This window comes from Lissotriton vulgaris, chromosome 12, assembly GCF_964263255.1.
Source record: "Lissotriton vulgaris chromosome 12, aLisVul1.2, whole genome shotgun sequence".
NCBI classification, from domain to species: Eukaryota; Metazoa; Chordata; class Amphibia; order Caudata; family Salamandridae; genus Lissotriton; species Lissotriton vulgaris.
Window position 1 is genome coordinate 803569152 of NC_141700.1, and position 121896 is coordinate 803691047.

The 121896-nt window shown below is 49.5% G+C and overlaps 1 protein-coding gene across 4 annotated transcripts; it reads right to left on the minus strand.

Annotated features, from left to right (window-relative positions):
- Window positions 1-62064: 62064 nt before the first annotated feature.
- Window positions 62065-121656, minus strand: LOC147678793 (uncharacterized). Of its 4 annotated transcripts, XM_086946251.1 has the most exons (6): window positions 120218-121656; window positions 115094-120187; window positions 92110-92185; window positions 83648-83733; window positions 63750-63828; window positions 62065-63606 (listed from the first exon to the last, which is right to left on the minus strand). In XM_086946251.1, the coding sequence occupies exons 1-2, from the start codon at window positions 121652-121654 to the stop codon at window positions 116891-116893; spliced, it is 4734 nt and encodes a 1577-aa protein (XP_086802377.1). In that variant the 5' UTR covers window positions 121655-121656; the 3' UTR covers window positions 62065-63606; window positions 63750-63828; window positions 83648-83733; window positions 92110-92185; window positions 115094-116890. The 4 variants fall into 4 exon arrangements, with proteins under 4 accessions (XP_086802377.1, XP_086802374.1, XP_086802375.1 ...); XM_086946248.1 differs by having other exon boundaries at window positions 115094-121656; XM_086946249.1 differs by having other exon boundaries at window positions 83648-83798; window positions 115094-121656.
- Between the last annotated feature and the right edge of the window lie 240 nt (window positions 121657-121896).

The window sequence follows — 121896 nt, forward strand, 5'->3', positions numbered from 1 at the left end:
ATGAACGGCAATTTACCAGGTAGAATGTAAAAGTACTAGAACAGTCTTCCTGCCGTGGGATTTTATGGGAGGGGCCGTGAGAAGTATCCGGGTAAGGCTGGTGATTTGACAGAGTGATAGAAGACTCAGGGCAAGTTTGTGTTCTAGCACACAATGGGACCTTGTTATATACAAGGATACAGAAACACCTCAGAAAGAAAACAAAATGCCGGTCGAGTGGCACACTCTATGAAACATGACTGCAGCCAGCAGGTTTGCGTGCTTCCCGAAACATGGTTAGAGCATCATTTTCTTCCAAGTTGATGCTGCATGCAGTGCAAGTCGCTTAGCCTGAAGTTGTAGCGCTGTACAATTTTCACATTACAGGCACTGTTGAGCATGTTAATGCAGTGAGATACGGGGACATTTTCAATTTGTTTAATAATTTAAGACTATACGTTTCCACTGCTTTATAAACCTTGCATCCTCACTAAATTTGTTTGCACCCTTTGCCAATTGTTTTTGTTTTTCATTCTTGGGAGGAGGATCACCCAAACTTCATGTTTGTCCAGTAAGATTACTCTCTTCGCTCCCTACATAAAAACCATTACCAACGTTTACAAAAAGCTACTTTTAAATGTCACCAACCGCCACTGGCCGAGTACACACAACTCATACTCTCCCTCTCAGACAAGAGACCCAATAGAAGAGTCAAGTTCACCGCCTGCATGACCAAAGTTGCTAAATGGATAAGAGTCAACTGTCTTAACATTGATAAGATAGAACTAATAATTTTTGTCAGGAACACCTCGCCATAGGACTCCAGCTGGTGACCAGCCAAGCTCAGACCCACAACCACACTCAGCACCTATACCAGGAACCTCAAAATCATCAACAGCATACTGGACATAAATGCACAAGTCAGCAACATCACCACAATCTGGAAATGCTGAGGAGGGTCTTCAAAATGGCTTCTAAGCAACACTAGAAAAACGGTCACTAGCAAGTTAGACTACCGGAACAGCCTCTACTCTTAGATCACCAAGCAATCCACTAAAGGCTACAATCCTGATGAAGATGGCCGCCGGGTAGGAGCTCTTGGTCGGAGCTCCGAGTGCTTGGGATTCCAATTCTGGATTTAATCCCTGTTAGCACTCAGCATCCCGGGCATCCTTAGCTCCGCAACTGAACGCAACTACAACAAATACCTCAAGTAACTGGAACATTATCTTATCGGCGCGGGAGAGGACCTAATCGCCCCCGCCTTTGCCAGACACCGGGCTGCTACTGGCCATCGCAGGAGCCTAGGACGGACGTCTGACTGCCTGGAGCCTGCTGGGGCGCTGACCGGAGCCAGCAGGGGATACCTGATCGCAGACTGGGACCAGAGACACCCCCCCCCTCGTCCGGACTCCGGGTTGGCCGGACGCTGGGCTGCCCCTGGACATCGGCGGAGCCCGGGGCGGATCCCCTGTCTGCCTGGAGCCCGCTGGGAGCTGGAGGCACGTATGGACGACGGGTGCCCGCTGTGAGGGACTGCGAGGGAGCTGCTCTGACATCGGAGGCGCTCGGTACGCCCGTGAGCATAGCTGTGGTGGGCGGATTCTGCCCGGGCTCATGCGGCGCCCATAGGAGAGTGGGCGTTCAGGCTCTGGGGGGTCGACTGAGCTGGCCCCCAACTACAACGGACTGCGGGAGCCGGCTGCGAGCGGGAGTGTTACGCCGCTGCACAGGGAACTGCATGAGTGGAGTCCCGAGGCTAACGGCGAGGAAAGCGGGAGACACACGACATCGCCTAGCGAGGCGGGAGGGGTTGCAGCTTAGGAGCTCTGGCCGACTTGCTGGCAACAGCGAGGTTCCCTCGGCAGACGTGACTCCCGGTGGCCCCCCCCCCTCATGCTGCTGCCGGGGCCCTGGGAGCGGACCTGCGGAGCAGACCTACAGCCTTCTTGCGGTGCTGGCGGGGATTGAGGCTCCCCGGTCGTGCATGGGGTCTAGCATGCAGCCTGCCAGTAGTTCACCGCATCTTGAATATTTCACTTTTTGCCTAGACCCTCGATGCTTGCAAAACGAGATGTCGGCAAAACTGCACTCTCAACATTAAGGTACCGACTGAGCTGAAAATAACTATAAGGTATTTAATTTACTTCACTCGCCTCACATTTTTAAACCTCCATTATACTAAAGGACAGGGGTCACTAACTGAAACTATAAATCTCCGCCTGTACCTCCAGATGCCCACGAGGCTCCTCGGCATAACTCCTCCACATAGGTCCACCAAAATAGAGATAAGACTCCCTCCCAGAAGGCTAAGATCTGGGCTTACTCAAATAGAATGTGAAACTGCCCATCCCTGCTCTCAAAGCAAGAACAACAAACAGAGGACTACTGTCTCTAACTCTCCTACTTGGCGGCCATTTTAGACTGGTCTCTCAGTGGCGGCCGTCATGGACTAGTCAATCTCACTATTGGAGCATGACCTAAGAACCGGCCACATAGACTAATTTCAACTACCGCGCACTTTACTTAGCCTGTATCGACACTCTCTTGTGATAGTCTCTGCCTTTTATTGCAGTATTTTTACATCTATTTGTTTTTTTATGTAATTGTTTTTTTACATGTAATGCACCAACTGCTACCTCATATATTTTTGGGTGCTCACAGTTAATAACTATTTGTTTTTTATGTATTGGTTTTATAACCTGTTTTTTATGTAATTGTTTTTTACCTGTAATGCACCGACTGCTACCTCATATATTTTTGGGTGCTCACTAGTGTCACTTGATACATGTAACTCCTGTACGGCAACGTTTGCTACCACATATATTTTTTGGTTGCTCACTAATGTCACTTTTGATTCATGTAACTTACTGTTGCTTTTGTATTTTGCTCCAGTATACCGTCAGCATTATACTTCTACTTGTATTCTGTACATTTCGGCAAACTGCACCCATTTAACTTTTAACTTTTTACTCCTGTAATGCACCGATGACTACCCCATGTATTTTGGCTCCTCACTAAAGTCACATGGGTTCTTTGTAACTTATTGTCTGCGCCTGTACCCACCTACCTATACCGCCATTCCAACATCGATCTCATCGGCAAGCACACATATAAAATCAACTACCCACCCGCAATCACCAAAAAAGCCGCTAAACGCTTTAAACACAACTTCATGCGGTCCCACTCTGAAACCCCCTTTGCAGACAACTTCTTCTCACCGGTCAATGGAGCCCTGAACACTGATATCCTCTTCCACACCGCACGCAGAGCTCGCTGGAGAAAAGCGTTCTTCACCCTACTCACCGTCTCCACCACCAGGAAATCCGTTCATGGTCTAACACTCTCCATCACACCATCCCAACTCTTCCCAGGCAGATCCACCATCACTATCTACAATAACGGGATTGTCCTAATCCAATCCACAGACAGGAAACTGGAACTATTAGACAACCTGTCCCCCACCTTCAAAGAGCACCTCTCCAATCCTAGGACTCCCACGCATATCACCCCCAATCCTAACACCCTTGACTCCACAGCCCCCACTCACAACCCTTCTAACGTAGCCCAGCCCCAGAGCAACAGGCACTTCACCCCTACCCCCAGCACCTTAGTCATTCACCCACCTGCTGTAGCTACTCCACACTCCTCAGTTACAGTGAAAGATCTTTCCCCCACTTGCTTCAGCCTCAACCCCACCCCCCCTATCAACACTCGGACCTCCACTCATTTCACCCCCATTCCTTTCACCCCTGACTCCACTGCTCTCACCCACAACCCCACCCCCTCCCCACCTACCAACCCTCGGACCTCCACACATACCATTAACACTCCTCTCTCCCCTGACATCACAGCTCCCACCCACAACCTAGTTCAGCTCCGGAACGACACGCACAACAACAATTCCCACCCTTTATCCCCTCCCATCCTCAGTCCCCACTACCCTCTGACTAAATAAGCAGAACACACCTCCTCTCTTAACTTAACTCCCCCTCCTCACAACAGGACCACCATCAATCCCATTTCCTCCCCCATTCTCAGCCCCCACTACCCTTACTGCACCCCCACCACCACTAACATATACCCATCCTCCACCCTGCTCTCTCCGCCTTCCACCAATGCCCTCTCCCATACCACCAACCCCCTCTCTACCTCATCCACGCCCCTCCCGCCCAAACACTCTCTCCTCCCTAACTCCATCCCGTACACTGACACAACGGAGCCCTGCACGAACACCAGCCTACTCCCCCACCTGCTCGCTAATTCACTGGTCAGTCATGCACCTCTGATCTCCGCTCCCACCTGGATCGCATACCCCACGATGGACAAGATTATGGCCACCCTCATCCAGGTCAAAGAAGACTTGCACATCATCAAAGAACTACTCTCCACACACCCCATACAACTCTCACCCACCTCCACCTCTCCTCCAAACATGCCCCCCCCCCCTTCCGGTTGACTCTCTCACTCAACACTCCCCACACCGGACTTCAACCACTGTTCGCAATTGCAACAACCGCACTCGTCGCCCCTGCAACCCCTCACCCACCTCCACCTCCCCTCCCAACAGGTCCCCCTCCCTTCCGGGGGGCTCTCCCACCCAACACTCCCCACACTGGACTGCAATCCCTGTTCGCAATCGCAACAACCGTCCTCATCGCCCCTGCAATCCGCTGTCAGACCTCGACACACTCACTCTCCTCCGCTCCTACGACACAGCCCCCCACACATCCACCGCACACCGTACCATACCCACCATACACTCAAATCCCCTTAGACCCCCTACTCTAAACAGCAGAATCTCCATCCCTAATAACCTTAGAATAGTCCATCTATCTCTAGAACCCTCTACCACCCTCAACACACCCCGCCTCAAATGCACTCTCCTCAACTGCAGATCGGCCTCGAAACATTCTGCCGCCATCGCTGATCTCATCTTATCTCTGGACCTTGACCTAATCATTTTGACTGAAACCTGGCTAAACTGAATCTTCGTCACCTATAATGGATATTCTGGTTCCTCCCAACTACCACATCATTAGACTTGACAGGTCCGGCAAATTAGGCGGTGGAATTGCATGCATTTACAGGAACAACCTCTCTGTTCGGAAAGTCAACTCCACCTCCCTACCATCCCCTACATCCTGTGAATACATCTGCCTCGACATTATCAATGAGGGCAAACCGATATGCCCTCTGCACGGCATTTACCACCCACGGACAACCTTACCTTTTCCCAACAAATCATGGATATGATCTCAACCAATTCTGGACGGCAGCTCACCCAAATATACTTTGGTGACTTCAACCTCCATTGGAACGACCGCAATGACGCGGTGGTAAATAGCCTTAAAAACTTCCTCAATGCCCATGACCTCACCCAAATATGCAACAGCCCGCCCCACGAGAAAGGTTCTATCCTCGACCTTATCATTTCCAAAGAGGACTATATCCAACTCGAGTCCATCCTACCCTGTGACTGGTCAGATCATCATATTGTCACATTCTTCATCAATAAAAAAGTTAAATTTAACCCGGTTCAATCCTCCAAGCCCAAAGTCTGGAAAAGAGACCTGAAAAAACTCAACCCAAGCTCTCTGCCTCCTAACAGCTGCAAACTCCTACTCCCACCTAACGGCGCGACGGACGTTCAATCCTTAACTGACCACTATCTCAACGCTATGACCTCAATAATTAATGATCATTGAAAACAATGGGGTGAACCCAAGAAATCAATAGGACCTGGGTAACTGTATATATATAAAGAAAGTGGTCCTAGACACAAATTTTAAACACGGCTAGTGATGTGAGCATTACTTCTTCACAGTCAACAAATAGTCAGACTAAATCTGAACATACAAACACATGGAGATGTATTATTAGCTTAATTCAGCGCAAATTGCAACAAAAAAGCAAAAAATGCAAGAAACCCAACACAACAGTATTACAACAAATTCTACTGCAGTTTATTTACAAATTCATAAAATTTCGGCAAAAAGAGAGAGGAAAGGAAAAGGTTGGTGCTCGAGTAAAGGAAGGTGTAAGTATAGATTTTAAAGTGATTCAGTGCAACAAAGAAATTATTTGTACATTGCACATATAAAGCCTACCCATTCACAATTTATATACAATATTATACAGGGGGACAGGGAGGGGCAGGTGTAGGCTTAAAAAAACAACGGGGGGATCGTCGACGTTTCGACCCTGGCGCAATAAAGGAAAGTCACGACCTCTGCTGCGGGTCTTCTTCAGGACGGTTGTGGGGACAAGGGGCGGGAAAGCACCAAATGAAAATGAAAAGGTGTCGCAATTCCAGATCAGTTGGGCGATGCACCTCTGGATGAAAAATTCTGCACAGACTAAGGGTTCAGTCGAGAACCAGTATGTACACAATGGGCAGTCAATTCAATCGTGCCTAGTCCGGTAGCACGATGGACATTGTACCGGCGGTTGAGGGCGAGAGGGAACTAAGTTAAGTTCAAGTGAATCCTTAATGTCAAAGCGTTATCCCCAATAATACAAGGACGGGGGGCGGCCAGACCGCAGTTCATAAAACAGCTCGAAGTGTATTCAGGCAGCTTCCGTCTCACGCGACCGGCTGGAACCACGGTGGTTCCAGCCGGTCGCGTGAGACGGAAGCTGCCTGAATACACTTCGAGCTGTTTTAGGAACTGCGGTCTGACCGCCCCCGTCCTTGTATTATTGGGGATAACGCTTTGACATTAAGGATTCACTTGAACTTAACTTAGTTCCCTCTCGCCCTCAACCGCCGGTACAATGTCCATCGTGCTACCGGACTAGGCACGATTGAATTGACTGCCCATTGTGTACATACTGGTTCTCGACTGAACCCTTAGTCTGTGCAGAATTTTTCATCCAGAGGTGCATCGCCCAACTGATCTGGAATTGCGACACCTTTTCATTTTCATTTGGTGCTTCCCCGCCCCTTGTCCCCACAACCGTCCTGAAGAAGACCCGCAGCAGAGGTCGTGACTTTCCCTTATTGCGCCAGGGTCGAAACGTCGACGATCCCCCCGTTGTTTTTTTAAGCCTACACCTGCCCCTCCCTGTCCCCCTGTATAATATTGTATATAAATTGTGAATGGGTAGGCTTTATATGTGCAATGTACAAATAATTTCTTTGTTGCACTGAATCACTTTAAAATCTATACTTACACCTTCCTTTACTCGAGCACCAACCTTTTCCTTTCCTCTCTCTTTTTGCCGAAATTTTATGAATTTGTAAATAAACTGCAGTAGAATTTGTTGTAATACTGTTGTGTTGAGTTTTTTGCATTTTTTACTTTTTTGTTGCAATTTGAGCTGAATTAAGCTAATAATACATCTCCATGTGTTTGTATGTTCAGATTTAGTCTGACTATTTGTTGACTGTGAAGAAGTAATACTCACATCACTAGCCGTGTTTAAAATTTGTGTCTAGGACCACTTTCTTTATCAATAATTAATGAGGCTGCACCGATGCAGCTAAAAAGAGTCTCCACCAAAATCTCCAATCCATGGTACGACGGGAGTCTCAATGAGGATAGACGAGACATGCGAATGGCAGAGCGCACTTGGAGATCAGCTCCCTCTGCACTGCACCTAAAAACTCTGAAGTAAAAGAGAAATGCTCAAAATCAGATTTCTTCAGCCTCCAGCTCGACCAAGCAAAAAACCGGCCGAGGAAATTGTTTGAGCTAATCAGAACACAAGCCAAGGAGCAACCCCAACCACTTAGCACGTTGCGCAAAGCACCCTCCTGTGAAGACTTCTCCGCCTTCTTTATCCAAAAAACTGATAGCATAAAAAGCGATCTCCTCATTGACGCAAGCCTCTACTCCAGACCCCATTGCATAGCACCCACTGAACCAAAAAACAATGCTACATGGTCATCCTTTGACACCATCTCCGAAGAAGAAATTGGCAAACTACTCAGCACCTTGAGACCATCCAATCACCTCACAGACCCCCTTCCAGCTGGTGCTGTAAAAGACTTTACCCCTTTGCTTCTCCCACTCTGGACTAAAATTATCAACAGCTCACTTCAACAAGGAATCATACCTGACTCCCTCAAAGTTGGACAAGTCACACCCCTACTTAAAAAACCTACAGCCGACCCCTCTGATTTGAACAATTACCGTCTCATTACCAATATTCCCACTCTCGCTAAACTGCTGGAAAAATGCGCACAACTACAATTGACTAAACACATTGATCAGTTTGAGCTACTCAACCCTCATCAATCAGGCTTCCGAGCTGGGCACAGTACAGAAACTGCTATGACTCACATAATTGATGACGCACTTCAAATCCTAGACCAAAACGACACCTGCCTCCTCATCCTGCTTGATCTCTCTTCAGCATTCTACACCGTTAAACATGAGAAGCTACTCGACCTACTAAACACAAGAATGGGTATATCTGGAACTGTTCTCAAATGGTTCACTTCCTTTCTACACAACAGATCGCAGAAATTCAAGAGCAACAACATGATGTCCTCGCCAATACCTGTATCGCTAGGCGTCCCCCAAGGATCCTCTGTATCCCCGACTCTGTTCAACCTAGTTATGGAACCTCTCACCACGTTGCTACAAGCATCCAATGTTCTCTTTCACATGTACGCCGACGACACCCAACTTTATTGTTATTGTTATTTTTGATTTGTAACGCGCCCAATCACCTGCAGGTCTCTAGGCGCTCGGAAATCGATGGTACGAACAATAACTTAGCAATACAGAAAATGCATCCACTAGCCTATATAGCACTCATGGACCTTCTAAACAGCAATGTTTTTAGCACCTTTCTAAAGCGTAGGAGGTTCTCTTCCCTGCGCAGCGACTCCGGTAGTGTGTTCCATAACTGAGGAACTAACACAGAGAAGGCTCTCCCTCCCTTGGTGACAAGTTTGTACTGGGGACAGACCAATAACTGAGAATCTGAAGATCTAAGAGTTCTCATTGGACTGTACACCACCAAGCGATCTTTAATGTAGGCGGGTGCCAGACCGTAGATTGCCTTATGAGCTATACACAGATTCTTAAATTCCACTCGCTCTTTGATAGGGAGCCAGTGCAGGCTCTGTAACAGGGGAGATGCTTTGGATCGTCTTGGTAGCCTAAAGATGAGACGTGCAGCATCGTTCATGACAACTTGTAACCTATTTGTCAGGGTTTTCGGCAGGCCAAGGTAGAGGGCATTTCCATAATCTATCCTCGAGATCACGGTGGCTGCGACGATAGAGCGCAACATGGATTGGGAAAGAACGGGGACTAGCTTCCGTAGCTGTCGGACGATGTTGGTGCAGCTTCCCACCACGGAAGAGATCTGATTGACCATTGATAGATCGCAATCTAGTTTGATCCCCAGGCTCTTTACATTCAGGCTAGGTTTTGGAGCCAGGCCTAACTCCGCGGGCCAATAGAGGTCGCACCAAGGTGAGGTGGCAGATGGAATCACCAATACCTCGGTCTTGTCTGGATTGATTTTCAAGAGATTTTCCGTCATCCATTGGACCGTGTACCTCAAGATGTTCTGGGTTTGGAGTTGTGTGGCACTTGTGTTATCGACACTCAGCAACAGCTGCGTGTCGTCCGCATAGTTAAATACTGTACAGCCCATGCGCGCCAAAGAAGCAATCAGCGGTTGCAGGTAGAGATTAAATAGAAGTGGGGACAGGGCCGAGCCCTGAGGCACCCCACATTCTAGAGTCCCCACCTCGGAGATTTCGTCCCCAAGTTGTATCCTTTGGGTCCTTCCCAAGAGGAAGGATTGCAACCATCTGAGGGCCAGGCCTTTGATACCAAAATCACTCACTCTTTCCAGGAGCAGAGCATGGCTGACGGTATCGAACGCCGCTGAAAGGTCTAACAGAATCAGGGCGCTCGGTTTCTTACCGTCAGCCAGGCCTCTCAATTCATCCAGCACCGAGAGCATCACCAACTCGGTGCTGTGATGAGCTCGGAACCCTGCCTGTCGTTCATGAAGTAGGTGGTGAGACTCCAGGTACATGGACAAGGATTTTAATACATGTTGTTCCATTATTTTTGAGAGGAATGGTAGCTGAGAGATAGGCCTGTAGTTCTTTAGTACAGCAGGGTCTGCGCCTGGTTTCTTCAGCAGGGGTCTTACCCGTGCTTCCTTAAGTTCAGCTGGTAAATGCCCTATCTCCAAAGATCTATTTAGGAGGGAGATAATACGTTCCTCCAATAAGATACGGGCTACCTGAAAGACTCTAGGTGGGCACGGGTCTGCTGGAGATCCGGATTTGATTCTACCCATCAGCTGCTCCAGACTCAGTGTGTCAATCTCTGGAAACAGTGCGATGGTGCAGTCAACCGGTTTATGAGGGGCTCTAGGCATAGCCATCCCATTTGCCATGCCACTTTTTATCTCCTGGATAATAGTTCTCACTTTCTCCAGGAAGTATCCCTGAAAGGCATTGCAATTTATGGGAGACTGAGAGCTGTCGGGTTTTTTTACTCAGCTCCGACAGGATCTTGAAAGTCTCTTTCTGAACATTAGCTGCCTTGCTTAGGCGGGACTCATAGTGTTCGGCTTTAGCAAGAGCGATAGACTTTTTGTATGAATTAAGAGAGGTTCGGTAGAGGTTCCTAGCTGAGTCCTGTTTAGTTTTCCTCCATCCTCTTTCCAAAGCTCTAAGCTTCCTTTTTTGGTCCCTCAACGATGGCGTAAACCATGGAACCTCTTTACCGGGTCCTTTTATTAGCTTCGTTCTTCTAGGTGCTATCTGGTCAATAGCTAGAGTCAGGCTCCGAGTTAACTCCGCGTATTCCCAGTCCAGACTATGGCCTGGGCTCGGAGACCGATCCCTAGGCGAGAGCACCTTGGTCAGGGTTATCAAATCAACCTCTGCCCATTTACGGATTCTCCTGACTTCCGGTGGCAGGTTATTTATTTGGCCATTGATGCGTATCTCACAGGATACTAGATGATGGTCAGACCATATACATGGGGCAACATCTTTAAGTGCCACATTTGGGTCTGTGGTCCACACCAGGTCAAGGACATGACCTTTAATGTGTGTGGGAGCCTTCACAAGTTGTTTGAAACTTAGAGCTGACATCATGGTGTCCAGTTGGCGCATAGACAGGTCCCAGTGGGGCTTATCCCAATGTAAGTTAAAATCTCCTGTGACTAAGATTTTCGTATAACCGGTACATAAGTCCGACATAATGGGACCAAATAAATCATGGAACAGTGGGGTTGCATTGGGTGGGCGATAGACAGCTAGCACCACCCAACATGAGTTATTCACAGTGACTTTCACCCCAAGCAGATCAGCCAGATCGACTGTCTCTGACAGCAATCTTTCCACTGACAAAGCCTTTTTAAAAAGAACCGCTACCCCTCCCCCCGTGCATTTCCTGGGCGATTATGCCATATAGCATCGTAGCCGCTAGGGAGAGCGGCAATGATGTCCGGCATCGAGCTATCGCCCATCCAGGTCTCTGATAGGGTCAGTATATCTATCTCGTTGTCCTGCAACAGATTATAGACTTCTACATATTCTACATATCTCAAACTACAATCCCCCAAAGACATTTTGCTCCTGAACTCAACGATCAGAAGCACCCAATCCTGGCTTGCCGATAATCACCTCAAACTCAATGCTCTGAAAACAGAGTTCCTTTTGATCTCACCTCCAGCAAAGATCTCTACCACTCAAACTTGGCTTAAACACCTAACCGCACTCAATGTCCAACCCACCATCGTGGGCTCAGCTAAATCTCTAGGCATAACACTTGACACCAATCTCAACATGCAGCAACATATCAGCAAGGCAACTAAGGGAGCGAACTTCCAAATTAATACCTTGAGGAAACTCAAACCCTTCCTCCCAGCCAAAGACTTCCAAACTGCAGTACAAGCACTAGTCATCCCTCGAATAGAATATGGTAGTATCGCCCTCTGCGGTCTCCCCCTTACCACTACGGCACCCCTAAGAGCTTCCCTAAACGCTGCAGCGAGACTCATCACGTGGTCAAAAAAGCACTCTCATATTTCCCCTGACCTGAAATCCCTGAACTGGCTGCCTTTTGAAGACAGAATACACCTGAAAATTGCTTGCATGACACACAAGGCGGTACACCTTAACTCACCCGGCTACCTCACTCAGAAGTTGACAATCTCTGGCGGCTCTAGAAACACCAGAGGCACAAACAATCTTCTGCTGAAGCCTAGAAGATTTCGGAAGGAAAAAACTTATAAACGCTCCTTTTCAGGAATGGCACCCAGAATCTGGAACTCACTCCCTCCTGAAATCAGGCTCATCTCCTCCACTATACGATTTAAGAAAGAAGTAAAAGCTATCCTTATGGCTAAATACACCTGAACTACTACTTCGGACTCTTAAAGAATCTGCACAGATCTTTACTACCTGTTCGACCTCTTTGTTTATTTGTATTACTGCTTTACATCTATTTGTACTGTTAGCTTTACTGACTTACCTGTTTGACTAGGATCATGTACCCTCTCTTTGTAAAGCGCTCTGATATCTGCAAAGATCTTGTTCGCGCTATATAACACTTTCAAATAAAAATAAATAAATCCATTCGGAACTCATCAGTCTTACTCATCCAGAGCATCCCACATAGTGCTGACATCACACCACACCTCAGGGAGCTCCACTAACTCCTGATACACAAACACACTCATTTCAAACACCTCACACACTCACTGAAGGCTCTAGTCAACTTAGACACCACGTTTCTGAATAGTTGCATCTCCTTCCACCAAACAGACTAGACACCACTGTTCCACATCACCCCAATCTGCATACATTCCATGCATACGCAGAACTAACTAGGATGATGAGCGTTCTATTACATCACTCCTAAAGTGCGGAACGACCTCCCACACCACATCGGAGCCTCCTTCTTTCTTCTCTTCTTGAATTTTGCAAGAAGCTGAAGACCTGATTCTCCAATCAAACAAACTCAAGGTGGCTCAGGACAGTGACATTTTGAACTGGGCTTGAACCTGAATCCTGGCTCTGGCTCAGCTTGAAGCTCTGTTAGAACCTTGACCAAAAAACAAGTTGATTTTTCATGTGGATTTTGCCTACCTTACTCCCTCTTCCCAGGATGTGGTGTTATGGCAATAGCTGTAGACTGTGCAACTGGGTAACCAGATTTAAGCCTTGGCACCAGACCAACTGTAATCCATGTTAGCGATGCAGTCCCAGTTTACATTTCACATTTTTTTCATGCTGCATTCCCCAAGTGTAATTTAGTTTTGCCAGAATTTATTTTTCTGTAGGTTTTTTCAGTGCAACATAGAATTCTTGTCTAGTGCATACTGTGAACTGAGCCCACTATAGGTGTCTGGGTGAATTTGGGTTGGGGATGGCAATTCATATTGGGGCTCAGTTGAGGGCTTCGTAGTTGAAGATCAAGGCAGTGAGAGTTTCTCACATCGCATGGCATTGAGTCATAAATGTGTGCATATTACATACTGATCAAATGCTTGGCCTCTGTGCAGCACACGGAGTGATGGGAACAAGTGTTGCTTTGTTGGGTTGGCCTGCAGTTGCTGCTTCTGTCTGTGGGCAGTGAAAAGGATGGACTTTTGCCTTGCTAAGGTATCCTATTGAAGAAGATTTTCGAAGGGCTTGAAGTAGAGCTTGCCTCAAGGACAAGGACACAAAGACTTTACCTGCAACTTGCTAAACAGCACCTGGCTTCCTCCGCTGGACTCCTGGTTGCCAAAGGGTGTCAATTCCAGTTCCTGGGTGAGCGATGCTGCCAGTAATGTCGCAACATACACGGAGGCCGTGGGCACCTGCTTGTGAAGTATACAACGCACTGCCCTGACTGCACCGCAGCTCCGACAACCGCCGATACCTGCAAGTTATCGTTCTTCCCGACGCCAGCGCTCGCACTGACACCTGACATCGCCAGCATCTGCATCTCATCATCGCAAAGCCAATAACCAATGTTGGTGACTTCCCGAACTCATCGACACTGACTGCTGAACAGAATCGACGCCTCATGGACTCAACGCCTCACCTCCCTGTGGCGGTAAGGAGCCAGCCCTCGCCGTGGCCCATCAACGCTTCTCCTCCATGATGCTGTGCACTGTCCATTGACTCTGATTTCCAAGGTACTGTTACTTAGGGATCAATGAGACTCTGTGGCCGGCCTGTACACCTTGCAGTCAGCGGCGTACTTGGGATTTGTGCCTGTCACAATGTCGTAATAGCCCAGTTGGACCTATATGTTGTTACAAGCATTATTTTTGCAATAATCATTCTAAAAGTAATATTTTGATATATGTGTGCTGGATTCTGGTCATTGTTGGATTTAGATAAACATTTTAATTTTCTAAATTGGTGTGGTGTCCATTTTTAGTGTTTTCACTGTGTTAGTATGTGTATTATGTACAATTGCTTTACACATTGCCTCCGAGATAAGCCTGTCAGCTCATGCCAAGCTACCAAGGGGGTGAGCAAAGGTTATTTTAGCAGTGTAAACCCCCTTACCCTGACTAGAAGGAAAGGTTCCTACTAGGACAGGGTACAAACCTGTCAACATTACCTTTGGGTTCTCATAAGTCAGGACGCCCCTCCCTTAAGTATGACATAAAATAGCATAATTTACTTTTTACATCCGCATATTTAGATTATGGCGTCATATTTTTTCATGTAATTGTAAATTGTATTTATATGACGCTTAATATGCTTGATGAGGCGTTGATGCGTTTTGAGGCCAGTTGCACACTACCCAGGGGTCCATGTTTAGAGTTAAATAGATAGCAGATTATTAATCTGTACAAGTTTTCCCCTTAACCCATTCCCAAACCGTAATAGCAACACCTCCTTATTGGAATCTGGTATCTGGATAGACCTTTGCAGGTCTGAAAAGGGTTCTCCTGCAATCAAAATGATTTGCAAAGAAGTAAGAGGAGATTAATCCTCAAGTGGAATACTCTTCTAGTTTCAGACTTTAACTGAATTCATCTTTCTATTCAAGTATTAATGTTTTTCATCCTTTCCAGCAACAGCGAGCAGGCACTGTGAAACAGTACGAAAGGTACCACCTGGGAACTAATTAAGGATAGCAACAGTAGTTTGAGACTGATGTTAGAGTAGTTAGTAATTCCTTGGTGATCTGGCCATGCACAGCAAGCATAAACCTCCTGCAGATGTTTGAGTCTTGGAGGTTGAACAGCACAAATTAATTCTCACCTTTTTTCTACCAAACCATGGAATTAGGAGTGACTGAATCTCTGTAACCTTAAATCAAAGTAAGCTTCTTGAAGAGCTTCCCAGGCTCAGTGTAGAAATTGTCTTGTCTTCCAATACCAATGCACCATAAAAGAAAGCATTTCTGCTGCCCGGCTAGACGCAAAATCTCTGTATGTTGAAGATTGGAGGCTAAACTAGACACTCGGATATGATCCTTCAAGATCCCCAGAACGATAAAAGAGAACGATTCTTGGGGATCCCTGGCTGCGTTAAAAATATTTCAGCACAAGTGATCCATGTCGTTTGCTACTCATGGTTGTCGTAAGCAGTATGCGGCCTAACTTGTGGACTTCAAGCCAGCCCTTCCTCCAGGATTCCATGGAGGTCTCGTCTGAGGTAGGGGCCTTCCTGTTACTCGGCGGCTCCCTCCATACACCTGCGTGGACGAATGCTTCAGCCTGACCCAGGAAGCGGCTGGGAAGGAAGGAGTTGGAGGCGATCTGCCACCGCCCTTCAGATTCACAGCATTTTGGAAGCAAGGAAAAGTCTAAGTGTCACCCCTAATCAGTGTCCTCGTTATATTGACTTACTTCTCGCTTTCTGGCTACTATAATTATTGTATGGTATTTGACATTTGTTTGTTAGGAGCAACACTTCCTTTACTATGGATGGTATGTGAATATTTTGGCTTTTGAAGAAAGAAGGAGACCTCATCTTCAGATTGCTGAATACATTATCAATTGCGGTCTTAAAATGTAACATATTCACTGGCCCTGTTGATCCACAAATACAATGCGGACGGACTTCTTAGTCTGAAGTCAAGTCAGAAACCTTGAACCACAATGGGTTTTCAGAGTGCTACAGGAGAGAGGATGTGGTGTTACAGCAGAGCTGCTGACTTTGGAACTGGGGAAGCAGGTTCAAACCTCTTAGTTCATGTACAGGACAGTCTGTGGCCCGAACAACTCTAATTTAACATACCTGATTAGTAAGAATGTGACAGGGAATAGCAGCATTTATGTTAAGCCTAGAATGCTTAATGGTAATCTCTAATTCTTCCATTCCAAGCTTCTTTGTCATAGTCTTTACACCCTACCAATTATCTTTCCACCTAGAGCTTTGCTTTGCCTGGAGTGCTTCTATAATTGGCCAGCTTCTCTTTTAGCATATTTATTTGGTGGGCAAGAAAACTATCTCCTACAGATTTTTAGTGTTTATAAATGCAAGTTATTTTCACCGAGGTTGAGTCCACCTCATTAGTACGGCCTGTGATGATAAAGACTATGACAGTGGGTTATGAAGATAACCTCTAAGGTACTGATTATGTGTCTGGCAGAGCAGAGTTCTCATTTGGAAATCGGATCTGCCCTATCACGACTGGGACAGGTTTTGCACACGCAGTTTTCCTGGGTACGAGAACACCAGATCTTATTTTCCTGGATGAAATTTCCAGCTGGAAAAATTGAATGAAGCTTTGGCTACAACAGCAGACAATCCTCATCCCCAATCCTGGGCAAGCATTTTTTCTGGTATCAGGGAAGCATTCACTTGCCCCCCCTGCCAGAACTTTTCTTCCCTTTGTCTCCCCAACCTTCCAAACTCCTCCATCCACCTCCGCCCTCTCGGAAACCCCCACTCCTACTTACAATCTGCTAAAACTAGCTGGAAATACTGTGCAGAATTCGACACTGTAATTTGGCATCTGCACAGTTATTCCCCATTCCAAAAGGTATGACTCATCAAAGGTCAGTATAATGGTTCAGATCAAGTGCTACTTGGTCTAGTAAACTGTGAGCTATCAAAGTGTCAGGTAACATTTAGGTCCGTGCATAATCTTCATTAGTTGGGTGAAATCCTAAGTAATTTATAAATGTCACATTATCTCTGTCTGTCTGCACATTTTGTAACTTTTCTGTTCTGTGTATGCCCACAGCCATCACCTATCACCTAGAAAAGTCATGTGAGGTGCACATTGTATCATTGAGCAACTATTTTTCTGAAATTTTGAATTACTTTGGGGGAAAATAAGTTGTGTAAATTCACCACATCCCTAATAATTACAAGTATCTGAGCCAAATACTCATGGCAGCAGCAGACTGGAAGACACATTAAAAACCATATTTTAATCAAGTGTATAACGCTGCTTCACAAATATTACGCAACCCATGAAGTAGAAGACAACTATGTAATCACAAGGCAGTAGGGGGATAGTCAACTATAATGTCAATGAGTTGGGTTCTGAAGGCAGTGGAAAATGTATCTGTGTGTAAATTAAAGAAACACCAGCCGCGCACAAATCCACTTTTTGAAGTCAAGTGCAGCCTGAATCCTATGCTGACAAGACGTCAAGGAAAATGTTGAGAGACAAGCACATCTCACAAAAATTAAGCATCCCTTTCTTTACCATCCTTTGTCAAATAAAATTAAGTCTGAAGTGGACCTTCCAGAGGTACCAATGGTGTTTTTCCAGCTAGCTGTTCAGAATGTCCCTCTTTGTATGGGAGTGCACCCAGTTAAACATCCACAGCTCCCAGAGAGGTGGGAATAGCCATAACTCTAAAGAAAAAGAGAAAAAGCTAGGTATCACAGACCCCTCCTGTTGTCTTATAGCAAACTAGACAAAAAAGTAATTGGAGTTCTGGCGATTTAGTGCAAAATATGTTTGGACTGGTACAGCTTTCAGGTGTGTAGAAAGAGTCCCCATCCCCTCTCACTAGCTGAAAACATGGTAACATAGATTTTTTACAAGATATCATGGTGCCTAGTCAGGATGGCAACCCACTACAAGATGAAGGTCTTGGTTAGCATTTGCTGCGTCAGGCACCAAGATCATCTGCGGCGTGCCCCAAGCACCATCCTTCAGCCCTACTCTTTTCAACGTCTACATGGCACCGCTCGCCAACATCGTCCGTTCGCACAACCTCAATATCGTCTCCTACACCAACGACACTCAACAGATCCTCTCACTCACAAAAAACCCCGCAACCACCAAAACCAACCTCCACGAAGGAATGAAGGCAGTCGCCAGCTGGATGCAGACCAGCCACTTGAAACTTAACTCGGACAAGACAGAGGTCCTCATCCTCGGATCTACTCCCTCCGCCTGGGACGACTTCTGGTTACCAGCCGCCCTGGGAGCCGCACCCATTTCCACCGACCACGCATGTAACCTGGGGTTCATCCTGGACTCATCGTTCTCAATGACCCATCAAGTGAACTCCGTCTCCTGCTTCAACACCCTCCGCATGCTCTGCAAGATCTACAGATGGATCCCCACAAGAACCAGAAAGAAGGTCACACAGGCCCTCGTCAGCAGCAGGCTGGACTACGGCATCGCCCTCTATGCAGGAACCACAGCCAAACTCCAGAAGAGACTCCAAGGCATACAGAACGCCTCCGCACGCCTCATCCTTGACATACCCCGCCACACCCACATCACTGCCCACCTGAAAGACCTGCACTGGCTCCCAGTCAACAAGAGGATCACCTTCAAGCTCCTCACCAAAGCCCACAAAGTGCTACACAACGCCGGACCAGCATACCTCAACAAACGTCTCACCTTCTACACCCCAAACCGCCAGCTTCGCTCCACCGACCTTGCCTTCGCCACCGTCCCACGCATCCACAGGACCTCCACTGGCAGCAGATCCTTCTCCTACCTCGGCGCTAAGACATGGAACACCCTCCCCACACAGCTGCGATAAATCCAGGACCTGCTGACCTCCAGGACACTCTCTAGACTTGGTTGTTCGAGCAGTAGCTGCACCCCCCTGCTCAGCGCCTTGAGACCCTCACTGGTGATTAGTGCGCTCTACAAATGATTGATGGATTGATTGAACGATAATGAGCTCAGCCTAAACACTATCAAGGAATAACTAGGAGCCATCCGTCTTATGGGGATGCAACATCGGTATGTGTTGGACTTGATGACGGCGATGGAGAGTCAGGTGTGTGCCAAGATCGGTGCGTCCTGCTGTACCTTTGACCCTGGAAACGACATGGATAACGAGGCACTAGCTATTTCCATCCAAGCACTGCATTGTCTACAAGTTGACATGAGAAAGGAGGGAGGTGACTATGCGCAGGACTGGTTTTTCAATTTGTTTTCCTGGTTCTCCTGATGGATGACCCGAATGTGCCTTTCGACTGCTCCTGATTCTCATTGTTGTGCTGTTTTGTGTGGTTTCCTACAAGTGGGGGTTTTCTGCTGTAAAAACGCAGTCCTCAAGTTAGGTAGAATGCAAGGAAATAGGGAATTAGTAATAGACACAACAGATACAGACAGAAAGTCCAATAATGGGACAGTCATGAAATATGGGGTAAATTATGTAGTTGAAAATCCAACTAGAGGGGGGACTGTTAATATTGAAAATACGATTTGTTGTACACCATGATATCTGTACGTATAATAACAAACTCCAACCTCCTTTGTTGAATATACACACAATATGACCTCCCCCTCAACCCTGAGTCAGAAACATGTGATCAGACAGGCCCTACGACCTAGGCCTGAAGCAACTGACTGACAGATCACAGGTTGGGGGGATAAGTAACCCTTAGACAAATATGAGAACAGGAAAACCCAGATAGAGACCATTGATACGCAGCGACACCACAATGTTCTCAGGAGATTGGCCCCAATAAAACATGTTTGGTCCCAGGGGCGCGCGTTCCCAAAAACACCATAAAGTCAGATGCCACACTAAGTTAGGAAGATACAGCTAATCAAAACATAGCAAACAAATTATATACAGTGATCGCATACTCCCCATGCTGGACATTTGGACATGTACCCACTGGCCGAGCATTTTGTTCATGTCAAGGTCCACCCGCGCTTCTTGTCAAACGACCAGAATTATGGCCCATGACTAGGCCCAAATTTCTGTGCCCAAAGGAATGTAAAAATCACTTTATGAAGCTTAATGTATTAAATGACGGCTGAAACCGATGTGCTTTGAGACAGTCTTCATAACCCAACTCTGTAGCCTGCGCTCTCGGCCACTGCGTTTAATTAAACAAATTGTTCCTGTTTTACCAAATCCCTCGCCTTTCAAGGTAAATTCATATTAGACCAATTGTTTCTTTCTTTTATTTTTATTTTATTTTTTAAATTTATATAAGCGCAAACAGCTACACAAAAAGGGTTTCCCGGCGCTATCAATGGAGCAGCAGAGTAAAAAGCGGTCTACTGGCCAAAGAGCCAGGTTTTAAGTGACTTTCGAAACAGTAAAAGATTGGGTTGAGTGTGAAGATAAAGAGGAAGAGCATTCCACAGCACAGGACCCAAATACGAGGAAGACCGACCGCCCATGCGGGAGAGTCTAACCCTAGGGACCTGGAATCTAGCCTGTGTAGCAGGCCGGAGGGTGCAAGAAGGAAGTAAGGAACATAGGAGTAGGCTAAGTGTTTCAGGTAGCAGGGAGTAGCAGCTCTGTCGTGCCTAATACGGAACATATAGGTTAGAGCCTTAAACCTAGTCCGTTTTTTGACTGAGAGCCAATGTAGCTTATCCAACAGACTAGAAGCCGAGGAGGTTCTGGAGGCCCGGCACAAAAGTCTAGTGGCCGAGTTTTGCACGCGCTGCAACTTGAGCATAACATCTTTATTAACTCCCAGGTAAAGGATGTTACCGTAGTCCAGCCTAGAAGTAACAAGGGCCTAGACTAATGTTCTCTGGGACAGGCAGCATCCATACAATCTTCCTCAATCATCTCAAGATAGTAAAGCAGGTGGCCGCAACCTTGGTAACCTGTTGACACATAGATAAAGATTCGTCAATGATAAAACCAAGGTTGCAAACCTGCGAGGAGGGCTGTGGAAGCGGACCCATTTCTGTCAGCCAATGTTGAGGGTCCCCACAGGCCTCTATCCTTGCCAAGAAACAGAACCTCCGTTTTCTCATCATTCAGTTTTAAGAGATTGGCGTGCATCCAAGACGCCACTTTATTAAGCCCTATCCTGAGGGCCGAAGGCTCTGCGGTCTTCCCAGCTGACAGAGAGAAAATAATCTGGGTGCCGTCGGCGTAGGAAAAAATCGACAACCCAGATTCCTCTACAATAGCTACTAGGGGTCTAACATAAATGTTAAATAACAAGGGACTAAGAATAGATCCCTGGGGGGCCCATAAGGTGAGGAATAGATCTTTGAGTTGGCAGTGGATGAGAAAACCTGAAAGGTACGGTTCGTAAGAAATGAAGTCAACCAATTTAGAGCAGAGCCTGTTACTCCTATGGATTGGAGGGCTTGTATTACTACGGCATGGGAGACCGTATCAAAGGCTGCACTCAAATCCAGTAACACCAGGGCCTCCGAATCACCTGCATCCAAATTCTTACGAAGCATTTCCGTAACACCTAAGAGTGTAGTCTCAGTCGAATAACCGGTCCGAAAGCCGGATTGGTAGGGATGAAGAAGCTCGTTAATTTCGACGAACTGGGATAGCTGGATGTTAATATGCCTCTCTAGAACCTTAGAGACGGCAGGAAGCAAAGAAATGGGTCGATAGTTGGAGGAAAGTACCGGGTCCGTGTTAGCTTTTTTCAATAGCGGAACAACCATTGCGTGCTTCCAGTCAGCAGGGACGGAAGACTCCATTAAGAAGTTCCAGAGTGCATTGGAGTGCTGGCTGTTCAAGCTGTTGTAATACAGTGATAGGAAGGATATCACGCGGAGATCCAGATTGAGTCTTATTAAGGAGTAGTTTGAGCATGGTCATGTCTAGAAGTGACCAGGAGTTACGTATGTTTCCACGGTCATAAACGGGGGCAACTTGGCAATCGGGCAGGGGGCTGGGTTGAACAGAGATCGAAGCGGGCAAAGAACTTGAGGGAGGGATGTTGCCTCCCAATGTGGGAATATATTGTTTCCACTTTGTTGAGAAAAAACTGAGCGAGGTCCTCGCATTGCATTGTATTTAGACTGGGAGTGACCTGAGCAGTAGCAGCACCCACAAGTTCTTTGACCATTTTGAAAATGGTTTTAAGACAAGTGTTAGCCCCTGTAATGGTAGAGGAAACAAAGTTGGCACACGCGGACCTACAATGGGAGTGATACACCCTTTTAACTAAAATATACGCGATTTTAGCTTCAGGCGCATAGGACTTACGCCATCGTCTTTCCATATTTTTACATTTGTCTTTTTTCCTTTTTAACTCTTCGGAAAATCACTGAGCGGGAGGGCAGTATCCAGTGCTGATTGAATCCAGCCTTGAAAGGCCAGCAGATCTAGGGCAAATGTATTTTTAAAAATGGGGGCATTAACAGAAAGTAAATGATTAAATTCAGCCATGTCCAAATCTGTCCGATTTCTAATTGTTTTTTTTTGCACTGTCGCTCCATTTATGTGAAAGACAAGGGACCGCAAGCAAAAAAATCACTAAAAAATTATCAGACCAGCGCAGGGGAGTGGCAACAGGGCAATGAAGGCAAGGTATATCCGAAAAAATAGAGCCAAGCCAATGACCAGCTTTATGAGTAGGGCCAGAATTTTGAAGTAAGATATTCATAGCAGCCAAGTCAGAAATAAAAATGCTGCTAACAGCGCAGGCAGGGTCTTCCAGATGGAGATTAAGATCTCCTAAAATTGTAAAATTGGCCGAGCTGAAAAGGAAAGGGATAATAAGATCTGGGAAATTTATAGCCCACGAGCCAGATGGCCCCGGTGGGCGATATAACAATTTCCCAGAAAAGCAAAAAAGAGGTGTCAGGAGTAATGTAAACACTGCTGCCTCACAGCCAGGGATAAGCAGCTCATCGAACTTACAACTAAAACATTTTAAAAATATTATAGCGATCCCACCACCAGTTCTGTCTTCTTGGTCTTTCCGGACTATGGTATAATTAGATGGCAGTGCTCTGGCCATATCAGGGCGGCCCGGAGCTAGCATCCAACCATGTCTCGGTCAGGAAGATCACGTCAGGTTGAGAATCTACAAGTAGGTTGAATACGTCAGCCTGGTGTTTGGGGAGGAATCGACAATTAATATTATAAAATGAAAAGTTGTTAATGGGGCGCTGCTTTGAAATCATCTTGTGCTCAGTGTGCTGGCTCAGAGCAGTATTAGCTATGATAACACGATCTGATTCATATGTGTCAGAAGTGACAAAGAAGGGCAAAGGACCATGGTCCCACCCGTGTTTAAACAAATACAATTAGTCCGAGAAATCATTCGGAGATTTTGCAACTGAGAAGAGGAATACCTTAAAATATCAATATTAACTCCATCCATGCTCATGACAAGCTCAGCTCGTCATGAGGCATGGTGCTCCGGTGCTCATGACGAGCTGAGCTCGTCATGAGCCGTGGAACGCTCACACGCGGGGATAATTCCCCTGCTGTGCTGAGCGTTCCATGGGAACGGGTGTGGTTATGATGAGCTCAGCTCGTCATGAGCACACGAGAACTGTGCCTCATGACAAGCTCAGCTCGTCATGAGCATGGGCGCTCTGTGCGTGCCCCCCAGCACAGCGGGGGAATTACCCCCGCTGCTAAGGGGTTAAGAGAAGCAGGGGTTGGGGCCCCGGGTCCCGGCCTGGCGCAGACGGGCTTAACTGCGCCCGCTGCGTGCGTCCGCTGCACGCAAGCGCCATAGGCTGCTTTTGAAGCGCCCGCCTTGGGAGGGGAACGCAACAACTAGAGCGTCCCTTTCCCCAAAATGGCGGCAGCGTGTGGCACAACCCGGAAGTGGGTTAAAAATGACAAAAGAATTGCCCTCCGACCTCCCTCCACACAAACAGTCTACTCTGGGGGGCCACAGGAAAACAAAGCGCAACCTTTAACAAAGAGTACAAACTATGTGCAGGAGTATTAAATAATTTTAAAAACACGAGGATTGCAATCCATATATTTTCAGGTTCAGCTTCCCAGAATATTCACATATACATTCATTCACACATTTTAAATAAAACAGTTCGTAGAAAATAGTTTTCAGATGGCAACAATAAAAAATAACTTGCCAGTCTCACTTTAGATGTTTATCTGTCGCGCGTGAGCACCACAGCCTCCCTTTAAAGCGCCCGCCTAGGGAGGGGAACGCAACAACTAGAGCGTCCCTTTCCCCAAAATGGCGGCAGCGTGTGGCACAACCCGGAAGTGGGTTGAAAATGACAAAAGAATTGCCCTGTGACCTCCCTCCACACAAACAGTCCGACGGGGTGGCGGGGGGGGGGGGGGGGGGAGGGGTATCACAGGAAAACAAAGCGCAAACTTTAACAAAGGTTCCTGTTTTGCCAAACTCCTCGACTTTCATTTTTTCGAAGGTAAATTCATATTCGAGCAACCGCAGCAGAAGTGAGTCGGCTCCAGAAAATGTCCGCTCTTGCTGTGCTCAGGGGCACCGCAGTCTATTCCAAGCAGCATTCACAATAAGAGAGGTACTGTAGGAAAGGAGAGAAGTTCCTGAATTGATTTTTGTTTAGAATCTTTGCATAACGGTGATGCCTGGACAGGACATTCCAACTAGATCTAAGGGTTTGTTTCTCAGACAGAGCAGAGCAACACGTGCTATTGCTTTCCTTAACAATGCAGTCATCAGCAGTCGCACAGCCCCCCAAGGGAGAGCTTATTGGGTGAGCAGTTTACCTCCAATTCTCCAGCACACACTCTGCAGCACACATAGAAAGAGATATATGCCTCCAAGGATTGCTTCTGTGCATTAGGATGTCTCTTTCTGCACAAAAGCAATCCTACGCAGGCACCCTTGTTCTCTGGTGCAAGGGTGCCAGTGTTGGCGCTCGCCAGCACACAGTGTGCCAGTGCAAAGAGAGAGCAGAATGCCATAACTTTGTAAATATGGAGCATTTCTGCTGTCTCCCATTAGCACAATCCACTGGAGTCAAGCTAGCCGGGCTGATGAGAGGTGTTACCTCGAAACCGGTCCGGTCCTCGGATGCTTGATTCCGTTCTGGGAAGGAAATGGCTTTTGTAGTTCGGACTGGACTGTTCCCATGGGGCACAGGGTCAGAGCTGATTTGCATATCGCCATTGTCTAACCCAGGGTGGTGTGGAGTGCAAAGAAACGATGGATTTGTGCCCAGATCTTTGGACTGGGGTGAGTGTGTGACATTGATCCACATTCGGTCCATCACCTGTTGTTTTTGCATATTCAGCCCTAAGTGCGCTGGGGATGCCCAGACGTGGGTCCCAGGCACTCCACACCACTGGAGTCAAGCTAGCCGGGCTGATGAGAGGTGTTACCTCGAAACCGGTCCGGTCCTCGGATGCTTGATTCCGTTCTGGGAAGGACATGGCTTTTGTAGTTCGGACTGGACTGTTCCCATGGGGCACAGGGTCAGAGCTGATTTGCATATCGCCATTGTCTAACCCAGGGTGGTGTGGAGTGCAAAAAAACAATGGATTTGGGCCCAGATCTTTGGACTGGGGTGAATGTGTGACATTGATCCACATTCGGTCCATCACCTGTTTTGTTTGCCATTAGCACAATGCAGCACATCACGTTCCTTTGCTGCGCAGAATTGCATGAAATATTAGTAAATGAGCCGATACCTGTAAAAAATATATGGAGTAATAGACTGCCCTCCTATTAAAGGAACAGCCACCATTTCCTAGGACTACCGGAATGTGGAAGAAAACACTGGTTTAGGTTTCAGTTGAGTCTGAAATTTTATTTGTTACTAATGAATTACAGACTAAAAAAGCAAAGGGGTCCACCAGTATCTGCAGTGAAGTGAAGCGCCCTGAATAGAAGCTCTCCGAAGTGAGCCGGGCACATATTTATACCCTAATGCAGACATTTCTAGAATCATTCTGATGTCTGAGATTTCACTGTGCCACAAACGGGTGCAGAGGGAGCTGATGGGAGACAGAACAGACAGCCCTCAGAAAGTATCAAGCACATAGTACACAGGGGCATATTAACAAGCTACTATCGCCACCAGAAAAACACTTTTTTAGACGTTGTGGTAGCGATACGAGCTTCGCCTTATTTACAAGGGAACGTTAAGCCACTTAATGTGGCTTAATGCAGCGTTGTAAATAAGGCACCCTTTTACGCTATACTTAGCGTGAAAGGGGTGACCAATGGGTGTTGTGATGTACCTTCCGCCGCAACACCCATTGATTTTGATGCTGACCCATATTTACAAGAGTGGCATAATATGGGGCAGTGCCAAAATTAAAACCAGGGAAAACCTGGTCTTAACAGGGCACAACAAGAAGAAATGCTTTATTTCTCCTCGTTTTTGCTGTTTTTATGTGTGCTGCATTGTGCAAGGATGCCTCGGTTGAAGCTAGGCAGCTACATTTAGTGCCAGCTCTAGGATATATGCAGGGATATGCCATATTGTTGTAAATACGGTACAGTCCTGCGTTTCAGACACGGCGGAGCACTGCATTAAGCCAAGAAGTCTAACGCCGAACTCCGTCACTTCTTTGTAAATATGCCCGCAGCGTCTACCTTTGCTGGGCAAGGCACAGTCTGGAAACATGATTGTAGAGACTCACGTAGTATTAGAAATGTCTCTTTTCTTTTACAGTGCCAAGTGGAAGGAAGTGTTGCTGAGTGCTTAATTGCAGGCGCTACATAAAGAGGAAAGGATGATCCTGACCGGTTCTTGAGTAGCCACATAAATGCTCTGTTGCAACAGTTTGGACGTCCCAGTTTGCTCAGAATTGCACTTTAGGTTAGCTTTACTCTGGAGGGATAAACAGTTGTAGGTATGTCAAAATGGGTGAAAACTAGAAAAGGTATCTTTGTTGGAAATATAGTCGTATTACATTGAGTGGGTCCCATGTATATGCTGACATTTCCTAACCAGTCTCTAGACTGCGGGAGCTAAATAAATGACAGGGGGTAATGTTTCTCAATCAGGCAGGGGCAGTTTAGGTCAACAAGGGTGACAAGGGCTTTGTAACCTTTAAATTAGGGAATGAAATGCCAGTGCAGATGTAAGCCATCGCACTCCCCTTCGTTGGGTCATTGAACACATGGGAACACACCTAGCATGGGAAAAGGGTTAGTTCCTGCTTCTACTGGTCCAAAATGTGTCTGATGGTTGGTCTGCCTCTGGTCAGGGCGGTGGCTATCGTTCACCTGCTGTCTTCTGGGCCACCACCTGTCCCCTGGATACAGACATGAGAGGACCCAACCGAAGAGGCTTCCTGTGTGAGTATCCAACCAGACGCAACGAGGGGGGCGGTGTCTATACTCCATCCCGCTCGAACGGTTCTCAGGTAGTTGCCATAGGCAGGATGAGTGGTTGTATCTTCACCGCCTCTCAGTGGTGAGCCTAGAAGCTCCTCCGTCAGTGGGCTTGGCTCGTTCTAAGTCTGTAATGCGCTTGGAATGTAATGTGTGGATGGTAATGACCAATGGCCCCTAATGGGCAGCCCTGGTAGTTATGACGCATTTACCAGTATTGTAAAAGGACAAGTAACACAGGAATGTCAATACTTCTGGGCCATGAAAGAAAAATGGGGTGCAAATGAGTGGGTGCTGGTGGCACAGATAAAAACGTACCCGTTGACGTGCATTACCATAATGCAGATGAGCTAAGTAACAGTACTCTGGGAGCAACCAGGTTACTATTCCTGTGACGTCATGAACCGTCCAGACGCACACCCATCCTTATCAAAGTGTTTTCTCGCCTACAATGTCATCGTCATGTGAAGTGGGAATAATAAGGGATTAGGCATCTGAGACAAAAACAAGGCTGGATCAGATGCAGGAGATCAGCAGGGTTTTCTCCAGACTTTGTCCTAAGAGGACTGGCGAGCAGCACGTTTACTACTGTCGTTGGAGAGCATCGAGCAAGCCTTTGATAGAGCACATATTCTTTACTGGAGTACCTGTGGATCTAAAGGAGCTCAATCAGTATTTATAAAGCGTTGCAAATCACCTGTTAGGGTCTCAAGGCACTGGAGTTGCTAGCTGCTCCGCGGTGCTCTGTTCATTTGTTCAAATTCATGATTAACGCCAAAGGCCTATCTCAAATCCTCAAAGATAGTAAGACTTTCTTTGGAGCCAGGATCCAAGCCTGAGTAAGCACAATGAGTTCACAAACATGGGCTGTACGCACTTGTGGTGAGCAGCGACTCTACAATCGTTTGTGTTGGGCGCGTACAGGGGTTGACACAGACGATTTACCAGTCTAAGATGGAAGGAATGTAGACAACGGGTTTCATTCTTTGACAACCTGGGCATTGAAGGATGTGTTTTAGAAGTCAATGTCAGAGCAACAAAAGCATGGAGCACAGCAGGAATGAGAGGTAACCCCAATTAAATGCTCTCAGTCACTACCATAGACAGGCCATAAAATATACATAGCAAGATAAACAAACTTTTAAGATTCAATATCCTACTTCAATAACTAAAACACAACATTTATGGTAAAACACTCTAATGCATAGCAAACAACTGGTTCCAAAAAGCGGATACTTATGAAAATGTGTTCAATGGGGAATTATAGAGCCGTGAAGATAATTAAAAGATGACCAGATCAGTCCAAGTCATTGTTAAAGGGCTTCTCCAGATGGCCCTACTACCATAAGATTACTGGTGCCTGGCCATTGGCCAATATAGAGCGTTAATTCCTGTAAGGACACATGAATACAACTGACCAGAAGGATTCCATTGCTCGGCCACATAGATGATTGTAAAACCAATTAAAACAATTCGGCTCACTAATAAAGTGCATCTGAAAGTGGCCCTGAGACTGTAAAGAAAGTGCATGTGTATAGCCATTATCCGACTCCAGATTGTTAATACTTAGGAAACGTAGTTAATCACAGCTGGCCAGAGCAACATCTGGTTAGAACCAACTACAGGAGGTAAAAGGAAAGTAAGTAGAATAATCAATCAAAATAATCAAGTAAAAACTGCTTTACGACTCCTCAAAAGCATGGTTAGTCCAGCTGTCTAATTACTCTTTAAGCTATATATGTTGGAGCAACATTTGGAAAGAACCAGTGATGGGTACTGAGGAAGGCCTTGATGCCGAAATGCATTTACCGCCACTGCCAGCAACCCATTAAAACCTGCTGTTCCCTTGAAGTCCCCTCTGGCCTCTTATTTCTTCACAGAAATTGTTGTCCATATATATATATATATACATATATATATATATATGAAGAGACTTGATAAATAATTTGATCACAATCAGTACTCAACACACAATATCAAAGCATCTTTACAATTTCTCACAGCATGAGTAATAAAAAAGGGTGTAGAGGTTTTCTCTACTGGCTTTCCACACATAAGTGCAAAACATAAAGTGCATTACATATACCCCCCCCCCCCCCCCCCCAAAGAGTGTGATTGACTGCCCAAAGCTAGTCTATCTTCTTCCGTGGCAGACGAATGGACATAAATTGCTAGAACCTTTCCTTTACAGCCGGACTGGTGTCCTTCGTCATTTTTTCTGGTTCAAGCCAGCAATCACTACATCCTTAGGTTTGCAGGTTGTTAGCCACATGACTAAACCAGAAAAATTGGACTTGTTTGGCTTGCACCCAAATCTCTCGCATAATGACTAGATAAGCTTTCAACTCAGGTTTTGTCCTGATTCTTACCCAATATTGGATGGGACAGTGCCGCTTATTGCTTAGCGAATTTGACACCCAGCTCAGGCCTCAATTAATCAATCAGGAGTTTGTATAGCCAGCTACTCACCTGTGAGGGCCTCAAGGTGCTGAATGGGGGGGCTGATAAGCTGTCTGGATGTGAAGGTTCAGTCGAAGAGTCAGGTTGAGGTCCTTTCTGAATTGGGTCAACAACGTGGATTGCCAGAGGTGGAGGGTGTTCCAGGTCTTGGTGGAGAGATAGGAGGAGGATCTTTCTCCGGTTCTGGTCTTGTGGATCCATGGGACAAAGGCCAGGGCGAGTTGGGTGGAGCAAATTTGTCTGGCTGGTGTGTGTAATGCGAGGCAGTGGTTCAAATATTATAATTATTATGTTTTATATAGCGCTGGCCAGACCCGGGGGTATCGGAGCGCTTTACAACAGTCAAATTGCAGAGACCAAACATACACAAACAGTAAATACAGTGATGGTATCAATACAAGCGTCCAAAATAGCGAGACAGTATCAGGCATGAATGGTGGGTTTCAGCGGGTTAAGTAACCAGGGTCAATGAGGACTAGTAGTGCCTTTGCCGGGTGTCATAGTCTATGGTCACACACCCATCTAGTGGGTAATGTCATCGGCTCTTCAGCGTCTCATGTCCCTTCACTAGGGACCGATCTAGGAAACTTTTTTTGAGCTGTCCTTTGAATTTTGCAAAGGAGGGGATAGTTCTGATGTGGGGGGGATAGCGTTCCAGATTTTGGGCGCGTTTCCTGCGAAGGACCGGGCTACGGTTTTCAGATGTGCGTGCTTTCAGCGGGATGAGTGTTTGAGCTCCGGAGGGTCTTGGTTTGAACAGCTATTTTGACTTTGGGAGTTTGGAGGCCAGATATTCAGCTTTGCCTGTGTGAAGGGCTTTGTGGGTGAGGCAGGCTGCTCTGAAACTGGCACGCAGTTCAACTGGGAGCCATTTTAGTTCTCTGAGTGCGGGTGAGATATGGTCAAATTTCATCACTCCTGTGACCATTCTAGCTGCTGAGTTTAGAGTTGTTTTAAGGGGGGCCAGGTGCGCCTTTGATGTGCCTGAGAGGGCTGCAATCCCATAGCCTAATCTAGATAACACTAGTGATTGGGTAGCTTGTTTAAGGTTCTTGGCTGGGATGAAAGGCTTTCTTTTGTTCAGTAGTTTCAGGTTTAGGAAGGCGCTCTTGGCAGAGTTCTTAATGTGATTGGTCATATTGAGTTTCGGGTCTAAAGTGATGCCTAATGATTTTACACAATCTGCTAGGGTGATGTTTCCGCCGAGTGTATCGATCGCAAAAAGCCATTCTGTAATTTATGGATTCTCTTCTTTGTTTGAGATGAGTAGTATTTCAGTCTTGCCTTGATTAAGTTTTAGGTGGTTCCTTGACAGCCAGTTTTTGACTTCTCTGAGCGTGTTGTTGAGTTTCTGAATGTCATCAATGGAGGTGGTTTCCAGATAGATCTGTGTGTCGTCGGCATAAAGGTGGAAAGGGGTGTTGGCTTTTCTGAGTAGGGTTGTGAGTGGTTTCATGTAAATGTTGAAAAGTTGTGGGGAGAGCACTGACCCTTGGGGGACTCCCCTGCTAACATGGTGTAGGTGAGACAAAACGTTTTTGATTTTTATTCCTTGGGTGCGGTTGTGAAGGAAGGAGGAGAACCATTGTAACCACCCCATCTAGACCTGCCCTTTCTTGAAACGCCTTAATGAGGAGGTTGTGCTCAGCGTGTCGAAAGCTGCTGATAGATCTAGGGATTGTACAGAACTCGGCGGCCAGAGCCATCTATGGCCTGCCCAGGAGAGCCAGTGCCTCAGCGCTCTTAGCTAGGCTGCACTGGCTGCCAATCGCTGGGAGAATTAAATTTAAACTCCTCACGTTGGCGTTTAAGGCTCTCCATGCGATTGGTCCCTGTTATCTGAGGAAGCGCACTGCTTTCTATGTGCCACGGAGGTCTTTACGATCGTCGGAACTGGCCAAAATGGAGGTGCCCGTGGTCAAACGTGTCCGGATGGGAGGTCGCTCCTTCCAACACGTCACAGCCTGCCTGTGGAATGAGCTCCCACTTTCCCTTCGGAAAGCGACCAACCTCCTGGCTTTCAGGAAGGAGTTGAAGACTTTGCTCTTCACTAAGAAACCCGCGATATCTGGAGTGTGCCTGCCTTTGGTTTTTTCTTGTTTCTAGGGGCCTCTTTGCTAAAGCGCCGGGACACCCTTTGGGGTAGCCGTGCGCTCAAAAAGTTCGCCTTACATTACATTACATTACATTACATTACATTACATTACAATGAGAAGGCAGCATTTCTCTGGATCCAGTGATTTGTGTATGTCGTCAAGGATGTTGAGGATTGATGTTTCCGTGCTGCAGCCCTTTCTAAAGCCCGATTGGTGGGCATCAAGGAGGTTAATGCTATCCAGGTGTTGAGTTAGTTGCAGGAGCACGCATCTTTCTAGGGTTTTGAATAGAAGAGGTAAGTTCAAGACTGGTCTGTAATTATTCAGATCTTTTTTGTCTAGGCCTGTTTTTTTTAGCAGTGGCGTGACTTGCCCGATTTTGAGGCAGTCAGGGACGACTCCGGATCTCAGGGAACTGTTAATGATCTTGTACTAGAGCGGGGCAAGGCAGAGTTTAAGCTTTTTGGTCAGTTGTGGCGAAAGAGGATCTAGAGAGATTGAGGTGGGCTTAGGTGTGGAGATCAGGTTGACTATCTCATCTTCCTGTATAGGGATGAAAGATTTCTAGGATTTTGAAGGGGGCTTGTATGTGGTGTCCTTGGTCCCAGGCGGGAAGATCTTGCTGAGGGGATTGATGCTGATGTCCAGTGAGAACTCGATCTTGTTGATCTTTTCCTTAAAGAAGTTTGTGAAATTGTCACAGAGCTCTTTGGAGGCTTGCACTGAGGTGGTAGAAGGTTCGGAGGTTTGTTGTCTAATGATGTTAAAGACCTCCCTGGGCCTGTTTTTGTGTTGTTCAGTGCAGTGCAGAAAAATGATTTTTTTTCCGTTCCATATATGTTTTTTATACTTCCAGTGAGCTGCTTTGAGTTGCTCACAGCGAATGTCGGAAGGGTTGCTTCTCCATAGTCTCTCTGTGGCCCTTAGTTGCCTCCTTTCAGAGTTGATGTCAGAGTTAAAACATGATCTTGATGGAGTGCTCCTGCTTTTTTTTTTTAATTGCAGGAGGGCTATTTGATTGAGAATGGATGTCATATTTTAGGTGTATTGCGAGGTGAGTTCCGATGCGGATTTGTGATCAGAGCAGCTGGGGAGGAGCAAGCGTAGGTCTGTTAAATGAATCTGTGTTAGATTTCTGGACCATTTGGGGGGGAGGGTTTGCGGGGGGGGGAGAGAAGAGCCTTTTGGTTGATATGGGATAGGATGTTGTGGTGGTCGGACCAGTCCACGGGGAGGACGTCACGGTGTCATTTTGAGCGATAATAACATCTAAGGTTGCTCCTTTATTGTGCGTTCCTCAGAGCAGAATTGGGTCAGATTGCCGTCCTGAAGAAGATTGTTAGGGTCAGAATTAGTGGATCGTTTGCCTCATTCCAACGTAGGTTGTCACCGATAATTAGGTTATTTGAGTCACCGAGTGAGCAGTGGGCAATCAGATCTGACAGGTGTTTCCTGAATGCGGAAGTGTTGCCTGGATGATGGTATAGGAGATGTCAGAGAATTGCTCTGTTGTCGTTTGTCTTGATGTTGGCGGTGAGACATTCAATGGTGCTGTAATTGAAGGTGTCTATTTCTATAATGGCAATGGTGCTCTTATGCATGATTGCTATGCCTCAGCCTCTTTGGTCTTTTCTGTCCTTGTTGATGATAGTGAAGCCTGGGGGCACCAACATGCCTAGGTTTGGTGTGGGAACTCGTTTAGCCAAGTCTCGGTTATAAACACAATGTCTATGTCATGGGAGAGGACGGTATCCGCTAGTTCTATTGCATGTTTAGAGGCTGCTCTACAGTTTATGAGCATGCAGTTGGTAGTGGACTCCTCTTTTGTGTGTTTCTTCACGGGGGAGGCTCTGGGAATGGGAGTGAGGAGGGCCGGGGGTCTTGGTGAATTCAAGGTGCAGTGGTCCCTTCTGAAACCGGTGATCACTTGTATCTTGGTTATAGGGGAGGCTGTGAGGAGAGAGTGGTAGGTTAGATATAGCTCTATCGCCTCCTTAGAGGACATGACTGCTTTGGTTCTTCTGGGTCTCTGATTTCAACACTCTGTATCAGTTTTTCTGGATCTTTGTGTCAAGGTTGCAGGGGTGGATGGGGGCTCACTGGGTCTCTGAGTTCGATACTCTGTATCGGTTTTTCTGGGTCTTTGTGTCAAGGTCGCAGGGGTGGATGGGGGCTCACTGGGTCTCTGAGTTCGATACTCTGTATCAGCTTCTCTGGGTCTTTGGTTCAGGGTCACAGGGGTGGGTGGGAGCTCACTCAGGCGTGGCGAGTTGTCCAGTCTTAGATGGGAGGAGCTAGTCAGAGTTTGAGACCGTTGTGGAGGAAGCCTAGTCTTTCGTGTCAAGTCGAGGTTGGTTAAGATTTCGCTCAGGCCCAGGGTTATTAGTTCAAGCTGGCTTTCTAGAAGGGCTAGCCGCTGCTCCATGTTTACTGAGGGGAGGGTAAGGACGGCTTGGGAAGGGGTGTCTCGGGAGAGGGTGGGCATGCCCGTGTTGAGGGGCCTGTTGGTGGAGGAGCTGACCGTAGTGTGGACAGTAGGTAGGGGGAGCCGTTGGTTAAGCTGCGCTTTTGCCATCCTATTGTTTACAGCATGAGTGGGGTGACTGGGGGGGTCTGTGATTGCGGATGAGGGTCGTTCCTAGCTTGCAGGTTGGGGAGATCGGGAGGAGGAGAGTGGGACTCGGCGGGAGGTTGTAGCTCTTGGTTCGTGGGAGCGCGGGTGCGTGGGTGAATTGTGTAGGAAGAGTGGTTACTCTGGTAAATGGCGAGGAAGTGGTTGATCGTTTCTCCTGATATGGACGGCTGGCTAGACGTACGGAGTAGGGTGAGGAGGGTAGGGACATGTGCAAGGGGGCAATTTTCAGCGAGGGGAAGAGAGAGTCGAAGGCCTCTAGATTCTCGTTGTTGGATTGGATGAGGACTGTGCCTTTCGCCTAGTTGGTCACAAAAGTGTTGCCACTTTGCATTGAGTAATTAGAGAGTGTGGTCGTCAGTTTGCAGCTGTGCGGGGTGGTCGTCGTTTTGGCGATGGGTAGCTGTGTTCTGAGCGTGGCGGTCCAATTGTCTGTTTTTTTTGTGAGGAAGTTTAAATCCATTTGTATTTGCCCTTTGAAAGAGCAGTGGTAGATGTCTGCGAAAAGTGTTTCGGGGTGTTGTCTGATCAGTCTGTGTTTAAGGTTTCTTTTCGCTTTGAGTGAGGTTGGGGGGGGGGAATTGATTGCGAAGGAGTTCGGGCCATGGGGGTTCAAGTAGGTCGGCACGGGGGGACTTTGGAAAGAAGGCGTGTCAGGTGCCATTTCTCCCTGTTTCCTGAGTAGAAGAGAGGTGCGAGGGGCCTTGATCAGATTATGGGCTAGTAGCCAAGAGATTGAGGGCCACTTTTGGGGGGGTCAGTACTAGTGGACAGGTTTGGCTATATCACTTTGTGTATTAGTCTGCTTCCAAACTGGTTGTGGTGGGGTGAGGACGGCTCTTCAAAGGTCAGAGCTTGATTGAGGGTCAGGTTAGGTCTATTGCAAGCAGTGTTTCAATAGCTGATGAGGCGCTGGGGAACATCGTTAGGAGGAAGTCTTGTTAGGTCACTCTCATTGGATCTAGGAGGTAGGGGCTTTCTGACCTACTGAGCACTCCCTTACCTTACGATCGTGCTGCAGACTTTCTGAACCAAGCAGCGCTTGGTCAGACGAGCACCAGCCTGGACCTTTTTGTAGCGAAGTTCTTGTGTGGTCTGGTCCTGGAGTCGGGATGCTCGGAGCGTGGATCAACGTTTCCTTGGCGGAAGCGGCTTGATTCCAGCTCACCTTTGTTTGGACCGTTCCTGTGAGTCCTGCCTTTCTTGGGGTGTGCGGTGGGGGGGTAGGGAGCCAGGATTTTTGCAGGGTTTGTGATCCTGCTTCCGGGAGCTCAGTGTCAGGGCTCCTTCCCTGTGGTTATTCTAGCCTTAACATTTAGACTGGGAACAGTGTAACCAGGTTGAGTAAACATCCCTTCTCACGAAGGTGAATGTAGGAATGACAGAAGACCAGATCATGCCTTGAAAAGTTGTTTTTGCATTGCTAAACACAGAACAAAGCAGGATTCAGAGAATTTAGACTATGCTGGTTGACCTCTTGGGTACACTGAGCAGATTTCCCACTCAGCTGAACTGAGCGCAGATGGCATGGAGACTCCACACTGAATATGATGGAAGGTATCAGGATTGGTTGGCCTAATTGATGGTTAATGTTGGGGCAGCAGCGGTATTCAGCAGCATGAAATTTGCCTAAAAATTGCAGATCTCCGATCGGGATCCGAGAATGCATCAGGGGCGGCCATCTTGTGGTTTGCAGAGGCGAGCTAGTGTTGCTCCCTCCCCCCCCCCCGTCCCTGGGTGCGCTAGTGGTGGTCAGGGTAGGGCAGGCAATCTCACGCGTGAAGGGGAGCCTGGCAATCGGGCCATGTCAGCTTAACCACTTTTACAGGTCTTGTAAGGAGGGCCGAAGATCAGCCAGGCCTGGGAATCATTGTGATGGAAGCTACGGGTGCGTCCATCTTGGGGTCAGGCAGACTCCAGTTAAGCTCCTTTGTAATCCAATAGCAGCTGCACGTCGAGCCATGATCGCGGAAGAGGGAGCAGAGCCTCGCTGCGATGGGTGGCGGTGAGAGATCCATTTATCATCAGGATCTTGTGATCGTGCGGGGGAGATCCATAGGATTGCCGAGCGTGGCCATCATGGAGTCAGGCAGTCTCCCTTAGCGGGTGGAGCTCTGTGCTGGACTCGAGGTGGATTCTTCTCAATTCCGGGGTCTATTTGAAAACCTCGCCGGTTTAGGCCGTCCGTCAGCTACTGGACTGTTGCAGATCTAACTTGAGGCTGTCCAGGAGTCGCTAGGTGATCTTTACACTACGGTCATCTCCGAGGGGGCATTGCCGCCCTAGAGGTACCGGAGGATCGACGTTTCCTCGGCGGCAGCAGCTTGATTTCGGCTCACCTTCGTTTGAACCGTTTCTGTGAGTTCTCCCTTTCTGGGGTGTGCGGTGGGGGAGGGGGAGCCGGGATTTTCACTGGGTTTGTGATCCTGCTCTCGAGAGCTCGGTGTCAGTGCTTCTTCCTCGCGGCCATTTTGCCAGCATCCGTTCCTGCGTCATGGAGAGCTTTGCAGGAATGTGTGAGGAGCTTGAAAGTGATTCTCTTTTTGATTGGGACCCAGAAGAGTTGTTAGAGGTGTTGTGTTATGTGGCTGCGGCGGGGGATGTTGAGGACCAGTTTGGCTACAATGTTTTGGATGTTCTGTAGTTTCCTCAGCTGTTTCTGGGTGATGCAGGCGTAGAGTGCATTGCCGTAATCAAGTCTGCTGGTGATGAGTGCGTAGGTGACAATCTTTCTGGATTTCTGTGCGAATCCATTTGAATGTCTTTCAAAGCAGGCAGAGTGTGTGGAAGCAGGATGAGGCTAAATTTAAATGTAAATGTTGCATACTTGTAAAGCGCACAGATGCCCACACCGCGGGCGTCCCGGCGCTGTATACCGCTGGGGAACCCGTCCTGGCTTTCTCTGTGAGATGGTCCCTTCTGGGCACCCCCAAGGTGAGACCAGGCATCCCCGGCGTTGAAGGAGCCGTTGTGAAGATTAAGCAAGCTATTGCCCAGAGTTGAAGAGTGGAACCCAAGGTTAGAGTAGGCGCCGAGGTGAGAATTATCAGGCCCGCGGACATTTTGACCCAAGACCCTGCCGCATTGGGAATCGAACCCTGGTCCCGGGCCGATCTCAGCTTCCGGGTCTACCGCCTCTAACCATTGAGCCACACTTCTCCACAGGCTACTGAGTTGATGTGGCAGTTCCTTGTGAGCGAGGAGTCCTGTATGATGCCAAGGTTCCGTGCGTGGTCCGTAGGGGAGGGAGGGGTTCCTAGTGCGGCAGGCCACCAGGAGTCATCCCAGGCTAAGGGGGTGGGTCCCAGGATGAGTACTTTGGTCTTGTCCAAGTTGAGCTTGAGGCCACTTTCTTTCATCCAGGTAGCAACGGGCTTGTTTCTTCTGTGAAAGTTGTTTCTGGTGGTTGTGGGTTCATTGTTCAGCGAGAGGATCAGCTGGGTGTCGTTGGCGTAGGAGATGATGTTGAGTCTGTGGCTTCTGACAATGGCTGCAAGGGGGGCCATGTAGATGTTGAAGAGTGTGGGGCTCAGGGAGTAGCCCTGGGGCACTCCACAGTTGATCTCTGTAGGTTCTGAGAGGAACAGGGGTAGTTTGACTCGCTGTGTTTGGCCGCTAAAGAGTGGATCTTGCTGTTGGGCCTAGCGAACTCCTTGACGATGCCGAAGAGTTGTTTGCGGTCATTCATTGACATTGAATCTGTCTTGGAAGGCTGTTTTCTTTCTGGTTTTGAAGAGGTGGTGTGCGTGGACGTTGGATTCAAAGGTTGCGTGGGTTTCTGGGTTTTTTTTTGTTCCTCCATCTCTTCTCGAGTCGTCTGCAGGTGCGCCTGGACTCGTGGAGGGTGGGAGTGACCCAGCTGGCTTTCTTGGAGTGTTGCTTGCCGGGTGTCTTCTTGAGGGGTGACAGGGTGTCGGCGCAGTTTGAGATCTCTCGGTGAAGGTTGGTGCTGCGGTGTTGGCATCTGTTGGTGTTGGCGGAGTGGTAGTGCTAAGGGAGTCAAAGAGAAGTTCTTCAGTGGCCTTGTTCCAGCTGCAATGGGTGGGTGTGAGGGCAGTGGTGTATGGTGGGCATGGCAAAGGCGAGATGCACGCAGTGGTGGTCGGTCCAGAGGAGTTTGGTGGTGTTACTATAGGTAATTGTTCCCGGTGATGGAGAAAAAGGGGTCAAGCGTGTATCCGTCTGTGTGGGTCGGTTCAGTGACTAGCTGCTTGAGTCCGATGTTGGCATGGTTCTCCATTCGAGAGGCGGAGTTTCCAGGTGGAAGTTGCGGTTTCCGAGTAGGATGTAATCAGTAGATACGAGAGCCTTGGTGCGATGAGGTCTACAATGGAGTTGGTAAAGGGCGGGCAGGGGCTGGGTGGGCCTGTAGATGAGGGTGCCATGCATCCCTGGGGTCCTAGGACCAAGCAGAAGTAAGTGACGTAAAAGCGGTTCTCTATCTTAGCGAACTCTTTCTTTTCTTTTTATACCCCCATAACTCTGCACCATATAGGCCTGCAGCAAGGGCTTGCATGCTGAAGGCTTCAAGGGCAGGGCCAATCAGTATGTTCCCCTGACTTTTAGCTAAGCGGAGTACCCCGCCAGCATATTCACTCAGTGTTGCTTCTTCTTTAAGTAGCAGGTCAACTTGTAGTCAAAGCTTACTCCTAGGTAATCACAGCGGTCAACACGGTCTAGAGGAGTTCCATCGATTTTAAAGGAACTCCTCAGCAAATAGCTGCCCTTTAGGATCATGTATTTTGTTTTTGCAGCAGTGATCCGCAGTTTTTATTTATTGCAATGGTTTTCGAATGCATTCAAGAGCTTGTGGATAGCTAATTCTATACATGATAGATGCACCGTACCATCACAAAAAAGTAAAATGTAAAATGTACTAATGCCAACAAACCGGCATTTCAAGATTTAGTCGACGATGTTGATGAAGAGGTTAAACACGGCTGTCACCATGACACATCCTTATCTGACCCCAATGTTGATGGTAAAGCTTTCTGTAATTTTACCTCTTGGGCTATGCCTGACCGATGAAGTATTATTGCTATATAATTACTCAATAGCTGACACTAGTTTTGCTGGGCAGACCATGGCTGGTAGTGTATGCAGCGGTGGCTCCTCTGCAGTGGCGGAGGAGAGTCGCCCCACTTGCTCAGCCAACAGCTGAAAAATAAAATGATGTTATCATCTGGGGTTTTTTCAGTTGCCGGCCAAGCCAGTGTGTGTGGGGGGTGGGGGTGGGGCTGGGTCACAGGGATGAGCAGTAGCACACTTCTAAGTGTGCTTGTCTGTTTGGCCAGCCATCTCAGGCTGGCCAAACTTGGGCAGTTAGGTTTCTCTAAACGTACCAGACTCTCTGTGTCTGAGTGGAGCGTCTAAGCAGCCCGCTCAGGCCAATCCTGGGAGCAGTGTCTGTATTAGCAGTGTTGGATTGGTTGGGAAGTCTGTCCCAGGGACTTTCGAGAGCACCGGGCGAAAAGGAGCACCGCAGTCTGAGGCGGGCACAGGAGCAGGTAAGTCAAACAAAAAAATTTATTCACACTCCCCGTCCATCCTGCCGCTGCTGCTGCCCTGCCTCCACCCCCACCCGATATTGGCAGCAGCCTCAACTAAGTGTTTGCCGAAGTAGATAGCTGTTTACAGTGTCAAAAGCCATTTTTAAATCTATGAAATGTTGACTTTTCGATGCTGATACATTTCAGTCCGATGTTGAATAGCCGCATTGCTTGGTAAATTCTTCTTTGGCCCTTCTGAATTCCTGCTTGTGATGCATGGATGATCCCACTGTCGCTTAGCCAATTATCTAGGAGTGTGCGGCAAAAGCTTACCATAAAGGTTTCCTACTGAATTGAGTAGGAAGATTGGTTTATAATTAGAAGGATCCTCCCGAGGACCTTTCTTGTGTAGGGGGAAAATTACTGCAAGTTTCAATGGTGCAGGTACCCTCTCCTCGGACCAGATCGTAGTGTAGTCTGAGGTTAGAATAGGTACCCAAGAAGTAAGCTCTGATCTATACTGGTTCACTGAGATCCCGTCAGGACCTGGGGCCTTTTTTTGTTTCTGGTGAAAATTGTTAGACGAACTTCGCTTTCAGCAAATTCCTTTTTTATTACTTTACTTTCTAATGCCCTCAATAATATAAGCTTCGGGCCTCCTCTATAGGGCATTCTGTGTTCTGTTATCCTTCGGCTTGGGAGACTATATAGTGTAGAAAAATAATTAAACCAGGCATAATAGTATTCTCCTGCTGTCTTGGGGTACCTTGTGAACCCCACTTTACTAACTCCCAGAAATGGATCGTTGAAGTTGTTTGACTCCTTCCTGTCCCTGGGTAATTTTTTCTGAAAGCTTGTGGCTCCATCGGGGCTAGATTTTAGCCTACTATAGTTGTGCCATGTGATGGACTTCCTGTATGTTGTAAATTGTAATGCGCTTTCCCTCAACTCCGGGACGAGAGTAGAGTTTCAATAAAACCTTGCTGGCACACTTGGACATGCTATCAGCGGGTCATGATCACTCCTGATTCCTGTCTCCATTTTGAAGTCGTCAACCAAATGCCACGATTCCAGATTGATTAGAATATAATTCTATACAAGTCCCAGATCGAAAGGCGTGACAAGATGGTGAATCCAAAGGCATCGATCCATTTTGGGGTCAAAGATCATTATTAAGCACAAGAGATGTTAGAGAGGCAGATCTCCTGCTGGCCAATATCAATACCCTTCTCCGGTTCCTTCAGTTGCCTATGAAAGTCTGATTGCAGACCTGGTAAAAAGTAAACGTTCATTATAGTTAACTCCCAAAGATCGCCAGAAGTCACCAGCATTTGAAAGTTCTAATTAATTTGGAAGGACACTTGGCCGACTGAATCCAACTGGGTAGATATCCAGGTAGTAAGACCACTTCTCAGCCTTTCTTTTGTTTCCTTTTTATGGATTTCAGGTAAAGCCTCCTGGAAACAGCAAATAGCATTTGCTTTGATACATTTTTCCCAATCTGTGCTCCCCCTCTTTGTTTCAAGCCATCAATCTTCCTACTAAGCACTTTTAGCCTAATCTTGTGGTTTAAGCCGATGCCTGACTCTTATGGGTGGATTCAGGTAGTGTATGAGTCATGTTGGGATGGCTTTGAGTGTTTCCCAAACTTCGCAGATACGGGCTTGTGGTAGACAACGGTGTATGAACCTTCAGACCTCAAACTTCCTCCTCAGGAACGCGGCTAGAGGCGCCTAAGGCTGAAACTAAAACGCAGGCCTTTTGAGGCTCTATGGGCTGTTGGTTTGCGGAGTCTGTATAGTTTCAAACACCGTTGGATAGTATTCCGGAGTACCTTCAAGGACCAGTATTCCCCAGACACTTAAATAAGGAGAGCAGCAGCCACCGCTGCATGCAAACATGGGGCAGCCCCAACAGCATCAAAGGCAGAGGAATAATAAAGGAATGGGGTTGTTTTTAATCACTATGGTCAGGTGTTTACACTCTAAAGGTAAAACACTCCCTTTCAAGTCCATAATTTATAAAAGGCTTGTAATAATCAGACAAAGGAGGAGGAAAGTACAGTGCATTCTTCAAGGAGACCTAGAGTATCCTCTGCAGGCTATGGAGTGTCTTCCTTAGTCCATTATCAATGGTTCAACTGGGCACATTTGAAGACAATGACAGAGCGCGGTCACTTGTGGATAGCCTGAGCGCAATCAGCAAACAGATTTCTTTCCATCGCAGAAATGTCACAACCTAAATGTTGTACAACGGGCAAGTGAAATTGCACTTTTTCTTTACATGGTTTTGTGTCCATGTTTTAGTTAATTCAGTGAGCAAATATAATGCATTTCATTTGCAATAGTCCACAGATTTGGAAGCAATCAATATATAATGTACATACAGAATGAGGGTAGGACTACAGAAGAAAACGAAGAGCCCTGTTTATCAGAGTTTTGCGTCTCCCTTGCAGCACGCAAGGGAGCACAAACCCTAGATGAGATTTTGCAAGTCACGCGAGGCCACCTTGCTGCGGCCCTGCATGCCTGGTAAATCTGGAGTCATGCGCAGCAGAACCAAAGTGCGGTCTTGAGTTCCTCTGCTCTGGGGTTGTCCTGGTATCCACCCACTGTGTCGGTCACATTTCCACATGTACCAGGAGGGGTAGACCTGGGAATGCATCAAAATGCTTTGCCTACCCAGGGAGGCGTTAACAAGGGCTTTTTTCTGGTCACCACATTCCATGGCGACCTGAAAAAAGTGTATTCTGGAGTCCGAGCCATATGCACAGGACCCACACGTAAATTGTTTTACTCTGGGGTGTGGGAGGCTCCACACATCTACCCAACTATAGTCATCATTAATATCTTTCAAAAGTGTCCTGTCATTCATGTGATGCCTATCGTTGGAATGGCCAGGTTCTGATCTCCTTGTAGTAATTTGATTCAGCCAAGTTCTTGCAAGTTTCTTACTATGGAGAAGAACAGAATGTTCAAGGAATGGTGGGCATAAGTGGAGTCCACAAAGAGCATCTTATTGATGTAGAGATCTTGGCAAACACAACTTACGAAAAAGTTACTTACCTTCGGTAATGGATTATCTGGTAAAGACCCGATCTAGCTGCAGATTCCTTACCTTCAAATTTCCCTGCATCAGGCTGAATTGGGAAACTTTTGCTGAGCAATACCCCTTGCATGCGACTTCGAGTGGCTCCATTCGGCACTGTGTGACGATTATGACGTCCCAGTGCCTATATAGGCGCCATCCAGGTGCGTGGACGTCAGTACTTTTCGTTTTTTCCACACCAGAAGCGCAGAGCCACTAAATGATTGACGTAATTGTGTGCAAAACTAGGGCCCTGAAAGGGGAGTAACCCTAGTCCCACTTTATCAATTCGCCAAGTGGAGAGGCATGCGCGGGCTGTAAGGAATCTGCAGCTAGATAGAGTCTCTACCAGATAATGCGTTACCAAAGGTAAGTAACTTGTACATCTGAAAGAGACTTCTATCTGCAGATTCCTTATATTTCAATCAGATACCCCAGCCATGGGCAGCCGACTCATGACCTAGACTAAGAAGTCTTGCAGGACTGAATGGGCAAAGTGCCTTTTACTGCGCACTTGACCATCAAGGCAATAATGTTTTGGCTCGGACTGGGACACCAGAGCCAAGGCCGTAGTCGCAGCCTTTCCCCTGGTGGGGTGGGCTCTTAATCCTTCAGGGGGCTGCTTCTTCACCAAGGTGTGACAGATTTTAATGCAACAACCCAGCGTGAGATGGTTCTTTTCTGCACTGCCTTTCCCTTCTTTGCTCCCACATAACCCACAAGAAGTTGGTCATCCACCCAGAACTCCTTTGTGTGGTCAAGGTAAAAGGACAACGCTCTTTATGGGTCCAGTCAGTGGAGACGCTCCTCTTCCTTAGAGGGATGTGGGGGAGCAAAGAAGGTGGACAAAGTAGTGGATTGGCAGAGTTGAAATGGGGTCACAACGTTTGGTAAAAAATTATGCCCTGGTGCGAAGTACCATTTTGTCCGGAAAGGACATAAGATAAGGAGGCGAGCTGGATAACCCATGCAATTTACTCACCCTCCTGGGCGATGTAAGCACCACTAAGAAGGCTGTTTTGATGGTCAACAACCGGATGGTACAATTATGCAAAGGCTTGAAAGGAGCGCACATTGGGTAAGTGTGGACCATATTAAGGTCCCATTGAGGCATAATAAAGGGCGTGGGTGGAAATAAGTGAGCCATACTTTTTAGCAATCTATTTACAATAGAAGATTTAAAGAGAGAAGGCTGGTGTGGCAGCCGCAAAAAAGCAGACAGAGCAGAGAGGTAACCCTTGAGAATTAATAAATAAGAGGACAGTAGAAAGAGAAGCAGAAAGAGGGTCAATGGACCTTTCTGTACAGTATAATACACATTTCTGCCAACGGCAGGCATATACCGACTTAGTGGAGGGCTGCCTGGCCTCCAGAATATCATTACAGACTTCAGGAAGAAGGTCAAAAGACATCAACTGCCGGGGGGCGTGGCTTCGAGGGCGAAGATGGCGGACGCGGCTCTGTAGAGCTCCTGCCGGCCCGATCTTTATCCGCTAATTTATCCTTGCCCTGAACCCTCTTCCTTCATATACTGCTGTGGAGGTGCCTGCCGGTGACCAGGGGAGCACGGTGGTGTGGTCGTTGGTGCTCCGGCCCGCCATTGGCGCATTAGTTGGAGGGTGTGTCTGCTGGGCCTACTTGCCGCGTGGTGAGCCGGGACCTCAATTTTTGTCCCGCCCGCCGGCTGGCCTTGGACGCCGGGCTGACGGCGGGCGTCTGGGCCTGCGAGGTTGGAGCAGAGTCACCGGAGGTGGAGGGACGACGCGCCCTGCTGCTGTGTCCTGCGGAGTGGTGTCCCTTCGGGGCGACAGTGCAGACCCGACATTCGCCCCGTTCATACTGCCCTGACGGAGTCGAGGGGCTTGCTGAGCCGGCTGGAGCGGATGGACTGGCGGCGCCGGATGGACTGGCGGCGCCATATCGGCGGCCCCGCACTGAGCTTGTGATTGGCGACTACTGCGGCTTGGTGGAGCGACATTGCCTGGGTCCCGGCCTATGTTCTGGCGGGCTGGTGGCGTGTGGATACCGAGTGGCCTGGTGTGCTCCGGACGCCTCGGCTGGGGCCTAGGTGGTAGACATTCGCGCGGGGCGACCCTGCTGCAGGTGCGTGTTGCCTGGCTGTCTCTGCTGCTGCCATGACTAGAGGCGGGGGTGGCACGGCCGCCACTAAGACGGGACCTATTGATAAATTCACTGGCTCTGGAGGAGGTGCAGGGGCGGCCGGTGGTGGCCAGAATGCTAGGCCGGACAACGCGGCGCTGCTGACGGCCATTACACAGTCCAGTGACATGCTGGATGCGAAGATCGGCGCGGTGGGTGTCGATGTGATGCTGCTGCGTCAGGACCTTCGCAATGCGGTCGCCCGCATCACTGAAACAGAGACCAGAGTCACGGCGGTGGAAGGGGACGTTGGCGCCCTCAAGAAGAAAGTTGCCGACCTGGAGCAGACTCAGCGGGGCCTGGCACTTCGTGTGGAGGACGCGGAGGGGCGGGCGCGGCGGAACAACCTGCGCTTTGTTGGCTTTCCGGAGGACTGTGAGAAGGGGCCCATGGACGCTTTCCTAACCCGGTGGCTGGAGAGCTGGCTAACACCGGACACCCTGTCGCGCTGCTTCGTGGTGGAGCGCGCACACCGCGCGTTGACGCAGAAGCCGCCGGCCGGGGAGCGGCCTCGCCCGATCATCGCCCGGATCCTCAACTTCCATGACAGGGACGTCATTCTCCGTGAGGCGCGGCTTAAGGACACTCTGTTCTATGACAATCATAAGATCATGATTTTCCCGGACTATACCAGACTGGTCCAGCAGCAGCGGCATTCCTTCCTGGCAGCCAAGGCCAAGCTGCGAGGCCTGAAAATTCAATACTCGCTGCTCTACCCGGCCCGCCTCCGGGTGATCTTCAACTCTAAGACCCATTTTTTCGATACTCCGGAGGCCGTCTTCAGATGGACCGATGAGGCGGTCAGACTTCGACCACATGGCCAACCGGGATTGCACGCCGGGTCATCGCGCAGCTTATCTCAGGACCGGAGCGATCAGCCGAGCAAGGGGAAACGGCATCGCACGTCTCGCTCAAGAAGGAGGTCCTTGTCCCGAGACCCCCTGGGGGACACGCAGCCTGATACTGATCACTCTGGCAAGGACCCCTGATCATCGTCCGCTGACTGCCTATTCATTGCCTTTCATCTGTGGCCGTACACTGCGGCGGCTGCACTTTGGTCGGTGGAACAAACATTGATTGGTACAGTATTACCTTGTTCTTGGCGAATGCATGGAACCCTTGCGGGCTACTGGTTTTTGTGATGCATTGCTTCTGACCTTGATGTATGCTTGAGGGGAGTTGGGGCACGTTCTATGGGCTGCCTCCTCCTGTTGGGACTGGGGGGTGGTTTTGGGAGTGTGTCTGGTTGGTTGCAGGGGGGCTAGTTGGGATCCATTGGCATGGCTGGCTTTTGGCGCTATGTTCTGGGCCTGAAGTACCGTATGCCGCGACAGATACTTCATTGTTTCTTGAGGTATAGGGGTGGGGGAGGGGGGAATTGGGATGTTGGGTTGCTTGTGGGGTGGGTCTGGTTACGAGGGGTTGTGGGGTTCGGGGTTGTGTTCTGTGGGGTGCACGTGCTTTTTGTGATCTTTGCAACTGGGGTGTTGGACGCCTGGGTCGGGAGCTGGGGATTGCGGGAATTGGCTCATCGTGACAATGGCTGATGTTCCACGGCTGGCGTCTCCTGGCGCTTCCATGCGTATTCTGAGCTGGAATGTTCGGGGGCTCCTGGACAAGATTAAGCCGGGGGCTGTGCTTCGCTGGGCGAAGAGGGACCTGGCGGATGTGCTCCTTCTTCAAGAAACACACATGCTGGGCACTAAGGCATTGAGTCTGCAGCGGTTTGGCTTTCACCAGGTGTTCCATGCCGGTTTACTAGGGGTTCGAGGGGAGTGGCCATTCTTATCCACAGACGGTTGGCTTACACTCATGAGCGTCAGTGGCTCGATCCTCAGGGCCGATTTGTGTTTGTACAGGGGAAGATTGGTGTAGAACCGGTGGTGTTTGGTAGTGTGTATGCCCCTCCCCCGCTGCAGTGGACCCTTGCGGAGCGGTTGTTTGCCCTATGGACTGAGCTCCCCCGTTCCCTGGCTGTGATTGGTGGCGACTGGAATGATGTGGTGGACATGGCGTTGGACAGGGGGTTGCGACTGTAGCCTCCCCTACACGGTTGAGTGCCATGATTGATGGTCTTGGGTGGGTGGATGTTTGGCGGCACCAGCATGCGGAGAGGCGGGAATACACGTACGTCTCGGCTGTGCATGGCTCCCTCTCGCGCCTTGATTGTGTGTTTGTACCGGGGGCCTTCCTTGACAGGGTGAATGGGGCGGCGATCTGGCCTCGCGGGCTGTCTGACCACTCCCCCGTGGCGGTTCAAGTTGATCTTCGTAAGGCGCGCCAACCGTTCCGGTGGCGGATGTCTACATGGCACCTGCAGCGTCCAGATTACTCCCAGCATCTGCGTGGTGCGATTGCCCGCTATTGGCAGGACAACCTTACGGGGGGGTTGGACGCGGTGACGGTCTGGGAGGCTATGAAGCCCGCCTTGAGGAGTATTGATATCGCCTGGTGCGCTTCTGCTCGCCGGACTCGACAGGAAAGCATTGCTACCGCTGCGGCGCGGGTGGAGGAGCTGGAGGCGCAACACAGGGAAGTGGCTGATGATGTAACGCTGCGGCTGCTTCTACAGGCGCAGCAGTCTTACTCCTCGGTCTTATTAGATGAGGCTCGCCAGGCGTGGTTGGCCACGCGTAGTAGGGTGTTCCAGTGGGGTGACAAGTCTTGCACCATGCTCCACAGGCTTTGTCAGCAGACTTTGCAGCAATTACTCTGCCGGGGCTTGTTGACCACGCCGGGGTGGCGATAACGGACCCTGCGATCCTTGCGGCAAGCTTTGCGCGCTATTATGAGCGTCCGTATGCCTCTCGGGAGAGCCTTTCCCCCGACAGCATCGAGGGATACCTTGCGGCAGTCCCTCCGCTTACTGTCTCTGATGAGGTGCGTGATGCTTTAGATCTCCCCCTGACGGCTGAGGAGTTGGGCGACGCACTAGGTTAACTCAATGTGGGTAAGGCACCGGGGCCGAACGGGTTCCCCAGCGAATTCTATAGGAAATTTCATCTGCAGCTCGGGCCGCATTACAAGCAGGCATTAGAGCAGGCGCGGGAGCGTGGCAGCCTCCCCCCGGACTGGCGTCATGCCGAAATCGTGGTATTCCAGAAGCCAGGCAGACCCCCTGATCGCCACGAGTCTTATCTTCCCATATCCCTCATTCATTTTGAAGCCAAGCTCCTGGCCAAAGCGCTCGCGAACCGCCTGCTTCCACACATTTCTGCCCTCGTCCACCCGGATCAGGCGGGCTTCATGCCGCGCCGGGCGACGAGACACAACATTCGGCGGGCGCAGGCCGCGATCGACGCGATTGGGTCTTCCGGGGATCAGGCGGCGCTTCTGCTGGCAGATATTGATAGTGCCTTTGATTCGGTCAGCTGGACCTATCTCTTTGCTCTTCTGCCGCTATTGAACCTGGGTCCGGTCTTTGTCTCCTATGTAAAGTTGCTTTACACGGATGTCACTGCCTCGGTGCGTGTTTCTGGGGCAATCTCCGATCGGTTTCCTGTGACCAGGGGCACTCGTCAGGGGTGTCCCCTCTCCCCGTACCTATTCGCGCTAGCTATGGAGCCACTGGCCGCCCGGGTGCGCCGGGACGCGCTTTATCGAGGCTTTGTGTGGGGGGCAGATCACTCGGACCGCATAGCCTTGTATGCCGATGACGTGCTTTTCTTCATGACTGATTTGCAGCGTACGGGCCCTCGTATCCTTGAGTTAATGCAGGAGTTCGGTCAGGCGTCGGGGCTCTTTCTTAATCCGCGCAAGTCAACCCTATGGGTGTTGGGGGGTGACTCGGTGTGCTGCCCATGGGCTGCGTCCCTTCAGGTAGCTGTCGATGGCGTGAAATACTTGGGCGTTTTCCTCTCGGCCTCGGTGGCATGGAATCGGAACATTCAGCCGGTGTGGGATCGGGTCCAGATGGACGTCAAGACGTGGACGCGTATGCCCCTTAATATTTATGGCCGGTCGGCCATTTTCAAGATGGTGGCCCTGCCTCGGCTTCTCTACCAGCTGCAGAACCATCCATTTAAGATCGACCCGCAGTGGTTCAGAAGTGTTAACTCTGTGTTGGGCCGGTTTCTATGGGCCGGGGGTGCCTCCAGGGTTGCGCTGCGCACGTGCTTTCTTTCTACATACTGCGGCGGCTTGGCGTCCGCGGATCTGTTGTCTTATTATCAGGCCTCCCACCTCCTAGTGCTTAACGAGTGGTGGTATGGGGACCGTAGTGATCCGGCCTATGCCCTGGAGCATTCTCTGATGGGTGGTGCCTCCCTACACACCTTACTGTACTCGGCCAGGCGGAGCAGACTGCTGCCGAAAGTTACCCAGGTGGTCTTCGCGGTCTGGCGACAAGCCCTGCACCGTATGGGTTGGTGGGGTAGACTGACGGCCGAGACTCCGTTATGGCGTAATGGCTTGCTCCCGGCGCTGGCATCTCTGTCCGGGTTTGGCGGCTGGGACGCGATCGGGATTTCGTCCCTCGGCCATGTCCTCACTGGCACTACGCTTAAGTCTTTTCAGGACCTTAGTTCTGAATTTAACATGCCCAGGTCCCAATTCTTCCGGTACCTCCAGTTCCGCCACGCCCTAGCCTGGTGGGCTTAGAGCAACTCCCCGACTTTAGTCCCATTGAGGCAAAACTTTTTATGGGAGATCTGGGCAACAAGAAGGTCTCTCAGATATACCGCTCCCTGGTTACGCACTGCTCCCCTTCCCTCTCAACATTGAAGGCCTCTGGGAGAATGATGTTGGTCCCTTGGATGAAGATGATTGGCGTGAGGCCCTTGAATCTCCCCATGGTGCTGCTATAGCCATCCGCCTTCGCTTTATCCAATTCAAATACCTTCACAGGGCGTATTATACTAGGGACCGTCTGTGGCGAGCGGGTCTTATAGCCGCTCCGGAGTGTCTGAGGTGCGGTACTGAAAGGGGGACACTTTTCCATACCGTGTGGTCCTGTGAGAAACTGACTAGATTCTGGGCTGGGGTTTGGGACTGCCTGTCGGAGGTGTTGGGGTGGGACCTGCCCCGTACCCCTAGGCTGGGTCTCCTTCATGTCCTGGAAAACGTTGGGGGTAACATTTACAAACGTCACCTGCTGCTGCTTGGACTGGTGGTGGCCAAGCGGGATCTGGCCCAGGCCTGGAAGAGTGAACGTGCCCCCCCGCTTGGTGCATGTGCCCCCCCGCTTGGTGCATGGAAGGCAGGATTGGACTTTCTCATGGGCCTGGAGCAGCCTGTATTTGAAGCCTGGGGGTGTCCCCGCAAACATTACAAAATCTGGAAACGGTGGGCGGACTACAGGGGCCTGGCCCTTGACCCCCCCGATAGACATTGACGATGTACTGCCTCCAGATGTGGATCCTGTACCCTAGGCTGCTGGCCGACACCGCCTTTGCTTTTCATCTCAAGTTGCTAAGATGTGATCACGTGCACTGGGTTAGGGTGGGATAAGGGGTTGGTAGTTTGGGAACGGGGTTGGAGGGCGTTTTTTTTGGGGATGGGTGGGATGGGGGGGTTCGGGGTATGTTCTTCTGAAACTCTGGGTTCCCTGCTGTGCCTTTACATATGTGTCATTGACAGTCTCCTCATGACTGTGGAGGGCTGTACCGAATCTTGCTTGAACTCTTAATAAAAACGGTTTTGAAAAAAAAAAAAGACATCAACTGCCGCCGCTCAATCTCCACGCACGGAGGCGCAGAGTTGACAGGTTTGGGTGGAGAACCCTCCCCTGCTGCTGCAACAGAAGATCCTCCCAAAGAGGCAGTCTGAGTGGAGGTTCGATACTCATGTTCAGCAGCTTTGAATACCAGACTCTCCGTGCCCACAAGAATGACTTGTGCCCGGTCGCTCTTGATCTTCAGAACCCTGGGCAGGAGTGGTATAGGAGGAAAGGCATACAACAGGCCTGAGCTCCACTCGCGCAACGCAATGCCAAGCGATAGCTGTCTTGGAAACTCCACGCACAGTACTGCTGACTTTGTGTGTTCTCTTCACAGGCAAATATATCTAACCAATGTTCTCCCCACTGTTGAAAGAGACCTTGCTCCACCTCCGACTGGAGACGCTATTTGCGAACCGGCAGGCATCAACGGCTGAGATCGTGTTCTCTGGCGTTCAGAGAAGCGGCCAGGTGTTGGAGCACCAGGGTTATGCCCTGCTGTTCCAGTCATGTACAGAGACGCAAAGTCTCCTGACATAGGGTCCACAACCCCACCCGCCTTGCTTGTTGCAGTTCCACATGGCAGTGGTGTTGTCCGTGAACACCTGCACCAACTTCCCCTTAACAGAGAGAAGAAATGCTTTCAATGCCAAGCAAATAGCTCGGAGCTCCAACAAGTTTATGTGAAGCCCTGTCTCCGCCGGAGACCAGTGACCCCTAATCCCCATCTCACTCATGTGGCCCCCATCCCAGAAGTGACACATCCGTCACTACTGAAACCTGGTTGGGGAAGGGAGAGAGGTCTGCTGTTGACCCAATCACGGTTCGTTAACCACCACTGCAGATCCTTCGCAAGTTCCTTCAGAGATCTGAACCACGTCGGTGAGATTTCCCTGATGCTGTGCCCATTGGAACTTCAAGTCCCACTGCAGAGTCCGCATACGCCATCTCGCGTGTCTTACCAACAGGATGCAGGAGGCCTGAGGCCCAACAGCCTCAGAGTCAGTCTCCCCGAAATCCAGGATAGAGGCTGAAATATGGAATCATAGCCTGAATATCCTGGACTCGCTGCTCGGGAGGATAAGCCAGGAACGGCACTGTGTCCAGAACAACTCCGATGAAAGGGAGCATCTGAGAAGGAGTCAGGTGTGACTTCGGCACGTTAATAGAGAATGCCAGTGAGGTAGGGGAAGACTGACACCACTAACCTGCGCAGTTGAGCTGCAATTAACGCCATCACCTTGGTGAACACCCGAGGGACACTAGTAAGGTCGAAGGGGAGCATAGTAAACTGAAAATGCTCGCAGCCTACCGTGAACCGCAGGCAACGCCTGTGGCCCGGCAGGATGGGAATATGAAAATATGCGTCCTGCAGGTCCAACGCTACCATCCAGTCCTCTTGGTCCAGGGCAGACAAGACCTGAGCCAAAGTGAGCATTTTTAATTTCTCCTTTTTGAGGAAGAGATTGACGGTCCAAAGATCCAAAATGGGCCGCAGCCCCTTGTTCTTCTTCAGAATCAAGGCAGGTTCATCAAATTGGCTTGGACATCCCCCCCCCCCCGAGAAGCCAGTTGTATGAAGCCAGACGTGGCGCCTCAAGGCTACCGTCGTGGAAATCGACCTGCCCACCGAATCAGTCCTATCTAATCCACACCGTATGGAGAATTTTGCTGCATCTCTCCCGTCCTTGACAGCTTGGGAGAGCACAGTCTGGGCCTCCTCCGGGACTTGTGGCAGCACCTGTGCACCAGTCTCCCAAAGAGAGTGGGAGAAACGGGTCAATAAGCACCGACCGCAATGCCACACTGGAGGAAGAAAACATTTTCTTCCCAAATGAGTCCAGTCTCTTGGATTCCCTATCCGGAGGGGCGGAAGGGAATGCGCCCTGGGAAGTAGAGGTTTGCACCACCAAACCTTCTGGGGTTTGGTGTTGGCTGAGGAACTGCTGTTCCCCCGGATCTGGGCAATGTCAGCATGCAATCGTCCTATTCACAGGAGCCCCTGTGCTAGGCTTGGACCATGTTCCTAGAAGGACGTCCGTTAGTGCCTCATTAAAGGGCAATAGGGGTTCAGAGGTGGAAGCCCCAGGTTGAAGCACTTCAGTCAGGAGATTAGTCCTGACCTGCACTGAGGGCAGCTCCAGTCCAAGGACCTCAGCTGCCCTCTTAACCACCATGGCATAGGACGCCCCCCCTACATAGCCACTGTAGCTGGAGAGAGCATGCCAGGGTCTGGGGAAGTATCCAGACCACTGGCTTCCCCAAGATTCCAATACCAGTCCATTGTTTCCTCAGAGACATCCTGGTTCTCCAGTGGGTCACAAGACTCCTCCCATCCCTCTCCTGAGCCCAGCACGTCCACAAAGTGCTCAGGAGACAACATAGAACCCCTGCGTTCTGTCGACATCGGAATCAGCGTCGCTCAACGCCGTTCCATGGAGGATAAGGATGGGGCTTGCGCCGACTACGGCATCTGCGATGTCGCAGGCACAGACTTCAGATTCAGCGCTGTGGGAGGTCGCGTTGGCACAACCGGCATCGACCCAGATCCGGGATCAGATCCCTGAGGCCCCACCGGCGCCGTGGCCAGAGACGACTGCTTCGAACTTGATTGGGCCCCATCCGACCCTGTGGGGCCCGAGGGCTCACCAGCAGGGTTGTTCCACTCAAATACCCGTCACATGGCCTCGTAAACCTCTTTTATTTGAGAGAGAGTCACTCCGGCTCCCGGAAAGGGGGGAAGGCGAGGAGTCGACTCTGGCTCCGCTGAACCGTGCCTACAGCGTCGGTGATTCTTACCTTACTTGACGACAGATGCAGACTGAGGTGAAGACAAAGTCCGCTTGCACTTCTTGTGCCTTTTCCCGAGTGTCCAGATGACCTTGAATGGGAGGAAGTGGACTTAGAGCTCCATGAGCGGTCTCACGACCTCCTCTTCCTCGAACGGGACCGTGACCTCCTCGGAGTCTCGGTTGACGGTGTTGAATAAGGGGCCGCAAGCAACTTCATTGCTCGCACCCTCTAAGACTTCGGGGCCATCACCCAGAGCCTGAACAAGACTTCGAATCGTGGTCGTGTTCAAGACACCACAGACATACGCGGTGGGGATCGGTGACTGACATCATGCAGGAACAAGTTGCGCATGGTTTAAAACCTGTCTTTCTACCAGACATCCCTCGCACATGAAGTAGTACTCAAAAATGTTGACAAAAGTGGAGAAAAAGCAAAGAAGCAAAGGGGTAGCTCTTCCCCGATCAGTGCTTAACAGGCGCAGAAAGAAAATAATTTCCGTTTGCGCACCTGGGTGGCGCCTATACAAGCACCACAAAATCATAACTGATGCTTCTGATGAAGTCACGCAGAGCCGAATGGAACCACCAGAAGTCGTGTGCAAGGGGTATTGCTCAGCAAAAGTTTCCAGATCCAGTCTGAGGAAATTCAAAGGCAAGGAATCCGCAGCTAGACGTCTCTATCAGGCATCAAAAGTATGTAGGACCGTGGAGATTTCACCGAACATAAAATGACTGTGTGGCAAGAAATACTTGAAGACATTTTGTCAAGCCAACACTCTGGTTCTTTGATAGGTCATGTATATGGTGTAAGAAGGCAAGGAGTGAGGTGATGCTAGGGGAGCAATGGCCATCGTAGTTTGAGTGGAATAATGTGGAAATAAAGGTGAGCAAAAAGAGGGCCATAGTCTGAGAAGGCGGGGCATGAGGTAAGATGAATATTAAGGTGGGCTAAGAGCTCCATCATTGGTAGATTTCAATGGTATTCAGGTTAATCTCGGTTTTTGGTGAGTTCATCACCTGATTCATATCCTCATGGACAGAACACCATTGATGGGAGCTGTGAGGCACATCTCCAAGGGGTTAATGACGTCTGGTGCAGTAGTAGAGCTACATCTTTGGTTAGCTTGTATCAGTGATATCACATATCCATATCCACTGGGTTTAATGCATCTAAAAAGCAGTTGGTCATTCAATTTTGTGGTCTGAGGTCTTACATTATATATCATGATAAGCACTGTAGAAGGTTCCAACAGGATTGTATTCTCTTCTCGAGAGTAGGGCTTCACAACAAGAAAGCTCAAAGTTTCTAGAGAGACTTTGATACAGTGAAAAGACCATGTGTTTGAGAACATGCACAACCTATCTCACTTGCTTCTGCCTCGAGAAATATTCTATGATGACCCTTCAGTAAGCTGTTTTGATGGAATCATGTGGTCTGGTTTTATGAGCCCTCTAGAATTTTAGAGTTTGATATGAAAACTGTTTATCAATTCAGGTAGGAATTGTGAAAGGATCCCATCCTGTCACTTTTAAGCTTTTCTGGGACACCGTAGAATCTGACATTATCACATCTGGAACGGTCCTCCAAATCTGTGACTCAGAAGCATCTAGCCTTTAGTGGAGTGCCATAAAATCGAATCATATTGGTTTTGTTCATGAGGTCGGTTCCAAAATCCTCGCGTTAATTATTTACAGAGGTACCTGCAACAGAGATCACTTTCAGGATTAGTTCCATAGTGATGTCTGTAGAGAGTGGGCAGACTGGGGGCGCCTATTTCCCACTGCTGAGCTTCTCTGAGAAAAAGAGTTGGCTGAAAATCTGGTAGGGCTATATTATCCTGCAAAGGTGGAGGTCATAGGTCTGTGTTGTTGAGGTAATGGGGAGGGAGAATGTCACTTAGAATTTATTCATGGTTTACAGCAGGGGAGGGACTAAGCCTTGCGTTTGATAAAGTACGTGCAGAAGTCAAAATGCCTGAGCTTTGAATGGAGAATGGTGGCTGCAGGATTTTCAAGTTTCAGAGAGCAGAAATATGGTAAGTATAGAGCAAAGATGGGAGTTTATTTCTAGGTGTTGAAAGGTCTAAGGAGCAGTAAATGAGTTACAAGCAGTTTAAGTGTGGCTGCCATAGTGAAAGGTCACATAACAATGGGCGCTCTGCACCACCGACTGTGCTGCTCATTGCTTGTACAAGGAGAGTATCTTTATATTTTTGTACGGTATCACACATTTGATGCGCACAAGATTGCAGCAAGCACTTTAAGTACTATGTGGTGTTTCATACTAAGAACATTGTAGGGGCAAATTCCTAGGTTGGAATACTTTAATGCAGCAATGAGAGTTCTATGGAATCATTGCTAGAGAGCTTGGATAAAATGGATCCCTGGAATGAGGCTGGAGGAATGCCAATAGTATTGGGAGACAAAGGACCTCTATATTTTGTAGCGTTTGTAGCATAACAAATTAACTAATCATTTTAGATCTTGTTTTTCTTCAGACCAGAACATGGCATTCACCTCTTTACTCCTGACCTCAGTGTTTGTGGCAGTTCACATTTCTTGCCACATTCATGTTCCCCAGCTTCATGTATGTGCCAGCAATTTGGGCACTTGCCGTGAAGTTTTTTGCATTCAATGATTCAACAACACTCATCTGTTTAATTTGATTGAATGGTATAATTTTACATATGTATAAATATTCTTTATTCTGTTATAATACAAAGTACAACCAAGGAAGATGCAAAAAATAAATGTATCTAAATTCATCAAGTTAAAAAGGATTATTACTCTTAAACAAAATCCCATCATGAAAATAAAATCACTTAAAATCACAGTTGACAATGTTGTCAGCGAAACAATAAAAAGCCAACAAGCAGACAGAGTCGCAGCCACAGTCTGATGTAATTTTACTATGGGATGAACTTTGTAGTTTGTAGATGGAGTAAAAAGTTTCTGTCACAATTGGAGTCACGTCCATCTTAAAAACCTAGCTGACTACTACAAGTAATAATAGCGGATAAATAACATGCAAACAGAAAAGGCTATATGTGCATTCAATAAAGTCTGTACAAATAGAATGGCTAGGAGAACTTGTATAAAGCCTTTCCCTCTCAAGAGGATAAAAACCTTGTGAGGACAAGAATACAATTTGTACAACATAAAATGTAAGAGTTCTTGTAGAGACTTACAGTTCAAACACAAGGCTTAGGTTTCTCTGAGCTGTGGAGATGCATACAATATATTGCATCGAGTCTGAATTTTGTTACCAGGTACTGATTATATACCCTTAACAAATAATAAGTACGGTTTTATCCCTATGCAAGGTTTCAAAGGTGTCTGTGTTCCAATAGTGGGCTTTGTAAGTTCATCCCCCTCCCTGCTGGCTTCTCGCCATCGCCAAGTGTTCGGGTACAAGCAGCCTTAGTTAAAACATCAGTATGCTAAAAAAAAAAAACTCCCACCGCCCCATACTGGAACACTATCTCAGATATTTGTAAGCCAACCGATGGTCTGCCATCTATTCAAAGATAAGCAGTCCTTCAAAATCAACCTTTTAAGTTTATATTCTGTGGTCATCTATAATGCGACACATTCTATTAACGGTCTCAGACCAATTATGTCAAGAGAAAACCTTAAGCCCAGTTCATGATGATAAAGGCCGGGGTACTCATCAGAACTTGTAACAGTTTGCGGCAAAAAAAATTCCACATTCTGCAAATGGGAGGTATTTGTGTACCCCAGATATCGGCCCCTTATAATACACACACATTTGGTGCGGTAAAGCTGTTGCAGGGCCCCAACAGGTTTCTCACCTGACCAGGCCCTGAAAAAGCCCCTATTGCCGCTATAGAGTGATGTAAGGTGTTTCCCCATGTTCTCCAAAAGAGACCAAGAACCCCTACCCTACATGAAGACCACAAGAGACTCTATTAATTTTTGAAGGCCCAATGCAGTTCTCGACATCAGCACCAGGAAGTCTATGCACAATAAGGCAAAGATGGGACAAGCCCCTCTTTGGGGACATCAACATCATTACCCAACACAAAGGATTCTAATTTGTTATCATACAAAGTAAATAAAAAAAAAAAGTAGTCAATATGCACCCTTGACAAACCACCTTTGCAACTTCAAAGGACTCTGCACAAGAGCCATCACTCGAGCTGGGTGCACTATACCACTGGTGCGGATACAGTTGCAGGAGCACTACACCCCTACAGTTTCGAAGTCCATTCTTAGACACCAAGTTTAGTAAAGCCATAAAAGAGTATATGGTCTGAGAGTTTATCATTACAAACTCCACAGCACCATAATGGCTTTACTGAATTCTGGGACGTTTGGTAGCAAACCGCATAATACTCCCACATCGATGCAGTGTGGGATTTTTTTATACAATGAACCCTGAAAAACGACCAGTCTTTGGTGGGTTCCCAGACTGGTAAACATCAGCCTGTCACCACGAGACATATTTATGGACCCCTAGGGTGGGAGCCTTTACTCCCTGGGCCCTGAAACAAAGCCTTTCCTGGGCAGAAGTGTTCACACCTCCCCCAAGTCAGGAAGAGCCATGTGTGGCAGGGGAGCTTTAAAGTCCTTGCCGTCTTTGTAACACAGCACCTAGCCTCCCCTGCTATCAGGAGCAGTCCCCCTTTCTGTCTCACCCCCTTTTCAGTAGGAAGACAGGTGAGAAAAATTAGAGCACCCCTGGTGTACACACCTCTGCCAACCCCACCCCTCAGGTGGGGGAGGCGAGGTGAAGTCCCCTCTTGTGCCCGCCTTCTTGCAGATGGCAGGCACTGTGCGCCCCCCCCAATGTGGGGTGAGCATATCGAGGGTTGTCACCCAAAGGTCAGTAGCCCATTGGCTGCTGACCTAGAGAGCCCTAAATAGCATATTTAGGGGCCAGCCCTGTACCAAGAAGGCAGACTCCCACAACCTACAAAGAAGACACCCAGCAGAGGAGACTGCAGAGCACTGACTTGGCCAAAGCCCTACCGGCCTGTCTGCAGTTTCAAGAGATCCTGCCCAAAAAGTGACCTTGTCCTGCAACCATCGACCCCCAGAAGGCCTGGGAGGACAGACTGTCTTCAACAAAGACTGGATCTCCCGTGAACAGCAGCTCTGTTCGAAAGAATATCCAAAGCAGACACTTCAAGCCTGCTGAAGACTAAAACTTGACACCTGAAACCACCACTGCACCAGTTGCCTACAGCCCGAGTGGCCTACTGTCTCAGTAAGGTTCCCCAGCGCTCCAGAGTGTGAGTCCACCTAGTTGACCCCTCCAGGACTCCCGATGTCGCCTGCAGCCTCTGCCCACTAAAGAAGAGGACCTCAGGTGCAAATACGTCCCGAGCCCGCCTACTTACCTACCCAGCTGTTGATTCCTCCCAGAAGACTTTCTGGACAGAGCCTGCTGCCCAAACCTAAAACTGGCCACTCCCGCTGTGGATGCACCTTGTGTGCGGAATAAGAACTCCCCCTTTACCCTGAGCTAAACCCTAGGAGCTTTGCTCCCACATCCTAGTGGCATGCACGTGAGCAGCCACCAACTGGAGGCCTCCTATGCCCCATTAGATAACATTGGGCCTCAGCACTCTATGCCCTAGTGCTGATGAGGGTGCTCTTTGAGTGTATCCTTGACCCTGGGGGAAACCATATTCTAACTCCTGAAAACCAAGTACTTACCTCTAAACCGATAACGTAATTTCCTCCCATAGGATTGCATTGACTGCTTTTCTGTGAAATATGTTCTAAGTGTGGAGTTGGAAAATTGTATGAATCCTTAAACTGTGCTTACAAAACCGGACTTAAGTTTTAGTTAGAAAATGTCAGTGTGATATCTAGTAGAAAAAGTAATCTAAAAAGTAACAGTAATTGCATAGTAACTGAAAAGGTATTTCACCTGATTCTGAATAATTGACCTACCCGTTACATACAACAGCATTTGACTGTATTATTCCTGCAACATATTAGTTCACTTACCTGCACCAGGCCTGGCTTGGTTATAGAAATAGAATACAACTAAATATTTTTATACAAAACAAATAAGTCTGAGTGTGTGGCAACATTTCTTACCTGTGTGTGCAATAAATGCTTAACACTACCCTCTGATAAAGCCTTACTGCTCACCCACACAACCACAGAGAGCAAGGCATTATCTACTTCAATCTCTGTGAGCCTTTGAGGATCCAGCGGACTATGTATATACTCTACCACAGTAAGGTATAGTGTCTGCAAAGCCAGCTCCCAACAGGGTTTGGTTATTTTCAAAGTTATTATAGATCTTTTCAATTTTGTGGTTGAAGTAGTTTGAGAGGTTGTCATGACTGGCTCTTTCCTTACCAGCTGTCTGCAATATTTTTTTGAAGACGCAAAGTTCTTCCATGTACCAGGCCTGTTAGTTCTGCAAGATTTGAGGGTTTTCACAAAAGCCAGAGCATCAGCACAATTAGAGCTACTCGGCACACTTAAGTTTCCAATATTTTCTGCTCTAGTTCCAGCTGTGTGGGTGGGATGGTTGATGCACGCTTGGCTTTTAGCGTGGTGATTTTGAAATGGATGTGGAGGTCAGTCCATGTATGTGGGGTGGCAGCGGATTCTGTTGTCAAAGGTTAAGATTCAGAAACAATGGTGAGTCCTCCAGGTTTCTTGAGGTGGGTCTGGCAAACAATTCAATATCCTGCTGGGATGTTCACAGCAATGTTGGGGCAGATTTCCATTAGAAAGCGGACTGGTGAGCGGTCTTGAGAAAGTGCAAAATTTCGATAGTGTGCTTTTTGAGTGAGCAGTGGGTGTTGAACATTCTTGTGAGAGTTCGCTGAAGGTTAGGTATGGTGTTTGGTGAGGTTGTGAGAGCGATGTGGGGTACAGGGATCATGTGATGAAGTTGCTGCAGGTGGAGTGGGAGCAAGAGAAAGGTCCTACTGTGCTGTGGGTTGCAGTGCGGTAGCAGCAGGTGGACTGGCATCCTGTGTTGAGCGAGTGCACAGTCGCTACAACGTAGCAGCTGAGAGTGATCCAACAGAGAATTGCAGCGCTGGGTGCGGTCCAGGAGCAGCCAGACTTCCCATTGGTGCTCCGGCACCAACCATTTAGTAGGTCCTGGGAGAGGAGCACAGAGGGGCAGTGGGCAGGGCAGCACAGGGAAAAAGCATTAGATGCTGGAAAGCAAGTAACTAGTGGGTAGGAGGGAAAACGCACTGGTGTGGGGAGGGCAAGCTGTGAGGTAAAGATGGAACAGTCAAAGGCACAGAAGTATGACAAATATATGACAAAGAATCACAAAACCAAGGGATAAGAGAGAAAAGAATCACAAAACCAAGGGACAAGAGCAAGAAACGAGGCACAAAACCAAGGGACAAGAGAAAGAAAAGAGGCGCAAAATCATGGGACAAGAGCGAGAAAAGAGGCGCACCACCAAGGGACAAGAGTGAGAAACGAGGCACAAAACCAAGGGACAAGAGCGAGAAACGAGGCACAAAACCAAGGGAAAAGAGACAACTGCAATGGAAAAGAGGCGCAACTGCAATGACTGGGAGCGAAAGCGCCACAAAAGTAAAAGCAAAGAGTGAAAGAACAGAGGTGGTGAGAAAGAAAACAGCACAGATGCCATAGGGTGCAAAAGCGAGGCAGACAGAGCAAGAAATCGTGCGAGAGACAAGGAGTGTGGGGAGATAGAGGGGCAGTGGGGAAGAGCGATACAGGTCCTTGAGGAGCAAGGACAGGTCCGAAAAGGACTGACTGGTCAGAGGACCAGCCCCAGTTAATAGGTTGGGGAACAGGGGCATAATCACTGCGTTCAGCTGAGTTTCTCTTGTTCGCATCAAACGGTCAGCTATGAGGCACTGGCCAAATGCACAGAAATCAAGATCAGATTGTTTGTCAAGTTTTAGTATAATGTGAGTAATCAATAAAGTTGTAGCAGATCAGGTAAAATGATGAGATCAGCACTGGTAGTGAGCTTAGAGGGCAAGGGAGTATGAAAAGTTAAGTCCAAGGAAAAGCATAGTGGAACAAAAGGTGGGCAGTGAGTACAGAGATATGCATCCCTATGGAATAGTCTCAAGATTACACTAGAGGAATCAGGCACTGCATAAATATGCTCAGGGGTCTGCATCTGAAATTATTTGAAGCATAAGTGGGAGATGGAGCTGTGGCTGGTGGATAGCAGGGGAGTGGGGGGGAGCAAAAGACCTGACTGAAAACTGGATATGGGGGTGTGTGAGCGAGACAACAAAACCTACTACAACACAGGCATGCATTGCCAAATAGCACACAAACATCCAGTCTAAGTGGAAACTAGTTATTTTAGTAAAATCTATCATGGCAATAACAAGAACCAAACACATGAAAAACTTGCAATAACTTTAATAGAGTAAACGTGTTAGAACTAGAATGTACACATGACGTTGCATCTTGCCATCACAAACGTATAACACTATATTATTTAAAAAATACAATAACCGTAGCATGAGTCCAACCCAAATGAACATTTTAAGAGGCAAAACACAACACCCCTCCCTATTCCAAAGAGTATTACAGGAAAACAATCAACTATCGGACATGGGAAAAACTGGGCACAAATGCTTTACCTTTTCGGAGCACGATCTTTAATTATGTGCGCTTGGAGCTTAAGCCTGCTGTGGAGAAACTATGAGGAAGGGCACTCCGGCAATAAAAATAAAAAAAATGGAAGATTCTCTAAACAGTAATGCTTTGACAGGTTCTCATAACTCCATCAGTAATTAAAAAGGTTGAACGTCTTAGCCAGCTGGTCAAGAACACAAGTAAAGTCAGAAGTAAAACTAATCTTTTAAATCCTCCGGCTTCACTGGAGATCACCGGTGAGATGGCATCTATAACTACCTTAGATAAGGAAGCATGGTCAACATTATGCATGTCCTTCCTCCAAGGCAAAAAATTGTCAAAAATATCTTCAAGTCGCAGGAGCTTTAGAATGCTCTTTAAGAGGCGTTTAATATTAGCAACTTTACAAATTTCAAAACCAAATCTTTTTTGACCAAAAGTGCTTTCGCAGCATGGCCAAATTTAGATTGATCAGTTCCTAACGCATCAGGGTATAAAACCACTGCCGGTGAAAAGCAATAGGCAAAGTGCAACACTAGCTTTGGAGAGTGGTTTAAAGGGGAAGCCTTCGGAGCTTTTAAGTCACTAATGTATTACACAGGTGTCAATATTCAAGGGTTTAACACGTTTAGGTAAAGCAGGTCACAGCTGATGTTTCACCAGCGCTTCGGATTAGTGGTAGGTCAAAGAGGACAAACTTACTAAATTACCACTCCAGTGTATGGAGTGGAATGTTTAAATTATATAAATCGATAATCGTATACATGTTTTGTAAGGGTTGAGATGAACCATAACTGCATCGTTGCCGACCAGCTCAGAACATTCCTGCAACCCAGAGCCCAAAAGAATATTCAGCTGTCCTGTGATGTTTTATTCATAAATAGGGCGTGACAGAAAGTGGAGAATGAATGTTTGGCCTCCACAACCATCCCAACCCCAAAGCAAGACGTTCTGAGCACACATGCAGCAAAAACCAGAAAGGGAGGCAAAAGGAGCAACTCAAGGTCACCAGAATAAAGAGACCGAAGCAAACCGCATTTATTCACAAAACTTCGGTCACATTATATCTTCTGCTCTGTAACTTGAAACTCTTTATATTGCTGGCATTACAATCAGGTCCAAAGTCCTGCTCTCTGAAGGCCCCATCAGAGGCAATGTGTACATGTTGTGTCATGGGTTTCACAGTAGTTCTCCCAAAGCACTAATCTTTATGGGCTTTGGTGTGGTCCTCTTTAGTTCTTCTCTGAGATTAATCTTGGCAGTGGAGTTTGACTGATCTTCGTAGGGGTCAGAGCATACGAAAAGAGGCTGCAGAACAAAGAACATAAGAAAGGGTCACATGAAAGATGAGGCAGAGGCAAGGTCATTAAGAAAGGGTCACATGAAAGATGAGGCACAGGCAAGGTCATTATGCCCAGCTGTAAGTAGTGGTAGACTTGCAGAAGACTTACCTGAGTGCCGTCCTCTCTTGCACAACCTCTACATGGCAGCCAACAGATCTCCATTTTCAGCCTGAAGGTACTGCGTTCACTAGACAATAAAAACATGACATCATGGTATGTGTGTCAAAAGGAGTGTGTGTTTTTTGTGAACGCACATCCACGAATCAAGAGCTCATTGCCAAGGTTGTACCACAAGCTTGGCGCTGTAATCTTTGGGTGATTCTCTTGGAGGATCTCACTGCGATAGGTGCAGGCTGTCAGCAGTGTTCTTCAGGTTGACAACTGGTTGGGATACCACTAAGGGTAGTTGGGGAAGATCATGGTATCTCTTTCTCTTGTTCAAAGCACGCTAAAGTGCAGAGCTTTGGGTATGTGATTTACTAATAGTCCCACATATTTGTGATCACTGCAAACGCCTTATTCCTACACCTGTCTTAACAATACTCCCTACAGATATAGGCATTGTGGAGACTAAAACTCTTGTGTCTGGTGCTTAATCTCAACATGTCATGCAAATATGGTGGTTTCACATGCATAAACTTAGTCGGATGGGGTGGGGGCACTTTTGAAAATCAGCTATAGTTCAATAGAAGACCATGTTTACTAAATGGTTACGGTCTGTGGGTATCCTGACAAACCAATGTTTGTACCACATCCCACTGGTGCAGCTATTAAAAGAGCTCTGCGTGGATACATCATATGTAGCACCCCCCATTGCTGTCAAAAGGTAGGCCCTGGTTTTGATTCCTTGAGAAAAAAAACATTGACAAATCCTGCTGCTCCCCTGATTGGAGAATCAGCACATGCTTGCTGAAAGAGGGTCAAAGGTTGGATGAATGAGTGGGAGCAAGAAGATGGGCGCACACGCCGCAACCAGGGTGCAAACTCCACAAGCATGAATAAAGGGATGATTTTGGGGGGGGGGGGGCTTGGAGACACGTATATCCTGGCCGCTGTATTACAAGTGCATTATACTCTGCAACATTTGTATAGGATACTAGTCATGCTGGTGATGGAGAATTCCCTCTGCCAAACTAACTCAGGCCCCAGGTTAGTAAAGTGAATCCAGGATTAGTCTGAAGTTGAGTCGCGTGTGAGAAAGCAATCACCTTGAAAGCAATCACAGCAACAGCCAGAGAACACAAATGTGTGAGACATTAAAGAGTCAGAGCTGCACATGCACAGAAGATACCTAGACTATTAGCACAGCTGCAGCACGCAGAGTCCACGCTGACATCTGTGCACAAAGTTACAGCCTCAGCCCGTGGTTACGCCATTTATATGTTTCTCACACTACACTTCATTGGTTTAACACTCATGAAATTGGCTAATTGTCTTTTCCCTGCCATTTCATTAGTAGGGTAAGAAGGACAAGGTGCAATTTTTAATTCTAAAATAAAAATTCACAAGACAAAGTAAACCGGTGAAGCAGTGTGAAGACACCGCCATTGTGCTACACTTTGACAAGCAACACCTGCATGTACAGATGCACTGGGGCAACTTTCTCACATGCTACAGCTTCGTAGTGCCCCTGGAGTAAAGAGAAGCCGATTTGATAAATGAAAAAAAAGCCCGTTTGATAAAGCTTACTCCTCTAGAACCCTGGTTTAAAGCTGCGCAATGGTAGGGATAGGAGTAACAACCTCCCCTCCTACCTAGACAGGAGCACTGACTCTCAGAACAAGACTCAGCAGGTCTGAAAACATCACTTGACAAGGCTGTGCTCAAGCCACGTGGATAACAAGAGTAAACAAAGGTGTGCAGCACCACCACAGGCCATTCACTAGGGTTAACAGGCCCTGCCCATCCAAGAGGCCAACATTTCAGCATTCAGACGAGTTGAAAAGGAGTCTACGTGGAGACAACACCAGCCCCCGAACACAGGGTTGAGAACTTACATAAGTATCAGCAACATCTTAAAGAATGGAGAAGCCTACTCGCATGGAAGAGGACTAGAGAGCTTTCCTCTGACTGAGTGCAGCAATGGGCTGGTCATGTAGGGTGCACGCTTGTGGTCTGTTCCAACATCTAATAATTCAGTTTTAGATCCCACCATTAGGTAGCAGGACAGCACCCATAAGAGCCCAGAGGTAAGAGTATTTATCAAGGCCTGCTATTAGATTAGGAGTTCTATTGAATTGTCTTCTCCTAGAATACTGCCCTATCGCAAACAACGTTTCATGTACTTATCTGGCATGGAAGAGTTTGAGCATATGGGTGTTCACCATGATTTACGGTTTTCATGTCAAGCCCTTCTAAAGCAGACTGGTCTCTTTAGATTACTTAATATACATACACCATATCCCTTAGAATCAGTCATGGATCTGGTTCTTCTGGACCTAATTTGGACCTGCATGCGTTAGTGAGTCTGGGTAACTCATGTACATAGTGAAGGAATCCTAACCTAAGGAGATGGCAGACAAAGCCTCTGAATCAAAGCTAGAGACTTCCAGTGCTGTATTGCGTGGATGGACAAATCATACATTCACATGTAAACAAGGATTACATTGAGCAGCAGGTTCTTACTTATTGGAATGTGCAAGGGCCTTTACTGATAACTGGGTCTCGATTTATTCTCTCCTGGCCGATCACTTGTGCTCAGAAGAACTACAGGAAAAATGAAAGCAATTTTAGGGTTGCTGCAGGTTTTAGGCGACCCGCTCCAATGTGCCGGAGGCGGCAGAAGGTGCGTGGAAGGCATTAGTAAACTAAGCAAGTGCTGCATCGAACGCAACTTCAATTACAAGCACAAAAGTCTGAGTTTGCTATTGGTAAAGCGTTCTTGGAGAACACTCCTGAGGTGAAGTTAGTGATCACTATTAAAAAGCTCCAGACTGGACAGAATGATCTGCAGCTATGCCATGAATTTGACCAAGAGAAAGCACTATTGCCACCAGCTGGGCTGGCAATGAAGTGAATCTTGTGTTGGATGAGATGGCCCAACTCAAATCATTTCATGCATCAATGATATCCCAACAAACCGAGACCCTGAAGTTCTACCGACAGCAATCACAGTGTGGAGTCCAAAAGGGCATCAATGGTGTAATGTCAATTAGTGTTTTTTCTCCTTTACATGGGTACAAGATGATTAGATTCTGCAGCTTGTGTAAAATGTGATTAGATTGCACATTTGTAAACATATTATACCAACATAGCTCGATGACAATGTATTCCAGCCATATCACACTGGGTAACCAGTCCCTGCAATTAATCAACATAGGGTAATAGCCGACAAAGTCACTTGAAATATTCAAGAGATGCATGTAGTCTTGCGACCTTTCACTGTTGTGGACTGCATGATCAGTAAGTCTAGCGGCAAAGTAACACACAGGTTGCTACACAATACAAGATGTACGCATACATACAAAACACTACAGGAGTTTTCTTAACAATATAATCATCCAAACACAAGAGTGAGGGAGAAAAACAGTAGTTATAATTTTAAATCACATTTATTCTTTTTTACATGCAGAGTGTAAAATGTTCATAAGAAATAATTTTTAAGTGGACATGTAGGGCTGGTATGGTGAGGGGTGAAATTGTAGGTGCAGGACAAGTGGTTAAATATTTTTGTTTTCAGTATCCTCCTAAAATGAAGATCTTTACACCAGACTTTAGGAACAGAGATGCACATCAGAGAACAGGTCCAGAAAGAGGGTGATGTGGCTCCGTGAGAATTACATTTCCTAGTCCGAAGTCTTAGATTGTCTTTAATCATGAGGTTTTTCTTTTTCCTCCAGATATTTTCAAAGATGAAGTGAGCCAGGAAAGCGTGTCGAAGTGTGCTGAAGAATATAGAGGCTTGTCAGGATTTAATGTTTTTTTCTTTTATATAATGTAAGTGTTGAAGCAGAATGTAAAATAGCTCTGAGGTATGACTGAAGCTCTTGAAAGACTGGCTACAGTAGGATGTCTGTAGTCCTGCAAGATATTAGTGAAGACCATACCACTCAGCAGAAGCCTTCTGGTGAAGCAAAAGAGAGGGGAGTGTGTGTGTGTGTGTTTCTTTTTTTCAACAGATCAGTGAGGTTCTGGTATTCTTTAGTGAGTGTTCAATACTAGAGCTCAAGCATAAATGTTTGTTTAGTTCAGCCAAAAGCCCAGATATTTTACCATGGGTGAGACTAGGAATTCTGAGGAAAATCCTTTATTTTTTTAATTGAGTTGTGGATATTATCATAAATTCAGTTGATTATGGATTGAGTTTAAGAACATTTGTCAACATACATGTTTGTTTATTTGTTAGCTATGTTTTTATTATACATTAATCTTCAATGGAGGATTTTTCAATAGAGAACGGAGTAGGGCTTGCATATCGGACTCAAGAGGTAAGAATCCTCCATCAAGATTTTCAGATTCCGTTTACAAGCAAACCAACGTAGGAGAGAGGATGAAGACATGGGGAATGAAAAAAGTGACCAAGCCATGGTCGAAGAGAGTTCCCCATTCGGATATTCACACCCTGAATTTCACGTGCGTCTTGAGGATGGCTAAAAGTTTACTTTGGAAAACTTAGCGACGGCCACCAACGGTCTAGAAAAGGGAGTCCAAGGTCACTTGTGTAAGTTTGTACGTGTGTGCTTATGTGGAAGATTGAATAGTGCTGATCAAGCTATATACCATTAAGTGTTGTGCAAGTGTGAGATGTTACACGAGATTGAGCAGTAGGATAAGAGCCAGCGCAGCTTCAGTGCAGAGGGAGTTTGGCGAGTTGCAGGTTGGAAGGTAGATTGTAGGCTAGAGTAGAAGAAGTGGACTTACAACTAGGTCAATCATGGTTTCAACTGGGAAAGAAGAACACAATCAGGAAATCCCATCAGGAGGCTCATGAAGGCAGGATTAAATGGACATTTAAAAACCTTGTGAAAGAGAACCATATGTGGGTGAGAAAAGCTTGAAAATAACTAGAATAGAGTTTGCATACGCTGTTCACTTGCTGTCAGCAACTGTTTGACTTCGGCATTTCAGTGTGCCCATCTACACGTTGCCTTGTGCTAGCATGCACATACAGCACCAGCACGCAAGCCATGCTGAGGCCTTGGATACGATTTGTACGTCTAGGTACAGAGTAGGAGACAAAAACGTAATTGCGTTAGACTGTAGCGACTGATGATTATGCGTACATCGCTTAGGACGGCCAGAGATGCTCACATTGGAGAAAAATGATGGAGACTGGAGAACAACATTTGGGAGAAAGGTGCGGAGACTAGCAGTTTGAGCTCACTAAACTCCCTTCTAATTTAAAAAAATCAAGCACAGCAGTTGGAAGATAGAAATACCAGCGACTCTAGGTGTAGGAATCACTGCCCAACAATGATTGAGATTAAGGGGAAGTCTATTGATTGTCCAAAGAAGAAGCCCAGGCTGATCTCAGGGAAAGCACGAGCTATAAAAACTTGCTCCAAATTTGGATAAAAAAAAATAAATGGAAGTCTAGTTTAATGGTACATTTTCCATGGATACAGTAAGGTTTAAAAAATGAAACAAGGAAACACCTTACAAACCTGATAGAACAGCTCCTAGCCTAATGAATTTGCTGCAGAGCTTTCTGTATGGACTATAAACATCCTCAACAGAAGGTTCTGTAAAGGTCTGAAACAAGTAAGGAAATTAGCAAGAGCATGCATGTTACAACAGAACATGAGTTGACTAGAATAGTGCTCTTAGAGCAATCTTATAAACCCAGACATCTCAGCCTTTACACCAGTTTGTCCCTAAAGAGGGAAACAGTCTTACACTCACAGTTAAAACCAGCTCTGTTGATATATTATGAAAATGCGGAATTACCTTTTTCAGTAATCCGCTTAACTATAGTTTACATATAGGGGAGTATCCCAAAAACTAAAATTCTGCCCACTTTGAAAGAAAACTAATGACACAAATGAGAAACCCTAAGCCGGACACTTCCGACATTAGTTCTCTTCATCTGCACATACTCTGATCTATACATTCATCTATTCCAGGATTTCTCCCCAAAAATGATTCATAGACATGAATTTTTTTGGTACAACCTAAAAAGAAACACTGAGGCAATGGATCAATTACAACTCAAATACCGCACAATCACCTTCACGATCAATGTGATGGAAAAAAAACCCTACCTTTTTAGAACGAATTGCTCACTTGAACAATAAACAAATAGAGATCTTTACTCGCCAGCCACAAATGGAACAACTTATTACATTAGCGTAATTTTCATCAAGAATAAAATAAATCCAATTTAACTTTATCCTTATCAGGACTTAATATGTTTCTATCTAATCCAGAAATAGGATAAAAGAAAGCCATAAGCACTAAGTTTTGAAACAAACAAAAAAATACAAAAGATTTATTAAAACTGGACACTAAACAAAAGAAAATATGGCAATTGTCTAGGTTTTCAACACAGCACTAAAAATAATGTACTCTGACCAATACTTCAAAAACCACTCTTCCATAACATTTTCAGAACAATATTTTGTCTATCAAAAAGTAAAAATTGTACAACCAAAATAATGCAAATCGCTCAAAACAAACTTCAAATTAAACAGCAAAAAAAAAAGTGTTGAAATCCCAGGCCACAATCATGGGTGCTGGAATGCTAAATGACATGGCAATGAAAAGTAAATCCATACTTTTGAAAACAAATTTAAACCCCATGACAGTATAGCAGCATCTGTCTCCAAAGAATTGTCTCTTGGGGGAGGTGGTGAAACCCCAAGGGCATTCGATTCCCTATAACTTTACCCAGCTTGCACTGTTTTGGCCAAAAGGCAAGTGGCCATTGGTAAGATGGGCACTCAAGTACTGCTGGGGTCTACTTGGCTGCGGGAGGAGACGAATATGCATCTTTCCCATACTGAAGCAGGTACCTTGAATATGATCATATGGGGGAGGGCAACTCAATACATTTACTGCCGAAGATGTTGCTACCTCGGAGGATGGCTCCAACGAGGAAGTATGATTTTAGTGCACTTTATGCAGCTGTATCATAATTTGTGACTGCCAAGTGTGCCATTAATGTATTATTCACTGTATCTCGATGACTTGGCTTTGATGTGCCACTGCAGCCTTGCAGGTTGCGTATCTGCTACATATGTTTAGCCGTGTGCAGTGTTGCTTTTGACTGTACCGACGGGATATGAGACTGGTATATTCATTCCTATTTAAGATTGGGGCCATTTACTCCTTGCGCTTTGTTTTTGTTCTGCTAGACAAAAATAAATTAAAGTTTAAAAAAGAAAAGGCACGACAGATCTACTTGTGGCACTGTCAACTTCACATATTTGCTTAAATGCCCTTGCAGCAAAATATTTGCTGGTATGACAGAAAAATCAACAATTGTTTAAACGGAAAACAAATGCAACACAAGTTTAAAAAAACGAGAAACCAGTGGTGTTTTAAACAAAACAAAAAAAAACAGAAATTAACCAGTTCCAACACTACCTTGGGCCCCACCATGCACTGCTTATGAAATCAAGTTACATCACTCACATGTTCTATGACATAATTTATGACATCACTGATCACACAGTTGCTTTTTGCACACTCCCACTGGCTGAGAGCGAGATCAGCTCCGTTTCCCTGCTTGCAACAGTGCAGGCAGGGAAGCCGAACACAAGTCGGATCCAAGTTGGAGATTTAAAAATGCTTCCCCCCCAAGACTGGAGCGAAGACGTTTCTCTACCGCGATGGTATGGGCATAAAAACGGGATAGGCTACTCTGGCCACAGTAGCTGAGGCAGCCCCCTGGGTATCGGGTCCTGGGGCCACAGTCTCAGGCCGGGGTGCAGTGTTGCACACTGAAGCTTTTAATTGAAGTACCGGCCCTGGGGATGTAGTCCCCACTGTTTTAAGGATCAGGGAGGGGGTCAGTTGATCTCCCCCCCTGTTTTTTTTTAATACAGCCCAGGGGATAAGGTCCCTGGGCCTCCTCAGGCTTGGGGGCCTAAGTCCCCGAGTCCTGTAACGGATGCCAGCAAAATTCCTGATGTTGATGGCAGCCAATCAGAGTGCTCACTCAGGAGTCTGGCTCCTAGGGGGGCGAATTGGCCAAACTAGGAAAAAAAAGCTCCTTGCGCCAAATGGAAACTCCATTTTGTCAACATTTCTGATCTTTAACCCTAGGAATAAGTTTGGTTATTATCATTTGTGTCCATGGTCAATTTTATGTAGGATCTACAACAAAGATGTTAAAAACAAGTTGGAAAGAACATTAACGTGCCTTGTTCAGTAATAGTACACCATCCTGTTGCCTATCATTTTTGGACTTTTCATGAGATGAAGGATTTGTGCAATATTAAAATTTTGAAGATCAGAGAAGTTGTATGTGATAGAAGAGGTGGTGACAATAAAGAATTTAAGGAAGTGTAAAGCACGCTGGATCAATACATTGAAATTGGTTGATTTTAGTCTTAATGTGGATAAAGAGCTGCACACTTTCCCAGTTGACAAAGTTGCGGTGACACTTGGAGGTTACTGTAATGTGGTCCCGACTTGTGGATAGCAGGATTGTGCAGCAGTGTACGGTAGGAAACATGTGTAGATGTTTAATGAATAGTTTGAATCAAAGCGTATATTTGCATATTGTCATGGTTGAGGCATTAATATTGATATTGAGTACTAACTGATCGAGGTAGTGTGTTAGAATAATGCTGGGGTGAACGATCAAGTGTACGTTAGAAATAGATGAATCGGCCAACAGCAATTAAAGCATAATGGGAAAGAGATGGCCAATCTGGGTGGGAGTTCAAATCTCTACTCGTACATTATTTTAATAAAAAAATTATATATATGTATATATACATATACACATACATATATATTCAAAAATGGAGTTGATGTCTGTCATAACTTTTTGAACATCAAATGATTATTGATAAAGGGGATGAGGACATGTTTATTTAAGAAATAGTTGATTTGACTAACCGCAGGAATAGCACATCAGAGCAAACAGACGAGGTGGCTAACTACTCATTATTTGATTTTTTTTTAATGAGATTGATAATGGAGGTTTACCTTTATCGTTTTTTGCATGAGAATATAATTGAAACTGTTTTTAATGTAGGACTTTAAGTATAGTGTTTATTCTTTGTGAGACTGGTAAAGAGGACTGCCACCAGTTTGTGTTCTAATACGAGGTGCGAGTGAATATACTCAGGTGTTCTATGACATTGGTCGGTGTAAATGTGACCTCAAGTACTTTATTAAGCTTAGTTCTCGTTCGGACGACATAACTGGTTTATTAAGGTATTTAAATTGGACTAAGGATTGAAACATCTTTTGGTCAAAGTTTGCATGTTAGAATATATCTGAGAAGGAGAGCTGGGAACTCTCAGTAATTGTGCTTGGGTTTTATTGAAGGGAATTATTTTAGACATTTGTGCATTATTCTTTGGAGAACCTTAACAGTGGTTCCGAATGGTTTCTCAAAGCTTAATTGGGGTGAGTCTAGTAGGTTGTTAATGTAAGTGTGGTATTTAAGAGTTATTTTCATTTCAGTGTGTGTATATACGCTGTTGTGATAGAGCTTGGTTTATTTTCATTTTCTGTAGAATTGCATTGTTGCTTGAGAAATGAAAAGCTAATATTGGATCATCATCTCTAAGCAACTATTTGAGCTTGCGTGCTTCTGAACTTAGGGAGTATATTTCAATCTGTTTTTTGATGTTGACTTAGCACACAATAAGCTCATGGCAGTTATAGCCGTCTGGTTGAATTATAGTGGTGTTTCTGCCTGAGAGTGGTAAAGTGCATATTTAGACTTTAAAGAGTAGGAAGGAGTATGTCTGACTAATGAGGATGGTTTGTGCGGAGATAATATTAATTTAATTTTAATTGATACTTGTATAGTGCACTACTCACCCGCAAGGGTCTCAAGGCGCTTGTACGAATACCGCTGTGGAACCCATCCTGGCTTTCCCTGTGAGGCGTCCACTCCTGGGCACCCCCAAGGTGGAGGCCAGGCATCCTTAGCGTTGTGGGGGCCGTTGTGGAGATTAAGCAAGCTATTGCCCAGAGTTGCAGAGTGGGACTCCATGATCGGAATAGGCACCGAGGCTAGAATTATCAGGTCCGTGGAATTTTGAGCCCAAGAACCGCCGAGGCAGGGAATTGAACCCTGGTCCCGGGATAGACCTCTGCATCAGGGTCTGCCGCTCTAACCATTGAGCCACGCTTGGTAATCAATCATTTGTGGACTCTATGAAGTTAGTTTGGGCGACAGTATTTGACAGAGTTAAGGATTTGATAAGTTCTCTCATAAAGAATGGTACTTTTTTTACAATGAGGGAAATGATCATGGTGTGTTTATTTGCATTTATGATCGCTTATGTTGAGTGTAGAATAGTATTGTTTAATGTGATTTATTTAGGAGAATATTTTTGGGATTTTTTCTATCAGTATTGTAGAAAGATCAATGACATCCAGTGACGTAGACGTGTAGCATCAAAGATACGTTGTATGCAGTGATTTAGAGTATAAATGTTGCTTTCAAACTGGACTGAAGGTAAAAATCCTTGTGTATAAGATTCACTTTGAAATAAGAATGTTTTATTGGTATTTGATAATGCATAAAGTCTTTGGTCCCCATGAATGTCAATAGTAGTAAGATTGTTGGATATATTCATGTATAGGAGTTTTGATTGGTCTGTGATTGGTAAAAGCAGTTTGTGATTTGATCATATTTATGTTTTAACAAGCCTTGAAAAAGTGATGTAGCGTCGCGAAACTCATGTTGCCAGTTCCTCTTTGGCTCTTCTATTTTGAACAAACACACGCTGTTTGTAATTGAAACCCATCATTGTGGTTGTTCTTTTTTTTTATTTTGAAAATAAAGACTGTGCGGCCTTGTGCATATTAAGGATTTGTTTTAAATTGCTGTATTATAATACTGTATTAAACATGTATTAAAACGTTTGGTAATGTCAAAAATGTCATTTTTGCTTGTACATGAAAGAGGAATTATGTTAGATAAAACAAAGAAAAATAACCAATACATTTTTGGGCATGTAAAGAAACTGCATTTTCCTATTTTTTTTTATTAGTTGCCTTCCGCTACAGTAAAATAATTTATTGTGTTGGAGACAGTGGGGAACTATCACCTTGAGGTGCACCTATAGTCCAGGCAGAGCCTCCGATAATTGCCCTTTGATTCCCTCATGAAAAGACCAGCAGGCTCAAAAGCATCAGAAAAGAAATGGAAGTGAAGTCAGATTTGGGCAGCCAGCTATCGCCATGTCAAAAAGTGTTTGCAGTGTAGTCCTTGTAGAAACTGAGTGATGGCCCTTGCGGATGCATCGCTGAATCCTGGGTTTGCAGAGGTCCTACAAGTTAACAGCAGACTGGATGAGACATGGTTCACTTTCACCTCATGCATAAACATGCCTGGAGAATCAGAAAAGACTGCTTTGTTGGTATGTGCATAAGCACCCAACAGAAGGGGGATTATCTGCATGCAGCTGCAGTGGGCAATAAAGGTAGACCATCAATGAACTGTGTAACTGCCTGAGTGGGCTTGTATTGTACTGTAGGAGCTCTACCTTGCCTGCCTCTATGAAATCTAAAAGATGCATAATGTCTCCTAGGTCGATTAAGTGACTGTATGTTAAGAGGACTGTTAAATCTCCTTCAGATGAAGTTCAGTCAACACTTCGAGAGCGTACAAGGAATGTTTTCCGACTACCAACAAGTTCTGAAGAAAATGTCTAACAGAAGAGTGCCGCACAGTTAACACCAACTAATGTGGTGAAACAGAGGTACTCTGCACAGCTATGGAAAGCAGTGCTGTCCTGTCCATTTTTAGTATACGAAAGACCAACATCAGGACCACTGAGATGCTCCACAACAGAGCATCTCTAATCAAATGGCGTAGATTCAAGATGAATGCAGAGAAGACGGGGTGGCTGTGAATATACTACACTGCAGGCCTTTTTTATTGCACACATGTGGCAGCCTTCTAGCCCTTTCCTGTGAAAGAATTTATCCATTTGGAAAACTGAGCATTGCTGCACCTCAGCCTACCAAGGAGGCAAAGTGTTGCATTTCTTGGTTAGATCAATCACAAAGGTGTCTATGCAGGGGACTCCAGTCCTACAAGATGGAGGTGAACTGTCTGGTTTGGATTCCATTCATGAAAAGCTTGTCAACTGCTCGACCAGTCCGCTCTCTAAACGAGAACCCCCGTCATATAGGCAAACAGGAGGAACTAGTCCTGGAATTTGGCCAGTTTACAGCTCCACTTGCAGCACATTGAAACGGACCGTGAAAGAAAGGCCTGTAAGAACAAGAACTCCATCTAACACTTAAAAACATGTATTGGGAGGCTTGGATCAAGTCTGTTCCATAAAATGTTTATGAACAAGTCCTCTCAGCAAACGACCCCCGCCACCGTCATTGGTACTACGTCAAATCTATCATGACAAATATCTGAAAATGAATGATGAATGCACATCTCTAAAGACAGTTTGTGCTTGTGAACAACACCTCGGAAATTATACCCAATCGGATTGGGCTGGTTGTCCAGCAAGTGATTCCAGCAGTTTACCATGGGAAACTTAAATAGTGGGACACCAGGCTCCATGTATTATGACTCTAGAGAACAAACGCAAATGTCAAGCTTAAAACAGTGACGTGTTTTGATGAAGAAATCCGGTTGGCAGCGAGCCACTCTGCAATCGGCCATAAGTAATGTCTCTAGCCACTCATGGTCAGGCTGGCATTAAAGTGCTTTCGAGATGGTTATGGGGCACTTCCCAGGGGCTGGAGGTAGGATGCAGAGTAAACAGAGTGCTTCAGATAACCCTCAAAGCCACACCACCATTTCTGATTAAAGATGGCACAGTCAATCAATCAATACTGGTTAGGCTCGGCTACTCACAAATGAAGGTCTCAAGCCGGGGAAAGGGGGGATTTTGTAGGTCTGACTGGGTGCTGAGGTTCATTCGAAGAGACAGGTCTTGAGATCCTTTATGAATTGTGTCAGTGCTAGGATAGTCTGAGGTGAGATAGTTCCAGGTTTTTGCAACAAGGTAGGAGAAGGATCTTCCTTCGGTTCTGTTCTTGCTGATCCGAGGCACAGTGATGAGAGCTAGTTGGGAAGAGTGGAGGTGTCGGGTGGGTACGTGGAATGTGAGGCGGTGGTTTAGGTATGCTGGTTCGGCATCATGGAGGGCTTTGTAGAAGCGTGTGAAGAGCCTGAAGGAAATTTTTTATTGACAGGGAGCAGTGGAGTTCTCGTAGGTGTTTGGAGAAATGACTGGCGGGGGATGTTGAGGACCAGTCTGGCTGCGGCATCCTGCACGATCCAAAGTTTACTAAGGAGTTTCTGAGCACCGCCTGCATAGTGCGTTGCCATAGTAGAGTCTGATGCTGATAAGTGGGTGGGGGACAGTCTTCCTGGACTCAGTGAGGATCCATCTGAACGTCTGTGAGAGGGGGGGGGGGGGGGGGGAGGGGGTTGGGGGTTGAGGTGCAGCTTTTAGTTCAGTGGACCACTACGAGTCTTTCCAAGCGGGGGTGTTGGGCCCCAAGATGAGGAAGTTGGTTGGCTTCAATGAACTTGGGTGTTGGCTAACTCTGGGCATAGTACTATGCTTCGCGCAGAGCATGCGCAGTTTGCACTACTACGCACTACGCCAAATACACGTAGCACAGTGCAAAAACTGTGCTACAACACGTAGCTTAGTAGCAATATCAACAATACCCACAAATGCTTTCACAAAGCAATTTTACATGCTAAAAAGCATATTACCAATTCACACAAATGAACTGTGAATGAAAATATTAGGCAATGAGAGGTGATGATTTTGGGGTCCCCCTAACTTAGGAGAGGACCAAACTGATGCCTTTAACACAGAGCATATCATGCTGAACGATTTAGTGGTGGTCCCATCCTCCTAGGACCACCCCAAGCACAGCAATGGGCAAAAATACAATCCCAACAGAAGGTCCTGCAAAGCATTATGGAACAAGGTTAGCAGTGGGCAGTGAATATTATAGTGTCCAATATCAAAATAATTCTACAAGGAGCTGCAGTTCAACTAGTTGTCACTAGGTGTCCCTCACGAGAAATGCAAAAGCATTTGGTACGGATTAGCTGGTGGTGATTGCGGGTGGCATTCTTGAGGGCAGTCATGCTGTCTGTGGTCTGGTCGATGCGCCAGGCCGAGGGTGCGGCAGTTCTTCTTGGAGTTCTTGAGTTAGTTGGTGAACCATGAGGCTTTCTTGCTGCCGGGTCTGCTGGGGGGGGGGGGGGGGGGGGGGGGGGGGGTGTCTTTAGTGGTGAGAGTTCATCTGCGCAGTCGGTGATCCACTGTGTGAGGTTGTTGGCTGCTTCGCTGGGGTCCGTTGTGTTGGCGGGGGAGTTCCGGCTGAAGGAGGTGGTGAGCTGATCAGCGGTGATCTTGCTCCAGTTTCTGCGAGGGACCTGTTGGGGTGGTGGTAGGTCGTGGTTCTTCTGAAGCTGAAGTGGACGCAGCTGTGGTCAGTCCAATGGAGTCCGGTGGAGTGGCTGAAGGATACATGTTTGCTGGAGAAGACTGGGTCAAGCGTGTGGCCGGCGTAGTGGGTGGGGGTGTTCACCAGTTGCTTGAGTCAGATTGGCGAGGTTGTCCAGCAGGGCGGCGGTGTTGCAGTCCTTGTTGTTATCCAGGTGGAAGTGGACGTCTCCTAGGAGGATGTAGTCGGTGGATGGCAGGGCGTGTGGGCTGATGAAGTCTGCAATGTCTTCGCTGAATTGTGTGCGAGGTCCCGGGGGTCTGTAGATGAGGGTGCCTCCGAGTGTGGTCTTGGGGTCGGTGTGTATCTTGAAGTAGAGGTGCTCAGCGGTGGTCAGGGTGTCATCGGAGTTGGTTGTGATGCGGATGGTGTTCTTGTGAACGATGGCGATTCCTCCTCCCGTCTGGTTGACGTGGTCCCTCCGGGTGATCTTGTATCCATACGGGATGGCGACGTCGGGCGAGGTCGCGTCGAGCAGGTTTCAGAGTTCGACGGCGTGTCTGTGGACGGACCCATGTGTTGAGAAGGATGCACTTGAGGTGGTTGCTGCTGGTGCTTGGCTTTGCGGGTGCGGTGCAGGTCCGGAGGCAGGTGTATTTGCAGGCTTGGCAGGTGAATGGTCCTAGGGTGAGTTTCGCGGTGGCTCGGTAGCAGGCGGGTGTTCGGCCGGTGTTGAGTGCGTGGAGGGTTGCGGCGTCGTATGTTAGTCGGGTGCGTTGGCATAGTCGAGCTCCAGGGTTTATGGCGCTGGTCGCGGTCCAGGCGCGGACGGGCGCAGACGGGCTTGCCTTTGGCGAGCCTTCGGCGCACCATTGGCGTTCCCGCTGCGCGTACGTGCGGTCTGCCATAAATGGAGAGGGGGGGGGGGGCGAGTGGGGTGGGGTGCGGTGAAGCTGAAGGACACGGGAGTGGGGCCGCAGGGGAGCAGCAGCGGGGAGCGGGAGGGGTGGAGCAGCGGGAGAAAAATGGCGATAGAGCAGGTTGCTGCTGGTGCTTGGCTTTGCGGGTGCGGTGCAGGTCCGGAGGCAGGTGTATTTGCAGGCTTGGCAGGTGAATGGTCCTAGGGTGAGTTTCGCGGTGGCTCGGTAGCAGGCGGGTGTTCGGCCGGTGTTGAGTGCGTGGAGGGTTGCGGCGTCGTATGTTAGTCGGGTGCGTTGGCATAGTCGAGCTCCAGGGTTTATGGCGCTGGTCGCGGTCCAGGCGCGGACGGGCGCAGACGGGCTTGCCTTTGGCGAGCCTTCGGCGCACCATTGGCGTTCCCGCTGCGCGTACGTGCGGTCTGCCATAAATGGAGAGGGGGGGGGGGCGAGTGGGGTGGGGTGCGGTGAAGCTGAAGGACACGGGAGTGGGGCCGCAGGGGAGCAGCAGCGGGGAGCGGGAGGGGTGGAGCAGCGGGAGAAAAATGGCGATAGAGCACAAAAAACAATCCGGGGCACAACAGTGGACGAGAAATACAGATTACTGGCACAACAGTGGAAGAAACGAAATAAGGGGCACAACAGTGGACGCGTAATACAAATAGTGAGGCAGATACAATTACCGGCAGTGGCGGCGGCAAACGGAGACTGGGCACACGCAGGATTGGCCACCCGGCGGGAGGAGCAACCGGCTCTGACCAGGTCAGGTCACAGCTCCCCGCCTTGCGGACACCACGTTAAGTATCTAGTGGGAGGGAGGAGCAGCTGGGAAGTGAGAGCGGGGTGGCGAGTGGGGAGGGGAGCGGTGCTGTGAAGCTTAAGTAAACGGGGGTGGGGCCGCGGGGAGCAGCGGTAGGGAGCGGGAGGGGTGGAGCAGCAGGAGAAAAACAGCGATAGAGCACAAAAAACAATCAGGGGCACAACAGTGGACGCGAAATACAGATTACTGGCACAACAGTGGAAGAAACGAAATCAGGGGCACAACAGTGGACGCGCAATACAAATACAGGCACAACAGTGGAAGAAACGAAATCAGGGGCACAACAGTGGACGCGCAATACAAATAATGAGGCAGATAAAATTACTGGCAGGGGAGGCGGCAAACAGACCGGGCACACGCAGGATGGGCCACGCGGCCCGGTCAGGTCACCTCTCAGGTGCCGCAGACCCCCTGGCCAGCTCCCCCTGCCCTGCACTAAGCCCCCGGCGACCCCAAGGACACCTCCCCTACCAGCTGTGAGTGAAACCCCGCTCGTTTCTCAAAGACCAGACAGTGTTAAATGGGACAGGGCTAGTGTCAGCTACTCCAGCCGCCAGTCCCACAGAAATGACCTTTAACATACAAAAATGAACATATGCAGACGCCTGTAGAGCCAGTTGTGACATGTGCAATTCATCACTCAGTGGGCTAATTATCAAAGACATATGATGTCATTTCCCATCACAGCCTGTTTGACAGAGGAGTTTCTCGAATTATGTGACGTAATTCACATATGTCCTGCCAAGCACCGCGTTTCTGCAATAATTATGTTACTGTATGTTATGTTATAGCATGTTACGTTATAGTATTATATGTTTGTGTGTTTATGTTACGCTACAGTCTACATTCTATATTTGTGTTTTGTTATTCTGTTTTAAATTTGTTTGAACACAGTCATGTTTGTGAAGTGATTTTTAGGTTACGTATCTTGTGTTACATTAATCGGTTATATTTTATGACACTTTTGTGAAGTTGTATTTTGTTTTGCTGTTATGTTGTGCCATCTTATTTGATATCACCTGCAGTTAAATGTATTTGTTTTACAACCACGTTTGATTTGTCTTTTTTTTTTTAATGACAAACAGTGTCATGGCGTGAACCCTTGCTCGTATGTTCAGTTTTACTTCATGTTTGCTGTGTCTTGTTTTGCTTCCTTAATGTTTGTTATGTTACATTACTGTATGTTAAATTATATTATATTGGTTTATTGGGTTATGCTATATTATGTTAAACTGTGCCGTGCTGTGTATGTTTTTATTGGGGTGGCCTGCGATAAGTTACAGAACCTTTCTTAATGTATGTGCCTTTTTGCGGAGGAGCTTTTATTTCATGGTTTAGGGGGTGGGGTGGGGGAGCTAAACTAATCCACGCCTTTTTTCCCAAAAAAATGTGTATTCTGTAAGGGCGATGGTAGCCCTTTCCTGGGCTGGGTACACGGAAGATCCGAAATAACCAATGACCAGGCTTGTAAGATGGATGTAACACAGACTTGCTCTCTGTCTCCCTCGCACACACAACACACACCTTCGGTTTCTCACACACACACATCACATACACTCATACACACCCTCTTTCTCTCACACACAAGCCACAACACACACACACACGCACATCCCACACCACTCACTCTCCCTCAAACACAGTCTTCCTCTCTCTCACACACACACAACTACACGCACACAACCCACAACATTCACACTCGCTCTCACACAATCTGCACGCCGTTCTCTGCAGGGATTGTGATTTGTGCAGCACGTCGGAGGTGAGCGGTGGAGAGCGAGGCTGTAAGCACACGGGCTCTGCCCTGAAATCGCAACGCACGTAACCAAACCCGTAGCCAGGAAAGGTGCAGCATTGAGAAAAGTAAACTGTCCGATTTTTGGAACCCTCAAATGTTATTCGCAATTCCCTAATATTACGTTTTCTTTTTTTGTTTTTAGATATCCCGTTGCTGTTGCTTCTAGGCACCACAAATAGCGTGTTACTGTTAAAATGCAACATTTTGATGCTGGATCCGTGTGGCTCAAAGCGTAGAGACGAATGAAAGACTGAATGACGCATTTCCCGTGTTTATTCTCAAGTGTTTAAAATAATACACAAATCCAAGGCGTTTTCACGTGCTCTGAAGTCAACACAAGAATGAATGAGTGGCTTTCTTGTTGGTTGCTGCATAACACGATTGAAGTTTGCGCCCGAGTTCTGTGCAGGGAGCTGCTCCGTTTCTCCCTGGAACGAGATGTCTTATTCCGGCGGCGGTCGGGGGGAAAAGGCAGAACAAAAGCTCCGGCATTTTTGCGATTCGGGGTGTGTATTTAGCTGTTGAGTGACAGATGAAGTCACTGCTTAAAAACTGCAAAAAACACGCCCCCGAATCGCAAAAAGACATGGCTTGAACAGAGTGATGCCCTCCCCTCCAATGGCTGGCCAGCATTTACAAGGCCAGCCAATGGAGAAGAGGGGCGGGTTCAAGCCCCCATACTGCCAAAACATAAAATCTCAGACTCTGCCCACTGCGTGGGACGCTAGTCCGAGACCTAAAAAGGGATGACTAGCATTAGCTTCCTAAGAGGTGAGATGTACAGGGAGATTTGAGTCAAAAGTTATGAACTAAGATGGAATTTATTTTCCCTGATCTTACAGCAATGCTCACTCGCATGCTCAATCCTGACACAGAACCCTGCATCATCCACTTGTGTTAAGAATGACACTCCGCCATTCTGCTTCAACTGGAGTGAAAGACGTTCTTAGAGACTACATGGATACATTAAGAAATCCAATTTAAAAAAAACTAGTGGTTTTCTGTGTATTATGTTGTTACAGGTTGCCAAAAGAAAATGGCACCACAAGAGGATTCCCCTCAGGTTAGAAACAAAGCTAAACACTCCCAAAAAAGATGCAGAAAGGCCTGTAACTTCTAAAGGGCCAACGTAACTCAGGATAATTGATCGTATGGTTGACAGAAGTGGTCCTTGAAGACTTAACGGAGTACACAACCTAAGTAGTTTGGCCTGCAGCATTTTCCTCTCGACAATCCTTATCATTTTACTTTGTTCTACATGACTAGTTTGTCCAAGGTATGCTTGCAGCCCATGAACGTGGTTATAAGTTATCGCGCGCACCTACAGGGCTGCTCTACTTGGCAGCATATTTGACATGTTAGGCAACTACTCTGAACAGCATCTGAGTGAATATTTAAGCTTTATAGAGAATAGGATCTGTGTTGGTACTTATCAAAAAGTAGCAGACTAGTGAATCGCTCCACATTTAGTGTCTCAGGAATGCAATTTCACAAGCATTAAATATATTGCTTACATGAGCCTTTCCTATAGGGCTTTTGGTATGTATTTTAAGCATCAGTGTATTAAATTGATTTTAAACAAATGTTCTAAAGTGTATTCTTGATACTAGGCAAGTAGGATGGCGACAAACTAAAAAACGTCCCCAGGCATGAAGGGAAAGCTGCAGAAAGACCAAAGTGACAGCTTGAAAAGAGTTACAAACAGAAAAAACTGAACATGTGCAAAAGCAGTTCCAATGGCCTCCTTGTAAATAGCACGGCTCTGCCGTGGAGCCTGGAAATGTAACTGTGGAGACAGAGTGCCAAATAAATGGAAAGGAGGACACTGTAAACATGTATAGCCATGTAACATTCAGTGCTATTTTCTAACTCTGAGGTGGGGAAAAGGGGTAATAGGTTGGCTTAGATTTTGGGTGGGGAGAGGAATGGAAAAAATAAAGTGTGCGCATATACTTACCATGCCCTGCACCAGTACCACTCATTGTTATAGAGATAGGAGGCTTTCTACAATTCTTCAGTCAATCCTACTTCAGAGCCATTGGTCTTATACGGGTGTCGCACGGAGGCAGGAGCTCGTCTGCGGGATTCTCTCGTGGCTAGAGTGCTGTCTATGGTGGAAGGTAAAGGAAAGTTGTTTAGTCACTGCCCGCAATTTCAGCTGACCATTGACGGCGCAGGGGGGGCGTCGGAGGATGGGGGGGGGAGCTGTTGGGGTCCTTGGTGCAGGCTTCACTGGCTCGGGATGGTGGGGATAAGGCTGGGGCTAGTTTGGGGTTAGTTTCTGGGCAGCTTAGGGGCAAGAGGTCTCGTGCCGCACGCAGGCAAGGACGAGGCGGCCTCTTGCGGGGCAGTGGTGCGCGTCTGATATGGGCAACAATAATAGCAGCAGAGGGGATGAGGCCGAGCACACGGAGGGTAGGTGCGAATGCTGGGACAGGCGGGCACCCGGTAGGACTTGTGCGCAGTGAGGGGCACTCTGGAAAGGGTTGGCTGGTTGTAAATTGTTGGGGGCTCAGGGGAGGGTCGTGGATGCGTGGTTGGGGTTGGGAGCACAAGGGTGGCTTGGCAGGACAGTGGGGAAGGGTGTTCGGTGGGGGTGTGGGTGGTGGCCTATGCGGAACTGCCGACACGCGGGAAATGGGTGCGGGGTGCCGCGCAGACAGTTGCCCTCAACAGTAAGGGGAAGAAAATAAATAACGGCGCGGAGGGTTCGAGGCAGGGGGTCAGGAGTAGGGGTGTGCTCTGTCACCGGGTGGGCAGGATTACGGTGGTGCCCGGGGTGGGAGCTCAAGGACAATAAGGGGGTGGATGGTGATGCAGGCCAGGTGGTGGAAGTTTGCAGGGCAGGTTGGGGCATGCTGGACACACAGTCAGGTTTGATGGAGATGTGTTGAGAGGTGCACATCCGTCAGCGGGGGGCGGCTCGCTAATTGGTGGGGGCTATGTTTTAGGAGGTAGGACTTGGGTGGAGACAAAAGGTGGATGGCTGCAGGGCGGGCACTGACGAGGCCTAGGGTGTCTCGTACTGGGGGGCGGGTCTATAATAACAGTGCGGTTTCAAGGAATAGGGATGGTGATGCAAGAGCTGCGGGTAGAGGTCTTGGCTGCTGTTACGCGGAGAAGTAACGTCATTTGAGTAAGAGGGCGATTTCACCTCTTAAAGATGATAGCCATTTAAGTGACAATTAGGATAAGGAAGGGGCAGGAAGAGGTGGGAGCAGGAAAAAGTTGGCGACACTCCTCCTAGACCCCCCCCTACCCCCCTCTGTGGAAAGTTAAATAAGGAGGCAAGGGTCAACACAGCAGGGATAAGAATGTCTGCATGACAATTTGGTAGGTAGGAGGTTCACTAGGGGAATAGTAATAACAGACCTCTGCCTCTCAATAGCGTGAAGATCCCACTCCTCTTATCGGCAGGGAGAGTGTAATAAGCCGAAGTTGAAGTCGGAAGGATTGTTTCCAGGAAGCGTGTGTTGGCGGCATTTATGATAAAGGCACGAGTAATGTGCCCACGGGGGCGGTGGAACACAGCCTGGCAGGAAACGGAGCGCAATAGTGGTTAGAGAGGGGATGAAAGGGTGACGAGTGAGGGGGCAGCACAGTGGAGCAGCGCAGCTACCAGCGCCTCAGTCAAAGGACGTGTGCACCTCTTTGGGTGCAAGGGCGCAGCGGATGTCGAGTCAGGGGTGCACCGTGATCAATGGTGCTTCTGCATATCATGCCCCAGGGGTAGCGCTCCTCCGTACAGCACATGGACTCCAATTACATCTAGGTTTCCCCCTCCCGCTATCCTAATTTCTCCTCTGTCTCAGGTTGAAGGGGCGGGGTGGGGCTTCCGAGGAGTGTGGAGGGTTGCTTTGCCAGGCACTGGTGAGCGCTACACCCACGGCTGGGCCCCGGGTGACTGGGGGTGTAGGGCTGGCGGGGGGGGGGGATAAGAGGCGCTATGCAGGGAGCAAAGACTTCGCGTTATCCAGTGGCATCGTTCAAAACATACAGGGCCCTTTAAAGACTAACATTTGTAAAGTAAAGTTTCCGCTCGCAAGTTTCAAGAGAGACAAACTATTTTAAGTTTTACCTTATTCGTTATAGCTGCTGTCGGCATAACGTAGAAAGATTTAACTTTATGAAGAGCCTTTAAGAAGCTTCGAGAGGTAGAGTCAGCACATCCCGGCCTCTGCAAGGATGCGGATGAGCGATGCCGGCATCCATAGTTGTTATGCTTCCGGGTGATAACATTTGCTGCGCGTGCACTCTGGTGAGACGCTAATGACACCATGCCGCTGGTGGTGCTGTGTGGGTTCCCCTGCAGTGGGAGAAGCCGGCATGTGCGGGAGTTACAGGAACAGCTTTCTCAAGCGGGGTCACGAAAGGTGCTCGTGCACACACGCTTAAGCACTGAGCAGGCGTGCTGCCACCTTGCCTGGGATATGGGCGGGGATGGAGTACGCGGAAGTCCGGGTCTCCCGTGAGATGAGTGAGCCCCGCGTGGAGAGAACCCTGCAGAGGAGACTGAAGAAGTCCGGAGTGGCTGTGAGTGGGGCTTAGTTGTAGGGGGGCTTGGAGTGCCTGGAGGAGCAGTGGTGACGCGGGGCTCCCATGCCAAAGGGAGAGCCCCGCGGAGGCTGCAGATGTCCGGAGTGCCAGTAAGTGGGCCTTAGTTGTAGGGGGGGGCACCGTGCGCTTGTGTGCGCGCGCATGTGTGTAGGTGTGCAATGGCGGGGGGTTCTCTGTATGTGCGTGCATGTGCGCTAGTGTCTGTGTGTGCGCAAGCGTGCAGGGGGAGGTGTGGCGGTGTGTGTGTTGGAGCTTCCCAGGAGACAGGAGACTGCCACAGCGTGCGCGTTCCGCTCCGATTTTTGAAGATGCGCGTGGCCATCTCTTGTCTCCTGGAAAGCGGAGTCCTTGACAATAGGTCTCTGGCGAGACAGCACTTCGCGCTGTAAACTCCACAAGACCTAAAAACTGCACTTTGCTTCTAGATCTCTAGTAAGAAATGCACATTTATCGCCTGTTTAGCCGTGCAAAATACAGACCACCCAGCCCTCCTCGATCAATGCTTTGCGTTCAATCATCTCAGAAGTTGTTGTACTAAATAACAGTAATTTAATATCTCTTCTCCCACGCGGTCCCATTTTCAGGGCTACTCCCCTTTCACCACATTTCCTTACATGACTTTCAACTGTTCGTCTCATGGAGTTTAGAACGAAAAGTGTGTTGACCAAAACCTCAACTGATAATCAACCTTAAAATTTCCACAACTTGCTTAAACCCAATCTCATCTTTAACGCTGCAGCCACAACCAGAGAAAGCAAGCAATGTATTTCATGAAACGCTGTATTTGGGGGTGGCAAACAGATGGTGCCTCACATCAAACTAATGTAAACTTTGCATTTCCTTCGAAGCAAGCATGTAAATAACTAAATGAATTTCCATCAAGTGTATGCAACTTTCTCAGAGAAGCCAACTGAGTTCAAAACACCAACATACCACAATGGGAATGGAGAATTAGCAAATGGCACACCAATTTTAATATTATGAAAAGTGTGAGTGGGAATCCAGTGAGTTGACTATACAAGTCTCCATAATAAGGAAATCCTCGACCCATTTCTAAAGTCGGGAGGTCCAGCAATTTGATGACCAGACAAATACAACTACATCTTTTTTGATGGGGGATACTATTTGCAGACCAATGGAGTAGCCATGGGGGCAAGTTTTGCCCCAAATCTGGCTATAATTTATATGGATGCATATGAACATGATTTTGTTCTTAATGAATGTAATCCGTATAGAGGATGTATGAAGCTTTGGCGTCGTTATATTGACAATGTCCTTTTAATATGGAGAGGCAATGAGCAACATCTTAAGACTTTCCATGCATGGCTCAATGAGAGAAATAAGAACATCCAATTCTCACTTGACTGTATCAGAATGCCATAAACTTCTTAGATATCACCGTTACGAAGTAGGAGGGTAAATATCATACCACCCTTTTTAGGAAACCTACTGAAAAGAATACCTTGTTAAGATATTCGAGCCACCATCCTCGCAACCTCAGGGATAACCTCCACTATGGTCAATTCCTGAGGTTGCGGGGGAACTGTAGCCGCAAGATTGATTATTTTTTAGATTCAGCTGTATTGATGGAGCGACTATTGGACAGGGGTTACCCTAGGAGCCTCCTCAAGAAAGCACGTAAAAGAGCATGGTTTTGCATTGGGAACATTTGTTTGAGCCCAAAGTCAAACAAGACAAAGAAAAAGAAAGGATGTCATGTGTTACTACATTTAACAGCCGTAGCGCAGAAATCAAAGAAAATTGTTAATAGTCACTGGCATTTGGTGGCAGATGAAATTGGTATACCAGAACCACCTATGCATGCATTCCGTAAGGGGAGGAGTGTAAGACTATGTGGTCTACTCGTTCTTACCAAAGAAAAATACAGAAAATCAAACCACACTATGGAATATACCTCCGTTGTTGGGTCATTATAAATGCGGTGCATGTAAGGCCTGTACCATGACCATGGATTTAAAACAATGTACATACAATCATTACACCCACATTTTAGGACATCACACAAATTGTAATACCATGGGGGTGATTTATGCAATCTTTTGTCCGTGTGGGTTTATGCACATAGGCCGAACGGTTCAGAAAGTTAAAATTCGTATTCTGCAGCATTGCAGCAGAGTGCGTTGTAAGGTATAAGGGGCACCTTTGGTTGACCACTTTGTAAAGTTTGACCACCAACCAGAAAGTTTACGATGATGGGTGATTGAGAAAGTCACTAAAAATCCACGGGGTGGCAATTTTGCTAGCATCCTCGGCACCTGTGAATGCAGATGGATGCATGTATTTGATGCAGTGAATAAGGGCCTTAATGTATATGAAGGTCACCAGGCAAATGGCCTTTTTTCAAAATGGTTCAACAAATGTTTTCCTTATTAAAGTTCACTTCCGGTTTTATCATTTATGTGAATTGCATATGGAACATCCTATTAATATTGCATAGTAGGTGCAATTCCATTATATGTATGCCTGCATATGTTCCTTCGCAATATTTGATTTCCGTGTTTTTATGTATATTGCATACCATAATTTTACTGATCTATAGGCTGTCTAAATGCGGATTCTATTCATACATAAATTTATAAATGTATCTGTTTGATAATTAAGTGACTTACAATTAAGTTGCTTTTTTAATGTAATTGTGAATTTTTCGTTTTAATTTCTGTATAACTAACATGCCTTTCTAAATGTACATAGGATTATGGAAGGTCTAGTGGGAATATTGTTAATGGTCATGCACTGTCCTTCCTCCCTGTCCTCTCTATACATATGTCTTGCGAGTAGTATTTCTTCTATGTTTACCCCTTGTTTATCAGCTTTACCAATGCGCATGGATATTGATTTTTCACGATGAGTTGTTTTTTCCCCAGCAATTTGAGAATTAACGCGTGAGGAAGCTATGGGGCAAGCCTAATTTATTTGCCTGGGTTTGATTGGTTTAATCGCACCTTTCGCGTCTAGTAGTGTTTCTATGTCAATACGAAGTTACTAAGAGCACGCCAATCCCGGTGCTTGTTGCATTTACATACCCGTGTGGCCAATAGCGGTGGTTGTTTCACACGCCCGGGTTTTATAAACCTCTACATAACAAGCGTGTTTTCCAATGTCAGGTCGTTTGCTTTACGGAACCTGTATCAAGACGCTTGAATACCCCCGCTGATGACGTCATACTAAGGTGCGAATACGCCATCTGGTGTTATGTCTGTGCTGCAGACATCTGAGGGCGATGGGGTTACTCTAGCTAGTGATGTGTTACTATGAGGCGGATACCCCATGTGGTGGCGAGGACCATGGGGTATCCGCATTATATTGCGGATATAAGGTGGCCTGGAAAACGACCCTCAGGATTTCAGGCGCTGAGCAACAGAAGTGTCTGCTCATGTGGCTGTGTGTGTCGCTAATATGTTCTGAAATCAGCAAAGCACGTTTATAGTTGACAACAGCGGAAGAAATATTTAACCAATACACAGTGCCAGCTAATAATCGAATAGGGAATCGTTACTCCGAAAGCATCGTCCATAAAATGCTCTTCGGGTTTGTTTTATGTTTTTTAATACAGAATCCAAGCACATGAAGAGAGAACATTGGGGGCAGCAGAGAGTGAAAGAGCAGTGCCTGGGGGAGACAGCGGGAACACATGCACTCTTTTGGAGTGCTTAACAAACAAGCATTGGCCGCGCGGCCAGGCCGCAAAGAACAAACAAAAAAAACATGAAGAAAAACAAGAAGTCTATGGTGGTGTGAACAGATGAAATAGTTTCTCCATTTGGCACAAGTTGAAGCTGAGCAGAGGAAAGGCAACGCTGGGAGGGGGGCTGGGCAACCATGCCAGCAATCCGATTCACGCGCAGATGGTCCTGTTTATGACCTGCGGAGCACGCAAAGTGGCTGCTGGCAAATGGCTTTGATGTTCTGGTCTTGCTTTGTGGGAGGGGTAGGGGGAGCAACACCAAGAGATAGTAATTTAGAAGTGTCATTTTTGCTCAAGGTGAATAGTTAACCGAAAAGGTGTATGGGACTGGGAGGGTGTTTCATTCCAGCATAAGTTCATCCTCTTTATATTAACCTTCAAGATCTGCAAAAATTCCAGAAAAGCACTAACTGCCTGCACATGTGACAACTTGTGAACCATTTTCAGGCTAATGTAAATAGCACTTTAAGACTATATGTATGCATTCTCTTTTTTATTACTCATTAGCAGGTTTGAAGGAAATATATGAAAATGAAAAACACTGACGGCCGGAAATGAGAAATCGGTCGCCAAGCCTCGTGCACTAATTTTAAAAACGAGCCTGCGTGATCGTTAAAAAATAATAAGCAGCTAAAGTTACAAATAAGGACTGCGAGTTACCACATTAACCCTTTCGCTGCGGCGGCTATTCCGCCGCAGCGCTAACGGGGTGGGGCGGCCGCATGCTGGTGACAGAACTGCTCCGTCACCAGCCGCGGTTGAGCTGTGCTGGTGACGGAGTGGTTCCGTCATGACCCGCCCCGCTAATTAGAACGGCCGCGCAGGCGCGGCGGCCGGGCCATGACTGAACCGCTCCGTCATCAGCACAGCCCAACCGTAGCTGGTGACGGAGCGCTTCCGTCATCAGCAGGGGAGGGGTTAATATAGCTCTATCACAGAAAACAACGCCGAGTGAAACTTATTGAGGTCTAACTGCATCGCATCTACGGGAGGTCTGCAAAGTGTACCCACAGAGTGTGAGCCTCCGTACTTGTGAAGAGAAATCAAATAGCGAAGATGGACAAAGGTGAAGCCGAAAACGGCCGCCATCTTTAACTGCGATCAGATATGTGGCAATGGTAACATTATTCAAAGGAACCCAAAAGTTATAAAAAATAATACAGTGTTAATGTACACTGTGATGCAAGGTAAGGGCAAGCAAATGTCCCAAAGATAACATGAAGTATACTCTGAAGAAAAAGATAAACGAGAATGAAAAATATAGTGACTCAAAGATATTTAAAAAAAAAAAAACCCTGGGTGCATGAAACCATGTGGAAAAACAAAGGTTAAAGCAGCAGAAATGAAACCAGTACCACAGGGTGTAAAACGTGATCAAGAGGAAGATGGAAGACTAGATCCACGAGTAAGAAATGGGTAAGGGCTAGCATACAAATCAGCTGGGGAAGAGTGACATATAAAAACAGTCTTCACAGAATGTTGCCCACAGAGAGAAAATAAGCTCTCGGCATTGCTGTGGCGGGGGAGCGCATTCCTTTGAAGTCTGATGCGAGGCAGAAAAATGGCATGTGCGACGTAGCTGGTTTGTGCACGCGCCTTTATCACATAAACTGTGGCTAATCCGCCGTTGGCAGACTTTTCGGACTGCTTACTAGAAATCTCGACAACAAGCATTGCTAAAAGCAATGCTTTAGGTCGAGACCTAAAAACAAGCTAAAAAATACACAAAGCAAACAGCAGAGGAGTTCCATAAATATCCATTAAATAAGGCTCAATAGCTGTTCAAGAACGTCTGAACTTCCACTAATTTTTAAATGCCTGCAACAAGCGTGGCGTTGGACATTTGTTCTGTAATTGAAAGTTTCATTGACTGATTTCTATGAGTGTGTTTCGCACAAAAAGAGTTTGTTATTGGTAATCAGAGTTCATAATAGGAGATTTGCTGCAATGTATACAGAATATACAAAATTAATATACAAAAAATGTATACCAACAATATGGGGTTAGAGAATGTATAGGCTACAAATTCAGAAGAGTTTAAAAATCCAACTCTGTGCAACAGTCCATTGCGAAATGTATGGAAATCATTGTCTTACCAAGCATTGTACTGTAGACTAACTCCAAGGCACTGGAAGGATCTGGTGGAAGATACTTACGAAAAAAACGCACCACAGTATCAGTTCTTCGGGGAAGCTCTTCAGTAATCTTTGCGTCACCTCAGTTCATACAGGCCTACAAGAAGCAAAATAAATCAGGTTACGGTTCGTCAGTTTGTGTCCACACTTCACAGCACATGTATTCAGGGCACCTTTCATGTAAGGCTGCTAATCGTTGGCAGTCCTGCAGGACTTCACAAAAAGGCATGTCACTATTTCTTGCCAATTCTATTCTGGTGATCACTTTGTTGGTTAGACATCCCACGCTGCGCTTTGATCTGGGATACCACTGCATCTGGAGAAGCAAGCAGCCACTCGTGTTCCACTTCCTTCACAGAACCAGCCCCCAACTGTTAAACCAGGCGCTCTGTACTCCACCCTGTCCTTGAGGGGTCATTGTATTCTACCCCCACAAAGGCACTCCGCCACCATACACAGCGCGTTCCTCCATCAATACATTTTACATTTCTAACTAGCACACTGCATACGCTCTGCTTTTAGTATGCAATATCCCTAAACACAGTCATCCACCAGTGAACACTGCTCAGCTGAAATGTGAACAATTCTATTCTGGTGATCACTTTGTTGGTTAGACATCCCACGCTGCGCTTTGATCTGGGATACCACTGCATCTGGAGAAGCAAGCAGCCACTCGTGTTCCACTTCCTTCACAGAACCAGCCCCCAACTGTTAAACCAGGCCCTCTGTACTCCACCCTGTCCTTGAGGGGACATTGTATTCTACCCCCACAAAGGCACTCCGCCACCATACACAGCGCGTTCCTCCATCAATACATTTTACATTTCTAACTAGCACACTGCATATGCTCTGCTTTTAGTATGCAATATCCCTAAACACAGTCATCCACCAGTGAACACTGCTCAGCTGAAATGTGAACATAAAGTGACATCTAAAACTTTTATCCCTCACTTTAAAAAAGCGAGGAGATGGGAAGTCAGAGTGAAAATAAATATGGTTTAGATCTGATTTCCGTAAAGGCCTAGGATCAGATGTCCAACAAGTTGAGATCAATGTTTTTCCTACTAGTAGAAATTAACGTAGTCCACCTCTTCTATGCGAAGGGAGGCCCATGTACTGCCATCACTAGTTGTGAAATTCTGAAAGCTCTGGACTGGCCTCTCACTTCAGAGTTTAAGAAAGTAAAAATTCTGTTGTGATGGAGTGGCTGGGTAGAGAAGCTGAGATGGGGCACTGCTCCCACCTCTGTTAGCTGGGAGTGGAGAAGCAAGTAGGGGCATTGCTCCCGCCTGTGTTTGCTGGGGGTGGAGAAGCAGGGATGGGGCACTGCTCCTGCCTGCGTTAGCTGGGGGTGGAGAAGCAAGTTGGGGCACTGGTCTCACCTCCGTTAGCTGGGGTTGCAGAAGCAAGTTGGGGCATTGCTCCCACCTCTGTTAGCTGCGGGTGAAGAAGCAGAGATGGGGCATTGCTCCCACCTCTGTTAGCTGGGGTTTGAGAAGCATGTAGGCGCACTGCTCCCACCTCTGTTAGCTGCGGGTGAAGAAGCAAGTTGGGGCATTGCTCCCACCTGTTAGCTGGGAGTGGAGAAGCATGTTGGGGCATTGCTCCCACCTCTGTTAGCTGCGGGTGAAGAAGCAAGTAAGTGCATTGCTCCCGTCTGTGTTAGCGCTGGGTGGAGAAGCAAGTTGGAGCATTGCTCCCACCTATGTTAGCTGGGGGTGGAGAAGCAGAGTAGGGGCATTGCTCCCACCTATGTTAGCTGGGGGTGGAGAAGCAGAGTAGGGGCACTGCTCCCGCCTATGTTAGCTGGGAGTGGAGAAGCAGAGATGGGGCTGTGGGTGGAGAAGCAAGTAAGTGCATTGCTCCCGTCTGTGTTAGCGCTGGGTGGAGAAGCAAGTTGGAGCATTGCTCCCACCTATGTTAGCTGGGGGTGGAGAAGCAGAGTAGGGGCATTGCTCTCACCTCTGTTAGCTGGGAGTGGAGAAGCAATTTTTGTTTCACAGTGTGATCGGTTTTTTTTTGCAGTATAGACAGGAGGGTATTTGAGCGCTTTACAGGAGCACCAGTTGTATTACTTAAGGACACATTCATTTCGTCAATTTATTCTAGTGTGCGCCCGACCCAAAGGTGGCAAACTTTTACTAGATATCTTCAAATCGAGGTGTGTCTCTCGAGTCAGTACTTTATCTGAAAATAAGGTTGTGCTTGTATTACTCCTGAGATCAAAGCCAGTTTGTCTACATTTGTCTCTACCAAAATAGAGCCCCCCCCCCCCCCCTCCCCGAAAGATGAAACTTTCTTGCTGGTCATGCTCTTATGTTACTGAAATACCTATGTACAAATATGTATTTAAACACAACACTGCTTGCTAGACTAATTAGGGTGGGGCACCCGTTTTGTAATATGCTAATATACGTGGCATGCTGGTCAGTAAAACATGGCTTACCATTTTGGATGTGGTGTTCATGTAACCATGTGCATAAAGCAGGTGTGTCTCGGTACATTACATGTTGGTGCTGTTGAATGAATTTAAAAAGAATGTTTGCCTATACAGCAATGCATTACCTCGGCAATGTGTCCATGTTTACTGGTTAGTGTTAACGTGTCTTGTACTTCCGAGTCACCTGCACATTTCATAGATTCCGAGTCTGGATTATTGCAATGTAAATCAGTCACCCGCAGCACCCTGCCTTTTCTCTTGCTTATGCCTGCACTTGAATCTGTGAATTTCGTGAACGAGAACAAAGGTTTTCCTTGTTTTCATGCTGGATTTTCTCAGACATGTTGGGTCTGACTGTAGGGTGCGAGAGCTTGTGCAAATTTGAGGCACAGTTTTTACCAAAATATTTGTTATATTGTCCCTTTGACAACACAAATTCACGTGTTCTTTCATTTTTCTGCAAAGGCCTGTTGATGTTTCTAGGTCTGTCCTGCCGGACAGCTCTTAGCTTTATAATGCACTTCACTCCCCAGCACACGTCAAATTCCAAAATGGTTTCCCTATTGTTATAGAGAACAAGCCATACATTTTTCATCACACAACATAAATTGTAAACATTCTGTGTCCAACGTGTAATCTGTGTCCAACGTGTAATCAATCCAATGTAAAGTATCCTTTGAAACTCAAAACCCTTGTTTCTCCCTGTATTGCTTTCCGGACCTCACGCCACTCGTGTCTTTCACCGGGTACGGCGACAGGCTCCCCAGATTGATTGATTACATGATTAATTTGTGTGATTATGCCAAGAGGCACCTATATAGGAAAAAGCTTCCTGTGGACCATACCAAAAAGGTTCAGTGGGCCTAATGTTTGCCATTGGATGGATTGTAGGTCACTCATTCTGTGGCTTGCCTTTCCTTTTTAGGTCTCGGCTAGAAACGCGCTGAAAGCGCGTTCTCGCCAGAGAACTATTGTCGGCGTCTCAGCAGTCCGAGAACACCGAAGTGAGGCAAGACCTGGCCGCGCGCAGCGTTTCCCCATAGGATAACGTTGTGCGCGCGGCCAGGTCTCGTCTCCACAGCATTGCATGGAGAGTGGGTTGCGTCGCACGCCTCTCTGGAATGCAGAGGGAGTCTGCATACCAGCGCTGCTAAAGAGGAGACTGAGTGCGGGAGAGGCGGAGGCAGGCTTACAGACGAGCACGTGTGCGATGAACCCTGGATTGCTGCAATGTTAGTTTGTGTGTAAGAAATGGTTAGATTACAGTGGTTTGTGCTGCGCCTAATTTTTTGTGGGAGGGAACCGTGCACTGTTGCTGCCTCTGCAGCACCTGTTATGAAGGGGTGGCTGCACTACTGCTGTATTGCACAGTCCTTGTTTATGGATGAAGCTTGCACTGCTGCACTATGCAGTATCCGTTAGCTGTGGGGGAAGGAAGCTAGCACTGTTGCGGTCTGTTCTGCATCTGTAATGTGAACAGGAAGCTTGCACTGCTCCCGCCTGTGTTGTACATGCCTTTGTATGTAATGTATAATGAAGCTTTCACTGCTGTTGGCGATGTATGTGCCGTAACTTTGGTCTGTGAGGAGAACATGCATTGCTGCACCCTGTGCCCTACTTTATCTTCTGTACGTAAACCATCATGCACTACCCTGCCCGCGCAGTACCTGCTCTGTGTGCGTGCATCTGAGTGCGAGGGACACTTGCTGTACTACCATGGCTGTACCTGTTCTACGTACAAGTGAAACTTGCTCTGCTGCACCCAGTACTGTATCTTTCCTGTGAGAAAGAGGTTTATAAATCTGCTGCCCGTGCAATGTCTCTCCTGTATGTGTGTGAAAAATTTTTTCAAAAACACCGGTCATGTTCTTGTGTATGCATAGAATATCGGCTTGCCCAGACCCGTGCTGTGCTCAGTCTGTGTGTGACAGAAACCTTTACTACTGCTGTCCTGTCCTCCTCCTGCCATGTCACATGTGTATGTTTGTGTAAGGAAGCCAGCTATGATAATGCTGCCCACCACAGTGTGTGTTCTGAAAATCATTCATCACAGCTACCTGTCCTGTGTTTTTGCGTGTGCAAGAAGAGTGCCGCTGCACTTGCTGTACCTGTTGTGTGTGTGAAGCAAGCTTGCACTACCGATTCCAATTCTGTACTTCTTCTAGAAAACAAAGAAGGGACTCTTAGTTGTTTTCATTACAGGCAGGGAGCATTAGCTAAAGGCAGCATGACCTGCCTGCTCGTTATCTGTTTCCTGGCTGTGTGTTAAAAGTCAAATTATTAAATTACCGTCTATGCCAAGCAAAACAGTGTCTTAAACTAGGATTCTTTCAGGAAAAATATTCTCGGTAAATGGCCTGGTGAAATACCCTACAATTCGACTTCTAACACCATTTTCACTCTTACTTCAGCACAAAAGAAGAGCAGTAAATTCAGACATGAAGCAGCTGCTGTATACAGAGAATGAACTCTTCAAGAGCTTGGGTTGCTGCATTAATAATGCAAATAAACATAGAATTCTGTTCCATGTGTATATGAGGAAAGCCGCTTCTGGACATAATATAAATATGTGACGACTGCACCTGGCAGGTTAGTAGCAGGGACAGATTGAAGTAGTGACTGCATCACAGAGCTGATGGAAGTGACAGACGCGCTCTAGTGATCCCTAGAGGAACGGTTTCCTTGCACTCTCTCTCTCCTGCAGTCACCGCGCCAAGACTGAGTCTGGCGCCAGTCGTTCTGGTGCATGCAAGTCACTGCAGGGAGTTTGTCACTCCCCAGACGAGCTCACTACAGTAAACATGTCTCTGCCCCTCTCAGGTGCAATCACTGCAGTACTCGGCATGTGTTGACGCTCTATCATGTGCAGTCACTAAAGCTAACCTCTCTCTGAGGGGCTCTATCTACAAGTGTAGCTGTCACATCCATGCGTAGTTAAATATAGCTCTTCTCTGCGCTGCTAAATTTCATTTGCCTCATTGGATGTGTGTCTATATCCATGCTCAGGTGTAGTTCCCACAGTAGGCGTGTCTCTTACAACTGTCAGGTGCACGCACTACAGTCATCTTGTCTCTGCACTCAGTTTATGAAGTGAACTCACTACAATCTACCTGGCTCTTATGTCACTGTTCTAAGTGCATTCATCACAGTGAGCCTGTCGGTTGTCCGTTTGTCAGATGCTTGCACAGTGGCAGCCGTGAACCTGTCTCTTCTGTCCCTGTCGCAGGTGTGCACTCACTGCGGCAAACCATCACACTTTACTGTCGTTCACTAGAACGAGTCTGTCTCTGTCAGTGAGATGCATTTATTGCAAGCATACGTTTTACCACCCGCAAGAGAGTATGTGTCTGTGTGCATACCCAGAGGCGCGCACTGCACCAGTGCACGCTCCTCTCCTTTTATATAAAAGCATTCCCAGCTCGAGGCGCACATGCACGTCTGTGTTGTGAGTGCCTCCCGGGGTACATGCACTCTACCACTATGGAGTCTCAAGGCGAGAGCAGCATGTCCTGTGCCCTGCCTTACCAGTGTCTGTGTGTGTGTATGTGATGTGAGTGTTCGTATGGGTGTGTGTATTTGTGTGTGAGAGAGCGCAAGAGAGTATGTGTCTGTGTGCATACCCAGAGGTGCATACTGCACCAGTGCACGCGCCTCTCCTTTTATTTAAAAGGATTCCCAGCCTGAGGCGCACAACCACACACACCCACACACACACACATACAAACACACAACCACACAGACAACCAAACGCACAACCACACAGACAACCACAACTACACACAAAACCACACATACAAACACAACCACACCGTCAGTGCACACTTTTACCAGGCACAGACACCACCAGCCGTCAGTGCACGCTTTCACCAGGCACAAACACCACCAGCTGTCAGTGCACATTTTTACCGGGCCCAAACACCACCAGCCTCCAGTGCACACTTCCACCAGGCCCACACCACCAGACGTCAGTGCATGCTTTCACAAGGCACACACACCACCAGCCGTCAGTGCATGCTTTCACCAGGCACACACAACACCAGCCTTCAGTGCACACTTCCACCTGGCAAACACACCACCAGCCGGCAGTGCACACATCAATTGTTAACGCATCCACAATTAACTATTGTAGCAATCACAGTATGGCGCACTTTACTTTTAAACATATTCATCTAAGGCGCACCATGCCACCATTGCTACACACATTTTTTTGGCGTACAATTTATAGACTTTTGTTGCAGTTGGTGTTTGCTATATTTAGCAATACCAATAGCTCAAACTTAATTAACCCGAGACCTATTGCATTGTAAATGCTTATTTTTTTATGTTTGCCCCTCGCCTGAGACATGTTTTTTTTTAACCATTCTTTCACAGCTCACAATTCGGGAATTGGTGTTTTTCTTCAAGCACTCCTGGAAAGTGCTTGTGCTCTCCAGCTCTCCCCAAACCGTTCTGCTTCTACCAATATCTGCCCGTGTGCTTCGTATTGCTCCGTGAGAAATGGGTTAAGCCTCTTTTAATCCCCCTGTATTTAACTCCTTTCAGATTACCTTGTTCATGTACTTTGGCCAGGAGTCTAACTACCCAAATCTCCCTCACTGTAAGTTCTGTTATAATGCATTGGGAGTGAGAACTGCCAGTGCCTTCCTTTTAAGATGGTACTTGCTGCTGTTATAATAAGTACATACTCACACTATTAATCCCCTCATATTATATGGCTTGCACAAGTCAGCACCAAACACTGAAGGGTCTCTTCTGCAACAGGCTACCTGTTCATAGGTAGCAAGATAAGCTAGACGGTAGTCTCACATGCTCAGCCGATGCTTGTATGGCATTTGCCAGCATGACCTATCTTAAGCTCATATTCGGTGAATAGGATGCCCTTGGGATTGCTAGAACAGATTCTCTCTCTTGCTGCAGACAGAGACCACCAAGCCATTAGCAACTGTGCTGCTCTAGATGGTACCATAGATGCGACTTCGCTCAAAGATCTCTCTCCTGAAGCACTTTTATTCTGCTTTGCTCTCCGCAAAAAGCCTTTTTTGAAGGCACCGATTTATACGGGATATGCTAACAAAAAGATTTGGTGGGCAGTGCCCAGCTTAAGCACCATATAAGTCACATTCAAACCTGGCATGGCCGACTTAGTCATTCATCCTTTAGAGGTCGATAAAGTGTGTTCCACAGACAAGTGAAAATAACTCTTAATAATAAGTCTGCACTGAGCAATTGTGGGCTTGAAGCATATGCCACATAATCCATTATTTTCTACAGAATCTTCAGAAATTTACACCAAAAATGTTTCTAGCTCAAACTGATCAAAAGTTACTAAAATTGCATGGACTCGTGTTTTCAGCACAGCGTCGCTCAGCACCACCCCAGCAACTCCATTGCATCCCCCAGCAACTCCACCGCATCCCCCAGCAACTCCACCGCATCCCCCAGCAACACCACCGCATCACTCGCAGCAGCACCGCCTCCACCACAGCACTCAGCAGCAACGCCTCCACATCACTCAGCAGCAACGCCTCCACATCACTCAGCAGCAACGCCTCCACATCACTCAGCAGCAACGCCTCCACCACATCACTCAGCAACTCTAGCAGCACCACCACATCACTCAGCATCACCGCCTCACTCAGCATCACCGCCTCACTCAGAACCACCGCCTCACTCAGAACCACCGCCTCACTCAGAACCACCGCCTCACTCAGAACCACCGCCTCACTCAGAACCACCGCCTCACTCAGAACCACCGCCTCACTCAGAACCACCGCCTCACTCAGAACCACCGCCTCACTCAGAACCACCGCCTCACTCAGAACCACCGCCTCACTCAGAACCACCGCCTCACTCAGAACCACCGCCTCACTCAGAACCACCGCCTCACTCAGAACCACCGCCTCACTCAGAACCACCGCCTCACTCAGAACCACCGCCTCACTCAGAACCACCGCCTCACTCAGAACCACCGCCTCACTCAGAACCACCGCCTCACTCAGAACCACCGCCTCACTCAGAACCACCGCCTCACTCAGAACCACCAGCACCACCGCATCACTCAGCAACTCCACCGCATCCCCCAGCAACTCCACCGCATCCCCCAGCAACTCCACCGCATCACTCGCAGCAGCACCGCCTCCATCGCATCAGTCAGCAGCAGCGCCTCCAAAGCATCACTCAGCAACACAGCAGCACTGCATCACTCAGCAGCACAGCATCACTCAGCAGCACAGCATCACTCAGCAGCACAGCATCACTCAGCAGCACAGCATCACTCAGCAGCACAGCATCACTCAGCAGCACAGCATCACTCAGCAGCACCGCCTCCACCACATCACTCATCAGCACCGCATCACGCAGCAGCACCGCCTCCACCGCATCACTCAGCAACTCCAGCAGCACCACCACATCACTCAGCAGCAACGCCTCCACCGCATCACTCAGCAGCAGCGCCTCCACCGCATCACTCAGCAGCAGCGCCTCCACCGCATCACTCAGCAACTCCAGCAGCACCACCACCGCATCACTCAGCAGCACCTCCTCCACCGCATCACTCAGCAGCACCTCCTCCACCGCATCACTCAGCAACTCCAGCAGCACCACCACATCACTCAGCAGCACCGCCTCCACCACCACTGCATCACTCAGCAGCACCGCCTCCACCACCACTGCATCACTCAGCAGCACCGCCTCCACCACCACTGCATCACTCAGCAGCACCGCCTCCACCACCACTGCATCACTCAGCAGCACCTCCTCCACCGCATCACTCAGCAGCACCGCCTCCACCGCATCCCCCAGCAACTCCACCGCATCCCCCAGCAACTCCACCGCATCCCCCAGCAACTCCACCGCATCACTCGCAGCAGCACCCCCTCCATCGCATCAGTCAGCAGCAGCGCCTCCAAAGCATCACTCAGCAGCACAACAGCACTGCATCACTCAGCAGCACCGCCCCACCGCATCACTCAGCAGCACCGCCTCCACCGCATCACCCAGCATCAACGCCTCCACCGCATCACCCAGCAGCAACGCCTCCACCGCATCACCCAGCAGCAACGCCTCCACCGCATCACCCAGCAGCAACGCCTCCACCGCATCACCCAGCAGCAACGCCTCCACCGCACTCAGCAGCAACGCCTCCACCGCACTCAGCAGCAACGCCTCCACCGCACTCAGCAGCAACGCCTCCACCGCACTCAGCAGCAACGCCTCCACCGCACTCAGCAGCAACGCCTCCACCGCACTCAGCAGCAACGCCTCCACCGCACTCAGCAGCAACGCCTCCACCGCACTCAGCAGCAACGCCTCCACCGCACTCAGCAACTCCAGCAGCAGCACCACCACCGCATCACTCAGAAGCACCTCCTCCACCGCATCACTCAGCAGCACCGCCTCCACCGCATCACCCAGCAGCACCGCCTCCACCGCATCACTTAGCAACTCCAGCAGCACCACCACATCACTCAGCAACTCCAGCAGCACCACCACATCACTCAGCAACTCCAGCAGCACCACCACATCACTCAGCAACTCCAGCAGCACCACCACATCACTCAGCAACTCCAGCAGCCGCACCACCACATCACTCAGCAGCACCGCCTCCACCACATCACTCAGCAACTCCAGCAGCACCACCACATCACTCAGCAACTCCAGCAGCACCACCACATCACTCAGCAACTCCAGCAGCAGCACCACCACATCACTCAGCAGCAACGCCTCCACCGCATCACTCAGCAGCAGCGCCTCCACCGCATCACTCAGCAACTCCAGCAGCAGCGCCTCCACCGCATCACTCAGCAACTCCAGCAGCACCACCACCGCATCACTCAGCAGCACCTCCTCCACCGCATCACTCAGCAGCACCTCCTCCACCGCATCACTCAGCAACTCCAGCAGCACCACCACATCACTCAGCAGCACCGCCTCCACCACCACTGCATCACTCAGCAGCACCGCCTCCACCACCACTGCATCACTCAGCAGCACCGCCTCCACCACCACTGCATCACTCAGCAGCACCTCCTCCACCGCATCACTCAGCAGCACCGCCTCCACCGCATCCCCCAGCAACTCCACCGCATCCCCCAGCAACTCCACCGCATCCCCCAGCAACTCCACCGCATCACTCGCAGCAGCACCCCCTCCATCGCATCAGTCAGCAGCAGCGCCTCCAAAGCATCACTCAGCAGCACAACAGCACTGCATCACTCAGCAGCACCGCCCCACCGCATCACTCAGCAGCACCGCCTCCACCGCATCACCCAGCAGCAACGCCTCCACCGCATCACCCAGCAGCAACGCCTCCACCGCATCACCCAGCAGCAACGCCTCCACCGCATCACCCAGCAGCAACGCCTCCACCGCATCACCCAGCAGCAACGCCTCCACCGCATCACCCAGCAGCAACGCCTCCACCGCATCACCCAGCAGCAACGCCTCCACCGCATCACCCAGCAGCAACGCCTCCACCGCACTCAGCAGCAACGCCTCCACCGCACTCAGCAGCAACGCCTCCACCGCACTCAGCAGCAACGCCTCCACCGCACTCAGCAGCAACGCCTCCACCGCACTCAGCAGCAACGCCTCCACCGCACTCAGCAACTCCAGCAGCAGCACCACCACCGCATCACTCAGAAGCACCTCCTCCACCGCATCACTCAGCAGCACCGCCTCCACCGCATCACCCAGCAGCACCGCCTCCACCGCATCACTTAGCAACTCCAGCAGCACCACCACATCACTTAGCAACTCCAGCAGCACCACCACATCACTCAGCAACTCCAGCAGCACCACCACATCACTCAGCAACTCCAGCAGCACCACCACATCACTCAGCAACTCCAGCAGCCGCACCACCACATCACTCAGCAGCACCGCCTCCACCACATCACTCAGCAGCACCGCCTCCACCGCCTCACTCAGCAGCACCGCATCACCGCCTCACTCAGCAGCACCGCATCACCGCCTCACTCAGAACCACCGCATCCCCCAGCACCTCCACCGCATCCCCCAGCACCTCCACCGCATCCCCCAGCAACTCCACCGCATCCCCCAGCAACTCCACCGCATCCCCCAGCAACTCCACCGCATCCCCCAGCAACTCCACCGCATCCCCCAGCAACTCCACCGCATCCCCCAGCAACTCCACCGCATCCCCCAGCAACTCCACCGCATCCCCCAGCAACTCCACTGCATCACTCGCAGCAGCAGCGCCTCCACCGCATCACTCAGCAGCAGCGCCTCCACCGCATCACTCAGCAGCTCCGCCTCCACCACATCACTCAGCAGCTCCGCCTCCACCACATCACTCAGCAGCTCCGCCTCCACCACATCACTCAGCAGCTCCGCCTCCACCACATCACTCAGCAGCTCCGCCTCCACCACATCACTCAGCAGCTCCGCCTCCACCACATCACTCAGCAGCACCGCCTCCACCACATCACTCGGCAACTCTAGCAGCACCACCGCCTCACTCAGAACCACCGCCTCACTCAGAACCACCGCCTCACTCAGAACCACCGCCTCACTCAGAACCACCGCCTCACTCAGAACCACCGCCTCACTCAGAACCACCAGCACCACCGCATCACTCAGCAGCACCACCTCCACCGCATAACCGCCTCCACCACAGCACTCAGCAGCAACGCCTCCACCACAGCACTCAGCAGCAACGCCTCCACCACAGCACTCAGCAGCAACGCCTCCACATCACTCAGCAGCACCGCCTCCACCACATCACTCGGCAACTCTAGCAGCACCACCGCCTCACTCAGAACCACCGCCTCACTCAGAACCACCGCCTCACTCAGAACCACCGCCTCACTCAGAACCACCGCCTCACTCAGAACCACCGCCTCACTCAGAACCACCGCCTCACTCAGAACCACCGCCTCACTCAGAACCACCGCCTCACTCAGAACCACTAGCACCACCGCATCACTCAGCAGCACCACCTCCACCGCATAACCGCCTCCACCACAGCACTCAGCAGCAACTCCTCCACCACAGCACTCAGCAGCAACGCCTCCACCACAGCACTCCGCAGCAACGCCTCCACCACAGCACTCAGCAGCACCGCCTCCACCACATCACTCGGCAACTCTAGCAGCACCACCGCCTCACTCAGAACCACCGCCTCACTCAGAACCACCGCCTCACTCAGAACCACCGCCTCACTCAGAACCACCGCCTCACTCAGAACCACCGCCTCACTCAGAACCACCGCCTCACTCAGAACCACCGCCTCACTCAGAACCACCAGCACCACCGCATCACTCAGCAACTCCACCGCATCCCCCAGCAACTCCACCGCATCCCCCAGTACCTCCACCGCATCACTCGCAGCAGCACCGCCTCCATCGCATCAGTCAGCAGCAGCGCCTCCAAAGCATCACTCAGCAACACAGCAGCACTGCATCACTCAGCAGCACTGCATCACTCAGCAGCACAGCAGCACTCAGCAGCACAGCAGCACTCAGCAGCACAGCAGCACCGCGTCATTTATCAGCACCGCCTCCACCGCATCACGCAGCAGCACCGCCTCCACCGCATCACTCAGCAACTCCAGCAGCACCACCACATCACTCAGCAGCAACGCCTCCACCGCATCACTCAGCAGCAGCGCCTCCACCGCATCACTCAGCAACTCCAGCAGCAGCGCCTCCACCGCACTCAGCAACTCCAGCAGCACCACCACCGCATCACTCAGCAGCACCTCCTCCACCGCATCACTCAGCAACTCCAGCAGCACCACCACCGCATCACTCAGCAGCACCTCCTCCACCGCATCACCCAGCAACTCCAGCAGCACCACCACCGCATCACTCAGCAGCACCTCCTCCACCGCATCACTCAGCAACTCCAGCAGCACCACCACATCACTCAGCAGCACCGCCTCCACCACATCACTCAGCAGCACCGCCTCCACCACCACTGCATCACTCAGCAGCACCGCCTCCACCACCACTGCATCACTCAGCAGCACCGCCTCCACCACCACTGCATCACTCAGCAGCACCTCCTCCACCGCATCACTCAGCAGCACCGCCTCCACCGCATCCCCCAGCAACTCCACCGCATCCCCCAGCAACTCCACCGCATCCCCCAGCAACTCCACCGCATCCCCCAGCAACTCCACCGCATCCCCCAGCAACTCCACCGCATCACTCGCAGCAGCACCCCCTCCATCGCATCAGTCAGCAGCAGCGCCTCCAAAGCATCACTCAGCAGCACAACAGCACTGCATCACTCAGCAGCACCGCCTCCACCGCATCACCCAGCAGCAACGCCTCCACCGCATCACCCAGCAGCAACGCCTCCACCGCATCACCCAGCAGCAACGCCTCCACCGCATCACCCAGCAGCAACGCCTCCACCGCACTCAGCAGCAACGCCTCCACCGCACTCAGCAGCAACGCCTCCACCGCACTCAGCAGCAACGCCTCCACCGCACTCAGCAGCAACGCCTCCACCGCACTCAGCAGCAACGCCTCCACCGCACTCAGCAGCAACGCCTCCACCGCACTCAGCAGCAACGCCTCCACCGCACTCAGCAACTCCAGCAGCAGCACCACCACCGCATCACTCAGAAGCACCTCCTCCACCGCATCACTCAGCAGCACCGCCTCCACCGCATCACCCAGCAGCACCGCCTCCACCGCATCACTTAGCAACTCCAGCAGCACCACCACATCACTCAGCAACTCCAGCAGCACCACCACATCACTCAGCAACTCCAGCAGCACCACCACATCACTCAGCAACTCCAGCAGCACCACCACATCACTCAGCAACTCCAGCAGCCGCACCACCACATCACTCAGCAGCACCGCCTCCACCACATCACTCAGCAACTCCAGCAGCACCACCACATCACTCAGCAACTCCAGCAGCACCACCACATCACTCAGCAACTCCAGCAGCAGCACCACCACATCACTCAGCAGCAACGCCTCCACCGCATCACTCAGCAGCAGCGCCTCCACCGCATCACTCAGCAACTCCAGCAGCAGCGCCTCCACCGCATCACTCAGCAACTCCAGCAGCACCACCACCGCATCACTCAGCAGCACCTCCTCCACCGCATCACTCAGCAGCACCTCCTCCACCGCATCACTCAGCAACTCCAGCAGCACCACCACATCACTCAGCAGCACCGCCTCCACCACATCACTCAGCAGCACCGCCTCCACCACCACTGCATCACTCAGCAGCACCTCCTCCACCGCATCACTCAGCAGCACCTCCTCCACCGCATCACTCAGCAGCACCGCCTCCACCGCATCCCCCAGCAACTCCACCGCATCCCCCAGCAACTCCACCGCATCACTCGCAGCAGCACCCCCTCCATCGCATCAGTCAGCAGCAGCGCCTCCAAAGCATCACTCAGCAGCACAACAGCACTGCATCACTCAGCAGCACCGCCCCACCGCATCACTCAGCAGCACCGCCTCCACCGCATCACCCAGCAGCAACGCCTCCACCGCATCACCCAGCAGCAACGCCTCCACCGCATCACCCAGCAGCAACGCCTCCACCGCATCACCCAGCAGCAACGCCTCCACCGCATCACCCAGCAGCAACGCCTCCACCGCATCACCCAGCAGCAACGCCTCCACCGCATCACCCAGCAGCAACGCCTCCACCGCATCACCCAGCAGCAACGCCTCCACCGCACTCAGCAGCAACGCCTCCACCGCACTCAGCAGCAACGCCTCCACCGCACTCAGCAGCAACGCCTCCACCGCACTCAGCAGCAACGCCTCCACCGCACTCAGCAGCAACGCCTCCACCGCACTCAGCAGCAACGCCTCCACCGCACTCAGCAGCAACGCCTCCACCGCACTCAGCAGCAACGCCTCCACCGCACTCAGCAGCAACGCCTCCACCGCACTCAGCAACTCCAGCAGCAGCACCACCACCGCATCACTCAGAAGCACCTCCTCCACCGCATCACTCAGCAGCACCGCCTCCACCGCATCACCCAGCAGCACCGCCTCCACCGCATCACTTAGCAACTCCAGCAGCACCACCACATCACTCAGCAACTCCAGCAGCACCACCACATCACTCAGCAACTCCAGCAGCACCACCACATCACTCAGCAACTCCAGCAGCACCACCACATCACTCAGCAACTCCAGCAGCACCACCACATCACTCAGCAACTCCAGCAGCCGCACCACCACATCACTCAGCAGCACCGCCTCCACCACATCACTCAGCAGCACCGCATCACCGCCTCACTCAGAACCACCGCATCCCCCAGCACCTCCACCGCATCCCCCAGCACCTCCACCGCATCCCCCAGCACCTCCACCGCATCCCCCAGCAACTCCACCGCATCCCCCAGCAACTCCACCGCATCCCCCAGCAACTCCACCGCATCCCCCAGCAACTCCACCGCATCCCCCAGCAACTCCACCGCATCCCCCAGCAACTCCACCGCATCCCCCAGCAACTCCACCGCATCCCCCAGCAACTCCACCGCATCCCCCAGCAACTCCACTGCATCACTCGCAGCAGCAGCGCCTCCATCGCATCACTCAGCAGCAGCGCCTCCACCGCATCACTCAGCAGCTCCGCCTCCACCACATCACTCAGCAGCTCCGCCTCCACCACATCACTCAGCAGCTCCGCCTCCACCACATCACTCAGCAGCTCCGCCTCCACCACATCACTCAGCAGCTCCGCCTCCACCACATCACTCAGCAGCTCCGCCTCCACCACATCACTCAGCAGCTCCGCCTCCACCACATCACTCAGCAGCTCCGCCTCCACCACATCACTCGGCAACTCTAGCAGCACCACCGCCTCACTCAGAACCACCGCCTCACTCAGAACCACCGCCTCACTCAGAACCACCGCCTCACTCAGAACCACCGCCTCACTCAGAACCACCGCCTCACTCAGAACCACCGCCTCACTCAGAACCACCGCCTCACTCAGAACCACCGCCTCACTCAGAACCACCGCCTCACTCAGAACCACCGCCTCACTCAGAACCACCGCCTCACTCAGAACCACCGCCTCACTCAGAACCACCAGCACCACCGCATCACTCAGCAGCACCACCTCCACCGCATAACCGCCTCCACCACAGCACTCAGCAGCAACGCCTCCACCACAGCACTCAGCAGCAACGCCTCCACATCACTCAGCAGCACCGCCTCCACCACATCACTCGGCAACTCTAGCAGCACCACCGCCTCACTCAGAACCACCGCCTCACTCAGAACCACCGCCTCACTCAGAACCACCGCCTCACTCAGAACCACCGCCTCACTCAGAACCACCGCCTCACTCAGAACCACCGCCTCACTCAGAACCACCGCCTCACTCAGAACCACCGCCTCACTCAGAACCACTAGCACCACCGCATCACTCAGCAGCACCACCTCCACCGCATAACCGCCTCCACCACAGCACTCAGCAGCAACGCCTCCACCACAGCACTCAGCAGCAACGCCTCCACCACAGCACTCCGCAGCAACGCCTCCACCACAGCACTCAGCAGCAACGCCTCCACATCACTCAGCAGCACCGCCTCCACCACATCACTCGGCAACTCTAGCAGCACCACCGCCTCACTCAGAACCACCGCCTCACTCAGAACCACCGCCTCACTCAGAACCACCGCCTCACTCAGAACCACCGCCTCACTCAGAACCACCGCCTCACTCAGAACCACCGCCTCACTCAGAACCACCGCCTCACTCAGAACCACCGCCTCACTCAGAACCACCAGCACCACCGCATCACTCAGCAACTCCACCGCATCCCCCAGCAACTCCACCGCATCCCCCAGTACCTCCACCGCATCACTCGCAGCAGCACCGCCTCCATCGCATCAGTCAGCAGCAGCGCCTCCAAAGCATCACTCAGCAACACAGCAGCACTGCATCACTCAGCAGCACTGCATCACTCAGCAGCACAGCAGCACTCAGCAGCACAGCAGCACCGCGTCATTTAGCAGCACCGCCTCCACCGCATCACGCAGCAGCACCGCCTCCACCGCATCACTCAGCAACTCCAGCAGCACCACCACATCACTCAGCAGCAACGCCTCCACCGCATCACTCAGCAGCAGCGCCTCCACCGCATCACTCAGCAACTCCAGCAGCAGCGCCTCCACCGCACTCAGCAACTCCAGCAGCACCACCACATCACTCAGCAGCACCTCCTCCACCGCATCACTCAGCAACTCCAGCAGCACCACCACCGCATCACTCAGCAGCACCTCCTCCACCGCATCACCCAGCAACTCCAGCAGCACCACCACCGCATCACTCAGCAGCACCTCCTCCACCGCATCACTCAGCAACTCCAGCAGCACCACCACATCACTCAGCAGCACCGCCTCCACCACATCACTCAGCAGCACCGCCTCCACCACCACTGCATCACTCAGCAGCACCGCCTCCACCACCACTGCATCACTCAGCAGCACCGCCTCCACCACCACTGCATCACTCAGCAGCACCTCCTCCACCGCATCACTCAGCAGCACCGCCTCCACCGCATCACCGCCTCACTCAGAACCTCCACCGCATCCCCCAGCAACTCCACCGCATCCCCCAGCAACTCCACCGCATCCCCCAGCAACTCCACCGCATCCCCCAGCAACTCCACCGCATCACTCGCAGCAGCACCCCCTCCATCGCATCAGTCAGCAGCAGCGCCTCCAAAGCATCACTCAGCAGCACTGCATCACTCAGCAGCACCGCCCCACCGCATCACTCAGCAGCACCGCCTCCACCGCATCACCCAGCAGCACCGCCTCCACCGCATCACCCAGCAGCACCGCCTCCACCGCATCACCCAGCAGCAACGCCTCCACCGCATCACCCAGCAGCAACGCCTCCACCGCATCACCCAGCAGCAACGCCTCCACCGCATCACCCAGCAGCAACGCCTCCACCGCACTCAGCAGCAACGCCTCCACCGCACTCAGCAGCAACGCCTCCACCGCACTCAGCAGCAACGCCTCCACCGCACTCAGCAGCAACGCCTCCACCGCACTCAGCAGCAACGCCTCCACCGCACTCAGCAGCAACGCCTCCACCGCACTCAGCAACTCCAGCAGCAGCACCACCACCGCATCACTCAGAAGCACCTCCTCCACCGCATCACTCAGCAGCACCGCCTCCACCGCATCACCCAGCAGCACTGCCTCCACCGCATCACTTAGCAACTCCAGCAGCACCACCACATCACTCAGCAACTCCAGCAGCACCACCACATCACTCAGCAACTCCAGCAGCACCACCACATCACTCAGCAACTCCAGCAGCCGCACCACCACATCACTCAGCAGCACCGCCTCCACCACATCACTCAGCAGCACCGCCTCCACCACATCACTCAGCAGCACCGCAGCACCGCCTCACTCAGAACCACCGCATCCCCCAGCACCTCCACCGCATCCCCCAGCAACTCCACCGCATCCCCCAGCAACTCCACCGCATCCCCCAGCAACTCCACCGCATCCCCCAGCAACTCCACCGCATCCCCCAGCAACTCCACCGCATCCCCCAGCAACTCCACCGCATCCCCCAGCAACTCCACTGCATCATTCGCAGCAGCAGCGCCTCCATCGCATCAGTCAGCAGCAGCGCCTCCAAAGCATCACCCAGCAGCACCGCCTTCACCGCCTCCACCGCATCACTCAGCAACTCCAGCAGCACCACATCACTCAGCAGTAACGCCTCCACCGCATCACTCAGCAACTCCAGCAGCACCACCGCATCACTCAGCAGCACCTCCTCCACTGCATCACTCAGCAGCACCTCCTCCACCGCATAACCGCCTCCACCGCATCACCCAGCAGCACCGCCTCCACCACATAACCGCCTCCACCAGCAGCACCGCCTCCACCGCATCACTCAGCAACTCCAGCAGCACCACCACATCACTCAGCAGCAACGCTTCCACCACATCACTCAGCAGCACCGCCTCCACCACATCACTCAGCAGCACCGCCTCCACCACCACCGCATCACTCGGCAACACCTCCTCCACCGCATCACTCAGCAGCACAGCCTCCACCGTATCACCGCCTCACTCAGAACCACCGCATCCCCCAGCACCTCCACCGCATCCCCCAGCACCTCCACCGCATCCCCCAGCACCTCCACCGCATCCCCCAGCACCTCCACCGCATCCCCCAGCACCTCCACCGCATCCCCCAGCACCTCCACCACATCACTCATCAGCACCGCATCACCCAGCAGCACCTCCTCCACCGCATCACTCAGCAACTCCAGCAGCACCACCACATCACTCAGCAGCAACGCCTCCACCGCATCACTCAGCAGCAACGCCTCCACCGCATCACTCAGCAACTCCAGCAGCACCACCACCGCACTCAGCAGCACCTCCTCCACCGCATCACTCAGCAGTATCGCCCCCACCGCATAACCGCCTCCACCGCATCACCCAGAAGCACCGCCTCCACCGCATAACCGCCCCCACCAGAAGCACCGCCTCCACCGCATCACTCAGCAACTCCAGCAGCACCACCACATCACTCAGCAGCAACACCTCCACCACATCACTCAGCAGCATCGCCTCCACCACATCACTCAGCAGCACCGCCTCCACCACCACCACCGCATCACTCTGCAGCACCTCCTCCACATCACTCAGCAGAACCGCCTCCACCGCCTCAATCAGAACCACCGCCTCACTCAGAACCACCGCCTCACTCAGAACCACCGCCTCCACAGCATCCCCCAGGAACACCACAGCATCCCTCTGCAGCACCACAGCATCCCTCTGCAGCACCACAGCATCCCTCTGCAGCAGCACCACAGCACCACCCAGTGCTGCTTACACTTTTTAATTACAACTTCTCAGCATGCTGCACAGCAGCCACACTTCTCTACAGCACAGCTTAGAAACATTAGCAAAGTCAAGAGCTCTACCTAAACCCTTATAAGGCGCAATATCTTTCATTAAACATCATAAAGTGTTGCATGGCTAAACACTTCTAAGATCCCAAAAGCGAGACCTATTGGCTATGGCAATGCTTGTTTTTTTAATGGAGTTATTCGTATGCTGTGGTATGTCCCCTATACAAAATGCAAAACACCGACATCTGCACACTTTACACTGTTACAGTGTAAAGGGGGATATTTGCAAACAGGAATGAGTCAGCTAAAATCCACAGACCTCTCAAACCACACTTGACTCAGTGCTAGAAAGTGCTGCCTTTTACTAACACTGAAATCGAGTAGTCTTCGGATGACCATGGGATTGGGGAGTGCTGCAGTCGCACATGTCATTCTTGAAGTTCTGTCTCCAGATTCAAGGAGTAAGTGCTGTTCTTTTAACAATTTCACGTTCAGCAATCAGGGATGTGGAAATCCTACAGCCCGACCCCCAAGACATATTGTTTGGGGTCAAGTGCAACAAGTTTTAGTGTGTATTTTGTCCTAGGGACAAGTAGGCCCAAACCTCTGCAGCACAAACCCTTTGGCTACCAGTTTGCAGGACCACATTAAGGATCAGGGAAGGGTACAGCCTGTAGTTAAGTTAATATTTGTGTGCATGTGTTAATGCTGTTCCTACTTGTATTTATGGTTCATCATTTGAAAGCCTTTATTATTAGGGAGAGCGTTCTAAGTAAACGTACGTTCTGACTGCACTACGGACAGTGGTTCCAGTATGAAAATGTGTACACAGTTTCAAAGTTTAGCAACATGATGCTATGCATGATGCTCACAGAATGCTCTCCGATTAGATGCAATTATTTGCAGAAGCATGAAAGCAAGATGAATGTTTCTTTGCTTTCAATATAAAATGTTCCTAAAAAATGAAAGTAGGGAATAAAATATTTTGTTAAACTACTGTAAAATTCCAGGTAACATTTCTTTGCAGCACCATTTAGTAAAATGTGTTGATGCATGCTAGTAGTTCCCAAAAATATTCATATTGGAAAATGTGTGTAACCAGTTTCAATAAGATTATGGGAAACACAAATAAACAAGCCTTGGCAAAGCCAGTAGGTCTGACATTGGTGGTCAGCTTTTGAGTTTTGGCAATGCGTGACTTGTTTTGGAATGGCTTTTGTAAAACCTTATTGATGTGAAAGCTCCCGGGCCCTCACCATTCTAACAAACATTGGCAAACGCAAAAATTGTTTTGGTCTCAAAAAAAGCACACACTGTCACATTAGTTATTGGTACTGAACAAAACTACTTTGTGTACCGATAAGCTCCTTGTGAAAGAGCAGAATGTTGTCACTCAAAGTGAAGACAGCTGATTCAGAGAGAGAACAAAAGGTCATGGTTAACGCCAGACCAAATTAGGGGACCAATTATTAAATCAAGTCTCAAAAGTGCACCTTTGGTATGGCTTTCGTGAATTCACAAGAATTTACATTAGTAGGACAAGAAATTGTACTTCTACAAATACTTGTGAACTGCATTTTTGCATGAGCAAATATGCATGTGTAAATTTGCTCATGTGAAACACTGGATGTTTGAAAGTTAATTTTCCCTCCAACTACTTTTTTCCCCAACTCTGAAAGAAGGTTTAGGTCTGCCACTCAGGAGTAAATTTCCAACATTTCTCAGTATGGGAAAGATTAGAGAATATTTGTTGAAAACTCTTAAAAACATTCAAATTAGTAGGTTTGCACAGACTCAAAAGGGCATTCCAAGCCTGGAACTACTGCTTACCACCATCGTCAGTCCCAATATGTAGATCTGCGGAAACGTGGCATCATAAAATGATTACTAGTATTCAAACCCTTCTATGGGATATGCCCTGGCATAATCAGAGAGGCTATACAAGAGCTCTTATATAATAGGATTGCTGCCATAATTTGTGGCAGCACTACATGGCACCAAAGGGACAAGTGGATTTTGTTACATGACAAGAAGATTTATGAAGCAATCTGCCCCATTGACAAGTAGATATTTTAATAAATTCCACACCCCTGCAAGGAGAATGTATTCAGTAAACTGTGTTGAGTTTACAACCGTAATCTTTCTGTGCAAGTTGAAGAGAGTAGGCAATGTTTCCAACAGGTAGCGATTGTCATGCTGCAGAACCGGTTTAGGTCTTTCCATCTGCCCTTCTCATGCTCGCCGCCACTGTTGAGTGATTCTTCTCACAACAGGGACCAGTGGGGCAGGCTCCAAGCAAGAGAACCAACATGAAGCACAAGATCTCTGCACCTGGCTGGCTGGCGTGAAAGGAAAGGCCAGGCCTGGAGACTTCATGAACTTTAACTACAGACCCCCCACCATCCACCACATGGCTAACCGTCACTTAACTGCATGGGAAGCTACCCCCCCCCCCAATGTGCAATGCCACACCAGGGGCATGCACAATGAATACCACTTTCCTGTTCTAATACTGTGGGCCATCAGAAGTCAACCGCTCAAGCAGTTGCAGAGCCTCCTTTCCCATGTTCCCATTCACCCTGTATGTGCAAGCCTCAGCCTCATTCTGGATACCCTCTATTCCAAAACTGCAAGCGCATGAAGAGCTTTACACAGTCTTCTAGAGGCAGGTCCACTGGACCCTCAAATGGGAGAGAGCAGCCCTTACCTGTTCAGCCAGCACCGAAGACCGCTGAAACGCTGCCAGGCCTCATGAAGAACCTCCTTTGCCTTTCTCTGGTGCTGCACAGGGTCATCGTCTCATTGGTGTAGCAGGAATCTCATGAGTCAGAGAAGCCACAGATCATTCTCTCCACCTGCCCTTTAGGAACACAGCAGTCCCAAGCCATCCACGAGCAGGAGGCCACAGCAGAGCCGATGTCTGAGCTTCCAAATCTGCTACACTGAACTAGCTTCATGACTGAAAATGGGATGGGTTTTGTGCCTCACTGGTTTTATCATGTCACTGCAAACATGCACAGAATATCCCCAAGATGGTCAGTGTATACACCCCTGTGCTCCTTTCACCCCAACAAAACCACAGAAGAAACTGCAGCGAGACTAAAAATGGCCTTGACGCATGTCCTGTAAATCCTCTAGAGGGGCATTAGTCATGTACTTGGACCCATCAGCCCATGCGAGAGGGGACTTGGGGGACCGGAATCTATCTAGAAGACAGTCTGCTCTGGAGTGCCGACTAACATCGAAGACTCTTCAAGGCCCACCTGACATTTCTGAGCACTACCACCCTCTGGAGTGGAATATGTGCAGCCATGGCTCTCCCTCAGTGAATGCCAGAACACACTAACGCAGGAGACCCCTTCTCTCCATTGCATTTACAACTAACGTATTCAACTCACTGCCATCAAGTCAGAACAAAAACAGCAAGCGTTTATTCATCCAAACGTAACCCTTCTGTTGGACATCCGGACCCTAGAACGGGTGCAGCTGTAGATGGTCTCAGGGAACATACCCGCTACACACCTCCAGCCATTTCAATCAATGCAAATATCTCATCCTACAGCTAAGGTGTCCCTGGAAAGGTTTACCCAAGTGACAGGGATCTGTTGGTCTCAATATCACAGCAGGAATTTCACATTCTGCATCTTTTACCAGACGCCTGCTTTTGGGAAGTGTAGGACTATCGGAAATGCTATGAAGACAACGTGCAAGAAGAGGGACCTACGGGGGGGGGGGGGGGGGGGGCTGCCATGGCACGGCACAGGTATGTATGTGGCCTTCTTCCACACAGGTGCCTGCTGGCATAAACATCAAGGGCGCACTTTACGACCAGTCTGGCTGCAAGTTTGAACCAGGACACAGCGATGTGGTCTATATAGAACAATGAATGACAAAGCACTTCAGTGCATTCCTCATACAGGGTGTGATCAGGAGTGTAACCACCGGAAGTACAATCGAGGCAAGGGACGAACTCTCCTGGAGCAAACACTTCACTGCTGAAAACTAACAGGAAAAGCTATCGCAAATTAACAGAACCGACGTTTGGGAAGCTAAAAAACTTCGACTTTAAATGTTCATAAGCCTACCAGGTGAGGGGAAAAAAGTCTTACTAATCAGAAAAGTAACATGTGCCAAACTAGTCAATCTCTTGAAATTAGGTGGGCTGAACCGAGAAGAGGGTCTATTCCCGTGAGAACCAAGACACAGTGACAGAAGCTATACATAAATAGGCCCCAAAATAAAACATTTTAGTTGTGGTTCAACACAATGAGACAAGTGGACGAAACGAGAATGGAGCTAAATCTTAAGCCAAAAAACGACCTCTCCTCCCCCCGACCTAACGTGCCTTATGGCGCCTCGGATTGATGAAACAGAACAGATGCTCCAAGTGAAGTCGGTTTATACAATAGTGGTAAGTTTTTACAAAACTAGAACTCTGTTCCAATACAAAGAAAAGAAGGGAAGGTGCCTGGTTCAGTCCCTGTATGTACAGCGCCGGTGGCGCTCACTGCTCCCCCATCAGGTACTCGTAGAGCGCGGCCACGTCCTGCTCCGTGGAGTGCATGGCGCAGTAGAAGTCCGTCTGGCACTCGTAGTTGGCGTAGTCCACGGCCACGAAGCAGCCGGCCAGCCGCTGGCCTTTGATGGCGTTGACCGCGTTCTGGGCGTGCGCCAGCTCGTAGAAGAAGACCAGGGCCTTGTTGTGCACCGTGTCCAGGGCCGCCAGGGCCACGGGCCCGTAGTGCAGGCAGAGCTTGTGCAGGTAGGCCTGGGTCACCCCGCGCAGGCCGTCGATCCAGACGCAGTTGGTGGGCTCGGGCTTGGCGTAGCTCAGGAGCACGGTGGTCTCCCCCAGCTGCGCCCCGTGCATGCCTTTGATGGCCCGGGTCACGCTCAGGGTGTCGCTGTACTGGATGAAGGCCAGGCTCGTGGGCTCGTTGAACTTCCTCTTGATGTTCAGCTCCAGGATGCGCCCGAAGGCCTGGAAGGTCAGGTGGAGGTCGCCGCGCGCCAGGCTGCTGTCCAGGTTCTTGATGAAGAGGGTCTTGGTGGCGTTCTTGCTGAACTGCATGAGGGTCTTGGTGGCGGCCCCCTTGCCGGCGTGCGGCCGGAACACCACGTTGCTCTCGGTCTCCGGGCCGTCGTAGGCAGCCACGGACACGTCCTGACGCAGCACCTCCAGCCTGGGGCCGGCCTCGATGGCCCGATCGCGGCCCACAGAGTCCCGGTAGAAGAGCAGACAGAAGCGGCCCTCGCCCTCCCCGTGGATCTCGATGGAGGTCACGAAGCCGAAGTTCTTGAAGACGCGGAAAGCGGCGAAGGAGATGTCTTTATCGGAGCTCCGGGCCGGGAAGGGCTCGATCCGGACCCCGCAGTGCTTCTGGGGGCGACCCTCGGCCTGGGGCTGCTCTGCCTCCGTGTCCTGCTTGGTGGAGGGCGAGGCGCTCTTCCCTCGGCCTGGCACCGCCGGGCGAGGGGGCAGCAGTGGGCGCGGGGGCCGGCCTGGCCCGGCGGCAGCAGGAGCCTCTTCCTTCAGCAGGGGCCGCAGCTTGGGGGGCTGCAAGGCGCCGGGGGGCCTTGGCTGCTTGGAGGGGGCCTCTTCCTTCACCAGGGGCTGCAGCGGCTGCTTGGAGGGTGGCGAGGGAGCCACCTTGCTGTTCTGGGGGTTCCTTGGCTGCTCTTCCATCAGAGGCTGCAGCTTGGGGGGCTGCTTGGAGGGGGCCTCTTCCTGCAGCGGCTGCTTGGAGGGTGGCGAGGGAGCCACCTTGCTGTTCTGGGGGTTCCTTGGCTGCTTGGAGAGGGTCTCTTCCATCAGAGGCTGCAGCTTGGAGGGCTGCTTGGAGAGGGTCTCTTCCATCAGAGGCTTCAGCTTGGGGGGCTGCTTGGAGGGTGGCGAGGAGGCCATCGTGCTGTTCTGGAGGTTCCTTGGATGCTGCGATGCCCAGGTGTTCCTAGAGCCGGGTGGGTGCAGCATCCCCCCTCTGCCGCGTCTGCTCTTCGGGGGGGACCCGCTGTCCCCAAGTCTGGAGGCCATCCTGTAGGCCGGAGAGATGCCCCTACCCGCATGCGCCGCGGCCTCACTGTCCTCGCCCTCCTGGGCCGCAGACGGGTCTGTGGGCAGGGGCGATCGGCTCCTTGTGCGCCTGGCAGCGGGCCGTGGCGAGGGTCCCCTCCTGGGCCTGGCACCTCTGCCCGGAGAGCGGGCTCTGCCCGGGTGCCCCGCGGGCGCAGGACTCCTGCTCAGCCTGCCTCGCCTCGGTGGGGACCGGGCTCGGGTGGGACGAGGCGACCGGCTCCTGTTGCGATCAGCCTCTCTTTGTGGGGACCGAGTCCGGCGCGGAGGGGAGCCGGGCCCGGGGCTCCTCCGAGGGCCCCTCTGGGGAGACCGAGGCCTGGGTCTGCGTGCATAGGGCGACCTGCTTCTGCTCCTCCGGGCCCGCCGTGGGGGGGAGCGGTGTCCTGGCCCCTCCGGAGGTGGCGACCTGCTGCTGTTTGTCCGGGTGGATCTGTACCTGGGCGGTGATGGGGACCTGCTCCTCCTGGCTGGCCGTCGAGGAGAGTGGTACGGTGGCGAGCCACTTCTGGGCACCCTCTGGGGTGATCGATAGCGGTCACTGGATGAATGTGGCGATCTACTCCTGTGCAGCCTCTGGGGTGATCGATAGCGGTCACTGGATGAATGTGGCGATCTACTCCTGTGCAGCCTCTGGGGTGATCGATAGCGGTCACTGGATGAATGTGGCGATCTACTCCTGGGCAGCCTCTGGGGTGATCGATGGCGTTCGCTGGATGAATGTGGCGATCTGCTCCGCCGGACCAGCCGCTGGGGAGAGCGGTCCCTTGGATGGGGCGAGGATGGAGAGCGGCTTCGGCTGCGCCAGGACCGTCTCTCGGGAGACGCAGCCAGAGACGGGGGAGACTGGCTCCTGAAATGCCTCCTGTAGCTCCACACGGGCCTCTCCGCTCGCTTCTCCACGTCAGCCGCGTTACGGTGGATCTGTATGGGCCCAGAGTAGTGGTCGCCAGCGCGCAGGTCATCCGTGTGGAGGGCACTGGAGCCCTCGTGGTCTTCGGAACGAGCTGCTCGGAGCACGGAAGGAGCTGGAGGCAGACCCCGGTAGGTAGAGCGGACAGAGGCGGGCCCCTGATGGGCAGGCAACGAGGAAGGAAAGCTGGGAGACTGGGGTACAGAACGGGACGCTGTCAAGTCGGCATCTTCAACACCCTGGAAACGTACTTTACTGGTGGGGAGAGCCCCTGAAGGAGAGTCTCGATTCGCGGCTGGCTCCAGGGATGCAGCATATCCTCCTTGGGCAGAAAGCTGCTGGCCTTGGACTGCGGTATGAGACTGAACATGATGGGTTGAAATTGGATGTTCTGGTTGGGTATAGGTTTGTTCTCGAGAGGGTTGGAGACGAGAATAAGGGTGCCCTTGTTCGGTAACGAGGGGTCCACGCTGTGCAGATAGGTGACTCGCATTAGCCCCACCAGGGTCAGTGGTGACTGATCTGGAGTAGGGAGCCTGTTGATCAGAGCCACGGTGAAGTAGGGGCTGTCCCTGTTCTTCAGAGTCACGATAACTCTGCCTTTGGGAAGCAGACATTCCTTGTGAAGCAGAGAAAGATCCCTGGTAACTAGGCGTGGTGCCACTGGACAGAGAGGATTGCTGGTGGCCAGTGCGACCAGTGGGAAGAGAGAGAGACTCCTGGTAGCTCCTAGGGAAGGAGCTGGTTTCTGGCTGACCCATTGGGGCTCTAGGCAACGACACTGGGTCCTGGAATTCCCTGGAAAGAGAGTTGGCCTCCGTGTAGCCTCTGGGAAGATAACCGGCCTCCGTGTAGCCTCTGGGAAGATAACTGGCCTTAGTGTATCCTTTGGGAAGAGAGCTGGCCTCAGTGTAGTCCCTGGGAAGAGAGCTGGCCTCAGTGTAGTCCCTGGGAAGAGAGCTGGCCTCAGTGTAGTCCCTGGGAAGAGAGCTGGCCTCAGTGTAGTCCCTGGGAAGAGAGCTGGGTTCAGTGTTACCTTTGGGAAGCGAGCTGGCCTCAGTGTTATCTTTGGGAAGCGAGCTGGCCTCAGTGTTATCTTTGGGAAGCGAGCTTGCCTCCGTGTATCCCCTGGGAAGGGTGCTGGGCTCCGTGTATCCCCTGGGAAGGGTGCTGGGCTCCGTGTATCCCCTGGGAAGGGTGCTGGGCTCCGTGTAACCTTTGGGAAGGGTGCTGGGCTCCGTGTAACCTTTGGGAAGGGTGCTGGGCTCCGTGTAACCTTTGGGAAGGGTGCTGGGCTCCGTGTATCCTTTGGGAAGGGTGCTGGTCTCCGTGTATCCTTTGGGAAGGGTGCTGGTCTCCGTGTATCCTCTCGGGAGAGAGCTGGACTCAGTGTATTCTCTGGGAAGCGAGCTGGGTTCAGTGTATCCTTTGGAGAGAGAGCTGGTCCCCATGTATCCTTTGGAGAGAGAGCTGGACTCAGTGTATCCTTTGGAGAGAGAGCTGGACTCAGTGTATCCTTTGGAGAGAGAGCTGGACTCCGTGTATCCTCTGGAGAGAGAGCTGGACTCAGTGTATCCTTTGGAGAGAGAGCTGGGCTCGGTGTGGCCCCTGGAGAGAGAGCTGGGCTCGGTGTGGCCCCTGGAGAGAGAGCTGGGCTCGGAGCTGGGCTCGGTGTGGCCCCTGGAGAGAGAGCTGGGCTCGGTGTGGCCCTTGGGCGCAGACTCTGGGTCCTGGTGGGCTGTGGGGGCTCGGAGGAGAGGCCTGAGCTGCGACAAGTCCACTGAGAGTCCTCGGAGGATGGAGAGCGCCCCTTCAATGCCAGGTATGGGCAGGCGAGGTGCAGGGGGACCCCCGCCACCCTCCATGTCTTGCCTGGGAAGGCCAGAGGGGGGCCCAGGGCGCAGAGCGGATGACGGCGCGGAGGGGTCTCCGTGATAGCCGGGGGTCGCAGCCGAGAGGCGTCCTTGGAAACCTGGGCTGGGCCCCGTGGGTCCGTAGCCGGAGCTGAATTCCCTTGAAGTAGCGAGGGACCCCAGACTGCCTGGACCCCGGGGTACAGGGTGGGGCCCCGGGTAGCCCGGGCGTGGCATAGAGTAGGGGCCAGGAGCCCTAGCTCTGTAAAGCGGGCCCAGGGCGCCAGGCATGGGCCTGTGCGGCGGCAGCGAGAGGGCCTCTTGGTAGCGCTCATCCAGCTCCATCCTGCCGTCTCGGTTGAAGGCCTGCAGCGGTCTGCGCGGCACCGAGCCGTGCATGTAGTCCACTATCAAGCTCTTCTCCGCCATCTTCTCTGCATTGGCCGCGCGAGTGACGCGTATTCTCTGCGCCAAAGTCTCACGGCGCGCAAGTCTGACGCCAGAACAAGCCCCACCGCCCTAGGAAAAAAGCTCAAAAGAAACCCAGGCTCTGGTTAGAGAGACAGAAACAAGCCACGCCCCACATAAGCACATCGAAGTGTTACAAAATGAGCGGGAGTTCCAGGCTTCTAAAAAGCGTGCTGCCGTTAGGCGTACACTTTTTTTAAACA

Bases quoted from the DNA above. Each gene is read 5' to 3' on its own strand.
- LOC147678793 (XM_086946250.1), bottom strand. From the start codon at position 121,654: ATGGCGGAGAAGAGCTTGATAGTGGACTACATGCACGGCTCGGTGCCG.